Source organism: Panthera pardus, unplaced genomic scaffold (assembly GCF_024362965.1).
Source record: "Panthera pardus isolate Hobbes unplaced genomic scaffold, ASM2436296v1 HiC_scaffold_16, whole genome shotgun sequence".
Classification (NCBI taxonomy): Eukaryota; Metazoa; Chordata; class Mammalia; order Carnivora; family Felidae; genus Panthera; species Panthera pardus.
In genome coordinates this window covers 107191258-107318210 of record NW_026526721.1, presented here as the reverse complement: position 1 = coordinate 107318210, position 126953 = coordinate 107191258, and the positions used below count along the sequence as shown (strand labels likewise).

The 126953-nt window shown below is 40.7% G+C and overlaps 1 protein-coding gene and 1 long non-coding RNA gene across 7 annotated transcripts; one reads left to right on the top strand and one right to left on the bottom strand.

Annotated features, from left to right (window-relative positions):
* Nucleotides 1-14727: 14727 nt before the first annotated feature.
* Nucleotides 14728-46143, bottom strand: LOC109258057 (uncharacterized). 6 transcript variants are annotated; one of them, XR_008422544.1, is made up of 8 exons: nucleotides 45979-46139; nucleotides 43717-43810; nucleotides 42753-42815; nucleotides 41918-42088; nucleotides 41064-41446; nucleotides 17615-17723; nucleotides 16373-16447; nucleotides 14739-14982 (listed from the first exon to the last, which is right to left on the bottom strand). It is a non-coding gene; the product is annotated as an uncharacterized LOC109258057 (long non-coding RNA). The 6 variants fall into 6 exon arrangements; XR_008422543.1 differs by having other exon boundaries at nucleotides 14728-16447; nucleotides 45979-46138; XR_008422545.1 differs by lacking the exons at nucleotides 14739-14982; nucleotides 16373-16447; nucleotides 17615-17723 and having other exon boundaries at nucleotides 40784-41446; nucleotides 42753-42812; nucleotides 45979-46143.
* A 93-nt stretch (nucleotides 46144-46236) lies between these two features.
* On the top strand, nucleotides 46237-76741 carry TIPARP (TCDD inducible poly(ADP-ribose) polymerase). Its single transcript, XM_019440266.2, has 6 exons — nucleotides 46237-46486; nucleotides 49735-50692; nucleotides 66693-66861; nucleotides 68196-68356; nucleotides 73722-74000; nucleotides 74678-76741. Exons 2-6 carry the CDS (start codon nucleotides 49776-49778, stop codon nucleotides 75123-75125), a joined length of 1974 nt encoding a protein of 657 aa, XP_019295811.1. The 5' UTR covers nucleotides 46237-46486; nucleotides 49735-49775; the 3' UTR covers nucleotides 75126-76741.
* Nucleotides 76742-126953: the final 50212 nt, after the last annotated feature.

The following is a 126953-nucleotide window of genomic DNA, read 5'->3' as shown; positions in this document are numbered from 1 at the left end:
CTCTGAGCGGAGGAGGGGCAGAGACAGAGAGACACAGAATCCGAAGCAGCTCTAGGCTCTGAGCTGTCAGCACACAGTCTGTCACGGGGCTCAAACTCGTCAACGGTGAAATCATGACCTGAGCCGAAGTCAGATGCTCAACAGACAGAGCCACCCAGGCGCCCCTCCATTTTTAATCTTTTGAGGAAACTCCATACTGTTTTCCACAATAGATGAACCAATTTATATTTCCATTAATAGTGCATGAGGGTTCCTTTTTCTCCATATCTTCAACAACACTTGTTATTTCTTATCTTTTTTTAAAACGTTTATTTATTTTGAAAGGGGGGATGGGGGGGGCAGAAAGAAAGAGAGAGAGAATTCCAAGCAGGCCTCACACTCTCAATGTGGAGCCTGATGTGGGGCTTGAACCCATGAACCATGAGATCATGACCTAAGCCAAAACCAAGATGCTTAACCAGCTGAGACACCCAGGCACCCCTATTTCCTGTCTTTTTGATGCTAACCATTCTGACTAGTGTGAAGTGATAGCTCATTGTGGTTTTAATTTGCATATCTATGATGATTTGTGATGTTGAGCCTCTTTTCATGGGTCTTTTGGCCAGCTATATGTTTTCTTTGGAAAAATATCTATTCAAGTCCTCTGCCCATTTTTAAATCAGATTATTTGTTTCTTTGGTGTTGAGTTGAATATGTTCTCTATATATTTTAGATAACAACCCCTTATCGATATTTCATTTGTAAATATCTTTTGCATTCAATAGGTTGTCTTTGTGATTTGTTGATGGTTTCCTTTGCCATGCAAAGGTTTGATGTATTCCCAATAGTCTAGTTTTTGGTTTTGTTTTCCTTGCCTACGGAGACATATCCAGAAAAATGTGAGTAAGGTCAATGTCTAACAGTTATTGCCTATGTTTTCTTTTAGGAGTTTTATGGTTTCATGTCTCACATTTAGATCGTTAGTACATTTTGAGTTTATTCTTGTGTGTGGTATAAAAAAAGTGGTTTAGTTTTTTTCTTTCTTTTTTTTTTTTTTGCATGTAGCTGCTAGTTTTCCCAACACCATTTATTAATGAAACTGTCTTTTCCCCATAGATTAATTGACCATTTACTTGTGTGTTTATTCTGAGGTTTCTGTTCTGTTCCATTGATCTTTGTGTCCAGTTTTGTGTCAGTATCATACTATTTTGATTACCATAGCTTTGCAGTATATCTTGAAATCTGGGATTGTGATATCTTCAGTTTTGTTCGTTCTCCAGATTGCTTTTGTTATTTAGCAATTTGTTAATTGCTTTTGTGATTCCACACAAATTTTAGGATAATTTGTTCTGATTTTGTGAAAAATGTTGTGGGTATTTTAATGGGGATTGCATCAAATCTATAAATTGCCTTAGGTAGAATGGACATTTTAACAATATTAATTCTCCTACTTCATGAAAGTGGTAATATCGTTCCATTTGTTTCTGTTCTCTTCAATTTCACAATGTCTTATAGTTTTCAGCATACAGGGCTTTCACCTGCTTGGTATAATTTATTCTTGGGTATTTTATTCTTTTTGATTGCAGTTTTAAATGGGATTGTTTTCTTAATTTCTTTTTCATTGTTAGTGTATAGAAATGAAACAGTTTTCTGTATATTAATTTTGTATTCTGCAACCTTACTGAATTCATTTATTGGTTTTAATGGTTTTTTGGTTGAGTCTCCAATTGCTTTGAAAATGGCATTGAAAAAATAGAAATTCATTCCTTCTTCATATATTTATTGAACATCAACTCTGTGTCATGACTGTTCTAGGGACTTGGGATCCTAGAGCTTAAATTTGTAGGAGGGTGGTGGGGGAGGAAGAGTAAGTATAACAAATAAGTTAATTATATAGTATGTTAAGAGATAATAAGTGCTATGGGGGTAAAAAAAAAAGTAGAAGAGTGGAGTAACAAGTTTCAGTATTACACAAAGAAGTGATGGCAGGCCTTATTGAAAAGATAAGATTAGAAAAAATTCTGAAGGGAGCAAGGAAGTCAAGCAAGCAGACGTCTGAGAAAAGAAAAGTAGATTTATTATGAAGCTAGCATAGCTTAAATTTCAATATCCCTAACTTGCAGGGGCCCCTTCAAGAACCTGCATCTAATTTTGCATTTGTGATTTCTTAGTGAAGTTTCACAAACTTGCATACATATCCCTGTGGCAAAGTATTCCCAGCAGAAGAACCAGTTAGAGCAAAGGCTCTCAGGTAAGCATACCTGCCTTGCTCAGGGAATAGAAAGGAGATCACCATGGCAGGAGTAGAATGAACGGAGATAGACTTTTGGGCATTGGAGGCCACTCCAATGACTTTGGCTTTTAAGGAAAGCCATTGGAGTTTTGCATTAAATTTTGACATGGTATGACTTACATTTCAAAGCATTGTTTTGCTTGGTATATTGGTATCAGGTTTAAAAGAGCAAGAGCAGAAGTAAGGGAATGGTTGGGAGGCCATGGCAGTAATCCAGGGGAGAAAGATGACTTGGCCCAGGGCAACAATGATAATGGAGAAGAGTTTGGATTCTTGATATATTTTGAAGATCAACTCAACAGGATTTCCAGATGGATTGGATATAAGTTATGAAGAAAAGAGAGGAGAAAGCATGGGATCACCATGGCTAGAAGCCATCACTTCTAGAAAGTGAGCCTAGAGAAGGGAAGAGGGCCAAGTTCTGAGGCAGGAGGCATATCAACCTTTCAACAAGAGTTTGGAAACATTGACCTTATATTTCATTAAAATAATTCTTTCATATAAAGGCTGAGATTTAATTCCTTTAGCATTCACTTGTAAGATTTTTTATTTTAGAGAGAGAGAGAGAGTGCACGAGCAGGGGAGAGGGGAAGAGGGAGAGAGAAAATCTCAAGCAGGCTCCACACTCAGCTTGGAGCCTGTCACAGGGCTTGATCCTATGACCCTGGGATCATGACCTGAGCTGAAATCAAGAATCAGATGCTCAATTGACTGGGCTACTCAGATGCCCCAGCATTCACTTGTAATTTATCATTTTGATTGTTAAATTAAATGAAACTAAAGTGTACATAAGGCTTAATTTTCCCTCTCTCATTCTGAAATTCAACTGAGATGCATTATACGAGGTCAAAGAAAAAGGCATCAGAATTAGAATCCACAGGTGGGTGTTCTACTCCCAGTTCTACAGGTAATGCAACTGTGAACAAGTCATTTAAACCTCCAGTTGTTGATTTCCACATCAGTAAGACTAGATCATTGAAACAAATGTTCCATCCGCTTCCATATTTGTATTATTTTTTTGTGTGATGAGTCTGTACTTGGCAACATTTCTTGTTTTCTTTGTTTTATTCTTGATATGGTATAAGGAAAATAATTTTGAGTAGAGGCAACTTAAAGAGTGCTTTATTTCTCTCCCTCACACTCCTCTTGGTCTGCAAGGGAAGGATATAGCCTGAAACAAAACTGAGTTGGAACATGATCCCCTCTCTTTTTGCACGATTACTTGGGGAATATACTACACAGTTCCTGTTGAGAAAGGGGGGTGTCACTGGCCTGGTAGTCTGGGGATATCCTGCAGGTCTTTCATCAGATGTTCTCCCATAAGGAAAATACAGAGCTGGAGTCAGAAACAGCTGCTCTTACATGTGTTGGATCATGAAGCCCCTTGAGAATCTGACACAACAGCTGCTCTATTGGGTCAACAGGAAAAATACCATTGCCACCAAATATTAGAAATGGAACCCTTGTCCTTTAACAAATAAAGAGGCCGAAGACAGAAATAAAGAGATTTTCCCTAGGCCTTGCTCTTAGTAGTAAGTAGTGACTGCAGGACTAGAATCTAGGTGTTGAGTCTCAGCCACTGTTCTTCACATTATATGATGTTGCCTTTTATATTTTCCTGCAAAGCTAGTTTTCTTAAATGTTTTTTTTTTTTTTTTTTTTTTTTTTTTGGTGGGGGGAATGCATCACGTTTTGTTTTGTTTTTTAAATTTTTTTTTAACGCTTATTCATTTTTGAGACAGAGAGAGACAGAGCATGAACGGGGGAGGGTCACAGAGAGAGGAAGACACAGAATCTGAAACAGGCTCCAGGCTCTGAGCTTCCGGCACATAGCCCAACGCGGGGCTCGAACTCACGGACCGCGAGATCGTGACCTGAGCCGAAGTCGTACGCTTAACCCACCAAGCCACCCAGGCGCCCCCACGTTTTGTTTTTAATTCACATTCCACAATATTCAACCTTTTAGAGTTGTATATCCAGAGTTGTGCAATCACAGCCACTATCTAATTTTAGAACACTTTATCACCCCTAAAGGAAACCCTGTACCTATTAGCAGTCATTCCCATTCCTCCCACCCCCAGCCCTAGACAGCCACTAATCTACTTTCTATCTCTGTGGATTTGTCTACTCTGGGCGTTTTCATATACATGGAATTATACAGTAGGCTGTTTTTTGGTGACTGGCTTCTTTCACTTAGAATATTGTTTTTAAGATTTATCCATGTTGTAGCACGTATCACTACTTCTTTCCTTTTCATTGCCAAATCATGTCCCATTGTATAGCATATTTGGCTTCCTGTTCATCAGTGGATGAACATTTGAGTTTTTCCCACTTCTCAATTACTATGAATAATAATGCCATGAAACTTGTGTACAAGTTTTGTGTGGATATATGTTTTCATTTCTCTTGCTATAAACTAGGAGAATTGCTGTATCATGTGATAAACCATGCAATGTTTAGAGCGATGTCTACAGGTTCCAATTTCTCCACATTCTAGCCAATAATTCTTATCTTTTTAAAATTATAGCCATCCTAGTAAGTGTGAAGTGGTAACATATGTGGTCAGTGGCCTCCACATTGGACAGAGTAGAACTAAATAGTAAGTAACTAAAATGGAATTCAAAGGCAGATCATAAATTCTACCATTAATTTTTTTTTCCCAAGCCAAAACTTACTGAGCTTTTACTATGTGGTGGTTACTATACTAAGCATTGTCTTAGATTATCTCATTTAACTCTCATGATACTTCCATCAACAAGTACTGTTACTGGCCAATTTTATAAATGAGACTGGCTTAGAGAAGTTAAGTTCCTAGTGGCTGGTAAGTGGTAAGTCCAGGATTTAAGTCTAGGTCTATGTGTATCCTGAACTGAAGTCTTTAACTGCTACACTGTACCGCTAAATATTTTATTCAGTAGACTTAGTTTTCCAAAGTGAGTCTAATCAATCACTACTTTCCAAGTTTTACCCTCACCACATATTGTTTCTAGCTCTCAGGATATTTGTATACTTGTTCTCAAATTTAGGTATCAGAATCACCTACTTTAATATGCTTCATTAGCTTTGTAGGTGTGTCTGACATATTCCAAACCTGGAGAACCACTGAGTCTGTTAGAATTAAGTTCAACTGCAATTAACAGAAATGGTGCCATAAACGAGAGAAATGTATTCTTCTTACCCACTAAGGAGCCCAGAGATAGTTGGTCACTCTAGGGTTGATATCTAGCTCTGTGATGTTGGGAATCAGGCTCCTTCTCCCTTGTTCCTTGCTTTGTGTGGCTTCATTTTCCCCAAATCATCTCATTGTCCAATTGGCTGTTGGAGCTTCATCTATTACATCTGCATTCCAGCAGGCAAGGAGGTGGAAGGGGGAAAAAATACACATTTTCCTTTTAAAGGTTGTCCAGGAATATGCATGCACCATTTCCTCTTAATTCCACTGGCAAGAATTAGGACATGAGGCTGTGCCCTGCTGCAACAGAGGCTGGGAAAAGTAGTCTTTATTCTGAGCGGCTATGTAGTCAGCGCAATATTGGAGGTCTCTCTTGCTGGAAGAATTAGGAGGGGTGAATACTTGGGACAATTAATCTCTGTCACACCCAGGAAAGAGGACAAATTTACCTAATTCCTATCTCTACTTTTGACATGAGACCTAAGAGTAATTCTTTCTATGAGAGATTTTAGATCCCATAATGAAGGTGATTATGGCAGTGGCTATCAAATGTTGCAGCACATGGGAATCACCCGGGGATCTTAAAAACTACTGATGCCTGGCTTCCACACCCAATCATTCTGATTTAATTGATACGGAATGGAACCTGGGCATCAGGTATTTAAAACCTCCCATGGCGATTCTAATGTGCAGCAATGTTTGGGAACAACCCTCCCTAAGTTTGGGGGATCTTCCACCTAAGATCCATTGAGTGTGGATTTTCTCCATTGATGGCCTTTCTCTGAATTAAAATCCCAGCAGTTGGACTGGTGTATGTTCCTGGTATTAAGGTTAAGGATGATCAGCGTAAATCTATTGTCAGCCCTGCAAAAGACAATTCAGAGGGCAAGTCCTTCTGACAATAGCCAGTGACATTTTCATGTACAGAGAAGAACATGTTTTAATTGTATCTATATTTAAACACATGCATTATTTCTGTGTGGCATGAAAATAGGTATCCTGGTTGTGTGTGCGTGGCAGGGCTCAGACATGACGGTGAATCATCCTTGAGCACAACATTTACATTTCAAACACAAGAACCTATTCAGTTCGAATTCGGAGGGCCCTCTCTATTTGGCAGTATGCTTGTCATCTAAAAGCTCAAAATAGCCTTTTAGAGATCCAAACTGTGTGAGCTATAATCTCAAACTATTACTAGCTGTCAGATATTTTATCCATTCAAGCAGATAAGTGGGCAAAGGTTATGTTTTCCTTAAACTGTTAATGCGAGGTCTGTCTTTTAAGTTGAGATGTGAAATGAGAAGAGGAATAAAATAGAAAATTTTCAAAGGAGAAATCTAGCCAGGTCATTTCATCCACCTCTTCACCTTCAGAAAGAATGACATTAAAACATTGTAAATAGATGAGAATCTATACTATTTTTATAGCTCTTAAATGACAGGATTGCACAACCCTGTTCTCACTGCACTACATTTCATTGTAACAATTTGCAGCTAGGAAATTCTTCTTTGCATAAAACTCTTTGCATCAAGCTCTGGCCAAGTTAATCCCATTTCCTCCTTGCTAGTTTTCCAATTCAGATGGACAATAGCATTATTTGGAAATTTTTTCACACACTTGGAAACTATAATTAAATAGGTCTCCAGGTTTCTCTTTTCTAGTCTAAATAACTGTCTCTTCCAGTTTTCAGGTGCGATCAATTTCATGGCAATCTTAACAGTGGGGTTCTCCAAACTGTCTACATTTAAAATCACCTGAGGAGTTTTGGCATCTACTGATACCTGTGTCCCACCCCCACATATGTGATTCAATTGTCTGGAGTAGGTCCTGAACTTGGGAATTTTTAGAAGATTCCCAAATAATTCAAAATTGCAGAGCCACTGTCTGAACCTACCCTATTACCCTCCTTCTTTCCTCCTTGCTTATAGAACTTCCATAACAGTCCCAGATAAAGGATCATGATTGGCCTCAAACAGTGGTTCCCAGATATGACTACATTAGAATCACTTGTACAGCTCTGACGATAGGAATGCCTGGACTCCACTAACAAATTAAATCAGAATATCCAGGGGTGGGACTCAGGGAAAAGTGTCTCTAAAAATTGCTCTTCTTATCTTAAATTCCACATATATTTGTCTTTCTCTAATTTGCTTAGCATAATACACTCTAGTTCCATCCATATTGTTGCAAATGGCAAGATTTCATTCTTCTTGATTGCCAAGTAATACTCCATTATATATCTATATACCATGCCTTCTTTATCCATTCATCTGTTGATGGACATTTGGGCTCTTTCCATAATTTGGCTGTTGTCAATAGTGCTCCTATAAACATTGGGGTGCATGTGCCCCTTCAAAATATCACTCCTATAGCCTTTAGATAAATACCTAGTACTGCAATTGCTGGGTCAGAGGGTAGTTCTATTTTTTAACTGGTTGCACCAGTTTGCATTCCCACCAGCAGTGCAAAAGGGTTCCTCTTTCTCTGCATCCTTGCCAACATCTGTGGTTGCCTGGGTTGTTAATGTTAGCCACTCTGACAGGTGCGAGGTGGTACCTCATTGTGGTTTGTATTTGTATTTCCCTGATGATGAGTGATATTGAGCATTATTTTCATGTGTCTGTTAGCCATCTGGATGTCTTTTTTGGAAAAGTGTCTATTCATGTCTTCTTCCCATTTCTTCATTAGGTTGCTTTTTGGGTGTTGAGTTGGTAAGTTCTTTATAGATTTTAGATACTAACCGTTTATCTGATATGTCATTTGCAAATATCTCCTCCCATTCCATTGGTTGCCTTTTAGTTTTGCTGATTGTTTCCTTCACCGTGCAGATACTTTTTATCTTGATGAGGTCCCAATAGTTCATTTTTCCTTTTGTTTTCCTTGCTTATGGAGACGTGTTGAGTAAGAGGTTGCTGCGGCCGAGGTCAAAGAGGTTTTTGCCTTTCTCCCCTAGGATTTGGATGGCTTTCTGTCTTACGTTTAAGTCTTTCATCCATTTTGAGTTTATTTTTTCCTTCTGCATGTCGCTGTCCAGTTTTCCCAACACCATTTGATGAAGAGACTGCAGATGAACATAAGGGAAGCAAAAATGATATAGAAACAGGGAGGGGGACAAACCACAAGAGACTCTTAAATACAGAGAACAAGTTGAGGGTTGCTGGAGGGGTGTGGGCTGGGGGATGGGCTAACTGGGCAAGGGGCATTAAGGGGGGCACTTGGGATGAGCACTGGGTGTTATATGTAGGGGATGAACCACTGGATTCTCCTGAAGTCATTATTACACTATATGTTAACTAACTTGGATGTAAGTTAAATAAATTTAAGAAAATAAAAAAGTGCTTTTTAAATTTATATTTAATTAATATTTTTAATCCACCACTAGGGCTGGAAGCCATTGGTGGGAAGACTGTTCTAAAGTGTTTTCCTAAAATCAGCAGCATCAGCGTCAGTTGGGAATTTGAAGTAATATAAATCCTAACCCAGGCCCACCGAATCAGAATCTTTGTGGAGGTGGAGCTCCCAGCAATCTGTTTTAACAAGCCTTCCAGGTGATTCCAATGCCTACTAAAGTTTGAGAAGCACTAGTCTAAGCCTATTTTGATGAGTTTGTGTCCTGATTTCCCAGCCTCCCTTTCAGCCACAGGTGGCCATGTGACCCAGTTCCAGCCAATGAGACCTAACAGAGGTCTAGGAAGAGGTGGTTTCTGAGAATGCTTTTACTTTCTTGACACAAGGGAACAGACGAGACTGGCAGTGTGCCTCTGCTTCTACCTCCCTTGCATCTTGAAGGTAGGTGATCCCTGGAACTACAGCTGTCATTTGGGGGGCATGAGGCAAACAGACCCAACTAAAGCCCAAGAGAATCACAGAGATGCTGACTCTGATGTTCGCACATCCACATGTTAGTTATTGCTGACCAATACCAGCAGTAACCTACCTCCAGATTCCAGTTATGGGAAAAATAAACCCCTACTTGTTTAAGCCATTGCTAGTAAGGTTTTACGTTGATTGTAGCACAACACAATCTTAACTGATAGAGAATCAGATCTTCAAATGCTTTGTCATGGAGAAAACTCAAAATTGAATAGAATATTTATACTTAAACCTGATCATGCTATATTTAAGGGAGTGTCACCTTCCAATTGTGGTACTCTAAGTACTACATCTGTGGATCCCAGTGTGGCTGTATACCAAGATTTACATGAAGGAGCTTCTTTAAAATGATTCGTGAACCTCACCCTAGGTGTACTGAGTTGGAATCTCCCAGATTTGGACTGGGAGACTCTGTAACTTAACAAGGTGACTATTTTTGCCTCCAGCTGGCCCGAGTCTACAGCATGGCTAAGGCTAGGGTAAGGTAAGTGAAGAGCCTAAGGTGCAAAATTGAAAGAGGTATTCAATCTTAGGGTTGTGCAAGTGTAGGGCTGGCAGTTGCATGACCCTGAAAGTAAATGCCTCCTTACATTTTGTGCCCTAGGTACCTCATCTAGCCTCACCCTAGCCTCCACTCTGATTCAGATAAAATTTAACAGGTGGTACCTCTCATTACAGAGGAAACTCAAGTCAAATAATCCTTTATACAAAACAATCCATTAGATCAACTGAAATGTTTAATTTTTCAGTGACTGGTTCCAAGCATCATAAAGCCAAACACATTTACCTAAAAATGATGCCACATACAGTTTCACTTCAATTTGGGGTATGTATCTTGGTATCAGATGACATCAATATCCCCCTGAGTTAAAAAATAACTACAGCACTGATTGTCTCAGTCCCTGTTCACCCACATGAAAACAGGAATGTGATCCTGTGAGAAAAGAATTTAATTAGGTGAGTCAATGGGTGTCAGATAGCATGGTGGTGGCAGAATCCAGGACTAAGATCCTCCTGTAACTACTAAGTACTCAAGTATCTGTTACTCGAATTAAAAGTGGAAACTAGTAGGTGTTTGTAAAAATGTGTCGAGCTTGGCTATTCCTGTTTCCCAAAAGCATTTTAGGACACACAGATGCAGCAGTCTCCCAGAAATAGAAGTGTGGGTAACTTAACCCAAAGTTGTGGTTCCTGTGTCCAGCCTGTGTTGGATGGTGCGTCAGCAGAATGAATGGTGAAGAATCTCAGTGGGCTGACGTTCTGGAGCTTCCTGAGCATGCCTTGTTAGGGCTGGGAGGGAAGTAAGGGTGCTGGTTGGGCAGGCTAAGGGAAGCCTGCACGTTGAGGCAGGGAGAAAGACTCGGACTAAAGCTTTAGATTTACCTGCTTCACTCCACATTTCAGGTCTCTAGCTTTTGCTTTTATAGGTGCAGGACTGATGGAAGTAGCTGGTGGCTAGTAGCAGGAGGGCAGCCTCCACCAAGTGAACTATAAAAGGGCCCTCTTGTCACACCCTCCCTCTTGCCGCAGAGGCATTATTAGAGCACTTCTCATTTTAGTGTGGCTGGTGGGCACTCCAGCATCGATGAGGCAAATATTTAACAAGAAGTTGCTAAAAATAATGACTCCTCTTTCCTGCCTGATGTGCACTAGGCACTCTGACTGACTCCTTCTCACTCTGTGATTGGCTCAGATTTATGGCAGCGGGACTTTGTGTCCTGTACCTTACTGTGGGGAGGGGACTGGCTGTGGTCCTGTGAACCAAGAACTGAGTAACTGTTGTCTTAAGGCTGCTTCCCTACTTCCTTTTCTGACCGTCCTTATGCAGGTAAGGTGGCACTCAGCAGCAACTGGCAAACCAGGACTGGATCAGCGGGTTTGGAGGGAGTCCAAAATGTGTTTGTCAGCCAGGATGATTGAGAACACACACCTGGTACCAGAGTGCAACACAGACCAGCCAGTGCACTTGGACAGATACGTGCTGCTTGCTGGAATCTGCCCCTGGTACAGGGAGGTCCTAGGTGGCTCTGCCTGCAGATTCATACTCCTTCCAACACAAAGTCTGGGTGTTTTTGTGAGATGCATTCTGAGGCATGAAGGGAAGAAATTACATGTCTGGGATTTGCTTTAAAAATATTTAGGGACATCTGGGTGGCTCAATCAGTTAAGTGTTTGATTCTTGATTTCAGTTCGGGTCATGATCTCATGGTTGCGAGATCAAGTCCTGAGAAGGGCTCAGTGTGGAGCCTGCTTGGGATTCTCTCTCTCCCTCTCTCTCTCTGCCCCTCCCCTGTTTGTATTCATTCATTTCCTCACACACCCTCCTCCCTCCCTCTCTCAAAATAAATAAATAAACTTAAAAATATTTAACTATAAGAACTTCAAAGAAAAAAGGGATTCAAAGGGCTACGTGAAAGGTGGCAAAACTGTGTTGAATCACAATATTGGGTAAATGGCAGTTTATTATGCTATTCTTTCTAATTTTTCTGATTCTAATTTTGTGTATTAACATTTTCATAGTTAAATCTGTTTGAAAGGTTACATTGATCATTATAAACCTTATAAATCTTACAATAAGTTTATGTATGCCTTTGCACACTACCCACTTGTTTGAACTGACATCAAGAAATGGGGAGCTAGAGCTGTGTGGAATCTGATTGGGAACATCCTTTCTACCCAGTCCCATCAACCCCTTGCCTGGGCTCAGGACCTTTATTGTACAGTGAAAAGATGGCAGGACTGGGGCTCCAGAAATCTGGGTGCAAGTTTGGTCTGTTCATTACAAGGAGACTTTAGATAAGTTGCTTGCTCTCCAGCTTCTTTTTTTTCTCTATAAAGTGGGGATGATCCTATAAGAACACCAGCCTCAAGTTACTGGAAGATCATATGAAATAAGGTTCCTTGTGTGTTAGAGAAGTGTTATTGACACCAGCAGCACGACCTTGGACCAGGTGGCCAAGTGCTCTGACGTCAGAGTCCTCAGTTATAGGATGAGAGGGAGAGCACATCAGCATTCCCAAGGCTGTGGGAGAACAACCCAGGAAACTTATGCAGCTGATTCTGCACTGCAGCTCAGTTGGGGGACAGCTGAATTAAATAATGGTAGTGGTTCTCTCATGCTCTAACAGTGAAATGGCTGTCGGAGGATTAGGAGTCTATTGTGCCAAGTTGTTTTGACAGTTAGGTGCGGGTCACAGTTTTAGGGTTATTTCATGGTGATAACTAGTTAAAGAGAACCATAATAAATGAGGAGGAGGAGGAAGTCTGAACTGCTCTGGTGAATCAAGGCCTTTATCGAGGGGTAGGCCCGCAGATTAAGAGAGTAGAGGGGGTCAGCTGTTCCGCTCACGCAGCTGTTATGTAAAATGACTGGTAAGGGGGCTCTCCTAAGCTACCTGGGAGAGCTGATAGCAGGAGAACAACTGCCCAGGTGAGGGCAGCGCCTATAATTTCTGCACTCTAGGGGAACTTTGGGGTGATTGGTCCAGACAGCAGGGCCACATGTGGGAGGGTGACCTTTTAGTCCTGGCTGTAGGCCTGTGCCTCCTTCACGGCTAGGCCCAGGAGATTGGCTGCCCGCTGTGCCTGTGCCCATCTCATTGGCTGCCTCTCTGCTTTTCTTTGCAGCACATTCCAACATTTGTACATATTTGCTTCCAAGTCACTTTTCCCACATTCAGACTTCTTTCAAAATTCTTGTTTGTCTCCTGTGAAGAGTAATCCAATTCAGGATTTGTTGACTGCCTCTTAGGTTCAAGACCTTGTGCTACTGACCTCAGACGGTACAAAAGGCAAAGGGAGGTTTTTCCCTAAAGCCCCAGCATATCGTGCAGAGGGAATGGAGAGTAAGACAAGCACACAGGTAACACCAACACACAAAGAACCTGGCAAATGCCACAAGAATAGTGAGTTGTGAAACTATTTTAAGGAAAAGAGGCCACATTTCCTTTTTAAGGCCACGTTTCACATCACAAAGAGTTGATGGAGAAAGTGCATTAGAGATGGGTCTTGAATGGTAAGTTTTCTAGAGGTAGAGAAGAATGGGATAAATATTTAGGGAGGAGCAGTAGTAAAGGCAGGAAAAGGTGGCGCATGTTTGGAGAATGGCAAGCAGTGCCATTTTGTCCCGGCCCTGGGATGAGTAGAAGACCAAGAGGACACAGACGCAGATTTGGGCCATTCAGAGGAAGCACTTACTTCAATTTGTTCAGCAATAAGGGCCCCTGAAGGTTTCTGAGAAAAGGCCACAGATGAGGACTTCAAGAATGCTAACGTAGTTCCAGTGTGTAGACTGGAGAGCCAGATGGACCAGGCTACCTAGTGTGGAGATAATGAGTGGTGGCCCTCAGAACAGGCCCCAGGGGCCACCACGTGTTGGTACACAGAGTCCAGGAAACCATGGAGTCAGGCTAAGCAGGAGGCGTCTTAAGGTATTCTTCTGCTACTTTTGTTTTTTACTGTTTATTTATTTATTTGGTGGGGGCGGCGGGGGGAGGGACAGTGAGAGAGAAAGAGAGAGAATCCCAAGCAGACTCTGCACTAACGCAGAGCCCGATGTGGGGCTGGATCTCACAAACATGAGATCATGACCTAAGCCAAAACCAAGAGCTTAACTGAACAACCCAAGCTCCCCTCGAGGTGTTATTCTTAAGACTCTAGATAGTATGAGGTAAAAAGCTCTCTGTTTTACATATATCCTTGAGGTCTGGAGAGGTCAACATTTTCCTGTCATACACTGGAAACACAAAATCAAGTTTTCTTCCCAAGTGGGTCTTCTTTCAACATTGACAAATTCACCCTCCTCTAAAATCAACAGCTATTCCACAGGGATCCGTAAGAAAAAAACAAAAAAAACAAAAGTGGTTGAGCTGAAGGCCAGGGTAGCCTGCCTTCTTCTGCCTCAAAGCTTCTAAACCGCCCCTGAGTGTGGATGATTATATTCTTCCATGTTACAGTTTCCTTGCTCCTGCCCCTGTGCTCTCGGTTCTGTTCTTCCCTGCTTCTTACACCGTCTGGGAGGTCTCCCTCTTGAATGGCTCCATCCCTCCAACATCCATCTTGCTCCTGCTCCCTACATTCCTCCCGTTCCAAACCACCATCTCTCACTGCTACCACATAAGAATCTCCTCACTGTCTGCTTGTGCCCTTGTACCTTTCGTGGCCCCACCCTTTAAGCCATAGCCAGACCTCTAGAGTGATCCTGTTCAGAGTGAAGTAACACCATGTAACTGTCTTGTTTCAACCCTCCAAAGAGCACGCCCCCACAGGCTAACATCCAAAATCCTTAGCTTGGCCTATGTGGTTCTTCATGACCTCGCCCCTGGCTCCCCCTTTCCCTTGTTCTGTAGCTACTCTGGCCTCCTTTTTGTTCTAATACCTACCAAGCATGTGCCAGACTGTCTTGGCCCTTACTTTCCCCTCTGCCTAGAATGTTGTTCTTCAGATATTATTATGGCCCACTCCCTCACTTTAGGGTTATGTTAATGCCACCTCCTCAAAGAGGCCTATTTGGACCACCTTGTCACTATCTGTCCACTTACCCTGCTTTGTTTCTCTTGGTAACATTGACCACGATCAGTCTTTGTGTAATGTCTGTCTTCTCCAGCAGGATGTAAGTTCGATCAGCATAGGGTCTCTGTTTGGCCCACCTCCGTTTGTTCAGGGCCTGGATAAAAGCTAGGTTCTCAATAAATACTTGTTGAATGAATGAATGTGGAGATCCTCTTTCTAGAAAATACTACTTTGGCTCTGCTTCTGTTTCTTGGTCCTCATTTGCTGTGGTCTTTGAAGGTTGTGACAACACTATGGCCTTGCCCCTTGCCCCTTAACCAGCATGGAGCTAAATATTTCTCTTCCTCCATATCAGACCATTTGTGATACTTTCATGGACATCCTAAATTTAAATTCACCCTAAGATTTACTCTTTACTCTCTTTCTCTCCCTCCCTCTTCCTTTTCTCTATCTTCATCTCTCATCTTTGTGCAAGATGATACCCTATAGTATTACTTTCAGCCTACACCTCTCTAAACGTCAGTCCTTCCAGTGCCTACTGGGCATCCTGATGGCACCTCATATTTCATATACTCAAAAATGTCTTCTTCCTCCTCACCACTATCTTCTTTGGCTCCCAAGTTAGGAGTCTTAGAATCATTTTTTTTATTCCTCCTTAAGACTCCCTTTCCTAGTAGCTACCAGTATCACTGGATCTTCCTTCTAAATGGCTTTTACATCTCTCCAGCTATTTCCATTCCCACAACCACCACCTTGGTATTACCTTTGCCTGCCTGGCCAGAACCAGCTCTGATGGTTCCCTTCCTGCTTGTAGGCCCTTATTTAAGGGCCTTGTGTCTCTGCTTCAAAAAGTCCCTCTAGGCTCTGGGCCAGTTAGCTTCACCTCACTGATGACCATGCATTTTCAGTCCAGGTTTGGCTTTCTACTTGTCCTTGCACTGCCCAAGGCTCCCGATCCTGTTCTTAACTGCATGTCTGGAGGCCATGTAGGCCAGACCCACTCATTTCACAGCCTAGGCCCAGCTTCCATTTCCTGAGACAATGAAATTTAAGGTTACCCCTTCACCAGCCCCCTGCCTCCATTCTCCCCTCCTCATCCTTAGTTTCAAATAAAAGTCAGAATCATTTTTGAAAGAGTTGCTTTAAGCCTTGGCTACCCTACTAAAAAATTAATGGCTCTCTATTTCCTATAGAATGAAGACCAAATTCCTTAGCCTGAAAGTCAAGCTTGATTGTGGTCTACCTTTTAGCCACAGAATTCCTAAAATAGACCTAAGATGCAAATGCGTAGAGGGGCTGGGAAGGCAATGGAAGTGAATAATATATGGGTCCTGTATAACATAATAAGGAGTGGTAGAGACTGTGGCAAAGTGGAGAGCACATGTCCTGTTTAAAAAAATTGTTTTAATGTCCGTTTATTGTTGAGAGCGAGAGAGACAGAGTGCGAGCAGGGGAGGGGCAGAGAGACAGGGAGTCACAGAATCCAAAGCAGGATCTGCGCTCTGAGCTATCAGCACAGAGCCTGACACGGGGCTCAAACTCACCAGTGCAAGATCATGACCTGAGCCAAAGTCAGACGCTTAATCAACTGAGCCGCCCAGGGCCCCAGAGCATGTGTCCTGTTTAGAGAATAGAGTCAGATTCTGCCATGAAGGAATTTGAGCATATTTTGATTATTTAACAGAAGCTTGGAATCTGGGGTTTTAGGCAAAATTTCTGGAGTTTCTAAATGTTGGCCCAAAATATATATAAATATAAATATGGCATAGTAAAAATCGTATCTGCAGGCTGGATTCAGTCACAGAGCCACCAGTTTGGAATTCAGCCTCTGTATCACCTAAACCAGCCCAAAGCTCTTGACCTATACTTATTAAACAGTAATAATAGCAATAAGCAAGTGTTAGAACAGTGTTAAAGATCTAGTTCCAAACCAGGACCTTGTCTTTGGTATAATCAGAAGGATAATTAGAATGGTGGTAATATTTTCATGATAAGTCAATGGCATTTGCTGCCCTGTTAGTGTACAACCTAAAACCATCCTGGAGCACCAGCAGCAACGGCCCAATTTATGAAAGCACAGACAGAGCATTTCCCAGACTGGTGTAAGATACATAAGAAATGCTTGTTGTAGTAAATGGGTATAAGACACCATTCTTCAAAGAGTCTGTGTTCTAAACATTTGTTTGTCAGGATTTTGTTTTCAACACAGTCCCAGAAACAATGATATAAGTGGGACCACAGAAGTGATACTGCCAATGGATTATTTTACATTTGCAGTGAAAAGAGTAGCAAAGAAGGCTGGTGCAGATGTATGGTGTGGTGGTCCAACCCCACAAACTTCCTCTGTCCTAGTGGCCCTGGTCAGAAATAAACCTCTGATAGGCAGGCCTTCAAGGAGGAGCATGGACACAAGGGTTGGGTAGGGTGGTTGATAAGAGTGCCAGCCTCTGATCTGAGACTTCCCAAGTCCCTCTAACCTGGACTTGTCAGCACTGCCCCAGGAATGGCCCTTCTTTGAGGCTGGGGGCTTTGGGGTTTGCCTAGAAGTAAAGAAGGTAAGAGCACAAATGTGGGGAACATCCTTCTAGCTGTACTAGAACTGAAAGGGGCCACAGGACAAGGCAGTTTTCCTTCCTGTCAGGGGCACTAGTGCTGTGAGGTTGAGAGTGGGAAGGGAGCCACACTTGGAAACGTCTCCAACTTATTCAGGTCAAGGGTCCCTCTCACCTCCCCACTCCTCCCAGTCCTGCCTCTCCCTAGGAGCAGGCTGGAGGCATTTCCTTTACCTAGTATTTCACTCTTTCTCCAGAAGTTCAGCAAGTGGAGCTGACAGCACCCCAGGGGACTCCTACCATTTCCTCCGTCTCCAGGGAGATGCCTCCTGAATGAAAGGATCTAAAAAGAGATACACACACATTTATATATACGCCTTCCTGTTCTCTCAAGCACCAGAATATTTTCTGCTCTGGGCTCCCACACTCCACAGCCTCATTATCTTCTCTGAGATTTTTCTCTCCTTCCTCATACCACTGCCTCTGCTGCCACCCCCACCACACACACACACACACACACACACACACACACACACACACACAGTATCTGCTGTTATCTTTGAAGGCTAGGAGAGCTACTAAGAAGAGAGAAGTGTTTCTAGAGCTTCATCTACCTCACAATTTGTTCTCAGCCTCACTGTGTGAATATTGAGGCTGTTCCCAGAAGTGCTGGAAGGAATATTTTTCTTTCCCCTCCCCTGTTCACTACCTTCTCCTAATCAATCAGTGAGCCCACAACTCATTTCAAGGTTTCTATTTCAACCTAACTTTCTTCAGTCAAGACAGCACAAAAACTTCCAGCTCCTTTTCCTCCTCCTCCCTCTCCTACCCTTTGCTCTACTCTCCCATCCCCCTAGTTTGGGAGACTCTCTGGCTTTTCTATTTTTTGCCATTGACGAAATTTAAAGCTAACAGTAAGACACCACAGGATGTTCAAAAAGTCAGATGCAGGGGCACCTGGGTGGCTCAGTCGGTTGAGCGTCCGACTTTGGCTCAGGTCATGATCTCACGGTCTGTGAGTTCGAGCCCCGCATCGGGCTCTGTGCTGCCAGCTCAGAGCCTGGAGCCTGCTTTCGATTCTGTGTCTCCCTCTCTCTCTGCCCCTCCCCTGCTCATGCTCTGTCTCTCTCTCTGTCAAAAATAAATAAACATTTAAAAAAAATCTTAAAAAAGTCAGATACATTTGTTTGTAAACAGTATTTTAGTTACTTTTCAAATAATATGCTAAATGTTTTTCTTCAACCTCCAAACCCCTCCTCAGGTGAAGCATCTCTAAATGTAATGCAGTGGGTCCAGCTGTTAATCTGAAAAGTGCAATAAAAACAGAGTATCCAAAAATCTGGAAACCGAGATAAAATTGTGTATTTATTGTACTTGTTTAGATTAACAGTTAAGCCCTCTGTTGTAAATGGAGAGATTCCTCAACTGAAATGTAGCTGTAGCTGAAAACAGAAATGTAAGTTTCTCCTGTGCTTTCTGACATGACAAACACCTCGCATATTTCCCTGTGATTTAAAAAACTTAACAAGCGGACCATATGATTAGTACACATTCCCCTTACAGTCTTTGGAGCTAAATGGATTAACATAAGAGCTATTTATCTACATGTAAATCCTCCCATGAGGATGACCAATTCAGATTCAGAGTAAGCTTATAATATATTTATCAGGATATACCAAAAATAAAGATGATTGTGAATTTTGCATTTTAATGAAATTCTGAAGCCTCCAACGAGAAGCTGAGTAGAAAAGGGTCATAGTGTCCTATTTCTCCTTTTCTCTAAAAATAGAGTTCCTTTTACATAAATATTCTATCTGTATTATACAATAAATCTAAATAAGTGAGGGAGAATTTGTGCTCAAAATGTTGTCACCTCAGCAGAGCTAACTGTGCATTGACCCTGTTCCCTTCTAGCTCTGGTGAATAATTGCAATGAGTGCATTTTCCCATTTTCAATTAAAACTATCTCAGAAGCATGTTCTATGTTGCTGTGTAGTCCTTGTAATTTGAATTTTAATACCTACACCATATTTTTAATTATTCCCCTGCTATTGGGCACTTATTTTGTAATCTTTTCCATAACAATTAACACTGTGGCTAATCCTTGTTTATTTAGCTTTTTCCCTTAGGGATTATTTCTTCAGAGGTAGGATTAAGTAAAGGTCAAAAGCCTAGATGTGAGGGGTTTTTTATTTCACCCAGGAACCAACAGGCTCTGAGCGCCCCACCCATGGTCTCCCACCTTTCCCATCAGAGACAGACAACTCTCCATCAGAGGTTTATCAAGTGGCTGCAGTCCCCCCCCCCCCCCCCCCCCCCCCCACCCCCGCCCCACCAGAATGCCGCGACAAGCTCAGAGTTCTTTCAGAAATATATAGGCTTAAGCATTCTGACCTTTCACCCCATGAGCTTGCTATATGTTGCCACCACGTGATTCTCGACAAAAAGTAATACCAGTACTATCAGATTATAACAATTTCACTGAAAGAATGAAAAGTGACCAAGTAATGACATTTAGAAAGTTGTATGCCCCTTTAAACAATGTAAAATGGTTCTCATTGTTTTAATTTGTATTTATCTTTTACATTAGTGAGATTGAACTAGTTTTCATGTACTTGTTTACTAGTTATATCCTCTTGAATGAAACATCTATTTCTTTCCCCAGCTCATTTACTTGCAAGAATCTAATATTTTTTGTATGAGCATTTTATAAAACACAGATTTTAAGCCTTTTAAATATATGCTAATATTTTCCAGTTTATTTTTTCTTTTTGATAGAATTCTAATATTGTGTTAATAAGCTATACTCACCTCTAATTTCATAGCATTGTTTCAGAAAGCTTTGAATATAGATTTTGGTTCAAAGGGCAATTTGGTTTTTATAAATCACTGGCATACAGGTTTCCAGAGGAAATAATAATAAATTGTCAAGTGTTGGATTTTTATGACATGCCAGGATTAAATGATGGAAATATCTGTGGTCACTGCTAAATGTAGTAAACTCTTTTTTCTTGGACCATATAAACAGAATAATCAATACAGACTGGGACTTGAGGGAACCTCAATATAGGTAACAGGGTTGGGGCCTTTGGAATGTAGAGAGACAGGAGCTGGGCTTTCTTGGGATGACATGAGATAAGGTCATGTGATATGGGATGGACAGATGAGGTGTGGACTGGGAAGAACCGAGTTAAGAGGAATTTCTCTCCTTTCCATATCCAACCTCTTGCTGATTGCCAGATCAGATTTCCATAGGAAGTAGTCATTTACAAATATTTTTAGGGTCTCCCTTCATTTCCTTTCTCCTTGCTATATTCCTTCCCAAACTCGATCACTCCTTCCTTTTCCTTTTCTTATGGCAGGATAGCACAATTACAATGGGGTCAGCAAAGCTGGATCCAGGCCCTGCCATTTGATTATTACTTGGCTTTTGCCACATTACTCTCTGATCCTCAGTTCCCTCTTCAGTAAAATGGAAACAATAATAGTACTTATTTCTGGAAAGTTGTTAATGAAGATTAAAAGAGAAAGTGTTTGAATGCTTAACACAGTGTGGTAGACTATTTTATTCACAAATAAAATAGTGAAATGAAGTAAATGAAGTATGAATAGAGGTGACATATGACACTTTGAGGCAGAAAATTTAAGAGCCAGTACACAGTTTGCCATGTTTTCTCTCTGCCATAATGACCAGCAGTCCTCCAGACAGAAACTGTTCTATCCCTCTAAAGTCTCAAACAGGACACAGAATAGTCACAGTCAACATGCAGTGGGCATGTAACATGAGCAAGAAAAAAATCTTTGTGACAAGTTTCAAACCACTGGCCTTTGGAGGTTGCTTGTTATCACAGCCTAACCTAGCCTATATCGATTGATAAATATAGTATATGGCATATTGTAAGAGCTTATATAATGACTGGTGAGCTGTTAGCCAATGTCCAGTGCTCAGACAGGCCTAAAGGACATTTGGGTTCTGACCAGCCAGAATGGAGTGTCCTTGATCACACATAATAACAGCTTCAAAATACACAAAGTAAGAACTAATAGAACTTCAAGGAAAGATAGGGAAATCCACAATTACAGTCAGATATTTCAATACTTCTATCTCAATCGGTTGAACAAACAGAAAATCAATAAGGGCATAGAATACTTGAACAACAACCAACTTGATCCACTTGGAATTTACAGACTATTCCATCCAACAATGGCAAAATACACATTCTTTTCAAGTGCACACAGAACAATTATCAAGATAAACTATATTCTAGGCCATTTAACAAGACAATTAAAATCATTCAGTATATTCTCTGACTACAAAGGAATTAGAAATCAATAAAAGAAATATATCTGGAAAATCCCTAAATATTTGGAAATTACACACTTCTAAGCCTATATATCAACAAACACAGGAGGATTAGAAAACATCTTGAACAGTATGAAAATGAAACCAGAACACAGAGAAATTTGTGGGTGCAGCAAAAGCAGTGCTTGGAAGGAGATCTATACCTTAAAATTTTATATTACAAAAGAAGAAAGGTCTAAAATCAAGAATCAAAGCTTTCAACTTAAGCTGTAAGAAGAGAATTTAAACCAAAGTAAGCAGAAGGAAAATAAATAATATTAAGAGAAATAATAAAATAGAACACACACAAAAGGGAAAATCAATGAAACCAAAATCTGGTTCTTTGAAAAGATCAATGAAATCAATAGACAAGAAGACACGGATATTAGAAATCAAAGAAGGAACATCACTACAGATTCTATAAATAGTAAAAGCATAATAAAGTAATATGAACAACTTTATCAATATATTTGACAACTTAAATGAACAAATTCCTTAAGACACAATCAATGTTGATTCAAGAAGAAATAGAAAACCTGTTTAACTTCATATCTGTTAAAGAAGTTGAATTCCTAATATCTATTTTAAAAATTGAAGTCTTGGGGCACCTGGGTGGCTCAGTTGGTTGAGCATCTGACTTCAGCTCAGGTCATGGTCTTACAGTTTGTGGGTTTGAGCCCTGCGTCAGTCTCTGTGCTGAGGGCTCAGAGCCTGGAGCCTGCTTTTTATTCTGTGTTTCCCTCTCTTTCTTGCCCCTCCCCTTCTCATGCTCTCTCTCTCTCAAAAACAAACATTAAAAAAAAAAAAACTTAAATAAACAAGTAAATAAAAATAAAAATTTAAGTCCTAATCTGAGCCCAAGTCTAGACACAGATAGATCTACTAGTGAATTTCCTCAAACATTTCAGGAAAAATATAAACAATATAAACCCCTTCAAAAAATAGAAGGCAGGAAGGAATATGTCTTAACTGATTTTACAAAGCCAGCATTACTAATATCAAAACTTGTTAAAGATAAAAGAAAAACACTGACCAGTATCACTCATGAATGCACATGCAAACATCCTTAGCAAAATATTAGCAAATTGAATCCAGCAGTGTTAAAAATTATACTATATCATGATCTAGTAAGGTTTATCCTTGGAAAAGGAGGTTGATTTGAAGTTCAAAAACTGATAAATGTAATTCACCATATTAACAGAATAAAGGGCAATACAATATGATCATCTCAATAGGTAGAGAAAGCATTTGATAAATGTTTCACTCATAATAAAATCTGTTAGCAAATCAGGAGCAGGGAAGTTACTAAAGCTGAGTAAGGACATCTACAAAAGTCTACAGTTGACTGCATGAGAAAACATGGGAGAAAAACTTTAAACCTGGGATAGGCAAAAATTTCTTAATAAGAGAAAATCATAAAAAATGAAAAAACTGAACTTCACTGAAATAAAAAAAACTCTGCTCTGAGACAATATTAAAGAAATAGATAAGCCCCAAACTGGAAGAAAATATTTGCAAAATGCACATTTCACAAAAGACAGGCATCCAAAATATGTAAAGAACTCCTAAAACTCAATAGTATGAAGGTAAAAGAATCCAATGAAATAAGGAGCAAATGATTTGAACAGATACTTGACAAATGAAGATCCATAAATGGACAGTAAACACATGAAAAGATGCTCCATATGATTAGCCTTCAGGGAAGTGCAAAGTAAAACCACAGTGGGTCACCACTATACACCCATTAGAAAGGCTAAAATTAGAAAGACTGAAATACCAACAGTTGGCAAGGGCATGGAGCAATTAGAGCTGCCATACATTGCTAGTGGGAACATAAAATGCTATAAATGCTTTGAAAAATAATTGGGCGGTTTCTTAAAAAGTTAAACATTCACTTACCATACAACCCATGAATCCCATTCACAGTTATTTACCCAAGACAAATGAAAACATGTATCAGTATACATCTGTACATGAATGTTTGCAGCAGCTTTATTCATAGTATTCAAAGCTGCAAACCCAAGTATCTAGCAACAGATGAACTGATAAGTTATATCCACACAAAAGAATATTACTCAGCTATTAAAAGGAACTAACACATGCAACACTATCAGTCGTCTCAAACAGTATCAGAGCAAAAGAAAGTAGACATAAAAGAGTGCATATATACGATTCTATCTTTATGAAATTCTTTTTTTTTTTTTTAACGTTTATTTATTACTGAGAGACAGAGAGACACAGAGCGTGAGCAGTGGAGGGGCAGAGAGAGAGAGAGACACAGAATCTGAAGCAGGCTCCAGGCTCTGCAGAGCCCGACGTGGAGCTCCAACTCACAAACCATGAGATCATGACCTGAGCCGAAGTTGGTCACTTAACCAATTAAGCCACCCAGGTGCCCCTATGAAATTCTAATAAGGCAAAATCTATAGTTACAGAAAGCACATTAGTGGTTGCCTAAGGAGTTGGGGGTGAGGGAGTCTGGACTGAAAACAAGTACAAGGGAACATCTTATCGTGATGAAAATTTGTGGTTTCTTGACTGTGGGTGTAAGCATGGTTGTATTTGCTTGTTAAAATTCATTAAACCATTACTTAGTGCATTTTATGGGAATTATACACCAATAAAATTTATCTTGTAAAAAGTTACAGGTAGGGGTGCCTGGGTGGCTCAGTTGTTTGAACATCCAGCTCTTGCTTTCGGCTGTTATTATCCTGGGGTCATGGGACTGAGCCCCGTGTTGGGCTCTGTGATGAGCTTGGAGGCTGCTTACAATTCTCTCTCTCCCTCTGCCCCTCTCCCCTGCTTGCTCTCTCACTCTTTTTCTTTTTCTTTTTTTTTTTTTTAACGTTTATTTATTTTTGAGACAGAGAGAGAGCATGAATGGGGGAGGGTCAGAGAGAGGCAGACACAGAATCTGAAACAGGCTCCAGGCTCTGAGCTGTCAGCACAGAGCCCGACGCGGGGCTCAAACTCACGGACCGCAAGATCATGACCTGAGCCGAAGGTCATGTATATACACACGTATATATATACGTGTGTATATATATATATACATGTATATATACATGTATATATATATGTGTGTGTGTATATATATATATACACACATATATATATACATGTATATATACATATATATACACACACATATATATATATACACGTGTATATATATATGTGTATATATATATGTGTATATATATATATATATATATATATATTTAGTGGATGAACAGTTTCATGAATAAACACTTATTGAACATGCTGCATAAAATATACAGTGATACTGTTTGGAGTGATAGAAAGGTTTTGATGATGGTTGCACAACATTGTGAAGGCAGTAAATGCCACTGACTTATATGGTTAAAACATATCATTTTAATGATAATAGGAGATAAAATTTATACATACTCCTAATGAAAAAGAACCTACAGCTTTGGATTTCAGCTCTGCAGAGGCTATATATAATCTCAGAAGAGTCACTACAGTTCTTTTGTCTGTGGCTAAAATGTAGAGGAAGATGTTCATTTTTAGTGTCCTTTACAGTCTTAAGATGGGGATGTTTGTGGAACATCTTGACAGAAAAAGTAAAAATCTGTATTCCTTGTGTGGTGCATTAATAATCAAAAAAGCTTGATCTATCAAGCATTTGTCTAGTCAGATAAAATTTCCACCAACTGAACTATAGCTTACTTCCCACACTAAAGCTATAAAAATATAGGAGATTCAGCACCTGTTAGTAAAATTATGAATTGAAACATCTTGAGTTCCGGTGTTAAATTGTTCAGTATAACTATATGATTAGCATTCCTCTTCTTCTTTAGAACTTATGTAACATGATTTGCTTGCTTATCTTGAATAGTTCCCTAAAAATACCAATTTTGTTGATATGGTCAGTTTTTAAGAAATGTTCTCAAAGTGACAAGTTGACAAGTATCATTAGTTTATTTCAGATACTTACAGCACTTGAATGAGTGTTCATTTTATGGATATAAAACATTTACATGTTTCTCCTTCCCTTAGTGGAAATTGCTTAAGAACTAATAGTATCTAAAAATGATTAAAATAACCTAACAAGTACAGAGGAAAAAGAGGTTTAGTGGTTAAATTAGTTTTGATGAGTACATACTATTACTTCCTATCCTAAGAACAGAATAAAAAGATACCCAATAGTTTACTCTAGAGGAAAGTTTTACTCCTTTACTCCCTTTCCATTTCCTTCTCTACTGCTGCATGGCAACCATTGGAGAAAGGCATGTGAGATTCCACGGTGGCATCTGCCCTGATGTAGAGCAGTGTTCTGGCGTCTATTGTATTTTGGCTCCAGTAGACTACCTAAACTTCCATTACCTTATTATCAAAATACCACGATGATGAGTTTCTCTCCCCCAAAGAATCCAATTCACTTTACAGTTAATAATCAGCAAAGAGCCACAGGGAGATTTTTTTGAAGAAAAGATAAATGAACCATGTGTATTATTTTCTTTACATAGGCTAAAGCCTTGAATAGAATACCAGGTGGGAGTTTGCAAGATATTTTAAATATTTCAAAAACCCCAGTAAAAATTTTAATAATACTAAAACAAAGCTACCTGGCCCTACTTTGGCTTCCAATTTTCATAGCATGCTGGTTAAATGCTCTAAATAGGGGTTATATATGTCTAACTAGAAGTGGAAAAGTAAATTATTACATGATGAATGTAGTTTGTTTACTAGACAGATGTTTTTAAAAATATGAGGTCCTTATAGGAAGAGTATAATGAATCAAATCCTTATGATGAAAATGATGGGAATCAGGAGTCTATACTAACCATTTGGTAAGTAGTCCTCTTTCTTTACTGCTGCTGTGTAAGTGGGTATTTATTATTTGTGATTTATACCCTAACTTTTTCTGAAAGCATTTAAATTGTCCCATGCTGGTTAAATAGTCTTTCAATATTTTGGTTACTTTCTTAACTGCCCAATGAGGGGATGGTAGAATCCCTAAGGAAAAGGAGGACCAACTTGGATGTCTCTCTGAACTTCATTCTGTTTTTCTTTTTTCCTTTTTCAATGTTTGTTTATTTTTGAGAGAGGGAGAGAGAGAGAGACAGAGTGCAAGCAGAAGAGGGCAGAGAGAGAGGGAGACAAAGAATCTAAAGCAGGTTCCAGGCTCTGAGCTGTCAGCACAGAGCCTGACGTGGGGCTTGAACTCACAAACCGTGATATCATGACCTGAGCTGAACTTGGATGTTTAACCGACTGAGTCACCCAGGCATCCCTGAACTTCATTCTGTTTTTCTAACAGGCATTTTATGGCACAGACTAAGTGGTTTCACCTTGTCCCACTCACTAACCAATGGGTTGTTGGAGGAATTTTCAGGTCAGATCCATTTGTTGCCCTATTTCAGGAAATACTTACTGAAAGCCTACTCTATGTCAATCCCTGTACCTAATATCGAGTGTAATTAGGTGAAGGGAATACACATTAAAGAAGTAGGCAGAGTGTTCAGGAAAGGGAACAGTTTATGCAAAGTCCTCAGGCAGGAAAGAGCTAGGCTGGTCTGGGGAACAGAAAGAACAGCAGATTTAAGTTGTGTGGGTGCAGGAGAGCACAGAATGAGATGAGCTTGGAGAGGCTAGCAAAAGCCAAAGCATGCATGGCCTTGTAGGCTATATTTGGAAGCTCTTAAGAGTTTACTCTCTGACTGTTCTGGATGAAGAGACTGGCGTTGAGGTAAAGGTGGTAAGAAGTGTATCAGAGAAATCAGTTTGGGGACCAGGTGTTGGCTTAGACCAAAGTAGTCTAAGGGAGATAAAGAGAAGTACATTTGACATTTATTGTGAAGGTATGAATCATTAGGTTTATGGATGGATCAGCTGTAGGAGATGAGGGAAACAAAGAAGTTTCTGGCTTGGGCAATTGCATGAAATAGAATATCATTTATTGAATTGGGAAGACTGGGGAAGAACAGGTTGAGCTGGGAGGAGTTGAAAGGGAATTAAGAGTTTGGTTGGGGCTATAGTATGTCTGGAATGCCGAGAGTCATTGAGAGAGATGTCAAATTAGTAATTACTATTTACAAGTCTGGAGCCTATTTGATATATGGTTGATCAACATAGACTGATGGTATTTAAAGATATGTTAGAGGAACTCCATATTTTACAGATTGAAGAGGAAAATGTAAGGAGACAGAGAGGAACAGGGAAAGGAAGTGGAAAAGAAACCACAATGTGTAATATACCAGAGGTCATGAAAGGAGAATGGTCAGGTGAGAAGTATGCAGCTTGATACTACTGAGCTGGGAGCATGAGGAGAGTAAAGTGACTATTAGACTGGATGCCACAAGGGTCATGGAGGTCTTAAGCAGGCAGTTTCAGGAATGTGAAGGATACTGAAGACAGACTGGAGAGCAGGTGAGATGGAACAGTTGCATTTGAGAAAGTACAAGCACATAACTCTTTGGCAGTTTCGGAGAGCATATAAAAAGGGAATTTGGGGTGCCTAGGTGGCTCAGTTGGTTGAACGTCCAACTTTGGCTCATGTCGTGATCTCAAGGTTCGTGAGCATGAGCCCCGCATCAGGCTCGTTGCTATCAGTGCAGAGCCCACTCCGGATCTTCTGTCCCCCCACCCTTTCTGCCCCTCCCCTGCTTGTGCTCTCTCTCTCAAAAATAAATAAACACTTAAAGAAAAGGAAATTCAAGAGGAGACAGATATGGGGGAGGCAAACGGGGCTGAGATGCACTAAGGTTTTAGGTATGGTGAGTTTCACGTAGCTGCAAAGCATCCAAGTGAAAATGTCTAGTAGAAGGCAGGATTATGACTGGAGAGAGTTTGAAACCATGTATGTGCAAAGCTGGGCAAGAATCTCTGGCCCAGATGCCTTTTTAATGAACCCTGCTCATGTTTAAGGTCTGATGTAAAAGATTTAGCACATAATCCCTCTTTTGAACGTTCATCTTGGACTACTCAGCTCACCTAGTAACTATTCTATCCTCTCTCTAGAATCTGCAAGCCACCTTAGTCCTTTACTTGGCCCTTTGGGGTTTTTCTGTAAACTAAATTTCTAGAGGGAGCATTTCTAGGCTGCAAGGTATATCTTGAACCAACCTCTTGGTTGAACCACCCTCTTAGGGACTGTGGCAGGCTTTAGATAGCTTAATGAGATATGCTGTGAATGGAACTTTGTCTTTCCTGGAGTCAGTTAGTGTGAGCTCTTGGGCCATGGAATGGCCCAAGATTTTCTTTCAATATTGGGAAAAAGAGAAGAACTATGAGAATCAGAGGATGGGAGGGCTTTTGGAAATGGAAGCCATTACATACAACTGCCAAGAAGTTTTTCAGCCCTTTAATGAAGACTGTTTAAGATTCCTCATGGGAATGCTTTCATGTGAGAGCAGCGCATGAGTATATTTTATAGGCTTCTTTTCCTTTTTTTCAAAATAACTTTCACATACACCTACTCTAATAAGTTACCGTCTTGTATGAACTGATTCATTTGTCAATAATAATTGTAGAAGCCAGTGTGGGGGCTCAAAACTCCAACAAGAACACAAAGTATATTGTATTTCAGCTTAAGTAGGTGGAGAAGCAGTGAACTTTTTCTTGTTCTAGTGACATCCATTGACTTATATATGGTTTCTCTGTGTCCTGAAACTGTAAGTTCAGTAGAAAGGGGCAGGGACACATCATGGGCAGAATGTAAGAGATGATTTATAGCACATCAAAAAAGGAATATCTCATTGCATTAGTTTCCTACGGCTGCCACGATAGTGTCATAAATGGGTGGCTTAAAACAACAGAAATGTATGGTCTCCCAGTTCTGGAGGTCAGGACCCCAAAATCAAGGTGTCACCATGGCCTTGCTTCTTTTGAAACTTGTAAGAGGATCCTTCTTTTCCTCTTTCTAGCTCCTGGTAGTTGGCCAGAAACCTTTGATATTCTGTAGTTTACAGCTGTGTAACACCAATATCTGCTTTCATCATCACATGGCATTCTGTGTCTTCACATGGCCATCTTTTTTTTTTTTTTTTAAGGACACCACTTATGTTGGATTAGGGGCGTACCCTACTCTAGTATTACTTTATCTTAACTACATCTATTTCTAAATTTTTGTGGTGCTATTTCCAAATAAGTTTACATCCTAAGGTACTAGAGATTAGGACTGCAACATATCTTTTTTTTTTGAGGAGACACAAGTCAACACCTAACACTCACAAATTTTCACAAGAGAGCTGAAGGGAAGGAAAGAGGGAGGGAGGAAAGTGGTAACTATGGATAATGAGTTAGGAGGCTATTGTCTCCATTACTGTTTCCAGACCACCACTTTCTTACCCATAAAAGGGCAACAAAAAATTGCATCCTAGGGGCCCCTGCTATTTGGCTAAACTACCCTCTCTTCCTTTCTTCTGGTAGATACTGTTATATACTAACCAGTTACTTCTCTCCACTAAATATTGGGTGGTGGTTCTCAAACTTTGTTGTCTATTCCACATCACCTGGGAACTTAGTAAAAATAGATAGAAACCCTGGCCGTATCTTACTTCAACAAGACTGTCTCTTTCAATGGCCCTCAAGGTGATTCTAATACACTCCTAAGTTTAAGAACCACTTGCACAAAGCTTGTAGTCTTTCTACCCCAACATTTGGCATTCATAAAGATGACTCATCCAACACCAGACCTCTCATTTCTTGGCCTCTTCACCCTCAATGACCTTCTATTCCACTCCTTCACAGCCTGCCCCACCCACAGCCACACTCTGGACCTTGCCAGCATTATCTCACTAATCTGGGGTAATCAGTATTACAGTGAATGAGCTGCAACTCTAGAGGGCAGAATTATAAGGTGAGTTCCTTTTTGCTCCCAATTGCCCTTTCAACTCCCTCTCTAAGCTAGTTTTTGTTTTGTTTTCCTTGTTACTAGAGCAGACCACTAACTTTTCTGGCTTTCAGGTTATAAAAATTCTTCTTGGAACTCTCAGTCACAAGAAAAGTCTCAGTGCAATCATTAAAATGTTCAATAGAATTTGAACCATCTTCAAAGCTAAAGCTCCTCTCCTCCCTCATCTTGTTCCTGCTGCTCGATGAAAAGCCTGTGGAGGGAGAGAGCTTCTCTTTCCTCTCCATCCTATTCCAGTTCAACTGCCTCTGTATCCTCCCGGATTGGATCAAGAGGAGAGAGGAGAGGTTGTGGTTTCACTTGATTGGCACAGACACAATCCATCATTGCAGCCTTTGGGATGGCAGAATCCCATTGTTGACTCTTTCCTTTGGCTATTTTTTGTGAGTTTTGAAGAGATATTTCCCACTTGGATCACTCCAGTAAGCTGCCATGATGGAGGCAATGTCTCTCACCTCCCACTGACCTACAATTTCTTCCTCAGCCCCTGGCCATCTTGTGGCCACTCCCTCAAGCTAGTCATGCAACCTGAGATAGCTCCAGACTGGCTCCTCCCATAGCCCTGCATCTGACCCAGGAGAAATACTCACTTTCCCCTTGCCCAGCTGCTGGTGGATGTGTGTAGCCTGCTCCCAACACAGCTTTACATACTGCCCTCCCCTCAATCCCATCCTGCCACCACACATACCTAATTTGGTAAGAGCTTCTCTTACCAGCCCTTACACTCTTCAAACTCAAGGAGGCACATTTGAAGCTCTTCAATGGTTTCCTTAAAATCTCTCTCTCACCTGGTATAAGAGGAGCACCACTCCCTTCACCTAGGATAGAAGGGAAGAAAAAGAAAAAACCAGGGTACTCCAACAGTTCTCCAAAGAAAACTTGTCTCTCAACTTTTCAACTCCAGTGCTTACACAGACTCCAGGTGGTTGATGGATTAACCTAATTTAGAAAATGGCTAGTTTGCTTGTTAAACAATTCTCATTAGGACCATTACTTGACCTCAAGGGGAGCCTTCTCTGATTCATGGTCTCCTTTACTTTCTCTCATCACTAGCCTTCTCCTGCTTCTCTTACTCCCAGGTTAGATTTCATGGTCCATACTTTCAGTATTCCTCTTGCCAATACCCTAAGTTCCTTTGTCTCTTTATTGTTTCATAACATCAATCTGGAAAAACTTCAAGCTTGGATGAACTCAATGGCCCATATCTTCCATGCCTGCACCCAGGCAACTGTGCACCACAACTGAGAAACACAAAAGGGCAAGCTGATATGACTATAATTTTCAGGTGACTAGCTCTTGGTCCTCAACACTGCTAACAATTCTGTTATACTTCTTTGGTCAACTGCTCTCTTGCTCTCTAGAAGGGCCATTTCAAGTGTTCTCCTACTCTTTTTAACCTCTAATCCCCTATCTTAGTGTTCACTCTCCAAAAATAACTCCCCTTTTATTTCCTGGAGAAATAAGAAGTCATTGCCTTATAATACCTTCTCCCTAGCAAATTTATTACCCAACCTATACCTTTAGCCATCCTATTCTCTTCCCCTCCTGTTAAAATAGAGATATTCTTTAGTCCAAGACCAACTCCTCTGTTGCTTTGGACCCCATCTCCTCCCACCTTTTTTGGAACTATATCCATTAATTGTCCCTTCTTGCAACTTCAACCTCCCTCTTCTGGATTCTTATTAATGTCTAAACACACTAGCCTCCCCTATCTTAACAAGCCTGTAACAGCTTACACTATAGTTACTATATACCACTATTGTTCTAAGTATTTCACATATGCAGATTATTCAATCATTATATTGTCCCATATAATAGGTAATATTTTTATCTCCATTATTTTTAAGAGGAAACAGATTCAGACAGATTATATAACTTGCCCAAGATCACAGAGCTGATGGATAAAGTGGGTTTCAAACCCAGGCAATTTGATTCCACAGCCTTTTCTATTCTCTGGATATCCTGTTGGTCTGTTTTTATTGTCTATTGTTTCTCTAGGTTTTCTATTGCATTGTCTTGTCTCCTCATGACCTACTTCCTTCCTTCCTCCAACTTTTATTATGGTAAGTTTAAAACTTACAGAAAAGCTACAAGAATAGAACAATGGGCACCTCTATATCCTTTATTGAGATCCACACACATATCTAGGTATACAAACACACATACAGGCAGTTACACATGGCATGATTCATATTTCTGTTACCATAGTATACTAACTATATTTGCATAAAGGACAACTTCACTGCCAGAGCTTCAATCTTCAAATCACTCTATAATTATCAGATTCCCATTACAATCAGTCGTAGTACCCAATCAAGACACTTCTTTCAAAATTTGTCAATGATTGGTCCCTCCCTGCACATCTGTTATTCAGTTCAAACACAGACAGCAAAGCATGCAATTGTGTTGCTTCCTTTTCTCCCCATGATAAACTCACATGACCCTTTACAAAAATGATATTTGAAAGAGGAAATTGGCCAAAAAGATGAAAGTGCAGGAAAGAAGTTAAAAGTGATAACACTGAAAGTGAAATCTGAATCAAGCACAAATGTAGGTACAAAAGAGACAACTGGGAATATTGACACTGTCACCATTAGTAACACTCTAGATATACAGCCAGAGGAACTCAGTAGATGCAAAGTTACTGAGATTAAGGAGGAAAGTGGTTACGATGAAAAGGTTGAAAATGTCTTGGAGGAAGTGACATTGGCAAAAACTTCACATCAAAAGAACTTCTGAAGATATTTCACAGCATTATAAGCGCAAATGATAAACTGGTGCAAGCTGATCCAAACTCTGAAGTATGACCATTTGCAAAGGCACAGAGAAGATGCTTGATCCAAATAGCTATATGATCAGAAGAACTGTTCAAATTATACTTGTTTTTCACAAAGAAATGCAATACTTCAATCCTCAATGTTTCTATTGTTTTAAATGCTAGTGTGCCAATTAAAAATTAGTTTTACTATTTTCTTACTTTCTTACATTTATAACTGGCCATCATAATGTTTTGACAAAAATGTTTAAAGTTCATGGAACACTGGTAATTTTTTCCACTGATAATTAAAATTAGCATAATTTCACTTCACATGGTCACTTGAGTGCTACACTACTATGCAAAGTGAGTACTGCATATATGTATATTTTTTTCCTGAACCATTTGAAAGGACTCTACAGATATCATGGTGCTTCACCCTCTGAATAGTTCAACGTGTATCTTTATCTTAAGAACAGAGATACTTTTCTACATAATCACAGTACCTCTCATCACTCTCAAAAAATTAAATATTGATACCATAATATATTTATCTAATATTCAGCACATATTCAGATTTCCCTAATTGAATGATATCCTTTATAGCATTTTCTGAATATCCAGTATATACATAAAGATCAAGCATAACCTTTGGTTTCCTTTAATCTAGAATAGTTGTGCTGCTTTTTTTTTTTCTTTTCCTCTTATGACATTATTATTTTTAAGGAGTTCTTTAAAATGTTCCATTATTTGGATTTGTATGATTGTTTTCTCTTGCTTAGAGTAAATATTGATGTTCTAGAACTGGTTTCTTCCACCTGCCCTACTCCTACTCCCCAGACAGGTTCTAGGTAGCTATGGCAAGGTATGGTTAAATTTCTGTAATGTTCTTCTCTCCCTTTTACTCTTTAACCTCTCTCCTTAACCAACCAACACGTAACCAACCAATCTTCTTCTCTGCAAAAAAAAAACAAAACATGAAATAACTCCACAACTAAATCCCTCAACTCTCCCATACTTTCTTAACAATAACAGAAAATCATCATCCATTTTCTTCACTTGATTGTCTCAAAGAAAACCTCTCTTTTTATGCCTTGGGTGCTCAAATGCCCTCATGTTCTCTATCCCAGTCAAAATCTACTCTCAAGATGGAAAGTCCTTAAACTAAAATTGAAATGACTACCAGCAGTTTAAAAAGATACATCTCCCAGGGGACGATTTGCCTTTTAGCAAAGTACTATGAAGATGTATGCCCAGTGCCCATAAAGTTCCCAAGGCATAACAGACTCTGACATTTTGTTGAAGTAAATTGACCTATATATAGCTCAGTGGGCAAAATTAAAGATTTCCAAATCAAATTGTCCTAATGAAAGCACTACTTTCAGAGTTATAACTGTTTCTATTGACAATTGACAACAGTTTATACAGGAGAGTGCTAGAGTCTTGGATGACCAGGTAGGCATTTGAAAAAAATCTTTGAAATCTTGGCAAATAAAATAATTCTTGTAATATAATTACATTGGATGGCTTATCTTACCAACTAGCTTATAAACTTGAATTTAAAGAAGACATTACTATACTATCTTAGGTCTTATTCTCCACAGCTCCTAAAACAAGTCTAATTTTCTGCAATTAGACTTCAGTATACGCTTGCCAAATTAAAAAACATATTTATGTATATATACTTTATAAGAATAATACATTGATGATGGTTTGTCCTCCTCTGTTCACCATATCAGAAGGCATATAATGTCAGTTAATGGTCGTTTTAAGTGTGATCATTTCGTTAAGGTGGTGTGTATCAGACTTCTCTACTGTCAAAATACCTCTTTCCTTTTGTTATTAATAATACATAAGAAGATACTTGGAGACTATGTGGATATCCTATTTTCCAATTGTTTACCCAGTGGTGTTAACATCCATTAATAAGCATTTCCTTATCACTTACTATTCTGGTGGTTACAAAATTATTTTTTAATGCTATCAATCCATCTACATTATTAACTGGCATTCCTCTGTAAAGAAGAGTTTTCCCTCCTCTCTTTGCCCTTTGTTTGAGTATTTTTATCAACTCATGGATTCTTCTGTGTCCTTTGACATATCCCATCATTTTGTGAATGCTTATCTGATTATTTTTAAGTGAATGTCAGATATTGCATTTAGATAACTGTAAAAATAGTTTGAGGTCTAAAATAATATCTTTGGCCAAGGAGGGTTTATATTTGCTTCTGGCAAAAGATTAAGGTCACTAGCAATCCTAGATCACCTTAATCCAATTGAGGGACCTGAGAGGATTTGAAGCTAGAAGGGATAGTCTATTTCTAGTTTACCATTACTGCCAATGTAGTCCTTTGGTTCCCAACTTATTGCGTGTTGTCACGCCTCTTGACCTTCCTCAGACTTCAACTTTTATACCCCTTCCCCTGTTAATCTGTCAAAAGTTTGGTTCAGCTTCTCCGCCACCTCTTTGGGAAAAGTGGCTCTAAATATTCTCACCTCTCTGGGTTTCTTTCTCTCAGATCTTGTTACGTTCATTCTTCATGTTAGCTCCTAGAATGATTTTTAAAATATTTTGTCCAACTTACGTGGATTTCCTCAGTAAGAATATTAGCCTGAATTACCAAATCTATTACTGGAAGTGAAAGTTCACTTTACCCCAGAGTTGACTTTTAAACTTTTTTCTTAAAATGTTTATTTATTTTTGAGACTGAGTGAGAAAGAGAGAGAGAGAGAGCAAGAATGAGCGGGGGGGGGGGGGGGGGGGGTGGGGGGGGGCAGAAAGAGAGAATCACAGAGACAGACACAGAATCTGAAGCAGGCTCCAGGCTCTGAGCTGTCAGCACAGAGCTTGATGAGGGCCTTGAACTCACAGATTGTAAGATCATGACCTGAGCTGAAGTCAGATGCTTAACTGGCTGAGCCACCCAGGCGCACCCCCAGAGTTGACTTTTAAAAATAAAAATATGGTCATGTCATTTTCCTAATTAAAACATTTCAATGACTGCCTATTTTTGTCTTCTTTTTATAAATACTTTATTTAAAAAATTTTTTTAATCTTTATTTTTTTTTTTTTGAGAGAGAGACAGAGCGTAAGTGGGGGATGGGCAGAGAAGAGGCAGACAAAGAATCCAAAGCAGGCTCCAGGCTCTGAGCTGTCAGCACAGAGTCCAACATGGGGCTCAAACTCATGAACTGTGAGATCATGACCTGAGCCAAAGTTGGATGCTTAACTGACTAAGCCATCCAGATGCCCCTGAAGATTTTAAGTAATCTCTATACCCAGTGTGGGTCTTGAACTCACAACCCCGAGATCAAGAGTTGTATGCTGTACCAATTGAGCCAGTCAGGCACCCCTATTTTTCTTTAGAATCCTTAATTAGGCCTGAAAGTCTACATCTCTAGATTATCTCCAACCACTCTCCTTCTCACTTTCTACTTTCCAGACCCAGGAGCTCTCTTCTGCATGCCACACCTTCACAATTCTGGCTTTGGATTTGCTGTTCCCATCCCCTGATCATTGTTAACTGCCCCTGCCCATCTCCCTCTGATCTAGTTAATGCTGAATCATCAGAACTCAGCCAAATGTGGGGCGCCTGGGTGGCTCAGTTGGTTAAGCGCCCAACTTTGGCTCAGGTCATGATCTTGCATTTCATGAGTTCCAGCCCGGCATCAAGCTCTGTGCTGACAGCTCAGACAGAGCCTGGAGCCTGCTTCGGATTCTGTGTCTCCCCCTCTCTCTGCCCCTCCCCTGCTTGTGCTCTCTCTCTCTCAAAAAATGAATAAATGTTAAAAAAAAAAAAAAATTAAGAAAGAACTCAGCCAAATCTTTCTTCACCAGAGATGCCCTTCCTGGCTCCCCTACCCTAAGTTGGTCTCTGTCATGGCATCCTGTTCTTCTTCAAAGCATTTACTGAAGTTTGTAATTATATGTTGATCTGAGTAACTATTTGAGTAAAATTTGTCTTCTTCCATATGCTAAATGAAGGCAGGGATTTTGTCTGTTTTGCTAACCATTGCATGCCCAGTAACTACTTACAGCAGGTATTCCATAAATGAATAAAAATGATCATCAATCAACAAATCCTTTTCTGGGCCATTTATCTATGCAAATAGCCCAACAATAGGACTGCACCCAGAGTTTTGGTGATGCAGCTAAACTTTCCTGGTTTTTAACTTTGAAGCCTGATTAAAAAAAAAAAAAAAAGTCAGTTTTCTTTTTTCTTATGGTCTCATTGATTTCACATCAAAAGAGCTTTATTTTTAACCAAAGAAACATTGTGTTTTGGTGACTTGGCAAAACTTTAAAACCAAGAGGTTACTTTGGCTTCAGTGTAAACATGCTTATTATTGAGAACAAGTCATTCAGATTCTTGACTTCTAATTTAGCTAACTCCTCAGAAAGTGAAAAATAAGAGTTTCAGGCAGGAGATGAAATCAAAATAATATAGGAAATAATATTGGAAATATTTTCTTTTGCTTAATATAGATTTTCCTGATACAGCAAATTTCCATCTGTTTTACATTTGAAAAAGAAAGACAATTGCTTCTTTAGAATCTGTAGGCAAGTAGTCAATAAATAATGGGAACTCTAATTGATAATATAAGATTTTGCTTCAGAATGAGATTTATGCTTACATTACTAGAAACTTGTATGAGCCTTCACTGACTTTTTAATTTTCATATTTTAATATGCTTGACTTGGAGTTGGCTATTTTTTCCCTCTAAACCCATAGAACATATAAGTAAATGTCAACTGTTTCACTTCTTTAGCCTCAAAGTAATTTCTTATTCAGTCAGCTTCCCTGTGTGGGATCTTCACTGACAAAGTGGGGTAATAGGAACTATAAGTTAGCTTAGGTTTATAGGAATTAGAATTTACCTTTGTTGGAGAAACGAGTGGACACATCACCACTGGACAACACCTCACTTCCAGGCTTTGTGAAAATCAATCTCCTTCCTCTGCAAATGCAAAATACAGCCCAGTACTTACCTAAAAAGATATATTTTTAAGCCCTCCTAATTCACCTTGTCAAATGAAGGAATCAGTGTGTTTGCTCTGTAGGTTTAGAAATGCGGATATTCTTAGACATGGTAGCAAGCAATGCTAGCTTCTCCCCTAAGCGCTAGTCTTCATTATCCAACTGCCTCGTAACCATCTCTACTTCGATATCTATTGTATCTCAATCTTTGTTTTAATGTTTGTTTGTTTATTTATTCACTTAAAGAGAGAGGAGGGGAGGGGTAGAGAGAGAGGGAGAGAGAGAATCCCAAGCAGGTTCTGCTCTGTCAGCATGGAGCCCAATGGAGGGCTCAACCTCACAAACTGTGAGATCATGACCTGAGCTGAAACCAAGAGTCGGACGCTTAACCAACTGAGTCACCCAAGCACCCCTATTATGTCTCAATATTAACATGTCCAAAACTACACTGTTTCCCCTTGCTCTCAAAAGTCTGCTTCCCACAGTCTGCACCATCTCAATGATTGACAACTACATTCTTCTAACTGCTCAAGCTACAGAGTGAGGGGTCATTCCTGTGTCTTCAGTTTCCCCCATAACCCATACCTAATTAATAGCAAACCCTCTCAGCTCTACCCTCAACACATATCCAGAATCTAATCACATCTTATCACTATCATGGTTACCACACTTGTTGAACCACAATAATCTCTTCTCTAGACTATTAACTGATCTTCCTGCTTTCACTCCTGCCATCTTACAAGGTTCTTCTACAGACAGCAACCAGAGTTATCCTTTTAAAATGTAAATTATGTAGTAAATTATATAGCTTTCTGTGTCAATGTAGAATCCAAAGTCCTTACCATAGGCCTAAAAGGTATGAAATCTGGCCACTCCTTTGACTTCTTCAACAGAACTCTATTTTGTTCATTCCAATCAAACTGGCTTCTGTAATTTTCCTCTGGCATGCCAAGCTTACCTCTACCTCAGAGCCTCTGCATATGCTGTTCTGTTTACCTGGAATGCTCTTACTCTAATATTTTCATGGCCAGCTCCTGTATCTCCCTCAGGCTTCTGCTTAAATGTTTTCATTTATGAAATGCCTTCCCTGCACAGCACATCATTTTTAAAAAGCACCTCATTCCCTTATAGCTTTTTAATACCTTAGCCAGAATGACTATGTATCTCAGTTTATCCAGGGCAGTCCTGGTTTCATCTGCATTATCTTGGCATAATTATAAATAATTATTCTCAAAGTGTTTTTATTTGATAAATTATGTGGTTGTATACCCTTACCATGTCTTATTTTTAGAGCTTTCATCATCACCTGATACTACTTGTCTATTTCTTCCCATTAGAATGTTGATAAGAGTTGACCATTTTATTCTCTGCTCTGTCCCTAGCACTTAAAAGTGCCTAGAACACATGCTCAAGTGTTCGGCAATGAATAAACAAACGAATGAATGAGTAGGGGTCATAACTATCTGATTATGTCAAGTGTTTTCCTGGGAATTAGGAAAAAAATAAATAAATATAGTTCCTGTTCACAAGCACAAGCCCCACCTGAGAGATTCTGATTTGACTGGTCTTGTGTAGAGACTAGTGACGTTTATTTTTAAAGTGGCTCAAGTAATTCTCATGTATAGGCCAAACTGAAAACCTATGGTCCAGGAGACATCTGCCTAGTGGAAGAGTCCAAACAAAAGGCAGGTAGGCATGAAAACCATCTTTCCTCAATGAATGGCTAGTGTGCCAGTGTGCCAAATCACCATTTTTGAAGTTTAGACATCAACGCGAAAACTGATACTGTGTACACGATACTGCCCAATGTGGCTAGCCAGGGCTCCTGATGAATTAAATTCCTAAATTCCATTTTTGTCACTAAACAAAATCTTGCGTATTGGCTTTGTAGAGTCTGAAGAGCAGAAAAGGAAACTATCATGGCCTCACAACAGTATGAGTGGGGACAGGAAAGTTGTCCCACAGAGAACTGATTCTGGGACTTGATGTAAATGAGCACTTGGGCACGATTTATTTGCAGGGAACAGCTTTGTAACCAAGCCTGTGCTTATACCCTAATTATAGCCTTTTTCTTCCCCCTAAAGTTTATTTATTTTCTGAGCACGCACGTGGGGGAGGAGCAGAGAGTGCACATGGGGGAGGAGGAGAGAGAGTGAGAGAGAGAGAATCCCAAGCAGGCTTTGCACTGTCAGCATGGAGCCTGACATAGGACTCAATCTCATGAACTGTGAGATCATGACCTAAGCAGAAATCAAGAGTTGGACACTTAACCAACTGAGCCTCCCAGATGCCCCACCCTAATTATATCCTTAAGATAAACTCCTACAAGTAGAAATGCTGTTAACTCAGATGGATCTCTGAACATGATTTTCAAGATCATCTTTAATTGGGAATTCATTTTCAAAAAGTAATTGCATTTTTTTAGTTGTACTCCAAGTAGACAAGTGAGTTTCTTAACATGCTAAAGAATAATAATTCTAGGTACTTTAAGAAATCTCCTGTTGGCAATTCTCTCCTCTGACATTATGCAGTTAGGCTTAACTCCTCCTCATATATTCTCAGCGCTTTGCCTGTATATCTCTATTTTAGCACTTACCACACCGTAGTGTATTTGTTTGTTTTCCTATTTGGCCATACCTTCCCCCTCCCCCCAAGTCTCTGTCCCCTCCCGATCTCCCACTATCTCAAGTGTTTTAAAAGATTATGAACTCCTAAAGCAACAGTACCTAGGGAACATCTTCAAAGCGCAGAATCCCTTGCCTCTGAGATTTGGGTTCAGGAGGTCTGGAATAGGGCAGGAGAATCTGCAGCAGACTTCTGCAGGTCATCTGTGTGGTCAGTTCACAGACTTATAAGAAACTGACAGAGAATAGGGACTATCTTAGTCATCATTGCATAACTAGTACCTGGCACACACACACCCAATAAATTGTACTGAATCAACGGAACGAATGATCTGGAAAACATCTGGGGACTCCTCCAAGGAGATCATTGTATATAGACCCCAAACCAGTTAGATCAAATAGCACTTTGATTATGTGCTGTAGGAATTACACAACAGGTCCAAAACTTGAAGGGGATTGAAGAGCACACTTGATCGTCATGCATCCTGTGAGAAGAACAGTCGAGCAGATGATTAGGCAGTTGACAAATGCAAATCTTAGATAAACAGAATAGTTTGTGATCTGGCATAAACATTATAGAACTCAGGCTATTCCTATTTTATGCTTAATTTTCTCTAGGCCTTGTATCTTCACCTTTCCCAGACAGAGGTACCTTACTGCCTCAGCAGAGGTGGAGAAAAGTGAGTCTCAAGAAAGAGATTACAAAGGAGAAATATTTTTAAAATTTGGAAATAGTCCTTAAGGTTAATATTTTATCACTTTATGAAAATATGAATCTTAAGTTCACATTTATCAAAGCATGTTCATGTCTGGCTCTAAACCAACCTACCTCTGAGCTTTGAATTAATTCACCCTTATTTCATGCTGATTAAATTCCCTACACCTTTAGTTTCTCTGACATATCCTCTAGCAGCATTTTCCAATCTTTCTGCATCAACACCATATTTAAAACCCACCTGAGGGGCGCCTGGGTGGCTCAGTCGGTTGAGTGTCCAACTTCGGCTCAGGTCATGATCTCGCGGCCCGTGAGTTCGAGCCCCGCGTCGGGCTCTGTGCTGACCGCTCAGAGCCTGGAGCCTGTTTCGGATTCTGTGTCTCCCTCACTCTGACTCTCCCTCATTCATTCTCTGTCTCAAAAATAAATAAACGTTAAAAAAAAAATTTTTTAAACCCACTTGACGTAAATAAATTTCAGCCCAAAACTTTTCTTGTTCTAGAATGCCAAGCGTGCAGCACCCCCTCAAAGGGAAGTTAGGTAAGTTCCAGGGGCTGACCCATTAATAACAACATCAAAATACAATTTTCAATAATAGATTGTATGTTTAAAAACAATAGTAATTCTTTTGTCTAGATAAGAAGTTTGACTTTTCTTTCACTTTGACTATATTAGATACATTCACATATGAATTTCATTTAAGTTAAATAATAAGTTGTCTTTATATACATAGTCAGAAAACATTATAGTCTGGACTTAGCACTCACAGATAAGGAATTGTCAGTCTGCCATTTATGCAAGTTGGTTGTGTTCATGTAATCTCAGTATAGCATTGCTAAGAGCTAAGACCTCTGTTTTCAAATCTCGAGTCTTTCACTGTGCTGAGTCACATTAGTCACTGTTTCCTTCTCGGTGTGGTAACCAGAAATGATTATCTTTCTACCATAAGGATGTTGGGGAATTAACTATTACTAATAATTGTGAAAACAGAAAGCAACAGATACTGTTACTTATACTTTATAGCATGTCTTATGTTAATAAAAATGGGAGGGAAAAAATGGGAGGTCTTGGGTCACCTGAAATTTCCAGTAAGTAGTCTTGGCTTTTACATGAATAAGTTGTTCATTGGAAGTGCTCTACTGAATTGATCAGCCATGCCAAGGCAAATCCAGTGGACACGGGTAACAGAATTAGCGACAAAAGGAATACACAGAAAGGAATTAGAACGTTTCAATCCTATAAATACATTTAAAAAGAATTAAATGTCTTAGGGCCATATATAGGGCCGTATGTAAATAAAAAGTGTACACCTACCTATACCCTATATGTTGCATGTATAGGTTTCTTTTGTAGTTTTGAAGAATATTTGAGAGGAGCCACTTATTCATGTATGTTTACTTACGATATTTAATCCAGTGACTTGAATGTGGTAGATACTCAGTGAATAAATGATTTTTTTTAAAAAAGTGAATTGACAAGTTCTATGACAAGGACCCAGTAAAGTAAAACTTGTTATAGTTACAGACTATTAAATGGCTATTTGTTCAAAAGATTGTGTTAACATGGAAAGCTATTTATAGTGTTAAAAATACGAAAATACAATAATAATGATAGAAAAAAAAAACCTTTGAATAAAACAGACCACAGCAAGATGTTAAAATAGGACTTTAGAAGGTTCAACTATGAGTATTCTTGTCTCCTCTCTACTTTCTATATTTTTTCTTTAATAAACGTATTTCTTAATTATACAATTTGGTATACCTGTGAAACTGGCAGGGAATGTTATAGGAGTTGATGTACTACTTTGTGACAGCTTATATTTCTGACATAAGGTCATGTTGCTATCTAATTGATAGAGCTTCCAAGCAAGAAGACTAGTTAGAAGCTAACTTATCATAGTTTATGTATTAGCTAAGAACATGTTTAGCTGCACATAACAGAAAACAGTCTAACCAAATTGGGGTTACAATGAGTTCAGGGGTAGCCAGTCTAGGACTGCTGCTGCAGCTTCAAGATATCATGAATGACTCAGATTCCTACCTTTCTGCTCCAGAATCCTTATCTTGGGGATCTCTTCTTTATATTTCCCACATCATGTTCACTTTCATTTTTGTCATGAGGCTCCATCTCCATCCTTACATTGTGTTATAGGAGAAAGAAGAAAAGAAGAAATGGAAGGGGTGTCTATATATGTTAAGGAAGAAGTGGTTTTCTAGAAATCTTCACCATGTGTCTAGAATTATATGCCATGGCCACTCATAAGAGTATGAAATCTAGGAAAATGAGTTTTTTGGCTAGCCACATTGCTACCCCTCCCCCTTCCTCTAAAAAGTATCAGGCTCTTTCTGATAAGGAAGGGGCAATCATTAGTATCTGCTAACCCTCTTCTCATATAAGGAATATACTTATCCCCTCCCTAAGAGAAACAATCTCAAAGTTTCATCCAGTTACTGTAATGAGCTCACAGTCCAGGATCCAGAAGTTCCAATGATATGGAATACTCCCATTGTGTGGCTCTTCATGCTCTGGGAACCAACTTTTAAAGAAAAGTTATTTGCCTCGTACTCCTAATAAGTAACGGTGGATAGACAAGGTACAGGATGGTGGGGAAAATGGGAAACACACAGTGAACACTGGTACACAGAACATCACATATCTTGTTAGGTAACCAGCAAGAAATCTATGCCCTTGGTCATTTAATCTGTCAGTTCCTGATTTTGTTCTGTAGGAGGACCTTCTTTATCCCATTATCTTCCAGGGATCACGTTTGGGGTGGACCTTGTGGAAAATACCTCTTCTGGAGTAGTAAACCTTTAACAGTCTGAGGAACCTAGATCCAAGAGTGGTGAGTCAAGAACCTGGTGCCATTTTTCTCTCTGGGGCGATTGATGTTCTGAAAGTAGTAGAGGCTGAGAACTAGCTAGAATTTTCAACTGCCTCAGGGGAAGTGGGTAGGGAATAGAAGGTGAAAGATTTGAGTTCAGGGCCTGAGGAAGAAAGACTTCAAATTGGTATTCCAAAGGGCTACACTCTGGAAGTAATGTTTAACTATTAATCCCTGGATTAAGGTGGTCTGTCCTTAATCTAAGTGACCCCCCCCCCCCAAATGAACCACACCTTCTCATATTCCTGGCCTCTTATGGGCCCCTCCTACACAGAGTCTGAGTTTGGTCATATGACTTGCTTTGGCCAATCACACATTAGTAAGACTTGCATTCTATTTCACCTATTAGCCTCTGAATTCTGTCCATACCAATCCTACCTTAGTTGAATGGCCATGACTTGATGCAATGTGAAATACGCCTGCAGGGGAGGTACTACCCTTAATCCATTCTTTGCTGGTGTGTCACCCAGTCTGGTATAGAATAGTTTAAGAAAGCTTGAAACAGTTACTTCTATTACTACTGCTGCTTAGCTCCTGTTTTCATAGGCTTTCATGTTTTGTAAGGTCATAGTTGACTTCTTTTTCAACCCAGAAAGTCTCCGAATTATGGAATTCAGTCAGTTTAGATCTCAGGCAGAGAGCACAGCTTTGCAAGCTGTGGTCCCTTCCCTCTGCCAGCTGTTGGGGATATAGCCATAATTAACTTTCAGGAAAAGAAAAGGGCCTTTCTCCTCCAATATGTAGGGATTACATGAATTGAACGTAGTGTTTCTTCCTCTACCACTGAAAGGCTGTTCGATATAGGAAGAGGCTTACCATCCAAGCCATTTTACGGTCCAGAAACTATAGCAAAGTCACATGCAATGTATATACTAAAGATGAGTGTATGGTACTCTGCAAGTTCCACGAAGACAGGCATGGCGTCTGAGCTGATCAAGGTTGTATGTAGCCTAATCCTAGTTACACACACAATAGACACTGAGCAAACATTTGCTGAATGAATCAATTATTCACTACGGTGTTTAAGGGCTTTCAAGCACATACACTCGCTCTTACTGTCAAAACCCCAAAGGTAGGTTTCCCTTCTGTTACGCTGCCTACGTTTCCCGTGAAACGGAGGAGTGCCCACGACCGACCGCGTCGGGTAGGCTACTGGCCGGGGTGCGCTGCTGGGCCGGGCCGTCAAGTATGCGGAGGGCGACCCCGTCTGGCCACAGTGGCAGTAGCAGCCGTTTGTCTCCTCTTGGGGTCCAGCGGCGTCAAGGGCAGGAGGCGTCTTACGAGGCAAATAAAGCCTACTGTACAGAAACCGCTCGTTTCGTTTCACATCCTCTCGGGTGCTCGGGTTTCCTCGGAACACCGTGACCTTTCACGTGTCTGCAGTCAGGTAGAGCCTGCCTCACGGGGCGCACACTTACCCTCTTCACAGCCGTGCGCGCTCTCCAGCCCGCGCGTGGATCTGGACCCTCGGGGACCCAGCTGGCCGCGGAAGGACACGCCCCCTCGCGGGAGCACGCGGCCGCCGCAGGCACCCCTCGCGCGCCTCCCTGCCAGAGAGCGCGCACGCGCACGCGGGGCGGGCCTCCTTCCCGGCACCCACTGAGCGCCCGGCCCTCTCACCCCACCCCTCTCCCCCGCTGCCCAGGCTCCGCCTCCGCGACGGGGCAGCAGAGAGGAGGCGACCGGAAGCCACTTTAAAGCAGAGCTCGGGGTGACAGGCGAGCGAGCTGGATCGGGAGTGCGGTTGCGGCTTTCTGCACTCCCGGTGGCGGAATGGCCAGTGCGCTGCTTGTCGCGTCTCCGGCCTGCGACCCTTAGACGCCTAAGCCTGCCCTGCGCGCCGATCCTCCCGCGCGGACGCTGCCGGCGAGCCGGCAGTGAGGCGACTCGGTTCCTGCGGTCCGTTCTCTCAGGCAGCGCGATCAGGTAAAGGGCTCCGGGTGGGCTCTGAGGAGCCGACGAGAAACCTTAGCTGGGATGGTGGGCGAGGACGGGGGTCTCCGGCTTCGCAGCCTCTCACGGATTTAGGGGTGATTGATGTTTAGACTGTGCCTTTTTCTACCAAATTCACTCGGATCCCGTCAGTACCGGGATGGGATTGGTGTACACTTCTTAATCACTTACGGCCTCGGGCAGGTGTATAAATCTGAGGAAGACATTGAAGGGTTTAGTCAGGGTCGCCGGCGTCTCCCCAGTCCCACTTGGTCTGGGTGGGCGCGGGGGCACGTCTATGCGGCCTCCCCCGCCGGGCGGACCCCGAGCGCTCTGAGGCGAAGTGAGGAGAAGCACTTCGCAGATTGAGGGGCAGGGCACGGCAGCTGTGGGGAGCCTTTCGGCAGACCCGCGTTCCGGCGGCAGCCCAGAAGTTTGCAGGCAGTTTTCAGATCAACTTTGAAGGCACAGGAGTCCTCGCCTTCCTCCCCGCCACCTCGAGTAGCGCCGACCGCCTTCCCCCCCACCCGCGCTTCTCGGCTCATTTCTGCGAGCCTCTGAGACTCGCAGGACGATCCTCGCAGGAAGGTCGGTTGAGGAGGCGAGCAAGCAATTAAGTGTGGACGGCGCCCTGAGGGGCTTCTGGGATGGGGGGAAGCCTGGGCGGGGGTCGCTGGTTGGGACGAGGCTGCGGGGAGGTTTTGGGGGCGCTCCGGAGCCTGCCGCGGGGAAGGCGAGGGTGCGATGCTCCGGAACGCCGGGAATTGGCCGAGCCGGGCGGCGCCTCGGTCGCGCTGTGCGGAGTTGGCGCGGCCCCGGGGGCGGCGCTGTGGAAACCGCCGCGGCCGGCAGGAGGCGTCTCTCGGACCCGGGCTCGGCGTCCGGGTGTCGCGCAGGGGCTGCGCGGGGGAAGAGTCCTGAGTTTGCAGCGGGCTGTTTCGGTGCCCTGCGCCGGGGGCCGGGAGTGAGATCACGAGGTGAGGGGTGGAGCGGTAGGTCGCCTGCAGCGGGGGGACCGGAGGAAGTGTCCTTCCAATCTTTATTTTTCTGTTATGCAAACTAATTGAGGAACTGGGTTCTAGTGACTTCCCCACTCCAGCCACTTCAGTTCTCCGCCTCTTCCTCAGTTTTATTTCCCAGTTTGACGGAGGGCAATAACAGGAAAAGTTACCGTGTGTGTGTACACCTCTATAAATAAAATTGGTTCAGTGTCTGTTTTGCCTTGGGTGGATGTGGTAGGAGTGGCGTGTGTGTGTGTGTGTGTGTGTGTGTGTGCACGCGCGCGCGCGTGTCTGTGTGCGCGCGCGCGCACGCACGCGAGGGGAAGGCACAGGCGGGTTTAGTGGGGTGGAGAGGGAATACCACAATCTGTGCCAATTGTGCCTTGAGGCAAGAGCACCGAGTGATGAATAATAACGCCTGGCTTGGCGGCTTTCCAGTTGATTTATGTCTTATGTCAAGTCCCTCCTTCCCTAACAATGCCAGCTCACACCGAACTCTTTTTCTGCCTTTTCCTTTTGTACTTACCGTGTGCCCTAACACCTGGCTCTATACAGTTGAACGCTAAAAAACAGGTTGGAACTTTCCGGGTCCACCTATATGTGGATTTTGTGTACTACTGTAAATGTGTTTTCTCTTCTTTGTGATTTTCTCCACCTTTCCTGTAGCTTACTTTGTTGTGAGAATACAGTACAATACCACATGTAACACAAAATTTGTGTTAATCGGCTGTTTATTATTGGTTAACGGTAGGCTGCTAGTAGTTAAGTTCGGGACTCAAAAAGTTATGGATGGATTTTTCCAGGGGTGGGTTCCATGAACAGCCTCTTTCTCCCACCCACCTTGTTCAAGGGTTAGCTGTACTGTGCTTTCTTTGAGTTTGATCATTATGAACTTTTCATACATAGATTTATGAATGTTTCCAGTTAGATCTTTAATATTCATTTTTCTGGGGACTCAGTTTTATAATTTTGTTATTGTTGACCTATAAAGGCTAACAGAACTAGATTTTTAACAGGTGCTTTTTCTTCAGTTAAAAAATATTATGGAACACCTGTGTGCATTGTGCTAGGCATAGTACTGGTCACCTGGGATGACTATTTGATGAAGCCACAGACCCTTGCATCAATGATCTCTTTTTCTTTTAGTCTGTTGGCTGAGAGAGAGAGAGAGAGAGAGAGAGATTAATTGCTTATAACCAGCTTTTTTCCACCTCCTACAGTGCTAAGGAGGAGACGATGATATTTGTCATTTTACAGAGTTTTCTTTGCTTTTGACTTTAAGTTCTAGTTTTTTTCAAGGGGTCTGATTCTTTGAAGAGAGCACCTTTTTGGTTTGAGTAGCTCATTAGGAAGCTGATATTTGGTGTGTGTGTTTTATATTCTTGCATTATTTTTCTATAATATGGCTTCATTTGCTTTAATAGATAAAGTCATATATGTGTCATTTCTGAAGACAAGGACAAGGAAGCCCTTTTGCAATTAAGAAGTTGTTTGGTCTCTAAAACAGCCTATAGTGGTTGCTGCTAATGTAGCTTCTGTTGCTAAACAAGCAACTGGTATTCCTTCTCCAATAGTGGTAATGTTTTGGGGATTGTAAAAGTAGACCTTTAACATTCTTCAGGAATATATTCGAATTTAGAAGTGCTTCAACATGCTCCTGGCTTTCTCCCACATAATATTTCCATTGAGAGCCCCTGTTTCCTGGGTAGATCCTCATGCTTTAAATTCACTCACTATTTAACTTTGAAGTTAATCTTTAATTTGGTGAACTTTTTTTTTTTTTTTTTTTTTTTTACAAAGAAACCGTTTTGTCACCTCGTGAGATAGGTGATAAACAACTGTGAAGAGAACCACAAACCAGAGAAGTTGTGGTTTCCCTGCTGTCATCAGTTAGCCACACTTATTTCTACACCTCACCCCCCAACCCCACCCTAGACTTACAGTAAAAACTGATACTCCAGCAGAATTACCAATCATATATTGTCCACAAATAAATGTCAAGAGTCTATTGGAAGATAGTATCTCTTTACCTTTACCTGCTATGGGCTTTTGAATAGCCTTGGCTGCTTTGGAACCTTAATTTCTCATTAAAATTTAAAATTGACCCATAAAGATGAAATATGGTATAAGAGGAGTGACTTCAGGGACTTAGTCACAGACTAAAACAAAACATTTTGATGAATGAATGGGATCCAGTTGTTGTCAGCTTGCAAATGATCATCTTCTTTCCTTTCCTGGTAGGATTTTTAGACTCTGAGGAGCAATTGGAGCTCATCCACACCATGGAAATGGAAACCACCGAACCTGAGCCAGACTGTGTAGTGCAGCCTCCCTCTCCTCCTGATGACTTTTCATGCCAAATGAGACTCTCTGAGAAGATCACTCCATTGAAGACTTGTTTTAAGAAAAAGGAACAGAAGAGATTGGGAACCGGAACCCTGAGGTCTTTGAGGCCAATTTTAAATACTTTGCTAGAATCTGGCTCACTTGATGGCGTTTTTAGATCTAGAAACCAGAGTGCAGATGAGAGCAGCTTACATGAACCTATTGTGAAAAAACCCCTGGAAATCAATCCATCATGTGCACCAGCGGAAAACAGTATGTCTGTCCTGATTCCTGATGGCACAAATGTTGGGGGCCAAATACCAGAAGCTCATCCTTCCACTGATACTCCAGAACAAGTGGTTCCAATCCAGGATCACAGCTTTCCACCGGAAGCTATCAGTGGGACGGTGGCAGATTCTACAGCAGGGCACTTCCAGACTGACCTTTTGCACCCCGTTTCAAGTGATGTTCCTACTAGTCCTGACTGCATAGACAAAGTCATGGATTACATTCCAGGGGTTTTCCAAGACAACAATTTTACAATCCAGTACATTTTGGACACCAGTGATAAGTTGAGTACCGAGCTTTTTCAGGACAAAAGTGAAGAGGCTTCCCTTGACCTTGTGTTTGAGCTGGTGAACCAGCTACAGTACCACACTCACCAAGAGAATGGAATTGAAATTTGCATGGACTTTTTGCAAGGCACTTGTATTTATGGCAGGGATTGTTTGAAGCACCACACGGTCTTGCCATATCATTGGCAGATCAAGAGGACAACTACTCAAAAGTGGCAGAGTGTATCCACTGATTCCCAGGAACACTTGGAAAGATTTTACTGTAACCCAGAGAATGATAGAATGAGAATGAAGTATGGGTATGTATTTATAACTACTTTAAAACTATTGTTAAATCCTATAGAGAAGGTCAAGAGGCTAAATGCTTATTAGTAGGGTAGTTTCTTTCAGTAGTAACCTAACAGGTTTTATTCTTTTCTTTACTGTTACTCTTTCGGCTGTATGCTAACCTGGTTTTTCATGTTGGTTTAATGCAGAGTATTCACCTAACCAGATTATGAAGTTTTATGACTTGAACAATCCATATGTCACTCTGTACAGTATGTGTGTGCCAGAGAAGTTGCATATACATTGAATGTTGTAAATCAGATACTGTTTTAATCACACAAAAGAGCTTGCTTTTGAAAGAAAATCCAAGGTTAATCTTACTGTAGCACAAATAATGAATACCAAATTTATTTAATTTTAAAGTTTTGCATGTTGAGTAGCTGCTAGTTTTTTAAAGGAAAATACTATCATTTGGAGATATCTGTGTCCCTCTTTCCATTTTGAATGGTATGGTTTTTCTGTGAGCTTCTTCCCAAACTTCTGAATCATGCCCAAACATTATTTTTTTTTTTTCTTTTTTAAGTTTCCTTAAGTCTTTCTACCTTTAAGTTTATTATTCTGTTTACCTTGTAGAGAAAATTGTTCTACAATTCAGGCTGTTTTCTTAGACCTGAGCAGTGAGTTGAAGGGAAATTTTATGTAAATAGATATGTTGATTTACAGGGAAATTTTATGTTAATAGATATGTTGATTTATCATTTACATAAAAAACAGTTATCCTCAAGTTTTGTATGCAAGACATGTATGTAAATAATTCAGTTCTATTAGTGCAAATTCACTGATAGGGACCTGAAATTTCCACATCTGAATTCTTACTTAATTGAGTATAAATTGAAAGAAATGGTAGTTGCCATGTGTGAAGTTGCTAGTGTAAAAATGGCTGTGTAGTAAGCCTTAATCTTTACATTTCAAATTTGTTTCTCCTGTAGTCTAGGAGTTAAAGTATGTGATGTTACTAGCTATTTGTCTATGACCAAGAGAAAGGATTAAAATTCTATGAGGGGAGAAGAACACATCTGTCCATGCTACCTGACTTGGGAGACAATGAGGGCAACCTGACAGCTTCACAGATAATGAATGGCCTGATACAGTACTGAGAGGCATGACCCATAGAAAGGAAAAATATGCTGAGAATCCTAACCCACAAGTCTGAGAGAAAACTTTCTTAAGAGTCATCTTTGTTCACAGATAAGTTGGGTTACACTAACCCAAGTGTCTGGAGAGCCAGCAATCAAATGGTGTCGGTAAACGTTTCCAAGTTGTCTAATTTTGTTAGTCTTGATGTTAACCTTCTGTGTTCTAACATAGTGCCAGGGCATTGTTGGTATTGTAGAAACCAGGTTTTTTGTTTTGTTTTGTTTTTTAATTTGTTCCCTTTTAGTATTAGGTAAGTGGTTTTCTTTTGATATTGCATTATGTAAGTTGTATAGTACACAGATCTGTGTGTCTTTTTAGCGACTTAATTATCATGAGACTAGAACTTTGCATCATTTGTTTCAAAAGGGATGCATGGGATAAAATGAGAAACAATATAAGGCCCAAGTTTAAGGCATTGTTATATAGAAGCCCCTTGGGATAAAAGTAAGATAATACTAAGAATGTAGCTTTCCTGATCAGGAAAATCAAGATGTTATCAAGACAATACATTTATTAATACTAGGTTTTCAAGATTCTATCTTGCTTGGGTAGCAAAATTCTTAGATCCTGCAATAAAGCTAAGTACATTTAACTTTCTTTTTTTTTTTTTTTTAAGCCAGCATTGGAAGAGAGAAAAATGTTTTCCATTTTATCTTAAAAATCTTTTTTTAATAAGGTATTGTCCAAAATCTCTGTTGCCCATGAGCTAGCAATTCTAATTGGTATGTCAAGGGTAATTAATTTTACATATTCTCAAAGCCACTGTAATCCTTCCATCTCCAGATTGCAAAACTGCAGAACAGTGGCCTCCCACTTCACTCTTATGAAGCAAATTTCCAGTCTGCTGAGTACTTCAGCATCTTGGTACATTAAGTTTCTATCTGTTTGAATTGGTCAGGAAGAAACTAGCAGGACTCTTGTCCAACGCATTACATTCTGTTACCATGAGCAAAGCAAGACAGGTATTTTGATCTCAGAAAATCCAAGAACTCTCTTAGATCAGGTATTTTATTCTCTGGTAAAATTACTTGGCTGAAAAATTAGATAAAGCTATAGGCCTATAGGCATACAGTGTTGGATAATTTACAAAGTAGTTGCAGTGAGTGCTTGATTTCCAAGTCTTTTTTAATGAAGTAAACTAATATTTATTTGACACTTAAGAGCAAAAGTGTCAGTGAATTATTGTAATTACTAATTCTGCTGCTGCATTGTTAATGGTAGTAAGTGGTCCTGCTCTGCTAAAAATAGCAAAAAAGTATTAACAGTTAATTACTAGTAAAGTGAAGTTCTCCATAGACAACAGTAAGAAATATAAGATTGTAGATAGCTAAGTGTCAAAAATTAGGCTTTTGGGAAGTTGACCTGTGGTCATTGCAACCTGGTTTTCCTTGTATTCCGAAGCGATGTTGTGTTTCCTGGCAACAAGATGCAGATAACGGCATGTTGAGCCTTGCTGAGAGATTCACAAACAAGCTGGAGCAGCCCAGGTTCACATGGTTACCACATTATTTGGCTAAAGCTATTAATCTCTGTGGTCAGGCCTGTAAAGCTGGTCTATCTGTACAGATTGCACATAACCAGGAAGTGTGTGTTCAGCTGTGTATATGTCCAAGTCTGGCCTAGCAGTCTTCGGATGCAGAAACAATGAATGGCAGTTGTTTTTCCCACTTATTTTCAGCAGTTTATACGACTTGGTAGATCATTATTATATGCTATATCCGTGAGATACTTCATTGTATGTATGGAACTTGGGAAGAGTTCATAGTTCTGGGTCTCTAGCAGAGATAAAAGTTCGTAGTCTCAAAACTGCAGATGAAATTCTTTGTTTTGCAAATGGATTGGATTTAACATCTAACTTAATCCAAATTAGATGTACAGTATTTATTTTATTCTCAAGAATGAAATTGGAAAGGAAGTTGAGCCAGATAAGTTCACAGGTCTCTTCCAACTCTTTAGTCAAGATGTCTAGATGCTAAAAATGTTTTAAAAAGAGGATTTCAATAGTAAATGCTTACTTGGTTTATTATAGTGAAATTATTTTAATTATTCTTTTCGAGTTTTGTCTTTATCCCAAATTATGATACAATCCCACTTCGCTTTTTCACTCTGCTTTTATATATCTCTAGATGTTTATTGCTGACATCAACTGAAAGTAGTTGTATGTATGAACTCCCCATATTTAGATGCCAAGGCTTCTTTTGTACACGGGATGGGCTTTGGAGAATTTCCAGATTCCAAATACACAGTTAAGAAAACAACATTGAATGTTGTGTTTTAGATTAAGAAAACATAGTCTCTGACAGCTTAGGCACTCATCCTTAGTAGAAAATGATACTAAATGGCAGGACTAAGCAATTTTGAAAGAGCTTTACAAACTGTGTGGAATACTGTTGTGGATAATTGAAATTGTGGAGGATGTGCAAATCTCCCTTTAGCAACTGAGATCACCATTGTTTTTCATTTTACATTCATTTTAAAGTGTGCCAGAATACAGAATAGTCTTCCAGTTATTATCACCCATAAAGAAAAGGCACTCTGCAGAATATATTTTGGAGGCAATCTGTACATGAAAATATGACCAGTGATTATTTCGAATTCTGAATTTCCTGAAAGGGGGAGGGTGAAGAAGAAAATTGCAAACCCTGACTCCATGGTTAATTTTTCTCAGAGGCCAATGTTGTTTTCTCCTCTTTTGGAATTAAGGCTTATTGATATGAGAGGGAGTTTTACTAGTTATGGTTTAAGCATAGAGTGTTGTTATAGCCTTAGTTTTGAGTGATTGTTATTGCTCTTAGGAGTTTTTTGTGTTTTTCTTTAATCTGGCCAAGGGACAATACCATTAGATGATTTCACAGGAACTCTGTGAAAGAAGACAGAGAGGACTGCATATTAATGATAATCGAGAGCATATGCTCCTATTTTTTATTTGACTTGAAGAGTGCGTTATCTAAAGTAGAGCAAGCTCCTGACTGAACTATACTAGAATAGTTAATTTAGCCAAGTTAGCTCTGGCCTGCACAGCTGTGATGATATAGGAACTAACTCATTATGTGTTATTGATAACACTGGAGAGAGGAGAACAGCTGAAACTTACTATGCCTTGTGACTTTTTGGTATTTCTTGAATATACACAGCTGGATGAGTTTGAATTTATTTTAAAAATTCCTGCCTAAGAGAAAGAGAGAGCTCCATAAGCAAGAACTGTGTTTGAAGTGACTTTCAAAATGTGTGCCTTCTGCTTTAGGATAAAGCAATCCAATGAATTATTTTTTGTACCTCTTTATGCTCTATTTACATATGAAATAAAACTAATTGGCTTCTGTCTATACTAATCCAGAGGAGTTACTGGGTCTGTGTAGAGCTATCATGGGAATCAATAGCAATCATCCATTTATTTCCTTTCTGTTTTTTTGTCAATAAGCAGATCTAAGCCAGACTTTTTGAAGCAGCTGTCACCTGGCTGCAGGTTGGGGTCAGTCTGTTTCTGAAGTATTAATGGTAATGAAAATGAACCTTGCTAAAGCCAAAGATGTATAACTTTTAAATCAGACAGTTGAAGAAAATAGCTTATAAGGTTATCTGGCATGATACAGTATGCATTTTCTTACATTGACTCTAAAGCTTTTATTTTTTATTATAAATAAGTGGGAAACAATAATGGTCCATTCAACATTTAAGACTTCATTCTACATATGTGGACATGAAAAAGCTGCAATTTGATGAAGTCTGCTATGTTCCTGTATCTCTTTCTTACATTTACACTAGAATTTCTGGATTCTGGATTTGCATTCTACTATGAAGCAAGTAAATTCATAAATTTTGTCTGTGCATCTCTGTTCTAAGTGACCCTTAGTTTTATATTAGGCTTGGGGGCTCTTTCTAAAGGGTGAAACAGTATGGAGCCCGTACAAAACTTGGCTACACAAGAGATGCTACTAAAATCCAGCCATTTGACATTATGACTGTTTTCCTATGACCTCTTTTATTTCTTATCCTTTGATTTGAGACCACCAGATTCCGCATACTTTATCTGATTGTAATAATTTTGATCACACTTAAGTTAGTACCTGATGTCCTCTTGATCTAGATTGGCAACCCTTAATAATTACTGGTGTCCTGTTTGAGAGTTGCACTTGCCTTTTTTGTGGAAGGAAAACTTAAGTACGTGTGTATATTTTTACAAAGGAAAAAACATACTTGGAGCTATAAGATGATTTTTGATTATTCTGGCACAACTTTATAAGGCTGGTTCTGGTAATTGGATACTGTTAAGTTTTGCAAGAAATTCCCTTCATAAAAGCAGTATGTATGCTGGATTTCTCTTTTAAAATATATCTGGGAGTTTTAAACTAAAGTGAAGTGAACATGAGTGATTTTGTATCTTTGGAAGACACAAGAGTGCTGAGGGTTGAGCCATGTTCTGTTTCATTCTGGGTTTGAAATTTTTAGGTAATAGCTTAAGATCTTGGGTTGAACTGAACTTTGTGACACCATAAACACAAACTGTATAAAGGAATAAAATACTTAAGTTCTAAAGTTCACCATTTCTAGGAACAAACAAGTACCTTTTAGGTATGAGGAACTTTTTTAACAAAATCAGATGTATTATATTTATAGGTTATCTATGGTATTGCTTTCTAGAGTCTAGGAATTATTATGCACAGACTTGCCTCTATTTAAAATCCCTGTAAGTTAAAAAAAAAAAATTAAGAAAAAAAAGGGGTCACCTGGGTGGCTCAGTCTGTTAAGCCACTGACTGCTGCTGACTTAGGCTCAGGTCATGATCTCACAGTTCATGAGTTCGAGCCTCGCATTGGGCTCTGTGATGGCAGCTCAGAGCCTGGAGCCTGCTTTGGGTTCTGTGTGTCCCTCTCTCTCTCTCTGCTACTCCCCTGCTCGTGCTCTGTCTCTCTCTTTCTCTGTCTGTCTCTCAAAATTAAACATTAAAAAAATATCCCTGCAAGTGTTAAACCTCATCCAGCCCAGTCCCTGATACATGAACTAAAAGCCTTGAAATTCTCATATAAATTCCTTGTTAATAGGAGAATTTAAAATGGCAATGGGTAAGTTCAGAAATACATCCTGAAGTCTGGCAGGGGGAAAAAAAAGGATTTTATGTAAAATAAATTCCATTCAACTTGGTAGTTTATAAATAAGGTTTATATTTGATTTGTGCAGAATTACAATATAGCAGTCTTGTGCTAACTATAACCAATTCTGTGATCACTAAGTTAAATTTTAGAAGTTGATGATATTAATACTTTTAATTGTGAAACTTAAAATTTTCCTTGCTGACCTAACCTATTGCTGACCTAACCTGTTGCTACGACAAGCGTAGAAGGGAGTTAACTAAGCATTCCTATTTGCTGTGTCCACACAACGAAATGTGTCTGTCTCCTTGATCTTTCTCTCTCCCATGTGCTGTTTACTTACTGGCAACACCCACTTGGCCAGTAAAGAACCTTTGCATGGTCATCACGATGAAAGGGTAAGCTCTTATGACAGTGAGAATGCTAATGACTGTTCCCTTTCACATTCTACAGAAACCAGTGATTTGCCAGTATGTGTGCCACAAAATGTGTCAGGAGTGTATTAGAATCTCCCATGACTAAGTTATTTGAGAAAGAGTTCAGGAAATTTGTATTCTTTATGCAAATGGATGTCCTTTATTTGGGCACTATTGCTTCTGGGCAAAAGGAAGGGTTTGTGAATAGTCTTACTTGAACATAGCACTTCTCTTATGACTGGAAAATATGTTTGGGCCATACTTACAGGAATTTCTCTTTGTTACGTTACCTTCTTTCCTTTTTTGGATTAAGAGATTTTTAAACTGCCTCTTCTCATTTGACATATAGCCATAGAGTTTAGGTGAACTTCTTTGCTTGAAATTTTTACTAGCACTGAATAGTCAGGGCAAGAACGGCAGCGGTAGGGGCCCAAGGGTGATTTTGCTTGTAGTAGTGTGTGTGCTTTCAGAATCTTGCCTGCACCCTGTGATCTTCACAGCTCCTGCAGCTGATCAGGGCGTGGAGAGGGCAAATGGTACAAAATACTCTAAATATTTCCTGTTGCGGTTGGTTTTTGGTTTCTGACTGTCACCTGGCTTCGCTCTTTCACTTCCAGGCATTGAGAGAATAAAAATAAATGCAGCAGAAATACTAGATTTGCTTTCTGAGGTAATAAAAGAAAGACCTCCTTGAATGGGGGTAGAATATGTGAAACAGAAGGAACTTTGTTTGCTTACTTTCTGATGTTTCGATTGTCCAAATGCTGCCACACATCAGAAAATAATTTAGGCTGTCTATTGATAAAATTGAATCTATCAGAGAAGCTTGGTTTTGTAGAATCCCTCTCCCCTCGAAAGAGTTACTGATTAAAGATCCTTTTGAAAGGTTTTGTGATCATAGTTTATGAAACTTAGATAATTAAAAAAGTATCTCTTAATATGTTTTCTGTAGGGAGTCTTTTGTTTTCCCCCCTTTGAGAAATTTGCTTTAAAAAACTCAGGAAGTGATGAATTCTCTATATGGTTAGTTTGCATACATTCAAATCTCTAGTCTTGAGACCTCTCATAATAAGCCATCAAAGTGTATATTTTTAATTTGCTCATTTATCAGTTAATCTGCACTAACCAGGCAAAAAGACAAGGCTAAATTGAGAAAATTCTGAATAAAAACCTTTTTTAAAGGAATTTGTAATTTTAAAAGTCAATCTATAAATAAATTAAGCTAATAGATTGTATCCTACTGGTGGTTATTAGAGGATATATTTTATAATTTTTATAATTATTTCATTTACGTGTAAATGAGTTCTGAATTGTTTGAGGTTATTTGAAAGTAATTTTTAAAACAATTTTAGCACTTACATACAGTTGATTTTGTAATTAAGTAGAAAAGTTATATAAACAAATATATTTCAGCCCTCTTTCAATGCTGTCAAATTCTATATCCATAAAATTAATCAGTATTGTGCCTTGAGTACATGGCAAACAATTTTTATTGTCTACTTTGAGGTAAGATAGAAACTTCACAGTTTTAAAAATATTTCACTTAACAAATGGGATATTTACTCCTCTTCATTAAAAGCCGTAACTTCATAATTTAAGGCAGTGTAAGATATGATACACATTAAAAAAAAAAAGTCTGTTATATGCTGTCTATCCCAGCTGTTCTTATAGAAATTAAGTTTCATTTCCTCTTCAGCCCATGGTTGACAAGTATGTCTCACTTAAGTTACCTTCTAGGAGCCTCAGGACATGTGACTGAACTTGGATAAAAGTTAAGGCTGTATGACATTTCTGATGTCTTCAGAGTGCAAAATTTAATCCCATGCCTCTGTAAATAGATAGCAGTGAGATCTTCTGATCTCATAAGTGTAATTTTATTTATGAAAGATTTTAGGCTTATCCACGTCTTATTAGAAAGTTCTTTTGTGTTCTTTCCTTTGATCTAGTAGTTTTGTAATAAAAACAAGCAAAAAACTTAATTTAATTTAGTAAGGTCTTTTCCTCAAGTGAATATTGTAATTTGCTTTTAGTGGTTGCATAGGGCACAGGGGTGTATGGTACTTTTTAAAGGTTTAGGAAACACTTAGGTGTACTCAAATGTGTCTTAGTACGAAGGTTTTTGAGAATAAACTGTGTTATGTGTTTGTTTAGTTACCCACCTACTTTTGGAGAATACAGAATTCCGAAAGCTTAAAAATAGTATTCTTTCATGTAGGAAATCTACCTGCCTTCCTTTTTTCTCCTCTTATTTATCCTCTCATTTTTATTTCAGTGTGTTCATTCTAGAATGACTTTAAGACCATAGGTAGATGTCTAACAATTTGTAAATCAGACATGGGGTTTAAGCACACAGATCAGAGTGATTCTAGACAGCATCCATTCACTAATTTTGTGCCATCTCATTCACCTGCTTCCAAGATATCTCAGGAGGTAACAAGGGAGCAGCACATACAGTCAGGATTTTGCTTTACAATGATCACCTTTTTAAAAATTGATTCCCAGAAACTCATTGTGAATCATCTTAAAGTGAGGATATTTTTACCCAAAAATCATTTGAAGTACTTAGAACCATAAGGTAAATCCATGACCTAAGTTTGATGTTAATTGTTCTACGGAGTGAGCTAAGCCTCAGCAATCCTGTCTTGATGAGGTGAGGGTCTCCTTGGAAGTGGATAGATTGAATTGTCAACATTTGATTCTTAGCCTGCCCATAACTACTGAGGGTCGTATGCATCATAATATAAACTTCCAATTTTGATTTGTAGATATGTCTGTGCCTGTAGCTACTCCTGGATATAAAGGGGGAAAATCCAGTTGTTACCAAGACCCATGTTATAGTGTAGAAGTTAAGTATAGAATTCTAACCTCTGGTAAATATTGAAAGATGTTGGTATGTATGTAAGAATTTATAGATAATTTTTATTGCCTCAGTAACTCTGTATTATTTATTTGAGTCAGTGTTGGCAAAAATCTTAATTAGTAACAGAATAAATGATGGTTTACTATGTTTCCGAAGCATAAAGTTAGAATGCATAGTCCTCTGAAGTTTAATAACTACACCACTATCACATAATATGTTGGTATTATATATGCCATGGCTTTGATTCTCATCACCTTGTAACATTTGAAGGGATATGCAAACTTCTAAATATTCCAGCATTGCTAAATGAGTCCTGGAAACATCAAAGCCAGGTATCAAAAGCCAGCTATATTTTGTGTGTCTGTGAAATTTCTTCAGCAGCAACAAACATGTCTCATCTATCATGCCTGTCTCAAGTCTGTAGCAGAAGACTACATCATAGTAATAAAATTATTAGAGGACCTATTAAGTGTGTCTAGTTAACTGATTAGGGCAAGTGTTAGTTTGGGATCATAGGTTTATCCTTGTAGAAACCAGTTAATGCTTAGAGGATAGAAGCCAAATTTTGGAAATCTAACCCATGTGATTAAAACTGTACTGAGTAGGCCCAGAAAACTCATTTTTAATTGACCTTTACTAAAATCTGAGTTCTATATTTTATTTGCATCATCTTCCCACTTAAATGTGTTCTACCTCCTGCAATTCCTGTCTCATGTAATGGCACCTTATCCAGTCGTCTAGATCAGAAACTTGGGACACATCCTAGACTCTACGTTCCCTTCAGCCTCACATGTAATCTTATTTTATGTAGTTAGAGTCTAACTCTTAAATACCTCTCAAATCACCCCTATTGTTGCCTCCTTAGTTCTCAGTCATCGTTTGTCTCATGTGCAGTTCTAGTAGTTACAGATGGTTAAGCATAGAATAATAAATATTAATAATAAACATGCTAATAAGTATTTAGCAAGTAAGTGCCTGTCTCCACCCTTCCCCCTCACCCTTCCCCACCCTCCCCTACCAAAGATAAACAAATCAGTCCTTCATACCACCACTGTTGCAGTGGCTTTTTAAAAGGCAAGTCTGAACTTTGTTAAAAATCCACCAGTGAGTCCTATTGCCCACAGAATCAAGTCCTGACCTCTTAACCCAGTATACAAAGCTCTTCATTATCTAGCCCAGCCAAACTATCCAGTCCAGTCTTATCTCTTATCATCCCTCTCACACGCACATAAACCCTGACCTCCCACATGAACTGTATGTACTGCACGCCCTTGGGTCTCTCGTGCCTTGTTTGGTTGGCTTCTACACATGTCAGTCACTCTGCATGTGATGTCTTGCCTCCCATTGTCTTGCTTGATGACCAGCCAGACTTGGCTCCCATTTCATCTATTCTAGAATACCCCCATGATCCCCTTTCCTGACCCTTTTTCCAGCAGAGGTAGGCCCTCTGCCTCTGGTACTCAGAGCACCATTGTGCCACACTTCACACTGTACCACTGGGTTTGCTTCTCTCTTCTTAACTGACACTAACCTTTCTTCATCTTATCCCCAGCACAGAGCCCAGTGGTTAATATGTCTACTGAAGATGCTTTTGTTTTTGTCGCATTTCTTTTCTTGGTTTCAAACAATTTGTAAATACAGAGAAATTATCTGTAACAGTTATATTCTTTACTGAGCTTCCAAATGCATAATCCCAAGAACTATTTATCTAACAAACGTCATGTTCTTACTAATTTCTATTTTGTTCAGGAACGTTTTAAAAAATAGTTTTGTTTTCATTATAGCTCTGTTTATTATCATTTACATCATAGGCCCTGTTTACTATTTTTTTTTTTTTTTTGTATTTGCAGTATACATAGAAGACTATACACTGTGGGGCATTCTTTCTGACTTAGTGTGGGTGTTGGTGCTCTATACATAAGACAACATTCTCCAATACTTGTTATCTAATTGGTATGTTGAGATATTTGTTGAGTAGGAGGAAAACGATTTTATAAAGCATCTAAATTATGAGAATGGGTGTTCTTGTCAAAATTTTAAATTAGTTTTGTATCTGGATTCTTAAAATGGTATGTGTGGTGTTGTGTTTATTGGTGAAGCACGTGGAAACAGAATTGTGAATACTTCAGTAGTTCAAGTTCATTCTTCCCTTTGTAGAAAAATCATCAATCTTTTTACAAGATTTTTGTTCCCGATTTCATCAGATAGGGTTATATCTTGGGTAAGTCAGTACTGATTGATTTACCCACATGATGTATTTAGCCAAATTTAAATCCTGCACGGTGGCTATCTCCCATACTCAATCTTTTCTGGCTGTCCCTCAGTGGGGATGCCCTTAGGCCAGATAGGGTTTTCAGCTGCCAGGATTTTTGCACTCTGCTTTTACAAAGCCTCTCTCTACCTCTGAATCTCTAGCATTGTCTCTCTTGCTCAGTCTTCTCACATCCTGTATTTACTGCTTTGACCCTTTATCACCATCTGCTCAATACTCTAAATTTGCACTCTTATTTGAGGCTCTGAGACTCTGGGCTTCCTCAGTTCATGGCCTGACATCTCTCACATTGCCTATTATATCCTGGTTCACATTCCCTCATCTGTTATGTACCCCTGTTTGAAAGATTTCCATTTCCACCTATTTGCACTGCTCCTGTCCTTCCCTGTCTGCACTCTTGCAGAAAGCACAGTGCTTGAAGAACTCTTTTCTTGTTCTTCCACACAACCTTTTTCTTACTGGCATTATTTCCTATTATTTAACTGTTCCTAAAATTCTTTCTCTTTGAGAAAGCTATCTTGGATTGGTGCAGTAGAGCCTCTTAATTTTTCCTGACCTTTTTCCATTCCTGAGCACCAGTAACCACCTTATGTCCCATAATGAATGCTGCCATTCCTGGACACCAGTTACCTCCTCTCCCATCATGCTGCATGCCTACTCTTTGTCCTCTCATTCCCAGGATGTATTTGCCACTGATAAGTTTGGATAGGCAGATGTACCGACTCTTTGGCTTTATGTTTTTGTTAGTTATTTCTCTCTTGAAGCCCCTAGAAGCCAGGAACTACATCTGTTTAATTCTTTGTGTATTGCCTAATACAGCCCACCATCACTATTATCACACATACATGACTCATAACTGCTTTCTCATAATAGGAAACAATGGTTTGATAAGGAAAAGTGATGTATGTTGAAAATTTGGCATCTGTACTGCATGCATTTTCTACTGATGCAGATGGAGGAGAAAAGAAACTCTTGGCTTTGGATTTTTGAAGCATTCCCTGTTTAAGGGAGAGCAGGTGTTAAAATTAATCTTATAAAAAGATAATTTAATGTTTTTCAAATTTGTTGTTTTGTCTCTGCAAAGTCTAGAAAAGCATATTGAAAATCAAATAGAGCTAAAACAGTACTTTGATACATCAATCCAAAGAACAGTTGATTGTAGTAAATTAGGATTTGTCATAGAAATTTCATAATGCCCAATGGACTGAAATGCACAGAGGATGTGGCAAAAGCTGCAGTTTTAGATGTCTTTCTCATGCAAATCATTATCTATGAAGTCTTAATAATACAAGCTTAAACAGAAATTGCTAGAGTGATGTCCAGAATAAAATCTGGTACTTGAACAGCAAAAAGCATTGGCTGTTTATAATGCATATTAACATAATAACTGCTGTTCTAAGAATTCCTTTTTTTTTTTTTTTTTAATTTATTTATTTTGAGAGAGAGAGTGTAAGCCTGGAAGGGGCAGACAAAGAGGGAGAGAGAATCCTAAGTAGGCTCTGCGCTCAGTGCAGAGCCAGACGTGGAGCTCTGTCTCACAGCCGTGAGATCATGACCTGAGCGGAAATCAAGAGTCAGATGCTTAACCAGCTGAGCTATCCAGGTGGCCTGTTCTAAGAATTCCTTAAAATACTGAGGATTTAACTCATAATTGGAAACAGTTACTGGGAGATAAACTTAAAGTGGAGAAAATCTGTTTATATACTGGAAACTATGTTAAGAGGGAGAAACAGGTTATTATTTCTCTGCTCAATGAAATCAGACTCTCCTAAAATTAAGTGAAAATTGTTTAAAGCAATTCGATGTGAAGTTTAATTTAGGTATAGGAGTTGCAGTTTTCAATGTTTCTTTTTTTTTTTAAGAATTTTCCAGAAACAACTTTTCCTTTTGACTTAAATATCCTTATTTAACATAAATAATTTTAAACAAAGAAATGTCCAAATGTAATTTTAAACTACATTTTATTGTTTTATTCCCATTTTACACTTAATTAAAAGAATATGTTCCTCTCCTCTCTCTCAAAATAAATAGAACTTTTAAATATAAATGTTCCTTTTAAGATCATATCCCACTATTTGGGTCTTTCTTTCTTTCTTTCACCTGTTTCTTTCTTTCTGTCTTTTCCTCTTTCTAAAGAAACATACTGCTTTTTACAAGTTATGTGCTTCGTGGCACCATTAGTTGGATAGATGACTTAGTTTTTGTTTTGTTTTGTTTTCAAATAGAACCTGTTTCAAAAATTATGAACACTAGGATGAAGGGTGGGAAATAGATTTTCTTGCCCTGACGTTTGCCAGGGGTGTTATCGAGATATGTTATTAGGTATTAATGAAAAAAAAGCTAGAGCACTGTCATAGGTTTGGAAGGATACTTTATAGCCCTCATCATGGTACTTGAGTATTTACCTTAGCATACAAAAGGGACTGAGGAATGGTTGTAGTAAGTAAATTGTTTAGCCTTGTGTAACCAAGTTTTTTTCCCAACATTTGACCACAGAATGCTTTTTACGGGGATTACCCATTCACAGTCCTTGAAACAAGTGTTCCAAGAGCAGAATTTGGAAAGTGTTGTACTAATCAACAAAACCCATAGGTCAAAATTAATAGTTTTCAAAATCCTAATTTATGGCAAGGAAATTAGTTAATTAATGGGAATATTTGTTCAGACACCTGGATTTCACATGAACCAGTCATTGTGAGTGCTACTGGATCTGGAGTATCCTGTGAGTTAGAGGCATCCATTTAGAAATCTGTTGTGGAAAGGGTAGAAAAATGAAGGAATGTGTTTAGAAACTTGGTCACTCTGCTGATACCTATGATGTTACTTTAGGATATATTTTATTTTTCATGTTTTCTTAGGAACAATTTGAAACATACAAAAAGAGAGAACAATACAATGAATATTTTTCTGGTTCCTTAAAATAATTGTTCAAATGCTTCAAACACTAGAGGAAGTTTCATTAAAAAAGGACAAATGTTTGGGGCGCCTGGGTGGCTCAGTCGGTTAAGCGTCCGACTTCGGCTCAGGTCACGATCTCAGTCTGTCAGTTCGAGCCCCGCGTCGGGCTCTGGGCTGATGGCTCAGAGCCTGGAGCCTGCTTCTGATTCTGTGTCTCCCTCTCTCTCTGCCCCTCCCCCGTTCATGCTCTGTCTCTCTCTGTCTCAAAAATAAATTAAAAAGTCAAAAAAAAATTTTTTAAAAAGGACAAATGTTTTAATGGGACCATCCATTATAATTCTTAAATGATCTTGATTCATACAGTGAGATTTTCTCCTGACAGTACTGAGATATTTATCAAGTGCTGATTCAGCAGCAGCAGACCAGATAACAAAATGACAAAAATATTCTTATAACTAAACTTAATCCAAACTGTTTTTCTCTTCATGTTATACCAACTTTTTCTTTTTCCCTTCAGGATAAAAGATAGTATTGATATTGGGTAGAATAGCAATGCTGGTCTCATCTGGGGTCTTGTTATTTTTTCCTTTTTTTCCTGTCTTTTTTTTTAAGTTTTATTTGTTTATTTTGAGAAAGAGAGAGCAAGTGGGGTAGGGGCAGAGAGGGAGAGAGAGAGAGAGAGAGAGAGAGAGAGAGAGAGAGAGAGAGAGAGAGAATGAGAAAATGAGAGAATGAGAGAGAGAGAATCTAAAGCAGGCTCTGTGCTGTCAGCCCAAACTGTGAGATCATGACTTGAGCCAAAATCAAGAGTTGGATGCTTAATCAACTGAGCCACCCAGGTACCCCTTTCCTGTCTTTCATCAGGCAATATTATATATTCCTGTATTGGCTTAGGTAAAGTGATGCCTCTGAAAAAAGGGCAGTCTTCAACAGAAGTTTCTTTTGTTTCACTTCCGGCTTTTTATGTCAGCTTCATCTTAAAACTGACCCCCTGATTGTCTGAGACCAGGGTTTAGTTCATCCCACTGTAGGGAGGGTGGGATTATGTTGATTGGTTTAGGTCAGTGACTGTGGGATAGCATCAGTCCTACCATAACTCCATGGCCTGGAACTTTTGGTCTTGTTAAGAGAAAGCATGTAGAAAATGAGGAAACCAATAATGTCCTTTTACTCCAAATAAGACAAGTTTTGAAAATTCTACAACATGCTCTACTACATATTTTTAATGTTTGATGAGATGTTTAGACATTTCTTTTTTGCCAATGTATTAACAGTTCTTTTTGGGGGGGTTCTTTTTAGAGGACAAGAATTTTGGGCAGATTTGAATGCCATGAATGTGTATGAAACAACTGAATTTGACCAACTACGAAGGCTGTCCACACCACCCTCTAGCAATGTAAACTCTATTTATCACACAGTCTGGAAGTTCTTCTGTAGGGACCACTTTGGATGGAGAGAGTATCCTGAGGTATTTATAGGTTCTTTTTCCAAAAAGTACATTAAAAAATTTTTTGCCTTTCAGTGTCCTTTCTTTCTTCCTTTACAACAGTGACTAGACAGAACAACAAATCAAAGAGCTTATTGATGTAAAATTGAGTGTTATTGATACAAGTAACATTATTCTGTCTTGCCTTTCTGAAGATGCATTTCTTTCCATTAATCTTCTGGAATACGTAAATACAAACCACTATTATCAAAGAGGTAAAATGTTTTCCCCAATATCTTATACTATATAGACCAAGTAGTTATATTGGTAAGTACTCAAACTCAGTGCCTCTTTGGAATAATTTTAATGAAATGAGCACTGGTGTAAGTCTGGCTATTTCTAGCTCCTGGGCTCGTGGTCATTGGATCATGTGTTACACTTAGCATTTCGGAAGTCTGACGGGAAACCAGCACTCTTAAGCCCCTGTAAGAAATACTTGACAATGTTTATTTAGCTGTGGTCAGGCAAATCAGTCATTTAAAATTCTGGCATATGCATCCTTAGTCTGAGATGGTAAGAATAGCTCATCAATCACAAAGGAAGGTTTTCAAAATGATGGTGGCTTTACTTTGCCTCTGAATGAGAATTCTGAGTCAGTTTTAAAAATGATGAAATGGGCTTTAGAGATTAATTTCACATTCCAAAGATCTGACTTATTTAATTTGATTAAATTCATTTCCAGCATTACAAAAAGGGAGAACTGATTTCTTTACCCTTAGGTTTTATTTTTTAAGGCAATAACAAAAGAAAACTACCTAATATGTTAATTGCTTAATAATACACAATGGAATTAAAATTTCTGAGACTCTCTTAAGTAGTCACTAGTATCTAATACCTTCCATGGAGAATAAGAAGCTCTTTAAAATGTATTCTCAGAATACTTGGGCTGTCCCTGTGTTTTTCCTCTGAAAGATTTCTTGGGTTTAGAACTTAACTAGTTTATTTGAACTGTATACACTATCATCTTTAATCCTGTTCTGAAAATTCCCGTAAGAAATATAAACAAAAAAATCTCTAGGACATTGTTAAGGCCTCAAACTAGAATAGAGTAGTTCCCTGGGCCTCAATGTTTCCTATGTTGGACCGTGATCTTCTGAAGAGGGAGCGTCTTTCTATTCTGCATCTTTGCCCCCTATTCCCTCCCCAAAAATCCTGTGTGTAAAGGGAATTAATTTGACCGCCTGTACTTTATTGAAACTTTACTGATGTTAACAGCAAGGTTAGCTATTTTTGCCTTTATAGTAACATTTTTCATATTTCATAGTGATTGCTTTTTTCTAACTTTTTTTTTCTTTACCTTCTGTTTTCTGCTCCAGTCTGTTATTCGATTGATTGAAGAAGCCAACTCTAGGGGTCTGAAAGAGGTCAGATTTATGATGTGGAACAACCACTACATCCTCCACAACTCATTCTTCAGGAGAGAAATAAAAAGGAGACCCCTCTTCCGCTCCTGTTTTATACTGCTTCCATATTTACAGTAAGTGTCCAGTGGAATGCCTAATCTTTACTCTTATTTTATGTAAATGTACAACTGAATGCCAAAGAGTAAAAGATTTTAAGAGACTAACGTGGTTATTACTTCGAGAATGTGAAATTTTGAGTTATTCAATGGGTTTAAGTCTTTAAAGAGTAGCATTCAGATAAGCTACAATTAACCTCACTAAAAGAGTGATTATCCAATTGGTTTTTTGAACTGAAAAGCAAATAGAAGTAACATTTTTACACAATTAAAAGTAATTATATCTGGAATGAGGCAGTTGGCATTTGTGAAGACTGAGTTTCCTGATGATGTCTTTCCATGTAATGGGACTACTTCCTAGTCCAGGTAAACTGCCAGGACAAGTAGGGAGAGTCCTCCAAGGTTGCTTTCTCCCATTCTTCCTTGAGTGAATTTTCTTGGGAAGAATCCTTTTCAAATAATTTGCATTCTCATGTGCTAGGTAAGGCCCACCTTCCTGTAACACTCACTAAAATTACCTGTCCTATTTCTAGGTTGAGACTGAACTCATCCTTCTGAATTATAGGTGAGCTCTTCTTCCATTTTCCCAAGTGCCATTTCTTTTTCCCCACCTCTAAATAGGCCACTGGCACATCTCCATAGATGCCAAAAAGGTGGAGCATGTTACCAATAGCATAGCCATCTTTGAAAGTTAGTAACTCTAGGGAAATCGTTATGTACTCTCGTCAGATATACCATATTTAGAACCCGATTTTTAAAATACTAGGTTTACTTGGTTTTATGGACTGGGGAAGCCTAGCGTAATACTGGTTTTTCTCTTCTACCAATCTTAGAGATGCTGTTTTTATATTCTTACTAGTTTTTTTTTTTTTTAATTTCAGTCTCAAACTGTTTTTCCCAGATTATGACAGAATCTTAATGATTCTAATTATGAGATTGCAAAGGGAACATTAAAAACAAAATGCAAAAAAAAAAAAAAAATACAAATGAATAAAAATCCCTGAAATGCTCAGTATCCAAAAGCAATTTTTAGTAATGCTGATTTTAGAAATGCATATTGGCTTGGGGTAAATGTGTGCTTTCTTTCTAGTCCAAGTGTGAATTATTTTACCTTGTAGGTTTCTTTTTTTTTTCTTTTTTTTTTTTTTTTTTTAGAATCTAATAAAAATGCCATTTCTGTGATTTCACTAGCACAGCTGGAGATAGTGTCAGCGTCCGGTAGTTAGGAACATATTGTCCTCCTAGTGAGACGGTAGAACTCATTAGTGGGACCAGCAGCTTGGCATGCTGAGCCAATCAAGCAAGATGTAGCTTCTGAGTGAGAGTAAGAATGCTCACCCGAGTACTGCATTGTTGGGGGGGTTTTACAGAACATGATTTGAACATGATTTGTTTCAATCCTAAAACAAGTAATTGTAGAATAACCCCTCCCCCTTTCTTTTTAAACTTAGGCTTACTTTGTAAAAGTATGAACTATAAACGTCACAAATTTGGCACCTTACTATTTATAACATAGGCTTAATAAGAGAACAAAGAAATTCACTCTATTTTTTCTTCTTTTTCCTTTTTAAAATTTCCTATTTTAGTCTTCTTGTCTGGAACAGTGATAATCAGGTATAAAGTAAGAGCTTAGCAAATCAAAGAGATTATGTAGACACTTGAGTGAGAAAAGAGCAAAGCAGCAGCAAGTTCATCAGAGTGGAATGGGTAAATGCAGCCCTTCAGTTCCTATCTGCCCTAGAGTCTGGAGCTGTGGGGCACTTAGACTGGCCTCGTGGGAAGAAAATAGAGGCCGATTAGTTTCAAAAAGCAGACTGCAGGGATGCATGGGTGGTTCAGTAAGATGAGCTTCCGACTCTCGATTTTTGGCTCAGGTCACGATCCCAGGATCCTTGGAATCAGCCCCATGCCAGGCTCTGTGCTGTGTGTGAAAACTGCTTGTGATTCTCTCTCTCTCCCTCTGCCATGCTCCCCCACTCTCTCTCTCTCTCTCTAAAATAAAAAAATTTTTAAAAAGGCAGACTGCAAAAATAGATGTCAGAGAGACCACAATTTTAATCTTATTAGCCAGGAAGAAAGTTTTGTTTTTAAGTAAAATACAGACAGTTAAATTAAAACATAGGTGTCAAGGGGTGCCTGGGTGGCTCAGTCGGTTAAGCGTCCGACTTCAGCTCAGGTCACGATCTCGCGGCCCGTGAGTTCGAGCCCCGCATCAGGCTCTGGGCTGATGGCTCAGAGCCTGGAGCCTGCTTCCGATTCTGTGTCTCCCTCTCTCTCTGCCCCTCCCCCGTTCATGCTCTATTTCTCTCTGTCTCAAAAATAAATAAACGTTAAAAAAAAAATTAAAAAAAAAAAAAAAACAAAAACATAGGTGTCAAAAAGGCTACAGTTCTCAGTGAATCAGAGATGCCTAAGAATTGGGAATGCCAGAATAAGAGAGGTGGGGAGAGAAGACTTAATCTATGAATTTCCTGCAAATTTGGCTCTTTATAAATGAGAATTTCCCTGGTGGTGCTTTTTATTCCCTTCAGTTTTATTGAGCTGTAACTGGCATACACCTCTGTCCATTTAAGTTTAAGGTATATAGCATAATGACTTAACATACATATATATTGCAAAAATGATTACCACAATCAGGTTTAGTTAACATCCATCACCTCATAGTTACAAAGAACATATTTTTTTTCTTGTGCTTGCTGCTTTTTAATGAGGCTGATAAGAAGGAGCTTATTCTTTTAATATTATTGGAATACTTGAGCGAGGCAGCATAAGCAAACAAATCTCAGATTTAGAGGTTTAGGAGTTCATTTCAGCTGAAAAGACATCTATCCGGTGCAGTCACCTCATGGTCATGGGAAAGCCTGATAGAGTTTCTTTGACTACTCCTCAAAAAGGATAAAATAAATTAATTTTTACATCATCATTAAAAGTGGGTTAGGAAACATCTTTTGAAGTGGCAAGGGGAGTGAAAGAGAGTGTAAAAGATGACCTTGGATTCTGAAAATCCATTCTTCAGAGGTCCTGAAGTATAAATTCTATACCCTTCAACTTTGCCTGGTACCGCACTGTGAAGCACGCAGTATGTCATTGGAATACTCGTGAGCTAAATATGAACTCGGCATTCCTAGAAAATAAAGCCACGTTTGTAACTGTGCTTGGAATATGTATTTCTAACCCATAGCAACTGGAGTATAGAAGTCCCATCAGACAACTGTCTATCTGCATTTTTATGTTTCAACCTAATTGGGATGTTGGCTTGTTAAAAGTAAGCATCTGTAGGTAGGAATGGATGATAAAATCTAATTTAATGTTTTAGGATGGCTAGGATTTATTTACACAGGCTCATCTTTAAGTATGTGAGTCTTCTATGGTCAGTGCCAGGTTTTCAGTACAGCTGTGACAGCAGCCTAAAACCTATTTTGGGCAGAGTGGTTTGGGAGAATCTTCCTTTCCTTCCTCAACTCAGAAACCTCTTTTGGTAACTTCAATCCCTAATAATACTGGAAAACCTGGTAGGCTGGAACTTACTCTCTTTGTAGAGCAGGAATAGAGGGAACAGCTAAAAATAAGCTTATACTCTATGTTTCCTGCCATTTCTCCAGAGTAGTGATGGCTTTTTAAGGAGTTACAGACCTTTCAGAATCTGATTAAAGCAGTGGGGCCTCTCTTCAGAAGAATGTGCCAGTGAATGAAGGCTCTGGAGGAATCTGTCAGGGATTTATGAAAATGCTCCAGAGGACAAGAACTGTTGTGCCTCTGCCATGAAGATTGGAACAACCAGTGCCCCTTTAAGTTGACCCCCGAACTTAAAAGCACCGAGGGATTCTGTAAGCCCTGGCTCTATCCAGAACTTCTCTGTGTCTCACAGGGACTTTCAGGCATAATAAGTTGTAGGTACAGTGACTTGAAGGGGACGGGTGTTAGAGGAGGCAGTTGTGCTTCTGTAGCTTTTAGCTCTTTAACAAGCCATCTCTTAAAAGTCAAAAAACTGTGTGGTGTGGTGGTGGTGGTGGGAGTGGGAGTCAGGCAAACCTGAGTTGCAACCATGGTATACATCCATCACTTTCAAGCCTTAGGGGAGAAATTATATCTATATCTATGTGTCTATATATCTATATCTATATCTATATATCTATATATGTATGTATATGAATTGTGAAGTTTATAGAAGTAGATAATGCTGCATCTATAAACTATGATAGATAGGCCTGGATTCAAATCCTGTCTCTGTTCTTTGCTATTATGCTAGCAGGATCTTTATTTGAAAAGTATGGATAACCAAGCCATCTTGCAGGGTAGTGATACTGTGTGTAAAAAGCCTGTCCGTAGGATGTGCTTATTACTGTAAGGTGGCTGTGATTATGAGGAGGGTGATGGTAATATATGCTCTTGGAGACTATTTGCATGTTCATTCAGAGTCGTAACCTCTGTGTCACAAAGCTCTTTTGAAAATTTTAGTTTCTTAATCCATTTGGCACACTCACTGCTTCCTTGTGACCACTCTGTGCTGATGAGTGTTATAATACCCTGACCCTGAATCTGGGTCTCAGGGCCAGGATTTCCTATCCCTCTGATTCTCCTCTTTTCCTCTGTTTTGAAAATGGCCAAAAAAATATAACTTAAATTTAAGCATTTAATTGGGCAGGAATAAGTAACCATCAAGCTGCTACTTATCTAAACACATCTTTCAAAATGTAAAGACCTGAATTGTTAAAGGTTCAAGAATATGCATTCTGGTGTCTAGAGCTTAAAGTTAATTAGCTCAATCTTAAGCACACCTAAAGCTATAAAATTTGAATAGAGTTGATGGTTTTCTTGTTATGTGATATTGAAAAATGAAGCAAAAGCCAAATGTCAGCTTTCAGTGCCTACTCCATTGATTTTTGTTTGTTTCTACACAAAAAGTATAAGCTTTTTTATTTTTAATATCTTATGTCATCTTCCCCTGCCTGCCTTACTTTGTCTCCCCATTATTCTGCTCCCCCCACCTACATAGCCTTTAGTAATGGCAAATTTTTTGCTTAGTACAGCAAAGTTTGAACAATGCATATAAATTGTCGTTCCCTTGAAACAGTTTCTTTAACTGTAAGCAAAAGAGGAGTCCAAGATTCAGAAAGTAAAGATATTTATAAATTGGCTCTTGCTTGCTTGCCTTGTAGCAGTACATTCCAGAGTTTTCTCCACCAGGAGGATAGGTTATCTGTATACAGGCAGTGTTACTCTAAGTTTTTTTTCTTTAATACATAGCATTTTCTATGTTGTTTTTTGAATAAGCATTTAAGCTATACAAATTATAATATTAGATATTGCTATAGAGCACTATAATGTGAGATGTGCTTATCTCTGAATGTTTTACATTGGCATTCCTTCCGCTCCCTTCTAGGACACTTGGTGGTGTTCCCACACAGGCTCCTCCACCTCTTGAAGCAACCTCCTCGTCACAGATTATCTGCCCAGATGGGGTCACCTCAGCAAACTTTTACCCTGAAACTTGGGTTTATATGCATCCATCTCAGGACTTCATCCAAGTGCCTGTTTCTGCAGAGGACAAAAGTTATCGAATCATTTATAATCTTTTTCATAAGACTGTGCCTGAGTTTAAATATAGAATTTTGCAAATATTGAGAGTCCAAAACCAGTTTCTTTGGGAGAAATATAAAAGGTGAGTCAGCAGTATGAAAAGTTCAAGAGAACTTTTCTTAATGTAGCTAATGACAAATGCAGAACATAATAGTAAAGACTTTCACAAAACCTAATATGTTCGTATTTTTTCATATATTAACTCACATATACTCTTCAAACAGACCTATAAGTAGGATTGTTGCAGTGTACATTTTACAGAGAGGAAACTGAGTCATATAAAAGTTCAGTAACTTCCCACATGTTATACAGCTAATAAGATATGTGCTAGAGTTTGAACCCTGGCAGTCTAACACCAGAGGCTTTGCTCTTAATCACTTGACTGTGCTGCCTCTCAAATAACAAATGTGGTACAAAAAGAATACATGCAGATTTGAGGAATCTCAGAATTAAGAGACCCTCAGGTTAGTGGAATTAGACAAGCCATCCTGAGAAGGTAAGTCTTTGAGCTAGATTTGAAATGGAAGACAAAGTAAGTGAACAGGTGTTGGGAAAAAAAATGAAAGGGCTTTTCTTGTCTGCAGTGGAAAAGATAAGTGTACACTTTTAATATGATCGTTGATGACATTGTGCCCTTGAAAACTACTTTAACACTTCCTCCCCATTGAAACCATAAAGAGAAGTTTATGACTATGTCTTGCCTATTAAATTGATATGTACCTTCCTTTTTCTGAATTCCCTGCCCACTGTTTGCATTAGGAAAAAGGAATATATGAACAGGAAAATGTTTGGCCGTGACAGAATAATAAATGAGAGACATTTATTTCATGGAACATCCCAGGATGTGGTAGATGGAATTTGCAAGCACAACTTTGACCCTCGAGTCTGTGGAAAGCATGCTACAATGTTTGGACAAGGCAGTTACTTTGCAAAGAAGGCAAGCTACTCTCATAACTTTTCTAAGAAGTCGTCCAAAGGAGTCCATTTCATGTTTCTGGCCAAAGTGCTAACTGGCAGATACACGATGGGCAGTCATGGCATGAGACGGCCCCCTCCTGTCAATCCTGGCAGTGTCACCAGCGACCTGTATGACTCTTGTGTGGATAATTTCTTTGAGCCTCAGATTTTTGTCATTTTTAATGATGATCAGAGTTACCCTTATTTTGTTATCCAATATGAAGAAGTCAGTAACACTGTTTCCATTTGAAAAATCTTGGTACGCTAAGTTATTTGATATGAACTCAATCCAGCATTTGTAGCAGGTTTTGGATGGGTAGGACAGAGTGGGAACAGCATTGGACATTAATAGGGCACTTTTAAGACCCCTTTTTTTAAGTGCTAGAAAGTGAAAATTTTTTAAAGAAAAACACAAGTTTTAAAATGACCACTTATTCTTTAATTATTTACTAATTGTTGTTAGTGTACTCAGTGTGGAAAAGACTAAAGATTGCATTCTCTTTTTATTCACACTTGTACATATAGGCAGCAATGGTATTAGGAGCATTTAAAAAAAAAAAAAGAAAGAAACTGAACAGCCTAACTAATTAAATGTGACTTAAGCCTGGTAGAAGTTTGGCCAAATGAAATGGAGGCTGTGAGCAAGGTGAGGATTCTATTTATTTATAATGATAAAACTGACTGGAGCTGGTACTACCGTACTTCTTCCCTGTCCAAAGCATCACTTGTGGTGTAGGATAAGTTCACGAAATTCTGGTGGGTGGAAAGAAATTTTTATTTTCTCTCAGCAGAACTGAAGTGTATCACCCGGCCAGAGAGCGACGACTTTAATTGTTCTCCAGAGTTTGCCATCAAGTGAAAAAAAGAAACCATTTGAAAAATTTTTGTCACCAGCAAAATTTTTCACTAACTGGTTATATAAAACATGATTATTGTGTTGTTAAACTTCAGCCTTAGAAAGCTCAGTCTCTTCCATTATCATCTACCCCAATCTGAAGGAATCGGGCAGCTAGTTTGGTTAAAGCCAGTCTTGAGGATTACTAGTATTACTTTATTTTAGAGTTCCAGACCTAGGCCCTGACTGAAGGTTTTAGAGAAAGGAAGTTACATCTATAACTGAATTGATAAGGTTTATGACTGTGCTTTGCACAAAGTAGACTCTCAAAAGTATTTATTGGCTTGGAAGTGATGTTAAAGGTGGTTATCCCACCCCTGTGCCTGCTCTGCCAGATGCAGCTGGGTTCCCTGGCTGACTCTGTACTTTACACTACTTAATAGAAACACAAACTGGGAAATTGTGCCACTGGCCCAGCTGGAGCGATGTTAGGTGTGTATGCTAATGCCTCACTTCAGAGAGTTAGCAGCTAGGTATACTTTGCCTTTAGCAAAGCAAATACCTGGATTGGTAGAAGTGGAAGTGGTTGTTCACAAAAGAATTCACCATGGAATTCTTTCAGATACCAAGCTCTCCTAGTATGTTTGTGGTTATTTCATTTACACAAAACTTTTCAGGAACTCCTGTGTTGTTTAAAACAAGATATATCTATACTGATGTCTCAGTGAATCAGTCTGTTTAAGCACTTATCAGGGCTTCCACACAATTATTTATTTTGCCCTAGTTGATCTTGTTGTTTGCTGCCATTGGCATGAAACAGCCAACTGGCTGTTACAGTTGTTCTTTCATTCAATTATAACTTGTAAACCAGTGATTCCCAATCTTTTTCAAGTTAAGACACCTTACCATTGCTTATTTGATTTTATGAAACTTGTTCCTTTTTTTCTCCTTAAAGGAAAATAAAGCTTTATGACATATTTATTTTTTTAATAAAACTAAGCAAAAATAAAAGTTCTGGTAATTCTTTAAAACTTTTTGTTGTTGTTTTGGTTCCATTTAAGGTGACCGAATTCAGCACATAGTGGATGATCTGTAAATGCTGGTTGATTGGTTGAATGAATGTGTGATTCACTAAATGAACAGACCCAACCAGAACCTGCTACTTAAACTTTGGTGCTCTAGGAATCAGCAGAAACTCTGTTAGCTAGGAGTCAACTGTAAGTGACAAGAGAAGAGTGAATATTTTATTTTGCAGGTAAATATTTGAGGAAAAGGGAAACAGCTATATATCAGCAAACAGCTGTAGTGAAAAATATGGGCAGGTTGTTCCCCATCAACAGGTGCTGAAGGAAATAATATGAAGAGGAATATAGAAATCTTGTCAGCTGTCAAGCACCTTAGCTTTTAGCCAACTTAATTAAAAAAATTTTTTTAAGTTTATTTATTTTGAGAAAGCATGCACACATGTCTCAGGCACAGGGGAGAGTCAGGGAGACTCTCAAGCGGGCTTTGCACTATCAGAGGCTGTCCACCCAGAGCCTGAAGCAGGGCTCAAACTCAAAAACCATGAGATCATGACCTGAGACAAAACCAAGAGTCAGATGGTCAACCGACTGAGCCACTCAGGGCCCCCTCAGCCAACTTAATTTATACTGTGGTTAAGATTTCCAAGGAAAAGCTGCAAGCTCCTTGAAATATTCCAATGTCACACAATCCTATAGACAGGAAGGGTTTTTTTATTATATGCAAAGTTTATAAAGATTGGATCCTTTGTTTTTTGTTTTTTAAATTTTTTTAATGTTTGTTTTTGAGAGAGACAGAACGTGAGCAGGGGAGGGGCAGAGAGAGAGAAGGAGACACAGAGTCTGAAGCAGGCTCCAGACTCTGAGCTGTCAGCACAGAGCCCGACATGGGGCTCGAACTCGCGAACCGCGAGATCATGACCTGAGCCGAAGTTGGACACTTAACGACTGAACCACCCAGGCACCCCAATATTGGATCCTTTGTAATTATAAATTCTAAAACCCAACTCTGCCTTTTGCTACCAACCTATTTTAGTAAGTGATTGTTTGGATATAAAGAAAATCATTAGAGCTGGAATACTAATCTTTAAAGAGGAATTTTTATTATACGAGGTCTGAAAATGACTGAAAAAGGATATATTCAATACTTGGGACGCCTGGGTGGCTCAGTTGGTTAAGCCTCCGACTTTGGCTCAGGTCATGCTTTCACGGTTCACGAGTTTGAGTCCCGTGTAGGGTTCTGTGCTGACAGCTCAGAGCCTGGAGCCTGCTTCCGATTCTGTGTCTCATTCTCTCTCTGTGCCCCGCCCCCACTCATGCTCTGTATCTAGCTCTCTCTCTCAAAAATACACATTTAAAAAGTTTTGTTTAATGAATATATTCAACACTCAAACAGTGCTATACAGTCCATTTAAATCAGTGGGGTGGTTCCTCCATTTAAGGAAGGTAAGATGACCACAAAATGTTTCTGGTTTTCCTTAATTGGGATCAAATAATCAAAATGTGTTTAGAAAATTCTGTATGACCCTTCTAAAATCTAATCCACATTACTTATGTTGCTGCTGTTGTGTGTATTCTTTTTAATAACCTAAGCTCTTCCATTATAACTATACTATAATGTTGGGAAAAAAATCACTTAACCTTTCATATGGTTAGTTTTCTCACCTTTGAAAAAGAAGTTTGTGATTTTGAAAGACTACAAATAAGAAATCCTACAACGCACACATTTTTTGTAAAGTTCTATACAAACTGATAGTGTTTATTTACAAATTAAAAGCCAGATACATAATCTTTAAAGAGGATAGTGTTGGTTTTCAAAATCTGCCCTATCCAGTTTATTGATTTAGATACTCTTGCAAGCAAGTTAAAGACATGAAACAGTGCTTTTTACCTTCTTTTCCTAACCTTTCTCATAAGATACGGTAGAAAGAAAAATTTGCTGTTGAAAGTTTTCATCAGCATTATTAGTTGGTCTTACTTGATATGTTATTGTTCAACTCATTCCTCAGCATACCTTCTAGGAGCCTGTCAGATGAGCTCTTTTAAAGCTTTAATCTTACATGAATGGAAGTGTTTGTGTGTTAGAAGTGTTTTGTGGACACTTTGCTAAATTCTCTAAGCTGAAAGCAACGGTGCCCTACTACTCTGAGCATGTCGGAATTTCGTGGACTTAATTGCCCTTAAGCACCTAATGATTAATAAGAGGAAAAGGATTATAGACTTCTATGAGTTCAGTGATCTTTTCAAGGAAATTCGTATTACTCATCACAACCATATCTGTGTTTGATAAGTAGAATATACTTAGTCTACAGACATTTGGTGCTCAAATGGATTAATGGGCTCCTTACAATAACTCCCAGATGCTGCCAGAGTTTATACCCAACAGGCTGGAAGCCACTGGGCTAAACTATTTCTGTATTCAAGTTTTATAATTGTGTGTCTCCTTAATTATGTCCAATCTTAAAAGCCTTAAGTCAGACAGCTAAGGGGCTCAAACTAGTGTGCAAGAGCCTCTAACCCTTGTAATACCTAGCAAGTTTTAGGTGCCAGATTGTCATTTGGTGGGCCTTCCATTTAGATACATCAGCTGCACTACGTAGTGTTTCACGGTACATTAAGGACTGGCAAGCGGACCCTAAACAGATGCTACTCAACTACGTGATAATGAGGGACTCTTCAATGCTCATCGTTTTATAAACTGGTTTTTGAGCAGCAGGGATGGGTTTTGGGGACTCACCCACACTTTTCTGATAAAGGCCGTGGTTAAAGGTCTGCATTTCCTAGGATCTTGGTCAAAAGTTTGCGTTGTAATTTCTAAGCTGAGTGCAGTGAAATGCCCTACTTAGGTAGAGCAACCATAAATCTAACTAGCATTGGTCTCAGTGATCTAAGCTAACTGAACCCAGAAACTACAGCTTAAGTTCCAGCAACTCATAAATATAGCTTATTTCTAAACGCAAATTTCTACCTACATGACTTACATTTTTCTAAAAATACGAGTTTGTAGTTTTACTTATAGTTAACTTGTAGGCATATACAAGTCAGTGCTAGATAGGAGTAGAAATGCAGATTTTGTAAGTCATTGTTACTCAATTTTCTGATGAATTACTCTCATTTATCAGAAAGCAATGGCTTAGTCGCAAGCCTGAGAAAGTTATACAATCTTAATGTGTGGCTTGTGGATTGAGATTTAAAAAATGTAAAGCAGTTAGCCCTGTGCCTAGCTCATGATATACAATCAGATTTTAGCCACTGGAGTACTAACAGAAGTGGTAGTATGGTAGGCTAAATAATGACCCCTAGGAACCTGTGAATATGTTCTGTCATATAGCAAAAGAGGCTTTGTGGACATGATTTAATCAAGGGTTTTGAGAAAGGGGGCCCAAGATAATCACAAAGGTTCTCATAAGAGGGAAGCAGAAGATGAGATTGGAAGATGCTATGCTGCTCATCTTAGAAGATGGAGGATGAAACCATAAGCCAAGAAATGCTGGTGGTCTCTAGAAGCAAGGTAAGGTAAGAAAACGGTCTCCCCTGGAGTCTCCAGAAGTATTGCAGCTGTGCTGACATCTTGATTTTAGGACTTCTGACCTCCAGAACTTGTAATAAATTTGTGTTGTTTTAAGCCACGAAGCTGGCAGTAATTTGTAACAGCAATAAGAAGCTAATACAAGTAATAAATGTAATATAAATTATATTAAAGGATTATCAAGAAGTTCTTCTAATATAAATTAGCAATTGAAAAGGGGACTAAAATAAGAAGTATTTTAATGCTTGTTGGAAATTTTAAAATGTTATGTGAAATTCCAAGACAAACTACCAGTGGCTTTCCGAGAGTGGAATACATACATGCTTATATACATGCTAAAGACAAACCTCACTTAAAATAAGGTTTCATTTAAGGGATATTTATCTTTTTTTTAATGTTTTTTTTTTGAAAGAGCACTAGCCAGGGAGGAGCAGAGAGGAGGGAGACACAGAATCCAAAGCAGGCTCCAGGTTCTGAGCTGTCAGCACAGAGCCCGACGTGGGGCTCGAATTCACAAACTGTGAGATCATGACCTGAACCAAAGTCAGACACTTAACCGACTGAGCCACTCAGGCACCCTTGGAGAGTATTTAAATACTGAATAAAGACAAGCACTATAGTTTGATAGCCCAGTCTTCGTGAAAGGGAGAAAGCAAACTACTTTAGTGAATTGGTGGAAAAGATGTTGGGATGGAAAGCTTTTATACCAAGATTGTCTAAGAGTGGGTATACTTTGCAGATCCAGACCTCCTTTGGGTGATCTTTTGTTCTTACATAGGAAAGAGTGCACAGCTATTTAGAAAACGTTTGTTGACTGGCTTCTAGAACCCTGGGAATTCCTCCTTGAAAGGGCACTGTGCTCCACAATATAAAGTAGCTTCCTTTACCTTAGCAAAGTACAGAGGTTTTTCTCAGCCCCTTTCTGTTAAGGAATATCAGAAACACCAGTCTTTGTAGAGACCTCATTAAAGTCTCAAATCTTATTAAGCGTAACTCCACTCCTAATTGTCTTATTTCCCTATATTCAGGAGCTTCTTACCAGAAGACAGCATTGAGCTTTGCTTTGAAGGAAGGGACATCTGCTTAGCTTTGCTTTTCTCTGTAGTAGCTTCTTCCAAAGAGTCTTGCAGAAGGATCAGGGTAATCAGACTGTTTTGGTAAAAATGCATAAGGGTGCCTTAAATCATAATGAATGTAATGAATTCTTTATCCTAACAAATCCAGAACAGGTTATTCCAACACTAATTAATTCAAAAAGTGCAGCATTTCCGAGGATTCTGTATAATTCCCTTGGTTCTCCCCTCATGGTTACAAGATGACTCCTGACTATTCTAGCCTCAGATAAGACTGCATCTTATTTGCAACATTCAAAAGTAGGAAGGGATGAGCTTCAAGTAGTTCCTTTTTTTTTTCTTTTTAATTTCAAAAGTTAGAAAAACCTTACATAAGCACCCCAGTGGGTTGCCATTTTTGTCTTACTGTCCCGGGTTGTATCATGTGTCCATGCCTAGCCCAATGCCTGGCAAAGAAGACAGAATCACTATGAATGATTTGGACTAATCAACATTCACTCCTTAGGGCAGGAGAGGGATCCATTAAGCAAGTTATCACCCATACCTGAGCAAGATTGAGATGTTATTAGGAAAAAGGAAAATGGCTGTTGGGGAGAAAAATCAACAAGTATCTTTCACACATACTGTTTTTCAGGTTAAGTTGAGGGACTGCATTATAGGGCACTCTTTAGGAAAGTTGTGCAATCTATTTCACAAAGACCCTAGGTATTCATTTCCTTAAAGACCCAATGGTTATGGCAGGAAAAGACATTGTTTCAGAAAGCCTGTAAACTGACTTAAAGCTGGATTTACCACTGGTTGGTCTTTGAAACTTCCAGATTCTAAGTGGAGCTATTTTTAATGTGAAACTTTGGCCTTCTTAATGGACTGACATTAAGAAGACCTGTGCAGCATGAGGGGCAAGAACAAAAACTGATTACTTAGATTGGAATCCTCGAATCATTATCTCTATGTGAGGTGACTTGAGCAGGTTAGCATCTCTAAGACTCCGTTTCTTCATAATAAATAACCTCATGGTCTATACAAAGATTAAAGGAGATTTCATGTAGAACACTTAGTGCAATAATAATGCTCACTTCTTTTTAAGTTCAAGGACTCAAATGAGACCAAATTGAAGATCTGTATTTGGGAGTAGGGATAAACCCCTGCAAAGATAAAGCATCCATTTTCCTCAGTTTTAGACTCAAAAACGCCTACTTTCTAGTAAAAAAAATTTTTTTTAATGTAAACCATTTTTACATATTTTTAAATGTAAAGACAAAATACAGGTAAGCAGAATATAATGAAAATAATAAATTAACTGTCCACCTTCTCTCAGCATCAAAGCCACGCCCCCCCCTTCCCCCCCCCCCCCCCCCCCCCCGCCCTAGGTTTTTGGAACTGCTGTGAAAGTCTGGCGTTCTCAGAATTTGGGAGGGGAATTGATAAGGGGCAGCATCAGAAATGGACTCATCCTTCAGATTTGCTGGGACACTGCAGGTCTTGAGCTTGTGACGGTGAGAGTAGCCTACTTGGAGCTGATAAATGTAAACCATTGCCAGCAAGCATACTCAACTAGCTTCCCTCCACTAATGCAAAAAAACATCCGATGGAATTAAGGCATCACCAGGCGGTATTCTGATAGAAACCTGGGAAAACCCAATTCTGGGTATGCCCAGTTCTGCCTTGGAGCAGTCACTTCACCTTCCCACAACATCTCTGAGGAGGTATTTGCCCAAAGGAAGCAAAACAAATAAACTTTCTCATTATTTGGGGTCTTGGCTCCAATCTGTAATATCGTACACTAGACTGAAGGTTGGAAGGCTACTTTGTCTGTTACTAATTAGAACTAAATGCTCTCAGATCCAGCAGGGTATGTAGGAGCCCTGCCTCAACTATTCCCTACTTTTAATCAGGTTTTGCTTCTATGATGCAGAGAAAGACCAGTCCAACTCACTTTCCTGCCAGCTCCTGGAAAAGAAAAGTATTCATTATTTAGAGCAAGCGTTGATGAACTTTTTGTATAAAGAGTCTGACAGTAAATATCGTAGACTTGGTGGGTCATACAGAATCTCATAGCTACTCAACTCTGCCATCGTAAGCAGCCATAGACTGACCACGCATAAGTGAACAAGCATGGCTGTATTCCAGTAAAACCTTACTTCTAGCCTGCCACCCACCTATGCTACATGGCACTTTCATTCAATCTAAATAATTGAACCAAAGTTCGCTCATTTGATTTGTTACTTGGGATGTCCAGGTACCGTATCAAATACTAGCTTCTAGTTCCTACTGTAATTGTGCTCCTAACTACAGGGAAAGCGTTATTATTACCTTTTAAAATCTGATGCCCTTTCCTTCCCTGTCCTATACTAGATTATACTGAACTCAAAAAGAAAACTGAAAGCCTTTAGGAAGCCTATACCTTTGTGTTGATATTATCTGTGAAGGCATGCTGCAAGGCTTATATTTTCTCTAAGGGCATTGGTAAATCATGAGGCCACTATGAAAAGGCTTCCACCATTGCACTGATACGCCCACCAATTGAAAGGCCATCCCATCCTTGCTATTCTGGTTTAACAGAAACTTCCCATCAGAGGGCAGAGTAGACAAGAAACCAACTGGCTCCTAGAGTAGCAGATAGTCAGTCTCTGACTGGGGCACCAAGCGGATGGAAAACTTTTCTGACTTAGGGGTTTTCTGTCCTAGGATGACCAAGGGCCTAAAGAAGCCCCTAAAGGCAAGGGGTCACTTATAATTCCTCTTTTTAAAGTTAGAGGTGTCAGGACTGTGGTAGCACCCCCACCCTAGGGCCAGGAAGTAGAGAGAGAGTTTTTCCGGAGACACAGGAAGACAACAGGTTGGAAAGAGTAGGAATAACATTACAGAACTACAACCATATGTTTGATAAGACTCAGGATCAGCCCCAAGTCTGAAGAGGCCAATGTCAGAGCCTGCAGTTGGGCCGTATGGAAGCAAGAGATGTTGGTGATGGTAGCAATGGTGATACAGTGGTGATGGAGAAGGAACATGGTGATGGTGATGGTACTAATGAGGATAGTGATGTTCATGGTCAAGGTGGTCATGTAGATCAGGATGGTGGTGATGGTGATGATAATATTGTTGCTCTTCTAGGACCTGATCTGAAAAGAAAGTGGGGGTAACACATTTTCTATTGCACAGCTCCACTATAGAGACTCATAGGAGAAGGGAAATATACAAATTTTGACCTTGATTCCTGCCTTAGAACTCAGTCTGATCATTTGGAGTTAGGAAAGAAAAGCAGTAAACTCACAAGCTTCTATGAATTGTTTAGCAAAAGATAGAGACCTATATGGTGAATGACTTTTTATTTAGAAAGATATGTTAATGCTTCTTGATTTGGAAAATAAAGGGTTTTTTTTGTTGTTGTTGTTGTTTTTTTGGTTTTTTTGGGTTTTTTTGTTTTTTATCTACTTCCACTCTTGATGGAAAGGATCAGGGCTGCCTTATTGTACAACTCTAGGGAGCATTCACTCATCAGTGTGACTGGTACTCCTGGAGGAGTTTAATGCCCAGAGTGCAGCTATGCTTAGGCCTTGGCATAACAGCCTGAGAAACTGGGGTTGGACCCCAAATTCAAGGAAGAGCTAAGAAAGCAAAAAGTTCTTTTTTTTTTTAATTTTTTTTTTTTATGTTTATTTATCCTTAAGAGATAGAGAGAGAGAGAATGTGAACAGGGGAGGGGCAGAGAGAGAGGGAGACACAGAATCCAAAGCAGGCTCCAGGCTCTGAGCTGTCAGCACAGAGCCTGACGCAGAACTCGAACTCGTGAACCATGAGATCATGACCTGAGCCAAAGTTGGACGCTCAACTGACTGAGCCACCCAGGTGCCCCAGAAAGTTCTTGAAAAGGAAAGAATAGTGCCAACAACAGAGAGATAGGCCAGGCCTAAGCCTGGACAGAATCAGTAAGACATTCCCAGCAGTGGGCAGCAGTCCATGAACTTAGGCAGGGTGTAGTGTGATACTTACATTTTAAGTTGTTTCCTGTTCTGAACTATATTTACCTTGTGTTCTCCACAAGTCTTAAGTAAAGTCTTACAACAGCCTTGAGTCTTAAGGAATACTCAAAAGAAACTCACGTCTGCTCTCTGAGTCCCGTAGAAAAGGAATAGGGCAGAAGCCTGCAAGTGATCGACAACCGAGCCAGGAGAGAGACACTGGGCAACCGACACTGGGCAACCACCACTGGTTGTCACTACCAAAGAATTGAAGCCCCCTCTGTGGAAAGTCGGGGGCACGTACTGGCCTTCCCATAAGTAAGTGACATGGGAGGAATTGAGTTATTTTCCTGGGATATTAAAGAAGGCTGGAGAACGTGGAGATACTGAGGTACAGTAATAGTATTTATTCATGTTTATTGAACACTTACTGATAATTGTTGAACATTTGCTATCTGCGAGGCTCTTTGTTAAGTGCCCGATGGGCCTTATCTCAATTTACAGTTGAGAAAATAAGGCCTGTAATAAATTATTTTGATGAAGAGAATGTAGCCAGTAAGTGGTAGAGCCCTATTTAAACCTGTCAGCTAAATTCCAAATTGAGAGTCAAAATCAGTGGTCTCCAAACATTGCGATGATACATTCCTATCATTAAAATCTTGGGGTTGGGCCGCCTGGGTGGCTCAGTCGGTTAAGCGTCCGACTTCAGCTCAGGTCACGATCTCGCGGTCCGTGAGTTCGAGCCCCGCGTCGGGCTCTGGGCTGATGGCTCAGAGCCTGGAGCCTGCTTCCGATTCTGTGCCTCCCTCTCTCTCTGCCCCTCCCCCGTTCATGCTCTGTCTCTGTCTCAAAAATAAATAAACGTTAAAAAAAATTAAAAAAATAAATAAATAAAATAAAATCTTGGGGTGGGGCATATCCCAATGTATGTGTATTTATTTACTCCTAAAGTATATATATCTTCTTCTCCACTTTAATAAATTATATATATATATATATATATATATTTTTTTTTTTTTTTAAACACACATGAAGATAGAAATAAAACAAGAAAAAGATGAGGGAAATAATGTAAAATAAAAGACAAAAAATTGTAAAAACAAGAAATGTGTTTTATATTTATTAAATGTACACAAATATTTTTTCTCCCTAAAAAAGTACTACTAATCATGCTAGAAAAAAGTATATCACAAAGATACTTACATCCAAATTGAAGTCCATTACTGACAAAGCTTACTAACTCATACTCATTTTTGCATTCTTAACTCCCTTAGACAAAGACTCCTGTTGGAACTCAGCTAATAAATATTCCTATTTCCAGATGTCCGTCAGTTATTCTTGTAAACTAATATAAAAATGTTGTATTTTTATATTTTTTTAACATACAGCTTCAAATTCCATTGAAACTTCATTTTGATGGCATCTAAATAAGAAAATTCTGCTTCTTGTGTTTCTGAAAAAGCATATGTGAACATTTTTATGATATATTTACAGCTTTTTAAAGAAGCAGAAGCATGTAAAATGGAAACACATCAAAATATTCTTTTTCAAAATGCTCTGTCTACTGCAGGTTTCTTGTAAAATATGTGAGCATTTCTCTCTCCTTTAAAAGTGAAAGGCAATTTCACTTGAAAAGACAGTTGAAATGTGGGGAGGGGTTGGTTTTGTGTTTGTTTTTCAAAAATATCTTCTAGGTCACTAGAATCAGCTACTTGTCACCAGAAAACAGGGTCAGCAACTTTGAAACATTAGTGTTTTTGTAAAATAAAAGTGCATAACTGATCTTTAATTTCACCTTGTAAGAACGTGGTCATGAGATAGCTAGTGAATCTAGTTGTGATAGAACGATTTTTGTGACCACAGCCCTACCTCTCCCATCTTATACAGTTTAACAAAGTTGGACTATTTCAGACAGGTTTTGGCAAATATTTTCTGTAAAGCACTTGCTAGCAGATATTTTAGGTTTTGCAGGCCATGCAGTGTCTATTGCAACTACTCATCTCTTCCCTTGTTATCTGAAAGCAGCAAGAGACAATTTGTAAGCCAATGAGCGTGGCTGTATACATAAAATTGTATTTACAAAATGAGGCATCAGACTGGATTTGGCTGTGGCCATAGTTTGCCAACCCTAGATTTAGGGTGATATCATCTTTTTTTTTTTTATTATTTTTTTTAATGTTTATTTATTTTTGAGACAGAGCATGAACGGGGGAGGGTCAGAGAGAGGGAGACACAGAATCTGAAACAGGCTCCAGGCTCTGAGCTGTCAGCACAGAGCCCGACACGGGGCTCGAACTCACGGACCGTGAGATCATGACCTGAGCCCAAGTCGGCCGCTTAACCGATAAAGATATCATCTTTAAACCCACTCAACCAAGCCCAGATAACCTGCGATGGTTGCAATACTCTGAAAGGGAAGAGGGAGCAGATGTCTCCCTCTGCTCAGGGAACCCCTCACTCTCTCCTGAGGGTACCTTGCCTACTGTACATGATACGTGCCCAGCCAACAGACTGGCCTACATGGGGTGCCAGTGTTATAAAAGTGAAAAGTTAGAGAAACTTAAGATTTTTCTTAAAAATTTTAAGAAAATTTTTAAAAGCCTGGGTGGCTCAGTCAGTTGGGTGTCCCACCTCGGCTCAGGTCATGATCTCACAGTTCATGAGTTTGAGCCCCACGTCGGGCTCTGTGCTGACAGCTCAGAGCCTGGAGCCTGCTTTGGATCCTGTGCCTCCCTCTCTCTGTGGCCCTCCCCTGCTCTCTCTGTGTCAAGATAAATAAACATTAAAAAATGTAAAAAAAAAATTTAGACAAAATGAATTTAAACAGGTGTTCCAATATTTTTGTCCTTCATTTCAATTGACCATTGTGTTATCCCACTCTTGAGATGAGTTAAAGCTTCTGCACATCGACTTGTGAAAGCGGGTCATTGGGATAAGAACAGGAGATGCGATGAAGAAGAAGGTGTGTGGGAACTTTCCTGGCTCCAACAGTAGCCAATTTTCAGATGGGGGAAGGCATCAATGTGAAGGCTGCCTTCAAGGATGAAGGTCAAGAAGTCCAGAGACTGGACTAAGGGAAGAAGAAACAGAACAGGGCCTGTGGCCTTTGGAGAGACTTTCTGATCGCCATCCAGACAAAGTCTGTCGTGCCTTTACCACACTACATTGTTATGATTTATTTAAAGGTAGACGAGACTTGAGTGCTTTGAGTGTATCTTTGTATTTTCAGTACCTTTTTTAGAAACCAGGTGTCATAGACAATCAATAATAATGTTTGGTGAGTGAGCGGATGCAGACGTGCACCACAAGATTTGGGTCCCATTCTTAAGGAATAAGATTAATTTAAGATTAGCTAAGACAGACATGTAAAAATATAAGGCACAATATGTTCCCAAAGTGTCACTGTGCATCACAGACCCAGCCCAAGAACAGGAAGGAGGACATTGCTGTGACTCAGCGGAATGGGATATTTCACCATCTCCGGGAGATGTGTCGCATGAGGACATGTAAGGTGACGCAGCAGGTTTTTAAATGGTCTTTTCACAGGGTGGCTATAATTTAGTTGATTTGATCAATATAGACTGCAGGACAGAAAAATTCTGGTAAAACACAAACGACCTCATGCCAAATTATGTGGTTTTTCTAGACTCACCCAACTGGAAAATGCCAAATTCCTTCTCACTTGGTGCCGCATGAGTGCCACAATGATTAAGTGCAGAATCCCAGACCAGGTCAAGCCATCAGCCAGGTGATGGTCTTAAACAGGCAGGGCTTCCCCTGAAGACAAAGGTTAATCTTATCTTCTGTATTTCATATATGTGAGCTGGTGTCAGTTTATGTCTGAAGTGTCATTAAGTCTGGACATTATATGTCAATTGAGATTCCTTTGGTCACCATTAAGCTTTGCAGGCCCTTGTATAGGTTTGCTTGCTCTCTCTCTCTCTTTCTCTCTCCCTTTCCCTTCTTCTCCCTCTTCCTCTCTCAGCTCAGCTTTCTGAAATTTTATGCTGAATCAACATAGTCACTTCTCTTTGGGACAGGGAAATGGACCACACGGTTTGAAAGAGAGTGAATAGAGGTGTGAGTAGAATGTGTAAGAAGAACATTACTTTTTCGGTAGCAAAGAACTCTGCTTAGAGAAAGAAAACAAATTCTAGCCCCGCCTTTTCTGATAGCCTTATCCAAGCTACTTAACCCTTCTAGGCCTCAGTTTCCTCATCTGTAACATGAGTGGATTGGATCTCTACTGCCCCTTCCAACTCTATGATTCTAAGACAAATTAAGAAATAATAAATGTATAGCTTCAATCACCAATACTAATCCCTTGACCTTAGAGATGTAATATGTTTCACGAGGAAAATCATCAGATTCCAAGCTGAGTGACTCCACAGAAGCATCTCAAAAATGGAAGGTGAGAAATCCAAGTTGAAATCCAAGATTATTGACACTTGTCACTCTGATCGCCACAGACATATTGACTGCCTATAATAGAGCAGCCCCTCCCTGGGACAGAACCCCTTTCAGTGTTCATGTCTAGAGTCCTGTCTGAATTATTCTCTCTCTCTCTCTCTCTCTCTCTCTCTCTCTCTGGCGTTTCTCTCTCCATCTCCACTTGCCAGTGCCCACACCACAACCCTTTCCCTCCCTCCTCCAAGAATACCAGAGAATGTGTGTCCTCAAGAGCCTCAAAAGCCTTCCCTGAAACCTGATCCCAAGGACGAGGGACCCTGATCCGGAGTTAGCCAGCCCTCTGCAGTGACCCACTTTTTAATAACTTCCTCCCCTGCAATCAGGTTCTGCCAGCACAGATAACAGGGCTGCTGCCTGGAAAGGCCTCCTGCAATACTGAGTCTGTCTTTCTCTCCCAGGGCTCCTGCTGCCGTGCAGACCGGCGGCCTGGGAGCCGGTGCTCAGAAACACCTTTCATCTGGACCTGACTTCACAGAGGGTGGGTAGACTCTGCCAAGAACTGATGACATTCACTGCTTCAGTGGAACTTTCAAAGCTGCCGTCCACGTGTCGATGCGAGCAGGTTCTGTCCTCTTTGCCCCTCCTCGGTCAGGTCCAGGTCGTGCTCTCTGACTCAGCCTTACGTGCAGCAGTTCTCCGGGGTGTTCCCAGGGCTTTTTCTAATGAGCCCTTTCTCCTTCCTGCAGCCCCACTGAGATTCAAACCGCAGGCTACTCTACCAATTCCCCGGGCTCTGGCCCTGCATGGGTTCTCACATCCACCTTGCAGCTGGTGGAAATTTTGCCTGCAAGCAAGTTAATTCCTCATGATTCTACTAGATACATATTTAATGCATTTTTAAAATAGATCCTGCATGTCATTTCCATGGCTATTGCAGATTATTGATGGCACATTTTTTTTAAAGAAAACTTTTATATGCATCGATGATTTATTTAACATGGGGCGGATTTTATCCCCAGCAGAGAAGAGGTTATACGTCTTACTTGCTGTTATTTCCCTGGCAAAGCATTGTAGGAAACCACAGAGACTGTGCTCAGAATGCAGACATCTGAGAAACATTTGATTTCCACTGTATTTCTTAACATTTTACTAGTAGCTGAAGACTCTTATCAGTCCATAATCATAAATGGACCAGAACACGAAATAGCTGTGAGAGCTAAGAAAAACATTCTTGCTGGAACAAGTTCATTCTTAGAAAACAAGTCCTGTTCTAACTTAGAAGGAGGAAAATTAAAATCTCATACATGCATTGGGAAATGTTTTTTAAAACAAATCATCTTTTTCTTTGGCTCTCTCTCTCAACACCGGTCAGGTTAGTTGTTCAGATATTTGAATGGATTCGAAATGAGTGCACTGTCTCCCAAAAAGGATGTTCATCATAAAGGAAAATGCCTTTCCTGAAACAATTCTTCAACTCTCTCTCACAGAGACTCTACCTGAGCCCTGGCTGTGAAATGCCCTGTCGTTGAGCCAGCCAACAAGGCAAGGACGCAACTGAATTTAGGAGCTTTTGTACTTTTAGCATTTAAAATTTGTTCTGGGACACCTGGGTGGCTCAGTCAGTTAAGCGTCCAACTCTTGACTTTGGCTCAGATCATGATCTTATGGTTCGGGAGATCAAACCCCACCTGGGGGGCTCTGCGCTGACAGCGTGGAGCCTGCTTGGAATTCTCTCTCTCTTTGTCTCTCCCTCCCTTCCTCTCTATCTTCACCTTCCCTACTCTCTCTCTCTCTCTTTCTCAAACTAAATAAACATTTTTATTTTTATTTTTTTTTAATTTTTTTTTTAACGTTTATTTATTTTTGAGACAGAGAGAGACAGAGCATGAACGGGGGAGGGGCAGAGAGAGAGGGAGGCACAGAATCGGAAGCAGGCTCCAGGCTCTGAGCCATCAGCCCAGAGCCCGACGCGGGGCTCGAACTCGCGGACCGCGAGATCGTGACCTGAGCTGAAGTCGGACGCTCAACCGACTGAGCCACCCAGGCGCCCCTAAACATTTTTAAAAATAAACAAAACTCAGTCTGGCTGAAACTGTGATGCAGAAGTACACACGAAAATAATGTATGAATATTAACTACATGCTTATTTATACTGTGAAGCTTTGATTGTCAAAACATGTTTATTAATTTGCTAGGACGTGCAATACGTAAAAGATGCAAATGTTGCAAAAGAACATAGAGGGTCTCCCTAATTCTCCTCTAACCCCTGCTGAGGCAAAAACCGCTCTCCATTTCTCATATCCCCTTCCAAAGATAATATGTAGGGGTGAGTATATATTTTAAAAGATGACAGCATATTGAACACGTGGTTCATGCACGTTGCTTTTCTTCCCTTAGTTCATCTCGGAGCTCAACCTCAATCTTTTTAATGACTACAAAGCATTCGTTCCTATGGCTGTATCAGAATTTACTTTGCCAATCCTTTAGTGATGAACTTTTGGGTGGTTTGCAGTCTTTTGCTAATACAAGCTGTGCCGTGGCGCATATCCATGTATTTTTTTCTTGCATATGTGCCATTATTTCTATAGATGAAATTCCTAGTGTGGTCGTTGGGTCAAAGGACAGTGCATTTGGTTAGATACTGCAATGTTGACGTCCTTAGAGGCAAGCAATTCACCAGCATTCCCCACATATTTTCTCCCACTCAGAAAACAAAAAGTATGAGATGACAGGGCTCTCCTAATTACTCTCTTTGCTCTCTTTGAGTATATGTCTTTGTGGAATTGCTTTAAAAATAGAGAAGTAGATCTGACCGAACATGACACCATTAGCATAATATTAGCATTTGGGTCTCAACCAAACTGTTATTTGCTCAGCAAATCTTCCCGGGCCACCCCGCACACACATCGCCCATCACTCTCCATAAGCCTTTGTGTTGTCTTCCTAGCACTTATCGCTATCCGAAATTTCTCCTCTGTTTATGTGTTTATTTATTCCCCCCTACTCTGCCACCCTCCACCAGATGAACCTTGGGAGAGCCAGAGACGTGATCGTCTCTGTTGTTCACCCAGTACTTTAAACATTACCTGGCATGGACTCAGCACTCCATACGTATGTGTTGAAAGAAACTGGGTCCAAAGGTACCCTTATTGCCGAGGGACGTGAGTTTGCTCTGGAACGGCTTTCCAGAGCCCTCTGAGAAAGGCAGGGGGTGGAGGGTGCTCAGAGGAGTTTCTACCCATTCTGGAGTATTTCACGGGCTTTGGAGAAAAAAAAAAATAAGGCTCACACCAATTTTAAGGAAAACAGTGGGCCTGGTTGAAACTACCTAGTCCTTTGATAGATATGGGCCTGAAGGCAATTAATCACATTGTCCTTGGTTCTGGGCAAACTGTGGGTTGAAGTGGGATAAAAATTAACATTTGCAAAGTATTTGAAGAGTGTCAAGGACTCTTGCTGTGACTATTAGAGAATAGAAAGACATTCCCTAATGAATAACAAAGCAGAGGGCTTTGACTGCTGGTTCATCAAGCCCTCTGTCTGGAGGAAGTTCTCCCAGGTGATATCTGCTGTAGGGTGATTCACTGAACACAGGGAGTAATAAATGAATGTTTGTCAAAGGGGTGTTTCTAAATCCTCTAAGGTTATTCTGCTGGGTCCTGGGTGTGGCTGGCAGGTTTGGCTAGGCCTAATTAATTAGATTCAGCCGTGAGGAAAACTTTAGTAATGACTGCTGGTGTAAACATTTCTTGCAGCCCACTCACTGGAGGGGTGCCAGGAAGGCATGAAAATGTCATTTGAGCTTTCCAGACGTTATATATTCTGGGAGATACAGGGGATGCATGTGAATTTTCCCACTGGAAAATATTTCTCAGTCTTGATTAATTAAATGCATGAAGTAGGTTCATGTTAATTGCCAAAGAATGTGCATTTCTCAGGATTCTTAGAGAAGTCTGCTACTCAGTTTCTTATATAAAACTGAATCTCGTCTTGGGTGCATCAGCGCCATGCCGGTCAGGTGGCTCTGGAAGTTTAGAGCCCCTTACTCCCCATACCAGTCACCATCTCCGATTCCTTAAGTGAACAATTAATGTTTTTTCAAGCTTAAAGTGCTATGAAAGTGCAATTTCTTTTTTTTTTTTTTTAACGTTTATTTATTTTTGAGACAGAGAGAGACAGAGCATGAACGGGGGAGGGGCAGAGAGAGAGGGAGACACAGAATCGGAAGCAGGCTCCAGGCTCTGAGCCGTCAGCCCAGAGCCCGACGCGGGGCTCGAACTCACGGACCACGAGATCGTGACCTGAGCTGAAGTCGGACGCTTAACCGACTGAGCCACCCAGGCACCCCTGAAAGTGCAATTTCAAAGACAAGTCTTCTAGCTGGCCCCCACATCCAGCGAGATGGCTGTCTGTCAGCACCCCCATCGAGGAATTCTCCATTCACCCCTGGGCATGGCCTTCAGATCTGTAGATATTCCAGAAGTGGCCATCCCAGGGCTGTCTGTCCGAAGACAGCCTCATGTGTCCACACTCTGTTCCCTCCTCGTCAGACACACCACCTCCGGGGAATTCATTCTTGGTAGCCTTTCATAGAATTCCCTGCTCTGATTTCAGCAGGCGCGGGGACCTACTGAACTTCTGACTCTGTGGAAGAATGTGGTGGGACTGGGTCATCCCATGTGAGGCAGAGCCAGCAGCACCAGAGGAGAATTTTTCTAAGTCAGCCAAGTGGTTTCTTTACAGGCCCAGGCTCTACAAGTGCAAATCTCCAAGTACTGTAACACCTAGCAAAAAGGCCTGGTAGTCACACGGGACCCTCTATGGGCTCTGCAAAGCCCTGACCTCCCCTAGACTCGGCATTAAAGCCAGGAAGAAAGTATAATGCCAAATTGGAGGGAACTAGAGGCGTTCAAAGTTTGAGCCATATAATTTCTTTTTTTTTAATTTTTTTTTTTTAACGTTTATTTATTTTTGAGACAGAGAGAGACAGAGCATGAACAGGGGAGGGTCACAGAGAGAGGGAGACACAGAATCAGAAACAAGCTCCAGGCTCTGAGCTGTCAGCCCAGAGCCCGATGCGGGGCTCGAACCCACGGACCGTGAGATCATGACCTGAGCCGAAGTCGGACACTTAACCGAGCCAGCCACCCAGGCGCCCCTGAGCCATATAATTTCTAAGACGTAATGACCAAGATTGATCTGAAGGCCTCAAGATGCTCCTCCTTTCCATAGCATATATTTTCCAGACCTCTGTAAAATACCCTTCAAAGAAAAATGAACCACGTTTGTGTTTAAAAAATGTACAAGATTTTTTAAAAAGGTAATGCTAGAATTCCATCCCATTTAAGACTCTCCAATGTATTTCCTGATAGGTTATCAAACATCCATCTTCCTACTTTAGATGTTCTGCCCAGGAAATAAGAGTTTCCCCACAAATAACTTCAGTTGCCTAGCAGCGAAAGGTGGAGAGAAACATACTTCCTTGCAGGTGGAATGAGGAGTGATGTTATGATTCCCATTCACAGGATCCACTGAGATTGTTCCTGAAACAAAATGCCCTCTAATCAAGAGAGCTGACCCTTAGAAAGGCTCATTTTGCCAAGGCTGGCTTAGAGTTTTACACTGTCTGCCCTTCAAAGGAATACCTAACAAGAACCTCTGTATCCATTCAGTTTTACAGAGCTGAGGGCAAAATAGTGAGCACATGGCTTTCTCTGTAAATCCTCTGTAACTGTCCTGTCCAGGACCTGTGGACAGGGTGACCAGCGTGATGTTGACAATAGCCTAACTCTGAGACAAGACTGTATTAGAAAAGCCAGTGGAGGGGCGCCTGGGTGCCTCAGTTGGTTAAGCGTCTGACTCTTGATTTCGGCTCAGATCATGATCTCATGGTTCGTGTGACGGAGCCCCGTGTCAGGCTCTGTGCTGATAGCATCGAGCCTGCTTAGGATTTTTTCTCCCTCTCTCTCCGCCCCTCCCTCACTTGTGTGCTCTTTCTTTTTCAAAATAAATAAACTTAAAGAAGGAAGGAAGGGAGGGAGGAAGGAAGGAAGGAAGGAAGGAAAGAAGGAAGCCAGGATGGGGTATTGTCTTAGCTTGGACTGTCATAACAAACTACTATAGCTTGGGTGGCTTAAACAACAGAAATGTGTTTTCTCACTGTTCTGGAGGCTGCAAGTCTGAGATTGGGGTGCCAAAATGCCCAGACTCTGGTGAGGACCCTCTTCCTGGTTTGCAGATGGCCATCTGATCACCACATCAGAGGGAGAGAGATTTGAGAGAGAGGAGAGAGAATGTGAGGGCCCTACCCAGAGGCCCCCCTCCAAATACCATCACGTTGGGGGTTAGGGGCTTCAATATATGAATTTGGACGGGACACATTTCAGTTTATGGCAGGTATTAAAATGAAGGGAGCTTGGGGCACCTGGGTGGCTCAGTCAGTTAAGCAGTTAAGCGTCCGACTTCAGCTCAGGTCATGATCTCATGATTTGTGGGTTCGAGCCCCGCGTTGGGCTCTGTGCTGATAGCTTGAAGCCTGGAGCCTGCTTCGGATTCTGTGTCTCCCTCTCTCTCTGCCCCTCCTCGGCTCACTCACTCTCGCTCTCTTTCTGTCTCAAAAATAAATAAACATTAAAAAAAATTAAACATAGAGGGAACTTGAACAAACCATTTTATTTCTATATGCTTGTATAGACTAAGACAATCCATAGCATAGAGGCCATTCTAGATGTGACCTTCTGTGACTTCTTCAGAGAACCTCAACTAAAAGCCTATTTAAATGGTCTTCATCACTGAGGTGGGTAGGTAGGGAATGCAGGGCTCACAAAGGCACCAACCAGGTAAGACCCAGTTGTTAGCACTAAAGGCTAACAGAATGCAGCTGAAATTCATCCAACATTCAGCTAGTATTTATTGAGTCCCTACCATGAGCCAGGCATAGGTCCGGGGTACTGCAGCCAAGGAAACATCAACATTGCCGGCCCTCATGAACTTTCCATTTACATATTGCACCAAAAGGCTGGCCCTCAATAATTCTGGTACAGAGCTAGAAGCTTTAGGAAGCTAAGGTGAGTACTCAACCAGTGTAGCATCTAAAAATAATTTTTTTAATATTTATTTATTTTTGAGAGGGAGAGAGACAGAGCACGAGTGGGAGAGGGGCAGAGAGAGAGAGAGGGAGACACAGAATCTGAAGCAGGCCCCAGGCTCTGAGCTGTCAGCACAGAGCCCGACATGGGGCTCGAGTTCATGGTCCGCAAGATCGTGTCCTGAGCTCAAGTTGGACGTTTAATCAACTGAGCCACCCAAGTGCCCCCAGTGTAGCATTTTTTAAATGTACACTGGTGTTTTTCCATGTGTCCAAGTTTTTTTTTCTATGTTTATTTTTGCGCGCGCGAGAGAGAAAACACACACAAGCGGGGGAGGGGCAGAGGCAGCTGGCGGCAGGGGAGTCACAGAATCAAAGCAGGCTCCAAGCACCCAGCTGTCAGCACAGAGCCCAACTAGGGATGGGGGGCTCGAACCCATGAGCTGTGAGACCATGACGTGAGCCAAAGCTGGACACTTAAACAACTGAGCCACCCAGGCACCCCTCCCTCTGCCCACATTCTGAGATACCCAAGAATACGTGCAGTTCAGAGGAGGGGGAGCCGCCCCGAGTGGGAGCAGAGGAACAGGTGCCTAGCCCCACCGGTCCTATGTGGCTCTGTGGCTCACATGCTTGCAGTTCAGCCTTGGAGCTACTACCTTTGCCCATTTCTTCATTGACAAAGAGGAGGTGATGTCATTTGCCTGTGTTCTAGGGAGGTGTGTGAATCCCCCACCAGTCAGTGTTTAGAAAGACTGCTTTTCAGGCATCAGGGCAAGTACGCACAATGAGCTTTGCAACTTGGCTTTGCGCAGCTAACATCCTACCTGCCTTCCTGGAGACCCACGTGTAAACGCAGGACTGTGTGATTCACCTGACATCACCACCAGCTGCACGAAGGCACAAGGCTGAGGGAGGCCAGGTGGCCCACAAGAGAGACAATCAGGTAGACTTTGGGAGATAAGGAGCCCTTTTCTCTGGTTCCTTATTCAAATCCCTTCAAGGGAGGAATGACCTACCAAATGTGGGCAAGCAGTTTCCAGGACTGGTGAGTTTCATTCACACAGAAGAGAAAAAAAGGTTACCCCTAAGAGGCGTTTATTTTCCAAGAAGCCCTGGGCAGCCAGTGGCTGTGGGCGCTTGTCCAGATACTTCAGGTGGAAGCTGCCATTACCCGATTTACCCCCAACAACTTCTTTGATAAGGTGATGACCACTGTGCTGAGTGGGGCATGGAAGATGCACTGAGTGGGGCTGGTCCAGTAGCCACCGACAGAGTTGTGGGAGGGGTGGAAGTTATGGGTTAAATCTGTATCCCCCGTTTTGTCCAGTGTTTTTCTTCACTTGGGGGTAAGAATATTTATAATGAATGATGAGATGGTTTATAATGACCAAAACAACCTGAGGGGTACCTGGGTGGCTCTGTTAAGTGTTCGACTTTAGGTCAGGTCATGATCTCCAGTTTGTGGGTTCGAGCCCCGCATCAGGCTCTGTGCTGTCAGGTCAGAGTCTGGAGCCTGCTTCTGATTGCGTCTCCCTCTCTCTGCTCCTCCCCCACTTATGCTCGCTCACACGCGCTCTCGTTCAAAAATAGACATTAAAAAAAAAAAAACAATTTTCAAATGGAACACATGAAAGGAAGTCATATTGTCATTACAGCAACAAAAAAATGCAAAGGTGAACTCAGTATGAAGTTAAGACGTTGAAGAGCTTCAAAGATTGTCAGAACAAGACATAGCTTTGCTAAGGGATTCGCTCTCCAGGACTTTCCCACAATTTAAAGGAAAACTTTTTTCAGCCAACTTGTTATTCCTCCTCACCTCAGAATGAGCGAAAAGCTTATCCCAAGGAACGTAAACTGTCCTAGCCGATGAGGACATTACTTCTGTTTAAACTAATACAAAATAGGAGCTGGATTTCTTGGTAATTTGTAACTTGTGGCCAACTGCCCACCCTTCCTTCCTTCCTTCCTTCCTTCCTTCCTTCCTTCCTTCCTTCCTTCCTTCCTTCCTTCCCCCTTTCCTTTCTTTCCTTTCCCTTTCCCCCTTGCCTGCTCTTAGCCATAATTAACAGGTTTTAGTCCTTTAAGTAAACCATGACACCTTTTTGACGTCTCTGTCCTCTGAGGTGTTCCAAGTGCGTCACATGCCCGGTGTGACTGAAAAGTAACAAGACAGAGTTCCAGATCTGGCTCGGGAGATAAGTCTCATCACTTTGTAGTCACAGGGCATTGTTGGGGGCCAGGAGATAATCAATGTCCAGGAGGGAGCTGGGCAGGCAAGCAAGTGACCTGGCAGGAATGTGACTATGTGACAGACGGCGCCCTGGGTTAAGTTCACAATAAGCCACAGTCCCACTATGGAAATTCTAAGAGACTAGGTAGGCATGGGTGATGAACGAGGTGGGATCAGGGGTTTACAGCCTTCTTAGGACCAGGTGTCTGACTGCATGCGTGAAATTTCCTTGGAGGCTCCTGGCGAATTCCTGAGGTGAACAGTGTAAGAATGAGATAACCAGACCAAACATGGCTTCTACACTTTGAGTGCACGTGTAGGGAACTCACGTCCCACCCTTCCCGTGGCTTTAAGTGGGCACCTCGAAGCTGCTGCAACGCATCCTTCCCTGCAGCCTGACCCCCCGAGGAGTCCTCTTCTGCCCTGGGTTCACAGAATAAGAACTAGGCCATGATGAATTCTGATTTCTACTCTGAACAGTTACCAGAGCTGAGTTCTGAGCTACTCTATTTTTTTCCCCCTTCCTATTTATATTTGGTTTGTTTGGGCTTAGAGTCGTGTTTATTAGGCCGATCTGCTTCCCATCCAATAGTTAACTTGTGAATAAATAAATATTAGGAGCTGTGAGTTCTCACTGGGCGTGTTAGTACATCAGGCTGAGGAGTTCAAGGACCATGAGCCTTAGAAACGAATGACAAGGGCTACACATCCCCTTGAAAACGTGAGGACTATCACAGGTTGCCAGGAAGAAAGCGGTCATCAACGTCCTTCACACTCTCGAATAGCAGACCTTTTACCCAGCACACCAGGCCCAGGATTCCAGCCTCCTCAGTGCTTTGGTTCTTCGCCCTGATGAGCAGCTGCTCTGACACAGTTTTCTGCATAAAACGTGCAGTCTGGCTGGAGGGATGGGCTGGACATGAATCCACTTTATGGTTTTCTCAGTTATGATACTTGGCACTTTTTGGAAACATCTATGTCTTCGTTGGAGTTAACTCTACAATACGATTGACAGCGTTAAATGTGGTCCAGGACATGCGCTCCTCTGTTCATATACCTTGTGGACCTAGAGGTCTGAATCGTGATCATGAATTTCATGTGGTTGGACTGGTGTCTGAGGAGAGTCACTAAAATTTATCTGTCATCAGGCTGCTGATGTTTTCTAGCGTATGTTATCCCCTTCCCCCACATTGTAGCATCTGTTCTCAGCAAGTTTAAAAAACACCAAGCCTAGGTTACCATAAGGACCATTACATTTCTTACCACTTAAAAAATTGAACAGAACTGCAAGCGGTCAGGGCCATATGCTGATCCTTATAAAGGCAAGGTAACAGGTACAGGAAAAGTTAGACTATTTTCTATACTTTTATGTATGTTTGAAAGCTTTCAAGTAAAAATTTTAAAAAGATTCTGAACACCCCTTTGAAGTGATACAAAGACATTTAGACATTTGACGTGCAAATTCTTACTCAACACTAATGAGAACAGTCAGTAACGGAGCGCTTAGCCTTGGGTCTGAGAATCTTGTGCCAGGCCTTTATGTGCATGATTTCCACGCGCACAACACAGCAAAAGCAGAAGAATTAATCCGATTTGCAGGAGAGACTCAAGGAGGCTAAGTGATTAGCTGAAGCCACTTGTCGAGTAACAGAGTCAAAAATTGAACACAGATCTGTCTTTCCTTAAGAAGCACAATTCTTTACAACTCCACAAGCCCTTCAGCTTTGTGTGGATGTAAAATGCAGTGATTCCCAAACTCAGCTAGTCACAAAAAAATGGCCCAGAAGACCAGACTTTTTAGATTCCTCTCCTAGAGCCCCCAGGTCTGGAGTAAGCCTGGGGAAGGGCATGTTTTATGCACACACTTCCACCCCGGTGATTTTCATGAGGAAGAGAATTTAGGACATTCTCCCCTGCCTCTAAAAAGGAATTTGTTCCTACAAAGTGCCCCTCTCTTTAGATGTATTGTTTCTGAAAGTATTGTTTCATGGTGGCATGAGACATTACAACACATTCCTAATTCTTTCTCTTTGAATTAGTTTTGTTACATCACCTTGTTTTTTTCCTATGGGGAGAGAATGTCCTAACAGCAGGAACATCTGGGGCAGGAGAGTCATTAAGAGGCACTTAAAGCTTATAAAAAAGGAAAGTAGGGAAATTCAGTGTCCTTTCCTTCATAATTTCATCTACCCACCAGCCAACACCAACAGCCTTACGGGTATATATTTTATCTTTATGCACTGTAAAATCTAAAAGTAACAGACATATCTTTGAAAGAGTATATTATGCTTAGTTACTGCAGAGGGTTTGAAAATCCAGTAATCAATTCTAGTTTTCAAAGGAGAACTAGGATATTCGGATTTTCTTCCTCGATGCCTCCTCCTTGTCCTGTGCAATGAGTGTTTCTGAATGCATGCAAGGGTCAGTTCCAGGCCAGAAAGAACAATGGGCATATTAGAATTGCCAAGGGTCAGAAACTGAAATGTTTCACATCATAGGTCTGAGTTCCAGGAAACTGTGAAATTCCCGAGCTCTTTGGAGATACTGGCGTTCAAAGAGGCATGGATGAGTTCAGCTTCATTTTAGGCCTCTGGGGACTTCACTGGGTTGTGAAAATCTGCAGGAAGGAACGCACACACACACTCACACACACCCTATCCACGAAAACCACATAATCTCAGTGACTCCTGACAGTCTTGAAAAACGTTTACCCTTCCCAGTACCAAATCCACCCCCACTAAGAAGAATCCAGAAGGGCCTCTTAATTTGCCCTGTGGGAGAAGAAAACACACAGTGGATTTTTTCCCCTCTTGTTTGCTTTGTCAAGGTTAAGAAAACATTGAAGCCAAAGGCTTCTTCTCTCAACCAGCTGAACCAAGGGCAGGGGAGCAAATGAAAGCAGGAGACTCGGTAATTCTCAAGTCCAAAGACGACGACCTTCTTCAAAGAAAGAATTCTTTGTGTCCTGTGTAATCTTGGGACAGGGGATGAGGGCAGCTGAGGCCTGTGGGTTCCCAGAGCACGAGTGGACCTTGTGTCCTTCCAGCCAGGATGCCAAGGGGACCAGAGAAATGCGGCTGTAGGAGTCAGATGCACCATGGAGATGCCGGGGGCCGCTATTGGCAATCATTCTGAAAAGAGACTGCATCGTCAACCGCTGTCCCGGATTTCCCCCTTCTGGGTCCTGACGGAACTCTGAAGGCATCCAGTAGGAACGCTGGCAGATCTAACAGACAAACCCCTCGGAACCGTTTATAAAGTTCTTTGACCTTAGAAGCCAAGGCCTCCAAAAATACAGGATCTCAGGCCTCGAAGACACCCCAGAGCCACTTTATTTTGCTTGGTCATGGGGTAAGGGAGGTCTTGAAAGTAATATTTCCACTTATCCTTTTATGCCCTAAGAAATCTCTAGTAAGCCACTGTTGAAAAAAGCATTTCTAAAAAAAAAAAAAAAAGCATTTCTAAATGACGCTATCTACTAATCTGTTTTATTAAATAGCTGTTACCAAACAAACGACCTTCCCTTAATAACTTGACATCACCCTTAAACTTCAGTTTTCTCATCTATGAAATGGGAAAACAATAGCCCCAACCTTATAGGGTTGTCAGGATTGAATGAGACATAACACGTAAAGTGCTAAAGTACCTGACAAAGTGTTTCACCCACCGGCAATATTAAATAAATAGCAGCAAGAACCAGGACCCCACTGCAGTCTTAGCAACTCAAACCATCAGATAGCTTCTTTGCTGGCTACACAGTGATTCCCCGCCACACCCTAGGTTATTGTTTCTTATCTACCATGGACTGGGGAAGTAGAAAAACCAACCACGTCTAGAACCAGATGGTCAGATGCTCAGTTAGAATCAATACACCCTCAAATAAGCAGTTAAATGGACAGCTGTGTCAGTGTTTTATCTGATCTGTAGAAACTTTTCCCTGCCCAGGAACACAGTCTGTACTTTGAAAGGTTGAATATATCATAAATCAGCCATCCAGAGTCTAGACAAGTGAGCTGTTACTGTATTTGCCATGCTCTACTTACACAAGGTCATATTTCTCCTTAATAAAGTAGTTTTAATCACACATCTTTAAGGTCTTGCTGGGAAGTTCCTCTCTGTCCACCTGCTGGTGAAGGGACACACTAGAGGACACTGAAAATGATGTATTGTGATCAATATAAACCAAAGACCATGGCTCCTTGAAGCCCCATCCAGATTGAGACACATCAGAGGTTTACTAAACCAGGAGAAATCTCTAGCCTTGGCTGTGCAAAATAGATTTTGTAGAGGGATGTCCACGTCTGGTTCGGTGAGAAGGATAATGGAAAACAGTGATATGTTTCTTGATTGGAAGTTTAGCATCTTGAGTCTTCATAAGGGGATAAGAGTAATGTGACATAATTTTCTTTTTCTTTTTTAATGTTTATGTACTTATTTTGAGAGAGAGCACATGTGAGTGGGGTGGGGGAGGGGGGCAGAGAGAGAATCCCAAGCAAGCTCTGCACTGACAGCACAGAGCCTGAGGTGGGGCTCCCTCCCACCAACGGTGAGATCATGACCTGAGCTGAAACCAAGAGTCAGAGGCTTAATCAACTGAGCCACCAAGGCACCCCATGATATAATTTTCCATTATGAAACCAGACATGTATGGATGTGCTTCTGTACTGAACTGCAGTTAATTTTGCCAGGCCAGCATCATTAATCCTTTTTTTTTTTTAATAATAGCCACTTACTCTAGGGATAAGCATGTGACTTAAGGCTGGCCAATCAGTACCATATTCAAAAGAGATCACAGTGATTGATTCAGGCATAAATATTCTTGGGGCCCCTGGGTGGCTCAGTCTGGTAAGCGTCTGACTTCGGTTCAGGTCATGATCTCACAGTTCGTGAGTTTGAGCCCCACATTGGGCTCTGGGCTGACAGCTCGGAACCTGGAGCCTGTTTTGGATTCTTGTCTCCCTCTCTCTCTGCTCCTCCCCTGCTGTGTCTGTCTCTCAAAAATAAACATTAAAAAACTAAAAAATATATTCTAGCCAGTAGAAGCCCACTGGATTTTTGTCAGTGTTAACAGGAAAGAGGAAATCTCTTTCTTTTAAACTGGGGGTGCAAGCCATCTTGCTACCACAAGAGGAAAGCTGGTCTGAGAATGAGACAAAACCCTGGGAACATCATTTAAGCACTTCTATACAGCTATATCAAGACTTTTCAGTTATATGTGGTAGAAGACACATTGTCTTTTATTTTTCTTGAGACAATTTCAGGTAGATTTTGGTCACTTGCAACTGACAGATTTCTGATCATACATTCTGATAATTGTAGTACGTGGCTCTATGTGACCACATGGTAGCCAGCCTCCAAGATGGCCCCCAATGAACTTTGTCTCCTATTATTTCCTGGTATCCACAGGATACTCAGGTATCCTTGAGTAGAACTCCCTCCCACACCAAATTAGGACTGGTCTGTGTGACTACAGAATACAGCAGAAGTAATAGTCCGTGACTTCAAAGACTTTCATCTCTCATTCTGAGGGAACCCAACCGCCATGTTGTGGAAACACTCAGGAAGCTCATGTGAAGAAGTCCACACTGAGATCCCTAAGGCTTTCTATAAATAGCCAGCACCATTTAGCCAAGTGTGTAAGTGAGCTCCCTTGGAGTGGACCTCCCGCCCCAGTCCAGCCTTCGGATGACTACGGCCAAGCTGGTATTTTGACTGCAACCTCATGAGAGACTCTAAGCTAGAATCACCCTACCACTTTGATCCCAAATTCCTGGCTCATTGTGGGAAACTGTGAGAGATAATAAATGATTATTGTTGTCTTAAGCCAGTAAGTTTTGGAGTATTTAGCTACACAGCATTAGATAACAACCAGACCTCTGCTACTACTTCTCATCTCCTGGTGAGAAAAACAAAATACTGTAATGCATACATCCCAGGCTCTTGTCTTTCAAATCTCACTCAGGTTTTGAGAGTTCCCAGAAGGAAGGTAATTGTCATAGTGGAATCCCTGCCACCATGTGCTCTCACCTTCCCTGAGTACCACTGTCACTTCCCTGGGCATCAGTGCCTCTGCCAAGTGACTGGACTGTCCCCTGGCCCTAAGGCCTCCCTCAAATTCTTCAAGTGGAACTCAGGCTTCGGGGACACTTATGGGTTCAGGGCTCATCATGTCCTCTGCAGTAACGGGGCTGCTTCTTGTCCTCTCTCTGTTAACGTCACTTTAACTTTTGACTTGCCCTTGAAGTTTGGAATTTGTAACATACCAGAAGATAGCTCAGAAGTTCAGCTTGGCCATTTTCTCTTCCATAATTGGAACAAACAGCTTTGTCTTTGAAGCAGAGGAGCCTAATAGAATTTTCTGCTATGATGGAAATGTTCTATATGTTCACTATTCAACACAGTAGCCTCTGGCTACATGTGTTTACTTCACACTTGAAACGTGGCTAGGGTGATCTAAGAATTGAATTTTTAATTTTATTTAAATAGTCACATATGACTAGTGGCTTCTACATTGGACAGCACAGCTTTAGATGCAACAGTTGCCAAGCAATAAACTTTTAATCTTGAGCACAGAGCTTGCACTAAGATAAATGTGACTTTAGAGCAATGCTTTAACTCCAATGTCTTACCCAATTTTAATGGAAGTGGCTCTTTCAAGTTTTACCTTCAGTACGTCCTCCCACCTTCCCCTGAGGACTCAGACAGGAGCCCAGGATTGACTAATCCCACCGTCTTCCAGACATGCCCACGCACAACTGAATCCCAGCGATGGGTGTGGCCATCTTTCAAATGGATACCCTGCAACAGTGAAATCTGGCATCTCAGGGTGGGAGAGGATCTGGAAGTTTACCTAGTCCAAGCTTCCACAGGCCCCTCGCTGCTTATGATTACATAGCCGTTCACTGAGCAGCCCCAACTTCGTGGGGTAAAACATGAAATGGTTTTAATTTTTCTAATCACTACCTTCGAATCTGACTTGTTCCTGGCCAAACAAACTAACAAATGAAAAATGAAAAGCTTCTCCCTCAGCACATCTTGGGCAGATTCCATTACTCTCTTGTCACTTTCAGTGCAATTAAAAGCCTCATTCTCATACTGAATTCAGAATTCTATGTCAGCCTCCTTCTCTTGCTCAGGTTTAAGATCCTCCAGGCTGTTGGGGTGGGAAGGGGCAGGGAAGAAGGGACACACTGTACCCTGATGAGGTCGAGCTAGCTTGGTGAGGCCTCTGCTGCTGCCTCGCAGTTCTGCTCTCGTGACATACTACCAGCCTCTCGGCGCCGGGTGCCTTTGCCAGTGGGCAACCCTCTGGGTGAATCCTGGCAAGACCGCTCAAGCCCAGCTATTTCTCCCGGTATAGACCCACTGCCACCACCTCCCGCTCAGGTAGGCAAGGGGGAGAATCTGGAAGTCCAGAGGCCAAGCAGATGTCTACCTGGTGACTGAGATACAGCCTTCCCCTCTTCCCCCCACTTCTTTGCCTCGGGGCAGGAGTAGACAGTGGGGCACAGGGAAGGAATCACTTCTCACTGTGAACCTTGCCCCAGGTTGTCCACCTAGATGACCCCTCCTGCTTCCCCCCCCCCCCCCCATGTAAAAGGGGCAATGAGGTGATGGGGTGGCTGTGGTTGACTGTGGAACCTAATATGCTGCCTTTTAGAAAACCTGGTGCAGTGCAGGGCAGGGAAGGAAGCATATCTGGCTTCTGGTTTCTAATAACTCTCTTAAATGTGAGGCATTTAGCACCTCTTCTTTTCAGCTGGGACTCTAAATGCCAGTTCCAGAGTAACAGGGAAACTCTTATTCTACCCTCCCCCTTCTCTGTTTTATTTGCTTTAGGTTGTCTTGAGCAGGAAGTGTGGATCGCGTGGAACTTCCTGGTGGTCCCAGGTGAACAGAAGGACTGTAGACAGAGCTGGCCCTGGGGGGTTGTGGCCGACTCTCAGAAGCTGGACAGAGAGCCCAGCACTGAGGGCAGTAGCTTCCTGGCTTTTCGGGCAATGCCACCTGTGTTCTGGTGTGCTCTTGCTGGACAGAGGCTGCTCAGCCCCTACAAGGCCAGGCAGAGGGCCCCCAGCTTACTGGCCCAGGATGGAAGGCTAAGCTCTTTGCTAGTCTCCGTTGACTCATAGGTGGGCAGTGGGGGATGTCCCAGCCTAAATGATCTAATCCTCTGGGATCAGTCACAGGGTGACTTAGGAACCAGTGGTGGTTGAATCTTGGTGAAGCAAAGCCTAAAGGACAGGTCTAGGGGGCAGGGCTGGAGCAGGGTGTTTTGCTGGTGCTGCTGCTATGGAGGCCGGACAGAGCTGGTGAGTTCACACTGTTTTTTGGGTGCGGATGTTCCTCTGGTACCACAGCCAGTCTGCCAGCGGCCTGCCCATGTTATCAGGCCGAACAGCAAGCCGTGGACCTTCTTTCTGACCTGCACACTCAGTTCTTGTACACAGACACTCTGCAGAGGCCTAGAGGCTGGGGGGTGATGGCCCAGGACCAGTGCCGACATCATTCTGCCTCCCCTTGACCTAAACCACCATCCTGTTCCAGAGAGTGAACCCTGTCCCCACCCCACCCAGGAGGAAACCGCTCCTCTGCCTTTTCCCCCTCCCATTTCTTTCTCTCTATCCTTCCTTTCTTTTTTAAACTCAAAATAGTAGGAACAACTCACTTCCTACCTACCATTCTTAGGGAGGCTCACTGCATTGATTCCAAGGTGGTTTTCAGAGCTAGCCTGTATTTTGAAGTATCTGGCACTTCTCTCCTAAAGAACAGAAGAGGAAAACAAACAAACAAACAAACAAACAAAACAAATTAAATTTCCAGGACATGGCTCTGATAGAGTACCTGCTCCCACGCACACGTGAGTAAGAGAAAGGAAGAAACACCATTGCTCTTAAAGCATTGCCCTCAAGCTGACTGTTGGCAGTCTTTTTTGCAGCCTGAATATGTCCCTGCTCTCAATACCATCTGTTCTCACACACGTGCGACCTTTAAATAGGCCAAACGTTCCTGCAGCAATAGGTAATAGGAACGATCTCTATAAGCAACAGACCCTATCCAGGAAATGTGGTTTCTTTAAACTTACTGGATTCTGAAAGTTATTTATCATCGATAGGGAAAACATTCCAAATGAATTCTTAGTAGAAGATACAAAACATGGTTACTCTGTTTCTTTATTAGAAAGAGGAGATAGAGCTGAAAGCCTGGCCAGCCATTTTTTCCCTCTCAACGGAATTGCTTTTCCCTTGTTGTTTGGCTAACTTTTGGAAGAGTTTCTCTTTCTTTCTTTCTTTCTTTCTTTCTTTCTTTCTTTCTTTCTTTCTAAAAAAATACTGTACTGGTTCTTTTTTTTTCTCCTTTAAAAAATACTTATTTATTTATTTTTAATTTACATCTAAGTTAGCATATAGTACAATAATGATTTCAGGAGTAGATTCAGCTGATTCATCCCCTATGACACCCACTGCTCATCCCAACAAGTGTCTTCTTTAATGCCCCTTACCCATTTAGCCCATCCCCCACCTACAACCCCTCCAGCAACCCTCAGTTTGTTCTCTGTACTTAAGAGTCTCTTATGTGTTGTCCCCCTCCCTGTTTTTATATTATTTTTGCTTCCCTTCCCGTATGTTCATCTGTTTTGTCTCTTATATTCCACATATGAGTGAAGTCATATCATATTTGTCTTTCCCTGACTTATTTCTCTTAGCATAATACCCTCCAGTTCCATCCACGTTGTTGCAAATTGTATTGGTTCTTGAAGATGAGCAAGTTTCACATCACTGCACTCAAGGTTACATTTTAATTAGAATTATGGTGGCATTTTAGATTGTTCATTTTCTCACAACAGGACCACAAAAACAGTATTGTCCCATTTTATGTACGATCACACTGAGGCATGGAAACTTAGGACAATTTCTCCAAGTTTAGATAGTCACTGACTAACTGAAGATTTCAAGTCATCTTGCTCTCCCAAATATTTAAGCAGTTATACCACTGTTGACTTTCTGACCCGCTGAGATATTTTTCTGTGGCTCTTGATGTCAACTCTTTGATCAATGTTATTATTTTATTTTAAGTTCTCTTGGGAAGGTTTAAATTAAAAAGTACATTAACCGGAAGTATCTTGATTTTCTTATGGTGACTTAAGGAAATATGTAAGCAAAATTGTGGTCGGAATTTTGCCTCAATTTTTACTATTTTGTTTCAACATTTATCTTACTGGCAAATCATGTTTCTAATGCTTCTGTTTTAACTGGAAGACCCCAATAGCCTCCTGGAGTAAACATTGTAAGTTACTTACCACACAGAATCCCCGTCTCCATGTTTATCTTCTATATGAATGGACTTTCTTTTATGTTGTGTTTTCACTTGTATGATTAACACTTCGTCTGTATGTTCTTAAATTCTTTTCCTGTTTGCTTGTCTCTGCTTTCCCTAAAGCCACCTAGATTTTTCCCTCTTTTTCTACAGATGCATAGTCAACTGGCTGTGTCGTGTTTATTTTTCTCAGCTCTTTTCTTTTTCTTTAATCTGTGGTGTGTACCCTATCGTAGGAACAGGGGATTCAGGAGACTGTATTTTTTTTTAATTTTTTTTTTTTTAACGTTTATTTATTTTTGAGACAGAGAGAGACAGAGCATGAACAGGGGAGGGGCAGAGAGAGAGGGAGACACAGAATCTGAAACAGGCTCCAGGCTCTGAGCCATCAGCACAGAGCCTGACGCAGGGCTGGAACTCACGGACCGCGAGATCGTGACCTGAGCCAAAGTCGGATGCTTAACTGACTGAGCCACCTAGGCGCCCCAGGAGACTGTATTTTTGTCTTGGTCACAGCAGCACCAAAAAAACCCCTCCAGAGAGTAAACCTTGGTGCTCCTGACTACTCTGGGTTCTCCAACGTTCAGGCCAGCAGTGTAGGTGGGAACTTGTCATGCTTCCTACTGGAGTAGGAAGCTAAGTCAGTCCTGGATCCTATGTGTGGGGCAACTCTGGGCAGCACTCCGAGGCCATCTGCTCCCTCAGAAACTGGTAGGAATCTTTTCTTTCCAGAAGCCTCTTTGTGTGGCTACTGGGACATGGCATCTGAGGGACGTGGGTGTCTGGCTTGTTTGCTGTCCTTTGACCCAACCCGCGAGTGCTTGCCACCACCTGACTTCTCTGAGCCTCCATTTCACTCTTGTAAATAAAGGAGATGTCTTAAAAATCACCAAATTGCCCATCTGTTTTAGGCTGTGGAAGGTCCAGACGCTACAGCCTGGAGAGACAGGGAGTGGTCGGAAACCACGTGGGCCACCTAGAAGGCACAGAAGCTTTGGCAAGTTGAGTGCAGGCTGGTGGGGCACTAGCATGGCATTTGGAGGGACAGAACACAAATTTTAGGGTTGAAAAGAATCTAGAATCTACCAAGCCCAGCAGTCCCCAGAGCTTGTCTCAGCACAGGGAGACACCGCTGTCTCAAGTGACTAACAGCAGCGGCGGAACTAGGGGAGGGAACTTGCAAAAAATGTATTTCTGGTCTCCAGGTTTATGAACCACTGCAAACTGAGCCCTCTTCCAATCCCCTGTTTATAGGCGAAGCCCAGAACAGGTGTGTAACTTTTCCAACATCTGTGACTATTTAGTGACAGAACTAGACTATACATTTCCCCGAATTATTAATCCAGTTTTTCTTACTAGTGCAGCACAGAAATAATGTACCACAACTGTGCTTGGGGGAGGAGTGGAGGAGGTATTCTGCCGACATCATAATAAGAGCTAAATTACCAAGCAAAAGCTCAAGGTAATAGTAAAAGGGGCAGTGGGGGAGGGGGAGGTCCAAGGCAGATCACTTGGAATACTGTTTGTATGCAAACTTGAAAGCAAACAGAGGCCAGGAATGTCACACAGATCAGACTAATTTGATCCAGATCTGGGAAATCATTGCCCCGAGTGTGTTTATAGCCTCCGCTTCCTCTGCCCTCCGTTGCAAGGCTTGGGCTGGTCCTGATGCATGAGGTTAGGTAAATTCAATGGGAAGCCTTAGAGACCTGGGGCCAGGGAGATTATTACAACTCTTGTGCTCCCAGCACAGAAGTGAAGGTAGGAATGTATGATGTAGTTTTTTTGAGTGTGTTTAAGGCAACAACAACAACAACAAAAGCTTGTGTGGCCATGGCGGAAAGAACATTTTAGGTCAAATAAGAGGAAAAACTTGCTAAAACTCAGCCATTCCTCTGATGATCTGGGAACTTCCTTCCCTGCCATATTCAGATCGTGACTTTTTTTTTTTTTTTTTTTTTTTTTTTTTTTTTTCCACAGCAGCGCAGCAGCAAGGCAGAAACTACCATTTGCAGAACAAATTCAGGTCAATCTTTTGGGTTGTCTGTCTTGCTTCTGTGCTTTAAGAAATTTGTTCGGTAACTATAGCAGGCCAGCAGCATGGCTGGCCTTTTCCCTGATTTGAGTTAGCCCCAAGCATCAGTTCTAATCAGGAACAGGATCCTTTTTTAACCCTTCAGACGGTGCCCGGGCAAATTCCTCAGTGTATTCACAAGTCAAGGGACAGTATCTCTGGCAGGGAGATGTCTGGCAGGCTGGAATTTCTGGATGGCTTTTCCCACCACGGGGATTCAAGCAAACCATTGTCATTCTTCCCTCTCTAGCAGGACAAAGAAAAATCCCAGCCCTTAGAGCATTGGTTCTGGCTCAAGGACATGAGTTTTCTTTCCTGCAAACAGGGACTGGCTCAGTGAGATGCCCCCAGAGTTGTGTTGCCAAGATGCCTGTTCTGGCAAGCTTTAGAAAGAGGCTGCGTGAGAGAACGGGTCTCGATGCCCCTGAGAAGGACACAAAACCTTCATTATTTAACAATTACTCAGCATCAGAGAAATTTTATCCCAATAAAAAGGCTTAGATAACTTCATTAATATGGGTATTTTAAGAATTATAAGCAGAAATCAGATCACGTTAAAGAGTGCATTTTTAAGCCAAGTACAAGTTAAACTGCCTAACAGGCTAAATAAGGAAACCGGTTAGTTGTGGATTTGCAGTGTTGTGTGTCTGTAACAGGCAGCACATGGACTGGGTGAGCCAACTTCCTATGCCCTCCGGCCTCATGAACACCTCAGCACCTGGACTCTCTCTCCTACGGCTCCTCTGTAAAGACCCCCTGTCATGGCAGTCACTCGGGCAAAAGTGACTTTGACCCAGTGGGAGGAGCCAGACCATGGTGTGACGTAGAACTCAGTCTCTTCCAGGGCCTTGCAACAATCATTTCGTATCCATAGTTTCTCCGAAGAGCTTTCGGTGGCCACATAATCACCTACAGTAGCAGTTCTCCCAGTGAGGTCTGCTAGTCAAAGCTATTTTCATGATCATATTAAGATGCTATTTACCTTTTTTCACTGTACTGACATTTGCATTGATGATGTAAAAGCAATGGTAATGTAATGTAAAAGCACCACCAGTGCCTTAGCACTAATCAAGGCAATGGCACCCAAGTATTCCAGTAGGTGCTGCATTCTTCACTGCCACACACTTGCAACCCCGAAACAGCCCCGCTAGTTTCATTTAAGAATGTCCTCAGGGGACGACTGGGTGGCTCAGTTGGTTAAACGCTGGACTTCTGCTCAGGTCAGGATCTCCTGGTTCATGGGTTCAAGCCCTGCGTCAGGCTCTGTGCTATCTCAGCTTGGAGCCTGGAGCCTGTGTCGGATTCTGTGTCTCCCTCTCTTTCTGCCCCTTCTTGGCTCACACTCTGTCTGTCTCTCTCTCAAAAATAAATAAACGTTAAATTTTTTAATTTAAAAAGATTTTCTCCCTCTTTCCCTCTGCCCCTCTCCCCTGATCTCTTACTCTCTCTCTCTAAAAGGAATGAATGAATGAATGAATGAATGAAATTTAAAAAGAATGTCCTTGGTGGGGGTGCCTGGGTGGCTCAGTCAGTTGAGCATCGGACTTTGGCTCAGGTCTTGATCTCAAGGTTTGTGGGTGTGAGCCCCACATCAGGCTCTGTGTTGATTGCTTGGAGCCTGCTTCTGATTCTGTGTCTCCCCCTCTCTCTTGCCCCTCCCCTGCTCACGCTCTGTCTCTGTCTCCCAAAACTAAATAAATGTTAAAAAAAACCTTAAAGAATGTCCTTGACGAACCACAAAATATACTCATTTTATTAAATCTCGGCCTTTAGGTACCTGTGTTTTTAACTTTCTATGTGATGCAATGGGAAATACACATTTAAAAAAATCTGTATTCCAAAGTATCATGTTTGTCTCAAGGAAAAACACTTGTGCAACTGTTTGAGCTACAGACTCAACTAGCTGCTTTTCACGGAACACCACTTCTACCTGAAAGAATGGCTGAGAGACAAATGGCAGTTATTCAGACTTCGATATTTGGTAGACATTTTCCCGAAAGTTGGCAAGTGAGCCTGTCACTTCAAAGAAAATAGCTGATTTCCAGTATTTGTTGCCAACGGTAGAAATGAAGACTTCAAGTAAAAATGAGAACTTTTCAGCCACCGTGAGCTTCACGGCTTTATCAATACTTAAAGACTTTACTGGTGATATCAGTGGTGATATTAACAAATGCAATTTTTAATACTGGATATTAATGTCCCAACATCAGGAAGGTCTGCATAACTCAGTGAATCAACATGTTCCAAGTGACCAATGCCTGATGTTACAAAATTACGCATGGGTAAAGATCACTTCAAAGTGTAAGACAGATCAACGGATTTCAATGCAACTGAGATGAAAATTTTATTCATTTGGTTTCAGGTTCCACATTGTACTAACTTTTAATAAACTACTACTTGTGCACTTTTGGTATAGTATCAAAGAATATGCACAGTATTACGAAAAGGCTCATAAAATGCCTCTCTCTTTTCCAATGATATATCTGTGTCAAGTCAGATTTTCTTTGTGTACGTCAACCAAAACAACACATCACAACAGATTGGATGTAGAAACAGATAGAATCCAACTGTCTTCTGTTAGGCCAGATGTTAAAGGGATTTGCAAAAATGTAAAGCAATGTCACACTTCTCACTATTTTGTTTGGGAAAATATAGTTATTTTTCATGAGAATATATTATTTATGTCAGCGTGGGCTGATCAATGCTAGTTTTAAATTAATTAGACACCTTAAATTTCTGTTTTAATTTTTAATGTGTTAAATATTGATAGATACAATTTAAATAAATAAAAACACTTTATGGGCCTCAATCATTTTTAAGAATGTAAAGGGCTTCTGAGTCTAAAAAGTTGAGAACTGTTGATGTACTGAAACTTCACATAAAAAAAGCCATTCAAACTAGAAAACATGGTAGAGTGGATAGAACCTGTGCTTTGGATTCAGACCCAGGTTAAAATTATGATTTTACCATTTATTAGCTATTTGATTTAACCAATCATTGGATTGCTCCAAGTTTCAGTTTTCGCATCTGTAAAATGGGAATAATAATACTGAACTTACAGATTGCTTGAGGGTTAGAATAACACTTGTAATGTACTTCGCATGGTGCCTCACAGTACGCACTCAAATAATGATTGAATGAATACAATAAGATGTTCGGTATATCAGTGAGTGCTTTTAATGTTCTAGGTGATGAAATGGGAAATATACATTTAAAAACTCTGCTGTATTCCAATATTCCAAAGAACAGAGAGGGCTTAAACAGTAAACAAACGAACTTAACTTCCATAATGTGAGAAGTAAGAGAGATGATTCATTTTCAGAAATACCAAATAAAAGCTGTGCTGTCTAGTGAACATAGGTTTACAACCCATTGTAAATATGCATGAACCACCCCCCCCCCCCAACATAATGGAGTCCCAAACCCTTAGACACTTCACTTCCTGGTTCTTTTTGCCCCCCTTCTCCATTTCTCAGGCTTATTTTTCACAGGCTTTGCAATGAGCACGTGGCAAAGAACTTAGGTCTCTGCATCACCTCAAAGAATGTACATTTGTTCTAATCAGATTACTTTTTGGCCTTACATGGGCATAGATGACTTCCCAGTAAGGCTGTAACTGCTTAGTACTCAGCCAACGAGGAATCAGGAGGGACTTCACGCTAGGAGATAAATTGCCTGCTGTAACCACCAGGAGTGTGCCTGTCCATCAGACACCCGCTCCTGCAAGAACATTGATTAAAGCCTCGCTTCACTGTGCTCTGAGTCTCCATGTCCCTCCTTTGATTGGGGCAGTGGACTTATTTCTCACGTATAACAAGAAATCCAGAGACAGAAGAGCGCAAGAATGTCACAAGACCCAGGTCCTTCCCATCTCTGTTCTGATCCCTCAGTGTTGGTTTTCTTCTTTGGGCAGGTAGGGGGTGGCGGCAATGGTTCCAAGGCAGGACATGGAAGCAGAACAATGTCTTGAACAGGAGAGGGGTTTTTTTTTTTGGCCCTGTGGCTTTCTCTTGGCAAAGAGAAAACTTTCTAGATTGCTCCCCATCATACTTACCTTCATATTTCATTGATCTGAGTTTGGTCACATGTGCATTCCTGAACCAATTCCTGGTGGGAGTGGGGGACAGGGGGAGAGTGGAGATGGTATGCTCCTCTGGCAATCAGGCCCAGTTCTGGCGCGGGGGGTGAGGAGTGGGGTCAAGCTCCCTTGAGGGACAAGCTTCGTCGGTGAAGGACTAATACATGAACAAAATCAGGGCTTTATTAGGTAGGGAAAAGAGATTAAGAGTAGGAACCATTAGGTAATCACACAAGATCTACCACATTCAGTAAATGGAAGTCTAGAGCTCTGGGTTTCAAATGCTGCTCAGCAGACTGGTTACATGGGAATCACCTGGGAGCTTGTTTAAAAATACAGTTCAAACTGTACTATGCATACGAATTGCCCTGGGATCTTGTTAAAATGCAAATTCTACATTTGTAACAAGTTCTCAGATAATGTAGCCGCTACTGGTTGATGAACCTCACTTTGATACACAAAGATGTAGATCTGCCACCCCCAGATTACTGACTCAGGGGGTCTCTCAGGTGACCCTGGTTTGAGAATTGGGTTCAATGTGGTACCCCACCTATGTGCAAGATCGACATGCATTCATTCCCTCATTCATTCATTTACTCATTTAATAAGCATTTACAGAAACCTATACCCTATCAAGCCCTGTGCTTATTGCTGAAACTATAGTCCATATTTTGTTGGGGAGGGAGAGCACCTATAGGCAGATGTCTTTCATGTAATGTGAGAAACGCTCTAATAAAACTGGGCACGAAGTGTCCTGTTAATGGGGTTTTGGGGTGGCGGTGGGGATCTGAAGCTGAGAAAGAATTCTTGAGATGTCTGGCGCAAAAGGGTGATTTTACTGAAACACAGGGACAGGACCTGTGGACAGGAAGAGTTGCTCTGGAGTTGTGAAGAGTGGCTGGTTATATACTATGGAGTTGGGGGAGGTAAAGGCAAAAGAGAGGCCTCCAGAAGGACTTTCATATGCTAAAGAGGACTCCTGAGATACCAGAGTCCTACCTATTGTCAAGCTAAGGTTGTTTTCCCTCTAGTCAGGCATTAACATTAGGACAGTAGGGGGTTCCTGGGGAAATGGTATACTCTGTATTTGCCTCAAGTATTTGTCAATGGTCTGCAGGTTATAAGGAAATTTAATTTCCTTCTTGCCTTTTTTCCCCCTATCACTGTGATTGAAGGGCAAGGTGATGAAGGTAGGGTGACAGGGAAAGTTGCACAGATGAGGACATTTGAGCTGGGCTCTCTTTGGTCCCCAGAGTGAGACAATACGTGTGCACGAAAGCATGGAAGTATGAATGAGCCAAGTACATTCAGGGCACAGTGAAAAGGTCTCTGTGCCTCATGTACAGGCTGAGATGGGGATGAAGAAAGGAAAGGTCAAAAGGCTTGGCTGGGGCTTGATTATGAGAGGCCTTGAATGCTGTATTAAATCACTCTGCAGCTGTTCTCAAGTTTGCACATTAGAATCACTTGCAGCGCTTTAAAAAAATCCTGATGCCCAGGTCAATTAATCATACTCTCCTGGTGGGGGGGAGGCAGGCATCAGTACATTTTGGAGCAGGTGATGCAATGTGCAGCCAATTTGAGAACCACAACCTTGCAAGAGCCAATGCCTGCCCAACCTGTTTGCATAGAGCACGCTCTTCAGCGCGGAGAGAGCCCATCCTTCCTAAATGCACTTTTCATTCCAATTTGATATTCAAAATCAGAATTATTAAAAGGCTTTTATGCCACAGAGGCCATGTGATGGGCATTGGAATGGAGCCCCCCTGCACAGAGGCCTGTGGGGTGCAGGCGGATGAAGCCTGCCCTTTGTTCTCCCGCTTGGATCTGTGAAAGCTGATCCCTGAGAAGCTGCAGCCGGGCAGAGGGCACCCCTTCCACTCACTGGCCTAGACCACGGGGATCTTTGACCAGATAAATCTGCAGAGTGTTTGCGGAATGAGAACACATCCCCCTCCCCCTTTTTACTAACCGAGTACCTATTCGGGAATTTGAGTATATTTTTCCTTGATAAGATGAAAAGATGAAGTCTCCACATTTCAAAGCTGACAGAAGAATGTTTTTGCAGGCACTTGACAATATGAATTTGGAATGCCTAGTCCTGGTTTTGATCTCCGTCTTCAGCTGCTAAAACGTTATCGTTAATAAAAGTCGCCCCTTCTCTCATTTATCACCATTAAAGCCCCTGAAATAAAGTCTTTCAAGTGTCCAAATGTTGCTATGAAACTTTTGTAGCTGTTGTTCTATCAAGTTGCAGAATTTCTGGAGTGTTTTGAATTAAAAAAGTATTTAAAACGATCCCATGTATAAAACATAAACACAGCTAAAAAACAGCACTCCACACTTGTTTACCAACCAGCTCAATCCCCCAGTTTTTAGTCCATAAAATATTCAGCCCGTCTTCAATGGAATGGAACGAGTCCTTCCGGGGGGAGACAATGGAGAATGGAGGCTGATGTATGCAAATGCCGCCTCCCAGCAGGCTCCTGGGGACGTCCGCCTAGCTTTGGGCTGACTTCGGCTTGGCCTTCAGGACTGTTTTGACCGTGTCCCGGTTTACAATTCCCCACCCAGCACACGGGAGGTGAAGTGGTGCTTTATTTTCAGAATTAAACTGCCTTCCAGGAAGCCTGGGGTCCCCTTTGCTTTTTCTCGGCCCCCAGATGAGGGGGGGTGGGGGGGCGTGCAGCCGCTTCTCGGCAGTGATTCACAGGCCTTCCTTGCACATTTTTCAAATAATTCACCCAGCCTCTTCCTTTCCTGATAGTCCCAGCTCTCCCCACAACCAAACGATGTGTAATCACCTTGAAAAGAAATATAAAGCAGCTATCTGCAGCCCTGACTCAAAGGACTGGATTCTATGGAAATTACAGGCTTTCATTCTGATCGTGCAGATGTGACTAGGAATCCCTGCCATAGCTAATGCAGAAAGGGAACTGGCCTCCAGGCGCACAGACATGCCAGTGTGTGGGTGGCCCCGGGCAAAGCCAGCCCCTTCTGGGCAGGCCGGGCTGGGTTTGAGTCCCTGCGCAGGAGGCCCTTGCTGATGCCTGACCACTTACGGTGAGCATATATAATTAGTCAACAAAACTTCGACAGTCCCCCCCCCCCCAACCCCCCTCCCCCGCCCCGCACCCAGCACCGTGCCTGCATTCCCACAGCCACAGTTGTTACAGTTGTGCTGTGGCCCCCCATTCCTCACTTCCACTGAGTGCCTGGCTCTCCCAAGCCCCTGCCTGGATACAAACAAGCTGGCCTTTGATGACAGGAAGGGAGTGGAGTTTTAATCTTGGTTCTGTGGGACGTTACCTCCCTCTTGGTGGATCAGCATTTGCTTTCAAAATACTAGGAATCATTGCTATTATTATTTTACCTTACAGGGTTATTGTTGCCCTAATTAATTTAGCCAAGGCTCTTAGAAAGCAGTAAATGCTGAGTGGCCTTATTAGTCCTCATTTTAAAAAGCACTTTAACATCCCCGGGCAGCAGGTCTGATGAGAAGTGCTACTTATCTTGAGGCTCATGCACGTTGCTTCTTCTTAACTGGTTCTCACAGGGCTTTTTAGTCCCTCTGATGAATATGCACTGGTTCCAAATGAATCATATTGAAAATTAGGCAGGGAAGTGAATTTTATCTTTAAAGTAGATCAATTCCAGTTTCTAATGAAGGAAAAAGAAGAAATAATTTCCTGGTAACGAGGAGGGAGACACATAGCCTGCATTTTGGAGAGAGATGGGACAAGGGTTTGGGTTTAAAGTTTAATTAGAAAATGTCTGCCTAAAAGAAAAAGCCGTTTTGAAGCTTGCTCACAGCCTGGGGCTCTTGTTTCAAGCCATTTTCATTTCTTCTCTCTCCTTTCCCTTCCCCTTCTTCATTTCCTCTCTCTCCCTCTTTCTCTCCTTCCCCCCCCCCCCCCCCCAACTACCAGTGAGGAATATAGCACAGGCCAAGGGATGAGTCTTTACAAGACACATTAGTACATCTTGGGTGGTGCAGAAAGGCAGGGATTACAAAGACAGGGGATGGGTTGGCAGACGACGTGCCTCGCCCCAGCCCTGCAGATTCCACATTCTTCCCCCAGGGTAGCAGCCCCAGGTGCCTGCAAGCCCATACTGCCAGCAGCCCCCGAGGTCACCAAGTGCCTTGGGAGCCCAAGGGTTTTCTGGAAGCCTGTCCAAGCTGCACCTCTGTCGCTGAGGATGTACCAGGATGTGCCAAACTCTTACTCTGTTTGACAGTTTTAAAATCACTGTTTACATGTGCTTTTAATTTTTATTTAACAAAGGAATAAATATTTTATAATGAAAGACCAGTTGGTGATTAAAAATCGTTTTATTGATGGCTAGAAAACACAAAGAAGGGCTGATATAAATTTTTATGAGCTCGGCAAGGACCAGCTGCTTGCAGGCAATCCCTCCTCTCCTGAAGCAGCGTGCCTCTCACTTTCCCCCAACTTTGTTTTGGCCTAGTAATTCAATCCTGTTTACACAATTGCTCATCCGTTATCCCCCTGTTTTTGATTACCAACTGGTGTTTATTTTAAATGTAGTTAGTGGCCAATTAAATAAAAATTAACTACATTTAAAGACAGGGTTCCCGATTACTGGATTAGTGCTTCTTCCTTCCGCGAATATTCATTCTTCTCTAGGCTGTTCGGAGAACAGAAATCCCAAAGGCAAAGTCCATTACCCTTTTTGCCAGGGCTCCTTGGGGCAACTATCTTCAAGACCCAGAGCTGTAGGAAGTAGGGATGGGATGCTCTGTTCACCCATTAGGACCTGGAGCAAGCTGGGCCGTAACCAGAGCTGTTTCCTGTTGTGATTCGGTTAAACCATTTCTGATTCAAGACAGACTCTCCTACCAGAAGGTTGGGTTTATTTCACCGAAGAAAAGGAAAAATACCCATCTTCTGCTTGTCTTTGTTTTTGAGGACAGCTGGAATGCATCTTCCTTTCCACCCAAACACTGAACACTGCTCGGTTGGGTGAAGGAGAGGCTGGCTCCCTTCCTGGGCTGGGTGGAGCCCGTGGGCTTAATCAGTCAGCTTCAGGGAAGAGCAGAGCTGAAGGCTTCCTCCTTTCCAAATCAGTCCCATTGTGCTAATCACCTAGATAATCTGATATGGATGTCATTCATTCTAAAATGAGAACAAGAAGCACATCTGTGACAGAAGTCATTACTCCAAGCCTTCTTCAGTCTCAACATGTGCTTGTGTAGATTGCACACATGTATGTAAATTCTATATGGGTGTATCTCAAGTTACAGCGCCTGCCCATCAGGAAATATCTTCTCTTGCCTTTGCCTGACATAAAGCTACCCATCGTTCAAGGTTCAACTCAGGCCCATCTTCTCCTTTATGAAGACTTTCCCTGGGACAATGAGTCAAGTCCTAGTTCCATCACTTAATAGCTGTGTGACCCTTGGCTAACCCACAGAAGTACTCTAGTTCTCATTTTCCTAATACGGACATGGAGAATTATGGTTAAGATCAAAAGGTTTAATAAGTGTGAAGATATTGTTAATTTCTACACAGATGTGAGGTACCATTATTATTCCATTATGCCTCTTTATTATGATTGCATCCTACAAAGCTATTTGGGGCATTCATTATCTCCTACCTCACATTATCACTTAACTGTTTCTGACATACCTGCCTATTCTTTTTAATTAGGTTGTAAACTTTCAGAAAGTAAATAATAAAAGATAGATTTACCTGCAAGAATCATCCAACCTTGTTTATAACAGTAAAAAATGGAAAATTGCCTAAAAGGAAAATAAAAAAGGATTGAGATCAGTTAAATAAAGTATACAATATAATGCAGTTTGGCCATTCAAATGAAAGGAAGGGCTTGGTTCTGTGATGTAGAGAGCTAGAAGGAGCATCACTCTCATCTTACAAGGCAAGTAACTGGATTCATTTTAAATCTGTTACAGACTGTCAGAGAGCTGGAGTTGCAGAGCCAGCAACCGGTCCCAAACCTAAGAAGAGATAACGTCTGCAGAGAAAAGGAGACTACAAAGTACTCACTCAGGGTGGATGCCACTGGACACCAGTAAGAAGAGTTAGACTAAAATAGCAGATAAATTGTGGAAGACCGAATGTGGGATGACAGGCAAGTATGAAATCCCCTGGGGGCCATAGTCTGGGGAGGCAGCACTTCTTTCAGGCTTTCCCACAACCCCAACAATTGCTCAGAGAAGAGATTGGAAAGATCTCTTAGGTGGGCCCATCATGTTGCAGACCTAGGAGAGTGGTAGAGTAGTTTTGTGGGAGAGCAAGAAACTCCAGCTGAATCCATCCCTCCCATCTCCAATAGGGAAAAAAAAAAAGCCTAATCTGTAGAGGGAGAGCCCACCAAGCACTACTGCCCTAGGGCATTGGTGAAAACTCACTGCACCTGGTGAAAGGAACCAATGGAAAAAAATCAAGGAGGGACAGGATTATACACTGGGACCACAATACAGCTGGGGTAGAGACAAGAGAACTGAGAGACATACCCTTTCCCTAATCCAGAGATACAGTACCTGCCTAAAACTGAGACTAATTCAAAACACAAAGAATAAACTCCCACACTACTTCTCTCCCACTGTCAAGCTAATAAGCCTTGAATAACAAATAACAATACCACCAAGAGAGGGATGAAAGAGAAACAAGAGCACATAAAGAAAGTCTCTGAGGTACAATGGAAAGACAAGACTTAAAATTCAGAATCAAACAGCTAGTGCTCTGGTAAATTCACTTCCATCCATCCAAAACACAAGATATATCTTGCAGGGTATCAGATAACCTCTGTAGTAATTTCAGGCCTTGAGGATAAGCATAGCAATTCAAACCTAGATCAATTCATGCCACTACGTTAAAGGCCTAGCAGAAGGAAAGGTGACTCCATAGTAAGGCTAAAAACTATTTACTCCAGTCTCTATTGGCCTATACAAGATGACTGGCTTTCAACAGAAAATTACAAGGCATATAAAAAGGCAAGATAAAATATACTCCAAAGAGACCATGTAATCATCAGAACCAGACACAGACAGATGTTGGAACTGACAGGAAGTTTTTTTAAGTTTATTTATTTATTTTGAGAGAGAGAGAGAGAGAGAGAGAAAGAGAGACAGAGGGGCAAAGAGAGAGAAAGGGAGAGAGAGAGAATCCTGAGCAGGTTCTGTGCCAAGAGTGCAGAGCCCAACGCAGGGCTTGAACCCACAAACCGTACGATCATGACCTGAGCTGAAACCAAGAGTATGTTGCTTAAGGGACTGAGCCACCCAGGTGCCCCTGACAGGAAGTTTTAAATAAGTATGATTAATATGTTAATGACCCTCGTAAAAAATGTGGGCAATATGTAAGATCATATGGCTAATTTCAACAGAGAGACAAAAATCTATTAAAAAAAAGAAATCAAAATGCTAGAAATGAAAACCACAATAATGGAGACAAAGAATGCTTTCGAGAGTTTCATCAATGGACTTAGAAAGATGAGCATCAGTGAACTTGAAGGTAGGTCAATATAAATGACCGAAACTGAAATACCAAGGAAAAAAAGAGTGGGAGGAAAAACAGAACATAACACCCAAGAGTTTCAGGACATTATTAAACATTCTAACATACACATAATTAAAATCTTAGAAGATAAAGAGAGGAATACAAGAATTATCTGAAGAAATAATGACCAAGACTTACCTAAATTTAATGTTAGATCCAAGGAGCTCGGAGAACACAAAGTAGGATGATAACACACACACACACACACACACACACACACACACACACACACACTCCTAGGCATATCATCATATTCAAAATCAGCTGAAAAACAATAAGAAAGAGAAAACATTAAAGGCAGCCAGAGAATAAAGAAATTGCCTACTATGGAACAAGGAGAATGGGAACAGACTTCTCAGAAATAATGTAAGCCAGAGGACAGTGAAATGATACCTTTAAAGTGCTGAAAGAGAAAAAAACCTGCCAACCCAGAATCCTACACCCAGAAAAAATATCATTCAAAAAGAAAAAGAAGTAAAAGACTTCTTCAGACTGACAAAAACTGAGGGAATTTCTTACCAGAGGATCCCCTCTATAAGAAATGTTAAAGGAAGTTTTTCATGCAGAAAGAATATGATACCAGATGGAGAATTGGATCTACACAAAGAAATGAGGACCTTGGAAATATAATAAATAAATAAATAAATAAATAAATAAATAAATATAATAAATATAATAAATATAATAAATAAATAAATAAATAAATAAATAAATAAAATTCATTTCTTTTCTTATTTACAATTGCTCTAAAAGATAGTTTTTCACTGTTGAAGACAGGGATAGTGGCAGTGTACTCTCTGTGTTTATAGTGAGTGTATACGTGAAAGATTTGAAAACAAGAGCACAAAGATGGAAGGGAGGAACTGGGAATACACTGTTGCTGGATCCTCATACAACACAGGAAAAAGTGTGATATTTGAAAGCAGACGCGGATTAATTAAAGATGTGTTTTGTAAACCCTAGAGAAACTACTAAAAATATTTTTAAAAGACAGATGAATAATAAGTCAATAGGGAAGATAAAAGGGAACAGTAAGAAATTCTCAATGACCACAAGAAAACACAGGAAAAGAAAAGAAAAAAGAAACAAAAGACAGATGGAACAAGTGAACTCACCTTACTTATAAAGACAGAATGGTTAAAAATAAAAGGATAAAGAATATGCCATGCAAACACTAAAAGAAAGAAAAAAAAACTGGACTAGCTAGGTTATCAAAGTACACTTCAAAACAAGATACTTTTTTTTTTTTAATTTTTTTTTTTAACGTTGATTTATTTTTGAGACAGAGAGAGACAGAGCATGAATGGGGGAGGGGCAGAGAGAGAGGGAGACACAGAATCTGAAACAGGCTCCAGGCTCTGAGCGATCAGCACAGAGCCCGACGCGGGGCCTGAACCCATGGACCGCGAGATTATGACCTGAGCCGAAGTCAGATGCTTAACTGACTGAGCCACCCAGGGGCCCCAAAACAAGTTACTTTTTAAGGATAAAGAGGCATAATACATAATGATAAAGGGTTTAGTTTTCTAAGAGAATATAACCAACCAAATTTGGATGCGACTAACAGCAGAGCTTCGATAGACATGAGGCAAAAAGGAATAGAACAAAAAGGAGAAATACACAATTATCTCTCAGTAAGGGGTGCCTGGGTGGCTCAGTTGGTTGAGCATCCAACTCCTGATTTTGGCTCAGGCCACAATCTCACAATTCATGGGTTTGAGTCCTGCATTGGGCTTTGCACTGATCTAATGTTAGGAATCTAATGATCTCCTAACCCTCTCTCTCCTAAAGAGAAAGTTTCAAGGGAAATTAAGGCACATTTTTGACTGAAAGAAATAAAAATTCAACGCATCAAAATTTGTGCAATGCAGCTAAAGTAGTGCTGAGAGAGAAATTTAGGCATTAAATGCTTAGAAGAGAAAAAAGGTTCCCAAACAATTATCTAAGCCTCCACCTTTAGAAACTAGAAAAAGAAAAGTACACTCAAGTTACACATAAGCTAAGGAAAGAAAATAATAAACATTAAAACAGAAATCAGTAAAATTAAAACAGAAAAACAATAGGGAAACATTAATAAAACCAAAAGCTGATTCTTTGAGAAGACTGATAAAATTGATAAACCTCTAGCCAAACTGACCAAGGAAAAAAGAGAACAGATGTAAATTACCAATGTCAGGGACAAAAGAAGGGATATCATTATAGACCCCTAAAATATTAACAAGATTATAAGAGTATATTATTAACAGCTCTATACCCAGAAATTTGATAATTTATATGAAATGGATTCCTTGAAAGAAACAAATTACTAAAGCTCACTCAAGAAGAAACAGATAAACCGATAGTCTAATATATATTAAAGAAATTTAATTTGTACTTTAAAATTTTTCCACAAAGAAATCTCCAAACCCCAAAATTTTTACTCTTGAATTCCACCAAACTTTGAACAAAGAAATAGTATCAATTAAACACAACTATCTTCGAAAATAGAAGAGGAGGAAATCTTCTCAATTCATTATATGATACCAGATTACCCTAATACCAAAGCCAGACATGGCCATCACGAGGGAAAAAAAAACTACAGAACAATATCCCCCCATTAACATAGGTGGAAAATGCCCTTAAACCGCTTACCAAAATATTAGCCAATTTAAAGCAGCATATAAAAAAGATATTCATTACCAAGTGGCATTGGTCTCAGAAATGTGAAACTGGTTCAACATTTGAAAATCAATCAATGTAAGTCACCAAATTAACAAACTAAAGAAGAAAATGGATGCAGAACAAGCATTTAACAAAATTCTAGCCTCATTCATGATTAAAACTCTCAGCAAAGCAGTAGCAGAAACTTCCTTAACCTAACAAGAGACATCTATAAGAAACCTATAGCTAATATCATACTTAATAGTAAAAGACTGAATCCTTTTCCCCTAAGACAGGGGAGAAGGCAGGGATATCTATTCTCTTTCAACATAATAGTGGAAGTCCTAGCCATTACAATAGGACAAGACATAGAAATAAAAGGCTCTCTTCATAGATGACTTAATTGTCCATGTAGATATTCCTAAAGAATCCATACAAAAGTACTAATAAATCTAATAAAGTCTCAGGAGATGATCTAAAGGTAGTGCATACAAATCAATGATAGTACTATATGCCAGCACTGAACAATTGAAATTCAAAATTAAAATGACAATAGTATTTACAATAGCACCAAAAAATGCCCAACTTAGGTATTACTCAAAAAAAAAAAAAAAAAAAGATGAAGAAGAAAAGAAAAGATAAAGATGTGGGAAGCTGCAAAGAACAAAACACTAAAGAAAAAAAATCTAGGAAGACCCAAATAAATGGAGAGATAGACTATGTTAATGGATTAGAAGATTCAGTATTATCAAGATGTTAAGTATCCCCAATTTATTGCATAGATTCAATGAAGTTCCAGTCAAAATTTCAGCAGGCTTATGTATACATATTGCACCTAAGCCTGTATCTCATATCTCATATAAAAACTAACTCAAGGGGCGCCTGGGTGGCTCAGTCGATTAAGCGTCCGACTTCGGCTCAGGTCATGATCTCATGGTCTGTGAGTTCAAGCCCCGCATCAGGCTCTGTGCTGACAGCTCAGAGCTTAGAGCCTGCTTCGGATTCTGTGTCTCCCTCTCTCTGACCCTCCCCCGTTCATTCTCTGTCTCTCTCTGTCTCAAAAATAAATAAACATTAAAAAAAAAATTAAAAAAAAAACTAACTCAAAGTGGATCATAGATCTAAAATCTTAAATAAACACAAAACCATAAAATTTCTCAAAGAAAAAGTAGGAGAAAAATGACATGCATGACTTTGGGTTAGGCCAGTGATTCTGAACAAAGTTATCTTTATACCCCAGGGAACGTTTGGCAATGTCTGAAACATTTTTGGTT

Bases quoted from the DNA above. Each gene is read 5' to 3' on its own strand.
- TIPARP (XM_019440266.2), top strand. From the start codon at position 49,776: ATGGAAATGGAAACCACCGAACCTGAGCCAGACTGTGTAGTGCAGCCT. The intron at 68,357-73,721 runs GTAAGTGTCCAG...GCTCCCTTCTAG, and splicing joins ATACTGCTTCCATATTTACA to GACACTTGGTGGTGTTCCCA. The intron at 74,001-74,677 runs GTGAGTCAGCAG...TGTTTGCATTAG, and splicing joins CTTTGGGAGAAATATAAAAG to GAAAAAGGAATATATGAACA.